General features: G+C 41.6%; 1 protein-coding gene across 1 annotated transcript; it reads right to left on the bottom strand.

Annotated features, from left to right (window-relative positions):
* Nucleotides 1-41,287: 41,287 nt before the first annotated feature.
* On the bottom strand, nucleotides 41,288-133,767 carry ELAVL2 (ELAV like RNA binding protein 2). The gene is made up of 8 exons (XM_054178137.1): nucleotides 133,653-133,767; nucleotides 85,408-85,498; nucleotides 82,685-82,925; nucleotides 62,548-62,651; nucleotides 48,242-48,395; nucleotides 45,824-46,049; nucleotides 42,456-42,494; nucleotides 41,288-41,993 (listed from the first exon to the last, which is right to left on the bottom strand). The coding sequence occupies exons 2-8, from the start codon at nucleotides 85,477-85,479 to the stop codon at nucleotides 41,663-41,665; spliced, it is 1,167 nt and encodes a 388-aa protein (XP_054034112.1). The 5' UTR covers nucleotides 85,480-85,498; nucleotides 133,653-133,767; the 3' UTR covers nucleotides 41,288-41,662.
* Nucleotides 133,768-144,179: the final 10,412 nt, after the last annotated feature.

Below are 144,179 nucleotides of genomic sequence, written 5' to 3'. Positions count from 1 at the left end.
TACAATACCTTAGGCAAATTCAAGTATCAAACTAAGAAAGAATAATATACTGGCAGGTGTTTTGAGCACATCAAAATCATAGTGGACTAGTTAGTTAAGTGGGTATTCAGGCTCCTTTGTGTTTGCCATGAACACCTTAGCATTATGTCAGGGGCAATGGCTTTAAACTACAGCAGGGCAGATTTAGGTTAGACATAAGGAGGAAGTTCTTCACAATAAAAGTGGTGAAATCCTGGAACAGGTTGCCCAGAGTTGTGGTGGAGGACCCATCCCTGGAGACATTCAAGGTAAAACTTGATGGGGCCATGTGCAGTCTGATCTAGATGGAGATGCCCCTGCTCACTGTAGGGAGTTTGAACAAGGAGACCTTCAAGGGCACCTTCCAACTGGATGCATTCTATGGTACACGGAAGCTGGTATTTCAGGTTAGGTTTAAAAACTGGTTTATCTGATCAGGCTTAATAGCACTAGCAGATAAAGAGCAAAATATTTGCTACCATCTACCTTTTATAGCTTGTTTGGAGGCTACAAAGAGAGCAGAGGTCAATACTAAGAAGATATATTATTTTTAGAGAAGTAGTTCTCTCCTTTGTATTTGTTTGTGTCATGATATAGTCAAGGCAAGATCTTAAGTGGGTGCTTAAAGTTGGTCTCTCTTCACCAGTTGTCATTTCTGCATGTTAAAAATGCAGTGTTCTTTGTCTCCTTGTAGGTCCCCCTTTGTGCTTACAATGCAGGACTTAGTAATGTATCCTGGTTAGCTGCAGGTAGTCCAACATCCATTTACCACAGATTTACCTTTAACTTTCATCAGTCTGAAGAGCCATCATTAAGAACAGAGTGTCTTCAGTTTTCTTTCACATAAACTGTGAAAATTCCTTCCCTAAATATATCTTAAGCCAGGAACAAACTAGGAAATGACAGATTCTCTCTGCACATATATACACTGATTTAATTCTCTTTTCCCCCCTGGCTCTGCAGGGCCAAAACTAGTGAATTTGGTCATGTAAAGCCGAGATTTTTACCTTCCTTGACATACTACATAATAGGCCAAAGATAATAGACTTGAACACAATGACATTATTGAGAGCATGTCTATGCAGCACAATAAATTGTGTATAGTTACACAGGCTAGATTAAGGACAAGTACCATATTTTAACAGCACCTTCTGTACCTAGTTAATCACCTCTGTCAAGAAGCTGGCAGTTAGCATTGGTGGAACTTCAAGCTAATGCAGTCACATTGCTTCTATTAGCAGCTCAAGTCATCATTCAGGTATAAGGTGGGATATTTGCTACTTTAAATCAGCTTTTAGAAACCTGGTTTACCCAATAGCTTTTTTTCATACATTTAGATGCAAAGTCAGATTGGGTGAAGTTCAACCTTACATTGCTCTGTAAAGTTTTTGCTCCTACAGTATAGCTTGAATATTTGTTACTCACTTCAGAATCACAGAATGTTAGGGGCTGGAAGGGACCTTGAAAGGTCATCTAATCCAACCCCCTGCCAGAGCAGGATCACCTATACCAGATCACACAAGAACACGGTCAGGTGGGTCTTGAATATCTCCAGAGAAGGAGACTCCACAGTCCCTGTGGGCAGCCCACAAGACCAATCACATCCTGGACTACATCAAAAGAAGCATGGCCAACAGACACAGAGAGGTGATTCTGCCACTTCACTCAGCTCTGATGAGACCTCCCCTGGAGTACTGTGTCCAGCTCCAAAGCCCTCAACAGAAGGAGGACATGGACCTGATTGAGTGGGTCCAGAGAATGGCCATCAAAATGATCAAAGGGTTGGAACACCTCTGCTATGAAGACAGGTTGAGGGAGCTGGGGTTGTTCAGCCTGGGAAAGAGGAGGCTTCAGGGAAACCTAATAGCAGCTTTCCAGTACCTGAAGGGGGCCTACAAGAAGAATGGAAAGAGACTGCAGTAATAGGATGAGGGGCAATGGCTTCAAACTAGAGAAGAGCAGATTTAGACAGGATGTTAGGAACAAGATCTGCAACGTGTGGGTGGTGGAATATTGGAGCAGGTTGCCCAGGGAGGTGGTTGAGGCCTCATTGCTGGAGCTATTTAAAGTGAGGCTCGACGGGGCTCTGGGCAACCTGATCTAGTTGAGGATGTCGCTGCTTACTGCAAAGGGCGTTGGACTAGATGCCCTGCAGAGGTCCCCTCCAACCCAAACCATTCTATGAGTCTATGATTCTGTTTCCCTTTCAACTTAATTTAGACCACTAAGTATCAGAACAGATATAATATCAGAACTAGATATTAAATTTTTGGGTCCTTTTAAATTATTTTTTTCCAATGGGACTTAGAAGACTACTTTAGGAACTTGAGTAAATTACTCTTCTACTCCTGATCACTGCCTTGCATTTGCTAGGCTAAGTTAATAAAATCCTGCATAGTTTACAACCATTTAGCAAGAAGTAAATGATTTATTGCTGGCTTGATCAAGTGGGACCAGAGCACTCCATCACAGACATCAGAAGGATCAAAAGCAAAAGCTCAATGTGCCGCAGATCAAATATAAGCTATGCTTGTCATACTCTATCCAATTTGTGGATTCTCACTGCACTGTCCACTAAACTTCAAAAACACATAAATGAGAAGTCTTCAAACTTCCTAAGCATAGGTGGGGGACCACACAGCAGATTAACCTGGCCTGCCACCTCCTGGCTGTGCAGCTTTGGCGTAAAACTCCCTCCTAACATGCAGCCAGGTCACTCATGTAAGAGGTTAGTACCAACCACTCGATGTTAATGTGACTCCTAATGTTACTCAACAGAGCATCTATTGAAAGTGGCATTGATTTTGTCCCAGCAAATCTTCAGAAAAATTACAATAGACAGGCATCCAAACAGAGTCAGGTGCTCTCTCTCACTACTTGGGGAAAACAGAAATTGTTTTCAGTTCTTCTGGCATTTTAAATGGATGTTGAGTCCATGAGAAGCAGTACTTGAACTACTATTTCTGTTTCCTTTCAAAGCACTTCTGTCTTCATTTAAAGAATCCCCCATAAGAGTAAAACAAACAATCTCATTGAATTGGAGAGAAATACAGAATTATATTCAAAAATACACAGGAAAATACAGAACACATGAATCCTTAACACCTAATACATATACAGGATACATGAAAACTCAAAAAAACCCCTCCCCCAACCAGACTAAATCACAAACCCTAGTGCTCATTTTCTCCCCTCCCTCCCCCTGGCCAAAATTGCATAGGACAAATTAGTCATGCCTCTGCAGGGCATAAACAGGACTACTCTCCCATGTTACCAGATGAGGACTCCCTCAAGAGAGCCAAAAAGAGGGATAAAAGAGAGAAAACAAATCATACAGCCCCTTATAAAGAGATTGCAAAATTATGGGATTGAATAACAAAATCACAATTTCCTGGGTCCACCTCCTGGACTGTCTAGCCCCTGGAGGACTTTCTGTCTCTGTGGTTAAGACATCCAGTGCTTAACCCCATGACAGCTTTACATGGGAGGAAAGGTGGTCTTAGGAGAGCCAGGACAGAGAGTCCTTGCCACAGACGGCAGAGGTTCAGTCATGATGCGTATGCACTTCCATCTTCATAAAACAATGGGAAATGGCATTTGTCCGTCACTTTAAACCTTCATTTGTGCTTATTCATCTGGCTGTGCCACACGTGGTTTGTGAAAACTAAAGCAAGTGGCAACACTACTTGACAAATTCATAAAATCACAGAATGCACTGGGTTGGAAGGGGCCACTAGGGGTCATCTAGTCCAACTGCCTGCAGTAAGCAGGGACATCCTCCACTAGATCAGGTTGCTCAGAGCCCCATCAAGCTTGACCTTGAACGTCTCCAGGCATGGGGTCTCCACCACCTTCCTGGGCAACCTGTTCCAGTGTTCTGCCACCTTCAGAATAAAGAACTTGTTCTTAATTGCCAATCTAAATCTACCCTGCTCTAGTTTAAAACCACTGATCCTTGTTCCATTGCTACAAGTCCTTCTAAACAGTCCCTTCCCAGCTTTTCTGTAGGCCCCCTTCAGGTACTGGAAGACCACTATAAGGTCTATCCAGAGCCCTCTGTTCTCCTGTCTGAAATAACCCAATTCTTTCAGCCTGTCGTTGCAGGGGACATGTGTCTGTCTTGGACCAGTACAGATTAGGGGTTGTCCTGCTGGGAAGCAGATCCATGGAGAAGGACCTAGGAGTGCTGGTGGACAGTAAGTTATCCATGGGACAGCAATAAGCTCTTGTGGCCAACAAGGTCAAGGATATCCTGGGGTGCATTAAGAAGAGTGTGACCAGCAGGCAAAGGGAGATTCTCTACACTCTTCAGCCTGCCCTAGTGAGACCACATTGTGTGCAGTTCACAAGGAATAGGGATATACTAAAGAGAGTCCAACAGAGGGCTATGAGGATGATGAAGGGACTGGAACACCTGTCTTCTGAGGAAAGGCTGAGAAATCTGGGACTGTTTAATCTGGAGAAGGCTAACAGGGGATCTTATTAATGTTTACAAATATCTGAAGGGTGGGTGTCAAGAAAGGGGCAGTCTCTTTTCAATGGTGTCCTGTGATAGGATGAGGGGCAACAGACATGAACTGGAACACAGGAACTTCCACCTCAACATGAGGAGAAACTTTACTGTGAGTGTGATGGAGCACTGGAACAGGCTGCCCAGAGAGGTTGAGTATTCTCCTTCCCTGGAGACTTTTGAGACCCATCTATGTGTTCCTGTAAGAAATGTGCTAGGTGATCCTGCTTTGGCAGGGGGTTGGAACTTCATGATCTCCAGAGGTCCCACCCCACTCCTAGCATTCTGTGATTCTGTGAGTCTATAAATGAAACTTTAGAAAAGAAAACAATTACCCATGCAAACAATGGAGTAATATGAATATGGTTTTAGTATGTGGTCTTCAGAATCCAGGAGATTTCGTAATACCATAATTGAAAGGACATCAAATGAGGCACAATTTGGAAAAACTAGTTTGCATGCAGTGTGCAGCAGCAGTTCACAAAGATATGCCTTCTGAAGAGGTCATGCTTCCCTTTGCAAATTATCAAAAATAGATAAAAGCACTGCTTTAGATATTTCGCATTACAATATATTTAGCTAGTTACATTTCTGTCACGGAGCAACCATGGAAAACTTCCAATAAATTCTGATCACTTCATATCAATTAAAATGCATCATTGACCCTGTGAGGATGAAGTATTATCGGGTCATGGAGCTAACATATTGTTAGATTTTATGGTTAATCAGATTATTGCAGACCATAAATATTCATGATAAAAGAGAATCAGTTTTCATGCCTAGTCACAGTTACAAAGAGACTAAATTTGTGCATCTGTATGGACACTGACACTGTTGGCAGGTCCTTGGAAAGCTAGATTTGACAAAATATTCTTTACAAACTTGGCCACAACAGTTATTTAAATCCCCTTCTTCAAACCATTCCTGCTTTGCCCATAAGTTCAGTCCATATATAAAACAATAACAAAACTATCCTAGAAATAGGCACACTTGTTGAACTGCAAATAAATAAATGTTTAACTATACTATTCCCCTTCCCTTTAGGTCCCCCAGAATCGTCAAAATAAAACCTTTTGTTCTGAATGTGAAAGTGTAAGTATCGGGCTATTCTGGAATTAACTTTACAGAGTATTCTGCTGTTACTTCCCCTTGGATAAGGAAGAGGTGTGGCTGTAACCCATCCAAATTCTGTAAGGTCTTTGACACAATTCTCCAAAACCTCCTTCTTTATAAATTGCAGAGATAAGTATTTGATGGGTATACTGCTTGGGGATGAGGAATTGGTTGGATGATCACATCCAGAAGACAGTGGTCAGCAGCTCTACATCCACATGAGACTGGTGATGAATGCTGTCTCTAAGGGGCCCATATTGGAATCAGTGCTGTTTAATCTCTTAATGAATGACAGTGGAATCAAGAGCACACTCAAGTTTGCAGACAACACCACACACTTGAAGGACAAGGTGCCATACAGAGGGACCTGAGAATGCTCAAGAAGGGGGCCCATTTGAACCTCAAGGCCATGTGCAAAGCCCTGCATCTAGGTCAGGGCAACCCCCAGTATCACTACAGGCTGGGGCTGAAGGGATTGAAAGCAGCTATGAAGAGAAGGTGCTGGTGGTTGAAAGACTGGACATGAGCTCCAGAAGGACCTCATTGCAGCCTTCTGAGAAAGGCCATTCTCTGCACATGCAAATCACCTGGGAGGTGATGATTATATCAACAACTGAGGAGTATCTCAACAAAAATAAGAGGTATCATTTCTGCCCACAAATGTGCAACATAGATAAGCACGTTCTGGCCTCACAAGCCCAAGGGTGTGTGGTGAACAGGTGGGAAGCAGAGGGGCAGAGGCCACTCAGTGCTGATTCCTGCAAGACCCCCTGGAAGTAACACCTGAAAGTCAAATATGCATTATATTGTGACTTCAGTGTGGGTCCAGGTGGAGCTGTGATGAATGAACTGTACTGAAGCCCCAGGCTTTGCCTGCTCTGGAAGAGAAGAACTTCACTGAAAACACTACACACTGGAGTGTGCTCAGAAGAGATAAAACATCACTGAACTTGCCAGGACACTCAGACCTCTCTGCTCCTCTGGCTCACAAGCTGAAGGGACTTGGCATTTCCCTGCCTTTTCCCAGCCAAAGACTGAAAAGTGCCTTGGGGTGGTAATATCTCTCCTGCTCTCTCTCTCTCCCTTTCTCTATTTTCCCTCCCCCTTTCTCTCCCTGTTCTCCCTTCCTCTGTTTTGTTTACATCATTATTTAATAAACAACCTCTCTTTGCTATTTGGCCTCATTTGTGCCTTAATTTCACTCATGGGAGTGTTCAAAAAAGAACCAAGTGTCCTTCCTAACTTCTGGACTGAGACACTTTTCTGTACTTAAAAAGGGCTTATAGGAAAGATGGGAACAGTCTTTTTACCAGGGCCTTTACAAGGGGTGGAGGTTTTAAACTGAAAGATGGGAAATTCAGACTACATAAAAGGATGACTTTTTTTATACTGAGGATGGTGTAACACTGGAACAGGTTGTCCAGAGAACATTTCAGATACTCCATGAATGGGGCTTTGAGCAACCTGATCTAGTTGAAGATCTCCTTATTCACAGAAGACTGGTTGTAATAGAAGGCCTGTAAAGGTCCCTTCCAACCCAAATCATTCTATGACTCTATGACAGTTATGGCTTTGAGAATGAATGTGAGTTGGACATCTTTGTTAAACAAGGCAGCTTCAGAAGAGCAATGAGTCAGAAACAGGAGCTGGAAAACCTTGGTCTAGATGTTGCTCAAGATGACTTAATCTAATGTAAAACCTTCAGTATTGACCACCATTCACATATGCTTTACATATAAACCAAGAAACCCTTCCCTTTACAAACTAGTTGTTAATTTGCATAGGAAAGAAAATCTTTCTGCATTAATATGCAGCTACAACACATCAGTTAAAAAAAAAAATCATAGTATAAATACTGTAAACCATAAACACTTATGAATAATTCTGAAGGTTGAAAAGTTTATATGGAAATAAGATAAAATGCTAATTGCTGCCTTTTTAAAAGAAGCTCTTTCCTACAGATACTGATCTCCAGTATTTTAATGCTTCCTGAATTCTACTCTATAGATGTGATGTAGGAAGATCACCTGATTTAATCTGAGGTGCACACAACTCAGGTTGGGGACAGACTATACTTGATGTGGGAGCACAGAAACTTTAAAAGGTAGAAATGGTGAACCATGGATAAATACCCATGGTAAAATGCACTGCTCAATGCTTTACTTTGCATTCCAGACATGTTATTCTTGGATTTTTAAAATGTTGTGGCTGAAAGTGTACATTCTTGAAAGATGACTCAAACACCAAGCACAGAATTTGTCCACAAGCCATTAGATAAGCCCAGAGACCTACCATGAAGAACCACAGCTTTTGAGCATCATATCTCTCTGCCTATTTGGAAAGCTCTTCTACAAGACTGGTGTCATGTCTATACTTAGCATGCATCATAAATAAGTTAAGTTACATAATTTTGCTTTCAGGTAGCTGTGGGAAGCTCACTGCTTTTCTATTTTTAGGATATAAATCTATAGCAGGTCACAGAACCCTTATCTGTCTTACAGACAGAAGCCTTATAAGTTCTTCCAGCCCTTGGAATCAAGACTTGTCAAAAGCAGGCGATCTTGCAGATTGCTCCTTTTAGGTAGGGAGACCAGTGGGGGCAGTGTCTTTTGACAGAGCTTATTTTGCCACAAAGAAGGCACTATGTCCTGTTTTCTGCAACACAGCAGGAGGTACCATTTAGGCTACATCCTTTAGACTACAAATAAAGCCTTTGAAAAATAAAGAACAGTCAAAGTTCTCTTCCAGCTGTACCTTGTGTATTTCTGGGCAATGGCAGTGAAAAGTTGGTGCAGATGTTTCTGTAACCACTACTGCCCTATTTTTCTGGAGCTATTTTAAGATGAGAAGCATCTATCACCATCTTTTAACAATTCCCTACCAATATGACAACTGTGCAAGTGCCTTTTATTCTAAGCCAAAAGCAGCCCCATGGAGATCAGACAGTTGCATAGTTATGCTGGACTCAGTCAGTATAGCTCATATACAAATGTACCTGAGCTACCCATTCAGTGGCATCTTTTCTCTTTTTTATTTCAGCTTCTTCATTAAGAATTTAAATGTCATATTTTGCATTGCTATTAAAACAGGAATTTCCATCTCATCCAGCTCTTTTCACTTGCTTGAAATACTCTGAAACAAGAGCACTTTGGCACTAAGGAGATCTCACAGTTAGAGCTGGGGGAAATAAATAAGGAAATAAATAAATAAATAGGAAACAAATGCTATTTTTCACTTTGTGGATACAGAGCAACATAAAGCACTTAGCATTTTCAAAAGAGACCACAGGCACTTGGTTTCATAGCAAAACACAGCTACAACACTCAAAGCAGCTGTGTACATTTGTTATGAATTTTAAGATATAATAACCTGCATGTTCCTTTAACACAGACACAAACAGAGATATCAAGTAAGCAGCTGAAACAGGAAAAAGTATAACCCTCTGAGGGAATAAAATTCAAACTGACTGTCACATGTTTAAGCCAACAAGGAGAGAGCATTTACTGTGTTACCTGGCAGTCTGTCATCTACCAGGTTCACTTAGTCCTCCTCCCTTCTATTGCACATACACAAAATGTCCTCTTACCACTCCAAATGTATGTATGGTACAAGTAGTTTTCTCAGATCTAGGCATTAAAGAAATTACCTGAAAACAGATAAGCTCAGCATTTCTTTCAAGTGTCACACATATAACCAGTACAAAAACATCCTACTAAAAGCAGTGAGATGTCCAGCTGCCTTTTGACCTGTCAGGGTGAGAGACAATGAGCCATTTCATCAGCACCAGTTGTTGTTGATTCAAATTTGAGACAACTGAAGACACCCCCAGTGGAAAACACAAGCCACTGAAAAATAATTGCTCTATTTGTAAATTAAGTTAATTCCCTTTAAGAGTGCCATTGTTGACTGGTTCTACAAAACTCAGCAAAAAAAAGGTTATTTCTTTTACAAGCTTCCTTTGAATCCACAATCTTCAACATTTTGTACAATGACTTACGCCATAGGTGGAATCCAAAATCCAGCAAGTGCCTATACCCTTTCCTGATAAAGTACTTGTTTCTCCCTTCTCCAATTCCACCAAACTCCAGCCCTGGAGATGCAAGAAATATGATGACTACTTTCTGCTACAGTTAAGTCACCTCCTGCAAACATACCAAAACCTGATTTTTCCATTATAAACCATGCACCAGCCCCTCTCATAAATTTTAATGGAAGTATGGTAGCCTGTTGGCATCACAGAAAGGATTAATTATGCAGAGGAGATCTGGAGGCATGTCATGAGGGCTGCAAAAGGGAGTGCTGGAACTCAAGGGCAGTTTTCTGTGGCACAACCTCCTTTTGGGAATCATTCTCTACACAAAGAAGAACTGCTGTGCAAAGTATGTCAAAGCCTAGATTAGCATTAGGAAAATAACTAGGGTAAAATTGATTTAAATAATTACATGAAATTGTCAAAAGAAGATTTTTTGTTGCTTGTGGATGAAGAACTAACTTAAGATATTTAAATTATAATTCTGTAATTGACACATGCACATTTTTAAAAGGATATAATCATCTTGATGTCAGATACAGACTTCTGCAAAGAAAAAATAATGGCACTTTCTACACAATATTTTAATGGCAAGATTAGACATCCATGTCAAATTACTAGCATTTTTCTTTGAGACAAAAGTCATTTCCACACAATTACCACAGTGATCCTTCTCCTCACATTATTTCTAGGACTTTAGTGGCTGGAGAGCTGCCAAACAGAGAGGGACCTGGGGGTGCTGATTGACAGCTGCCTAAACATGAGCCAGCGGTGTGCCCAGGTGGCCAAGAGGGCCAATGGCATCCTGGCCTGCATCAAGAATAGTGTGGCCAGCAGGAGCAGGGAAGTCATTGTGCCCTTGTACTCTGCATTGGTTAGGCCGCACCTCGAGTACTGTGTCCAGTTCTGGGCCCCTCAGTTTAGGAAGGACATTGAGACACTTGAATGTGTCCAGAGAAGGGCAATGAGGCTGGTGAGAGGCCTTGAGCACAAGCCCTATGAGGAGAGGCTGAGGGAGCTGGGATTGTTTAGCCTGGAGAAGAGGAGGCTCAGGGGTGACCTCATTGCTGTCTACAACTACCTGAAAGGTGGTTGTAGCCAGGAAGGGGTTGGTCTCTTCTCCCAGGCAACCAGCAAAAGAACAAGAGGACACAGTCTCAAGCTGTGCCAGGGGAGATTTAGACTCGAGGTGAGGAGAAAGTTCTTCCCCGAACAAGTCATTCACCATTGGAATGGGCTGCCCAGGGAGGTGGTGGAGTCAGCATCCCTGGAGGTGTTCAAGAGGAGATTGGACGTGGCACTTGGTGCCATGTTCTAGTCATGAAGTCTGTGGAGACTGGTTGGACTCGATGATCCTCGAGGTTTCTTCCAACCTTGGGGATACTGTGATACTTGCTCCTGTGGCACATGGTATAGAGCAGCAGGATTCCCTTTTTGGACTGTGAGGACCACTTTCCTATACCAGTTAGCAGTACAGGACAGTGAAGACCCTTTCTAAGCACCTAACAGATGTGATGGCTCCCAGCCAACTGATTCATTGCAGATGTGCTGCCTTAATGCAGACGCTTGTGGGCAAGTATCTTTGTCACAACCATGCAAAGACAGTGTGCATCCTGTAACACACAAGTGTGTACCCAAAAAAGGCACAGGATGGTCAATGCAAGGGGCTGCTGGGAGCAGACTACAAGGGTGGTTGCATTGTCCAAATATAGTACCTGTTACAAAACATACAAAAACTATTAACAGCGGTCTGCAAAAGCCTTTCAAGCAGTACTGCTGCTCTGATTTTTCCAGCTAAAATTCACTACTGTGGAAGCTGCCATAAACTTAGGTGGCATCAGAAACTGCAGCAGCATACTATCCACAATCATGCCTGTCTGGTGGCAATGAGGTGTTCAGCTTATCTGGGCAGATAGAAGTTAGCCCTGGATAGTTACAAACACCTTCAACTTTGAGTGCAAGCTGAAAAAGAGACAATTTTACTGTCACTTCATGGAAGCTAGAAGTAATCTCTGGGAGTTAGCTGGTTCAACATCTTTCTCAAGCCAAGTTCATCTAGATCTGGTTTCTCAAGAACTTGTCCAGTTTAGGTCTGACTATCTCCAAGTAGACACATCTCAGAAAAATCTCACTCATCACCTCTCTCATCCCATCAGTCCCACCCAACTTTCCACTTTCACATTTACTCATGTCACCAATTTGGTGAGAAGAAAACTATAGAAGATTGTGGCAAAGACTTTCCTAGGGTTGAAGGATATAACACCCACTGCATCCACAGTGTGGTTCATCACAGGAGAAGTTGGTTATACAAGCTGTACAGGATTTGCCTATTCTGGCAGCTCCCCAACATTTTCTCCACCTTCCAGCAGCTGGAGGTAGTTTCCAAGAGAATTTGCTCCATGGCCTTCCCAGAGAGACAAAAGTCCTAACCAGGTTGCTATCACTTGGGATCCTTTCCTTGGCCTTCTTGAAGATAGCTGCAGCATTACCCCTTCATCAGGAACATCCTCAGGTGCCATGGTCTTTCAAAGATGGTACAGAACTGCCTCCAGTGACATGAATCAGTTTCCACAGCACCCATGGGTGAACCCAAAGTGCAACAATCCTGTCTGTGTTCTAGTGTGTGAAAGGCTTCCTAACTCCATCCCCCTTTCACATGGTTAGTCTCATTCTCCCAGACTGTGCTAGAAGGCTCAGGGACCCCAGGGCAGGCCCTATCATTGAAAGCAGTCAGGACTAACTACAAAACAACTGAGTGCTTTGACCTTCTTCACTTTCTTTGCTAAGAGGTCTCTGGCACCCATGGAGTCGAAACACTGTAATTTCTTTTGCCATTATCTTTACTGCTGATGTACAACAGGAAAGCCTCTCTGCGCCCTTCATTGCCTCACCAGTGTCAGCTGCAGCTGTATTGAATTTCCTCACCTTAACCTCCACATTCAGGCAATGTGTACCCTCATGGTGGCTCTTCCTTGTTTGCATCTTGTCTTCAATTTCCTTTATGCATTTGTGACTCCACTCAGTCTTGCAGTCCCCTGGACACTTCTTCCCATGAAATCACAGAATCACCAAGGTTGGAAGACAGCTCAAAGATGATCAAATACAACCTGTCACCACAGACCTCATGACTAAACCATGGCACCAAGTGCCACATCCAATCCCCTCTTGAACACCTCCAGGAATGGTGACTTCACCACCTCCCTGGGCAGCCCATTCCAATGACGAATGACTGTCTTTGTGAAGAACTTTCTCCTCACCTCCAGCCTAAACTTCCCTTGGTGCAGTTTGAGACTGTGTCCTCTTGTTCTGGTGTTGGTTGCCTGGGAGAGGAGACCAACCCACTCCTGGCTACAACCACCTTTCAGGTAGTTGTAGACAGCCTGAGCCTCCTCTTCTCCAGGCTAAACAATCCCAACTCCCTCAGCCTCTCCTCACAGGGCTTGTGCTCAAGGCCTCTCACCAGCCACATTGCCCTTCTCTGGACACGTTCAAGTGTCTCGATGTCCTTCCTAAACTGAGGGGCCCAGAACTGGACACAGGACTCAAGGTGTGGCCTAACCAATGCAGAGTACAGGGGCACAATGACCTTCCTGCTCCTGCTGGCCACACTATTCCTAATGCAGGCCAGGATGCCGTTGGCCTTCTTGGCCACCTGGGCACACTGATGGCTCATGTTTAGGTGGCTGTCAGTCAGCACCCCCAGGTCCTTTTCTGTTTGGCAGCTCTCCAGCCACTCTGACCCCAGCCTGTAGCTCTGTATGGGGTTATTGTGGCCAAAGTGCCACACCTGCCACTTGACTTGTTAAATGTCACCTTGTTGGACTCTGCCCATCTGTCCAGTTGGTCGAGGTCCCTCTGCAGAGTCTTTGTGCCCTCTGACAGATCAACATCTGTGCCCAACTTGGTGTCATCTGCAAATTTGCTGATGACTGTATCAATCCCCTCATCCAGATCATCAATGAAGATATTAAAGAGGATGGGGCCCAGCACTGATCCCTGGGGGACACCACTGGTGACTGGTCGCCAGTTGGATGTGGCACCATTCACCACCACTCTCTGGGCTTGGCCCTCCAGCCAGTTCCTAACCCAGCACAGAGTGTTGCTGTCCAAGCCACAAGCTAACAGCTTGGCCAGAGAACTCACTTGTCCAACCTCCCCCAGTCTGAAGACCTCTTCACAAAATCAGCAAGCCTGTTACCAAAGAGGTTCCCACTTCACATTTTTGGATGTATCCCATCTCTGTCAGGTAGTCTTCATCTTTTGAGAAAGGTCCCCAAGAAACTGTGTTCATTCATGTCATCATTCATGACCATATATTAATGGCCACAAGAACTTCAAGGTCAAGGGACAGGATTTCTATTTCAAACTGATATTTAAACATATAGATTAAGATCCTTTCATCAGGCTTACTATGCAGGATGGAACTCGAGTTCCACCCAAGCTGAAAATTAAGAGTGCAAGGTATAGAAAGATAGCACCTACGAACACATACAACCAGTCAACTTGCATGGTATCTTCCTGATTGACTACATATGGACTGACATTAATTTTAGTTGCAGAAGCAAAAGCCTTGCAAGGTGATTCATCGCATTTCTACAGTGGAGGAAAATTGTATAAATGTGTAAGAAGCAAAAGGCAAATTCTGCCTGATGAATCTTTTGGCCTTCTATGACAGAATTACAGGTCTGGCAGATATGGGAAAAGCAGCTGACATCATGTAGCTGGACTTGTGCAGGTCATCTGCCACTGTCCTGCATGACATCCTTGTCTCTAAGATGGAGAGAAATGGACTTGATGGATGGACATCTTGATGGATAAGGAAATGGCTAGATGGATGGACTGAAAGGGTTGTGATCAGTGGCACAATGTCCTGGTGGAGACCAGTGACAAGTGGAGCTCCTCAGGGATCTATACTGGGTCCAGTACTGTTTAACATCTATGTCAGCAGTACGGACAGTAGCATTGAGTATACCCTCAGCAAGTTTGCTGACACCACCAAGCTGTGTGGTGTAGTGGACTCACGTGAGTGGAGGGATGCCATTCAGAAGGATCTTGACAGGCTTGAGAAGTGGGCCAGTGCCAACTGCATGAGGTTCAACAAGTCAAAGTGCAAGGACCTGACTGCATATGGGTTGGGACCAGTCCCAGGCACAAATACAGCCTGGGTGCAGAGTGGGTTGATAGTAGCTCTGAAGAAAAGGGACTTGAGTGTACTGATCGATGAGAAGCTCAATGTGAACCAGCAGTGCCCTCATGCAGCACAGAAGGCAAATCATATCCTGGGATGCATCAAGGAGTGTGGCCAGCAGGTCAAGAGGTGATTATTCCCCTTTACTCTGTTCTTGTGAGACCCTTCCTCAAATACTGCATCCAGTTCTGGTGTCCTGTGCTGGGTTACACACGTCCTTGATGAGGACTGAAAAGAACCCAGTCCCCAGGTGGACAAAAGAAACTTGATCCAAGTGGGCAGAAAAAGATACTTGTTTTTTTCCCTTCCCAGGAGGAGGGTTCCTCTTGGGTCAAAGGTGGTCTATTCCACTCCCCCTTCCTGTTCAGCAAGCCTATTTAAGGAGAGACACCTCTGAGCTCTTTCTCGTTCCTCTGCACATCAACTGCTCGACAGAAGGGCCCCCACTGCTCCTTCTTCCTGCATCCACCACGTGCTCCTCCATGCTGCATACACACTTTATGAAGAACTGTATCCATTTGCACCAGTGCCAGCTGGCCCTGGTTTTTTATATTTTCCTATTTATCCTTAACCTTTGTAACCCTCCCTGTTATTGCTATATCTATATTGTTTAAAAATTACTTTCTTTACTTCCAAATGAATTCTAGACCATTCTTCTTTCATTATTTTTTTTACCTCTCCTTTCTCCTGCCTAATTTGCTTTACCTTACCAGGAACAGGGAGAGAAGGAGGGTTTTTCCATTTTTCCATTTAGGCTTTTGGACTCTGGTGAAAGCTCAAACCAGCACACATGCCCATCATAAGGACACAGAGCCATTTGAGCAAGTCCAGAGGAGGACCACAATGGTGAACCTAGGGCTGGATCACCTCTGCTGTGAGGATAGGCTTAGGGAACTGGGGTTTTTCAGCCTGGAGAAAGGAATGCTCAGGGAGGACCTTATAGCTGCCATCCAATACCTGAAGGGATCCTACAGGAAGGCTGGAGAGGGACTTTTTATAAGAGTGTTTAGAGAGAGGACAAGGGGGTGTGGGTTTAAGCTGAGGGAGAGGAGGTTTGCACTGGATTTTAAGAGGAAGTTTTTCAGTGTGAGGGTGGTGAGATTTTGGAGTAGGCTGCCCAGGGAGGTTGTGGATGCCTTCTCCCTCTGGGCAGTCAAGGCCAGGTGGATGAGGCTGTGAGCAACCAAGTGTAGTTGAGAGACTCCCTCCCATGGCAGGGAGATTGGAGCAGATGATATTCAAGGTCCCCTCCAACCTAAGCAATTCTACAACAATTCTATGAAGCTATTGCATTTTGAACAGTTAAAAGGCATATTAATGAAATTCTATTGTAGGCCTCAAGCTTGAAACTGATCTGCCACTGCTTATCTCTTGCATGAGACTATAGTGCTTCACACAGTTGCTTGCAATCCATCTAAGCACAGCTTCAAGGATATTTTATAAAGTCTTTGCAATGACAGCAATTTTAGGACACTGGCAATAACCTCAATAGTTCCTATTTTGTTCTTCTGCTAGGTTTGTATTTCACAATCAGGATGCAATAGGACATGCTTTTTGTCTCTGTTCTACAAACAGAAATTTTATAAGTCCTTTTGGTTTACAGATGCTTTCTGATTACAGAGGATAAGACACAATGACCTGAATGCTATTTCTTTTTCAAATTGCTGCCAGACAGCTTTCACAATTTACAGCTTTATAGCACAACTGCTGCCTTTTCCGTATCTTACTGTTGGGAGGGGGGGAAGAGGGGGAAAAAAGATCATTTGAACACCTTACACAATGTGGAATGCCATCCCATATTTTCAGGATTGTGGTACAAACTCTTGAGAGTGTGGAGAGGACAAGACTGGTTGCATGAATGCTGACAATGGGAAATAATACAGTGCCTAAATGGTAAACTACTACAAGATTTGCAATGATCTCCCTCATATTTAGCAGAAAATCCACATCACCTACACTTGAATCCTCATGGTCTCCAGGTCGGTACTGAGCTGGAGTCTCCCCTCAGTACATTAAAGTCAAAAACAGAATAATAAATATATTTTAGGTTCAAAGACTAAGTTAGTCTTCAACATCCAGTTATTCCTTCCAAGCTGGATAAAAACAACTCCAAGACAATTTTGAAGAGTTAAATCAGAATATTATTTACTTATTATGCAGTAAAGTGCATCCATAGACACCCCCTTTTAAAGAGACTATTTTTATTTATCCCATAGGTATTGGAAAAATAGAACTAAATATCTTAGTGTAGAAATAATTATAGTTATAGCTAACAGCAGAACTCCCTCTGCTATTACAAAGCAATGCAAGACAAGTAATGGAACCCGTGGGCTTCATGATTTATGAACAAAACCCATAAGAGTTTCAAGTCCATTTGGTAACAGAACAGGAATGGAGCTTTAAAGATTTCTTACATCTAATCCTACACCATCGTTAATGAAAAGCATTACTCACTCCCTGATCCGTATTTCTGGTATGTCCTCTTCATCAGTCTATGAATGCAGATATAAAGCTGTCCATCATCTGTATGGAAATGTTATACAACAGTGTCTTCCACAAAACAAAACAACAACAACAAAAAAGGCAGGCTTGACAAGCATTTAAGGAAAGACACTGAAGCAAAAGTACAAACACAAACACTTTTCTACAGATTAAAATCAAAGATACCATGCACTACTAATTTACCAGTTTACCTCACCTATTTGCAAGGAACATTTGATTAAATTACAAAGATCAACAGCTTTAGACCACCAAGGCAACTGAAATGTCACTGCAAAGAAATTTTCATCTGCAAAGTTCTTCCTAATTCACAGTCTTACAGCGAAAAAGTTACAAATTGGTCTGTAAAGCAGAGAAATGGAGTAGAGAGAAATTATTTTAAATTCCCACTTCTAAGCACACTTTGTCTTCTTGGGTGGTTCTCAGTGATTCCAATGGCAAAAGCACTGCAAGAGGATGCTTTTCAGATGTTATCCTGCATCACCTTCAACAGCTGTTTTCACATGACCTGTGCCTCAGTTTCCCACCACACAAGGACAGAATGAACAGCAAGTTATATAAGCTGAGCTGAGATACTGAGTGGAAAGGACTCCTTGAACACAAGTTACAGCAGTCATATATTCTAATCTATCATTTTGCTTAGTGTTGTTCCTGACACCATTATTACTTAACAAAATAAATTGTCTACTTCGCTGAGTTTATTGATGCTAGGCAAAGATATTTTGCACTTGCATCCTAAGCCTGTTCCATCAGTAGGGCTGACTTCTTCCTCACAACCCCCCAAGCTTAAAGTCAGATATAGGTATAGAAGGGAATATAGGAGGTAGTTCCTTCGTACACTTCCTAAACCACCTAACTGCTGGTGGTTTACTGCATCTAACTGCATATGCAATAATTTCTGAAACAGCTTCTTCAGTCTCCTGAATACATACTATATTGTCCATTTGTTATTAAAGAAAGGCTCTAAGTTTGTAAAAAAAACCCAACAAACAACAAAAAAGGTACTAACATGACTACCTCCAGCATATATGACTGATCGAACTGTATTTTGTATATGCACCACCTGTATATCATTTCAGTGAATTTTAAAGCAAGTTTTAGTTTCAAGACCTTTAAATTCTATAGACAATTGCAGCTCATCTTTAGATATCTAGATATCTAAGGATATCTTCTACCAACACATAAGATACAAAACATGTTTAATGATACAGCTTGCATATGTATTCCTTAATGAACCTTTTGATTTCCTTCCATACACATCGTTCCTACTGACAACAGGAAAAAAGCACACAAAACTTAGGAGAATCTCATTGTTTCATTATCTGTAAAGGCTGCCTTGATTGCAACACAGAGGAGCAAAGGAAAACAAACCAGTATGCTTCACTTCAGATAAAATTAAAGCATTTCTGTAGCCCTGTGCCCTAAATTCTGCTTTAGCATAAGCTGATCAAGAGGGCCAAAAATAATGTCCCAAAATCTTGAAAAAAGAGCTGATGCCATCTTCAGTTCCTTTTCCTATCTAAAAGTAATCATGATTTGTCTTTGTGACACATGTGCTTATTGATGTACACAAGAAATTAGCCTCTACTGGAACTCATATTTGAGAAGCATCAGAAATGTTGGAGTTCAGAGACATCAGTAAATTGCATATAAAGCCATACAGAGACCAACATGAGATGCAGGAAGACAAAATGGCTCAAGTTTCTTAAGTTGCAAAATATATGATTTCAGAAGGGTTACTTCACTAATGTGTGAAATAAATTGCTGTAATGCTTTAATTTAGAAAAGTCAGCAACAGTTCCCAGTCAAAAGCACACCTCTTCTATTTCTTCCTTCCCATGGGAATATTTTGGCAAGTGGAGCAAATGCTATGGAATAAGTGTGTGAAGCCTCCATGCTGCCAGCAGCTCTCCATGGATGGAGCTGCTCCCCACAATGCCATCATTAGTCTTACCACACCTATCCCAGATCCTCAAAACCTATCTTCAGCTGCCACTTCTGGAGCACCACAAAAGTTCAACTTTTCTAGTCGACAGTTGAGAAAAGGACATTGCCATTTACACTGGCTTGTTTTCTTGGTTCCCAAAAACCCTGTAGCAGAAACCATTTATGAAGTGGCACAGTTCCTCAAATAGAAGCCAACATTTCCCACCTTAACATTGCAATTTCTATTTCCACAGGACAGCTAGAGAAACAGCAGAAAGCCATTGCAGATCGATATTTTAAAACTGCAGAACATTAGCAGGGCTACAAACCGCTAAACAGGCTTTATCTCTGGGGTTCCAGCAACCCAAGGTTGAAAGTACAATGCCTGAAAAAGCAGCCACATTCAGAGTTTGGGTTTCTTTTCTCATAATCTCTTTAAGCCATTCTTTTTCAGAGATATTCCTACATTAAAATGGACTTTCCATAGGGAAAGACAGTAAGAGTATGAGCCTAGCTAAGCCATTAATTTATGCATTTTCTTCACTCTGTCACTCACTTTTTGTAGGTGAGCCTTTAACAACTGCTAGCAAGGTTTCTTGTTTTGATTGCACTAGGGAAAACAAAGCCCCTGGCAACAGAACTGCAATCACTTTGTAAACACTGTGCTAAGAAAACTGGAATGTAGCCTGTATCTCATCACTTTCCAAAAACCTTGTACCTGGAGGGCACTGATCTTCAAGAAGTAGTTCACTTAAACAGATTCATACATTTCCTACATGAAAATATTAATGTGTATTCCATTTCAAGCCACTTAATGGCTGAAATAAACCAAAGCCTCAAAAAAAAAAAAAAAATGGGATAACCTGCACTACAATATATTCACCAAAATGTCTTTTTACTACAAGCACCAAGTTCAACAACTGATTTGTTTCTAGACAAATGTTATCTTTTTAGCTAAAATTATTTTACAGGTATCTAAGCTGCTCTTTTATGGAAAGATGGTTTGCGGTTGGTTTTTTTTAAAGACAAAAGTGCCAGATCTTCTCTCTTCCTAAAATACTCACAATTGTTTCTTCAACTAAACCAAGCCTTTACTTCAGCATGACTTTAAATATATCTTCTTCAAATACTGAAATGAAGCAACACTTGATGTTTGAAAACATATTTCAATAAATCTAAATTTTTTGGAAGTTGGCCTAGACACTCTAATATGCACAGACAACCATGGAAAATTCAGGAAATGCTCAAATAATGACTGGTTTCTGATTAAATGTATGTAAACCAAAGGACGCACAATATTGCAGTGCACTCATGTAGGAAAAGATGGCTAATGTTTCTCAAACTGGCCAGGGTATGAAATGCCAGGGTTGGGCAGTTTCTACTAGTCCACTAAGTCATTTTTCCTGAAAGCCAAGTTTGAATAAAGGCCATTGTCTGCAGAAATTCAGCCTGGTTCCTGGTATTTTTATTGACAAGATGAAACAACAGAAAAGGCAAATCAGGAGTTTTCTATACTAAATTCTGAAACCCGTAACAACCTGCATTTGGAGCTGGATTCCCTTAACAAAAGGATTGACAGGCAAAAAGTAATACTATGCTTTTATTAGTGCAATGGCAAGCACAGGATAACACTTACTAAAGTCAAGCCTTGTGTTTCCAGAAATACCAACACTGACTACACCTAATATTAGCTAATAAAATTTTTATTATCCAGAGAAGCAATAATTTCTTTGGGTCATTCTTATTCCTGGAGTAACTCCACTAAGATTATCTGAAGAGTTTCAATACATTCATGTGACACTTTCCCCACCATATACATTAAAGCTCCAGATTGTTCCTATAGAAAGTAACAAAAATATCTGAGGAACATGATACATAAGTACATACACAGGATCCCCTTCATTCTTATTTCTGTATAGCAGAACCTCTTTGTGAGTTGATGGATTTCAATTTAAGGGAGTGCTTAAGATACAATTCATTGGTCTCATTTACATATAACTACAGGACTAAATATTCCTTCTCCCACTTCTCCACCCTCAAACAAACATAAACACTAGCTTACTGTGTGAGAAGTAGACACCTTGGATTTAAGTATTTTCTTAGATACCAGCATGCAAAAGGAAGTACTGGCATTTCAGGACAGCAAAAGAACGCTATATTGGTAGACAGTACCATACACCACCATTAGAGTGGTCAGGTAAGATCCCATAGCAACCAAATTTCTCATAAGTGACTAACTTTTGCACAACGTATTCAGTTTGTAAAGAAAACCTTTGCTGATGTGGATTTAAAGTCATAGTCAGTACAAAAACTGTCTTCAAACGATCAGGCAAACTTTCACAGGGTACACAATCAGCGTAGACACACTGAAAGAGAATGGACAGGACTGAATTTGATTGCACTTTAGAATTAGTGTATGCTTCTGACTGGAGAAACGCCAGAGGTACTCCCTGTCTTCAGATACCAGTTGCGTTTTTAGCTGTAATACAAGGCTGCAACATTTGGTGACATAAAACTTCACGTGCACACACCTGCTGTAAAAAATACTTCAGTTAGCCTGATTTCTGCAACAGCATTTGTATCTGCTGTATGAAGAAACAGGCTTTTTCTCCCACTCCAGGAGCTAGTCTGAATAATTTACTCACTTGGCAGAGCTGGGCAAGCACGTGAAAACCAGCACTTTGTACAGCTTATGTGCATGCCGATCGGCACACAGCCTGCCAGGAAGCAAGCAGCTACAGCACTCTGGAATTCTGGTTAAACAGAGAACAACCCTTTACCATGCTACCCCCTTCACTCTGGACTACTATACAGTGCCAGCTGGAAAGATCTTAAAAATCCACACCAGAGTAACTGAATTGTGTAAAATATGAGAGAAATTACTTTTAGGATACAACTCAAACTCTTCCTTCCTCTAGTTGAGCCACCGATGAAGCAAGTCTCCTGCAGCTCACAGTCTGACCAGGGGCACCTACATTTTATATGGGAGCTGCCTCTCTAACCAGGTCAGTCATTGTGGTAGCTTTTAGATCATCTACACCTGAGACAGTTGGAACAGAAGATAATCTGAAAATACGGGCTACGAACTTTGTTTACTTATTATTGTAAATATTGTTTTAGATCAGATGGATAGAATTAGCAACCAATGGAACTGTTTAGAAGAAATGGATTGTGGGAGTTTAAGCTATGCCTTTAAAAAATTTTCACAGATATTGAACAACAAGTAGTAACATGTAAATAAATCACCCTTGGGCGTAAAAAAGAAAATAAAGGTAGTTCTAAACAATCCCATTGGAGACATATCTACCATAAGATTTAGTTCCCAAAACAATTTATCTCTCTTATTTTCACAACTTCAATCTGGGAGAGATACTAACTTGCTTCTGCTTGACCTTGGCTGGATCTTTTTGCCTGTGTCTAACATCCCTCTGCTCCTTTCTCTTCTCCCTTTTGTACATGAGGGTGAGGGCGGGGGGAGGCAGGGAGGGACAAGCTAATGGCTTCCCTTGGTCTTTGGCCAGGGGGCTTCTTTTGCTGTTTATTAATTGTAAATACCTGTAAATATTGTAAATACTGTATATTTTGTACATATGCATTGCATTTCATTGTAGATTATAGTTTTGCTTGTAAATACAGCTTTCATTTGCTTCCAGTTGAGCTGGTCTGGCAAATTTAATGTTTGGGGGGGGGGGGGGGCAGAATTTCAGCCCACCACAGTCATCCTGGTGGCATCCACAAAAATCTAGGGGATTGCCCCAGTTTGAGTACAGCTGGCAAGCCACAGACAATGTCTACATAGGTGTGCATGTTTGTGCAGTATTTAAGTGCTGCAGCACCCAAACTGTTCGACACTCCCGCAGTGCCTACCATTAAAGAGAGCTGGCAGTCAGAATATCCTTCTCTGTTTGCTCCACTGTAGCAGAACACAGCAAAGAGAGACCACATTTCTGTCCCTCACTTGAGCCACAGCCTGTTCTGCTTGTTTAAACCAGGATTGCCCTTATATGAGTGAATTGACAGTTAGGATGATGAACAGTGACGATGCCATTAACAGGCTCCTGCTTCTATCTCTCTGTTAAGCATAGGCCCTCATAGAGGCAGAGGCTATCATGTCAGTTTAGCAAAAGCTGACTGATGCATTAGCAAGAGAGATTCATTAGCAAAATTAGTTTGCTGCTCAGCAAGGGCTGATGGTATCACCCTATTTGTGTTAGAAGCGCACAGGCTGGCACACAGGATTTGCGGCAGAAGACTGTGGAGGATAAATGCTAACCCTGCCTTCCATAGCACAGCAGCTCTGATTTGAAAAGTGTTACAACAGGAGAAGCAAGATAAACAACTCTGTATTTGTCTGACCAAATACTTTCTGCTGGTAGGGGGCCTCATGCAATGCATATGCTTAAGAAGAAGGACTTGAGTGTGACTGATAGACTCTGTGTCACCGCTAGATCTATTAACAGCCCATTTGGCTGGTTGTCTCCTTGTCACTTTTCTGAAATACCAACAAAAACACCACAGATCCTTTGGGCAAATGATGCAGAGGTGCAAATTGCAGTCACACCTCCCTGTCTTGTTGCAGCTATCACTTCTTGTCCTTATAAACAACACAGACTCGCTTGTCTACTCACGGCAAGTAGCCACAGCTCATGCTTGCAATAGGCAGTCACAACATATTACCATTAAGTTTCATGCATCACAGGTAAGTAGGAAGGGACCTCAGCTATGTTATGCATCTGTTTTTGGTGCTGTTCTGAAAAGGTCCCTTTCCTCACCCTTACCATGACTAACAGTGGCCTGTGTGGGTAGGGAGGAGAAATTGCATTACTACAAGCCGTGGTATTCAAGAACCTCTGACAGCTTATTGTAGGTTTGGTTCATGATCCAAAGGGAAAAAAAGCTATTGTTTAGACAAGGAGCAGTCACAGCTCCTGATAAATGAAACCTTCTGAGGGGAGAGAAAAAAAAAAACAACACAACAAAACCCAGAAAACCACAGGGCACTTGGACATAAGAGGTCAAGATGACTTTGACGTGATCACTGAAGAGGTCACAAATCACCCACAATCTCCCTCCCTACTTTTCCTCCACCTCCTAAGGTCCCAGCTGTAACAATTTTGGCTGGCATAAGACATGTTCTTACAAATCAGGGAAGTTAACAATGAAGCACTATGTAGATGCAAGGAACCTTGGAGGCCTGAACACATTGATTGTATTGCAGTTATAAAAGCTTGAAAATATAAAATTTATATGAGTGGGTCACATTTGAGTCTGGCTTTGTCATAAGCATATTCACCCCACTGTAAAGGAAATGTTTAGCTTTAAAGAGGACAACTCTCTACTACTGGTTATATTTAAGTTACATCTAGATTATAATGATTGCTTAGCAATTAAAAACCCTCAATCATGCTTTGTTGGATAGAATTTCAAACATACCACGTAAAATCCTGATATTGACAGGATTCATATGCAAAGAGAAAAAGTGTCATAGCCACTAACTGTCTCTGTTCTGTGTAGTACAGAACATCTGATGCCATATTAGCTTGAGACCTGTGTGAGTATGGCTTATTCCTTCCAAAAATATCAGACATGGGGACTTCAATTAATCGCTGTACTGGAGGGCATCAATTTGCTTCAGTTTCCAGAAGTCTCAAAAAGGAAATCTGAGAGAAATCAAACTCAGGTATCTCTGCAATCTTAAAACACTCAGATGCTTAATTGCCAGTGAATGTGGCCATAGAGGAAATGTCCCAGGTAAACAGCAGTACATGAAATGGGAAGTAGAAGCCATACCTGTTGCCCATCAGGAGACTGCTTCTGGGATTTCATTCTCTTCATTAGATCCTACACTTGCTCTGGTTAAGTGATTTGCAATGCAAACTGCTGCAATGAGAATAGAATGCAAGCTCAAGAATAATTGTCCTTTTTGGCTTGTCTGCTCAGTATGTATCTTGAAAGAAAAGTCCACAGCAGCCAAAAGTACAATGCAATAAATTTTGAAGTAATTAACTGCAGAATCTTTTCCTTGTGTGTTGTGAAATGACTGTAGGCAGGCTATGTTGGCAGACAGTACCATACACCACCATTAGAGTGGTCAGATAAGATTCCATAGCAATCAAATTTATCATAACTTACTAACTTTTGCACAACGTTCTCAGTTTGTAAAGAAAACCTCAGTCTCAAATAACTGAGACTGTTAATTAGTATCAGATAATTGAGGCTGTTTTCCTCATCTTGATGAGAGAAAGCTACTCCTTCCAGAAACTGGAACCTGTATAAAACGCTCTGCTTTAAGTTACATTTCAGTTTGCTTTGTGTTTTACAGAATGCCACAATATCCTCACATGGTAACACCACTTTCTACGGTAATCCAGGCTTTCACTTACATGGTGCTCTCTGCAGATACTTTTTGTTATGTACAGCAAGCAGATATGTATAAACAATTATAGACTGAGTGAGCAGATAGCTTCTGCTCTTTATGCATCATCTTCCAAATGTTTCTTTAATGAAGACAAACCACTTCTTGCTGAGATTGCAGACCTTTTTAAAGTATACATTAATATTTCCAGAGCTTATTAAAACTACACCTTCTAAATTTTTAAACATTTAGCTATTACAACTGTCACAATTTCAAGGCAGAAAGGAGAAATGAATTACAACACACTACTGTGCATGCAGTGATTGAGCATAGCCATGGTTTTGTAATCAACAGACTTGAAAAGCCAGAAGAAAACCACCAGCTACCTTCCAACTTCTATACAGGTATATGCATTTTTACCTAGGACATTGGAAGCTAATAATTTTCTGAACTTTTCTGTACCTTCTCCTTACTATTCTTCAGTCTGAGTCCACCCAAAATTAGTATTTTCTCCAAGATGATTCCACATAAATTGTTTTTCTTTCCTTTTAAAAGTAAGTATTAGGTCAACAGAAATGCAAATGGCAGTTTTCCTTAGGAAACTCATCTCTCACAACATTTAAAACATTATGCTTGAAAGAACTTTTATACTGATACAATTTAACACATCATAGCCATCAGAACAGATATTTTAGAATATAAAGATCTTTGACCAGATATCAGGGGAGGAATGCTACTGTAATTGTCCTATTTAAAAATGAACAAACAAGCAAATGGAACCAGCTGTTTTTCAACCAAATGTATAAATAAATTTTGCTGGTTTGCTAGTGAGGTAATGAGGTTCCTTTCACAGACAGGGGTAAAAATTAGGGTACTAAAAGAATCAAAAGTCTAATGCCATCTATTCTTTTCAGCTACTTCAAGAGCTTGAAATTTCTCAACTTTAGTGTTCTGCTTTTCAAAAGTAGCTGGCAGTTACCTTAGATCTGAGTAGCTAAGAAGCTATTATGGATTCACACAATATGGTATTTTCTGAAAGATAATGCAACAAGAAGCAAACTACAGAACTTCAAGGTAGACCTTTTGTGTTACCTGTGTGAATAACCTGCAAAGGAAACTCAGTTTCCTGCATGATATCTTGTTGCAGTTGGCTGCTGTGACACAGAGTCAAGAACAGCAAATCAGTTTGCCTGTTCTCTGATTCAAGTATTGCACACTGATACCAAAGGTCAGGAGACTAAAACTAAACTATGGCTTGCCGTGACCTCTGTTTTCCAGCCCTGCAAAAAGGAAAAACAAACCTCATCGATTGATGCTCATATTTGTCTCATTCAAGGTGAGAAATTCATAGAATCAACAAGGTTGGAAAAGACCTCAGTGATCTTCAAGTCCAACCTATTACCTAATACCCAACACCTCATGACTACTAAACCACAGCTTCAAATGCCACATCCAATCCTTTTTTGAACACCTTCAGGGATGGTGACTCCACCACCTCCCTGGGCAGCACATTCCAATGGCCAACAACTCTTTCTGTGAAGAACTTTCTCCTCACTTTGAGCCTAAGCTTCCCCTGGTGCATCTTGAGACTGTCCTCTTGTTCTGGTGCTGGTTGCCTGGGAGAAGAGACCAACCCCCACCAGTCTACAACCTCCATTCAGGTAGTTGTAGAGAGCAATAAGGTCTCCTCTGAGACTCCTCCAGGCTAAACAACCCCAGTTCCCTCAACCTCTCCTCATAGAGCTTGGGCTTGAGGCCTCTCACCAGCTTTATTGCCCTTCTCTGGACACATTCAAGTATCAAAATGTCCTTTTTCAATTGAGGGGCCCAGAACTGGACACAGTACTCAAGGTGTGGCCTAAGCAGTTCTGAGTACAGGGGCAGAATGACTTCCCTGCTCCTGCTGGCCACACTATTCCTGATACAGGCAAGAATGCCATTGGCCTTCTTGACCATGTGGGCACACTGCTGGCTCATGTTCAGATGGCTGTCCATCAGAACCCCCAGGTCCCTTTCTGCCTGGCTGCTCTACAGCCACTCTGTCCCCAGCCTGTAGCTGCATCTATCACTGCAGAAAACAGTTCAATGTACGAGTCTCTCCATATGCACAAGGGTAAAAGAAGATGCTGTTCACCTGGCCCGGTGGGCATTTAGGTGTTCTGTCAAAATCATACACCTTCCAGATGTACAGACAATAAAACCTAAGAAAACCACCCAGGTCAAGCTGTACATTTTACATTTTAAAAGTTTTTGTTTGCTGTTTGGGGTTTTTGTTTGTTTGTTTTACACACACCAAATTGATTATGCAAAAGACCCTACCTGCTAAACTGAAAATGAAAAACATAAGTTCATCTCACTTCATTTGGTGAACCCACCAGCTGCCAAAAGTACTCCCTCATGTAAATCACACTGGAGACTCACTGGCTTCCAAACAGAACCTAAATGCACACAAAGCCTCCATGACCTCTGCTAGAGCTCAGAGTATCTAACAGCTGCAAGTGACTGCTCTAGCCAATTACTCTCAGCAACAAAAATAATAAACAATCACTACAGGAAGAGGGCTCTCTGCCAGTTAAATACTAATGCAGTGTTAGGCTGCTGCTGGTTGCCCTGAATCTTGGTTCTAGTCTTCTCAAAGGTAAAACTCTTTCTGTAAGTTGTTGTTCCTCTTACCTGTTTTTACAGATTAGCAAAAGGGGTATCATGATCTAGAAAAGATTTCAGGAACTCTTTAGCATTTACATTTTCAGCAGAAGCTCATTATAGGAAACAGCCTTATGTTTTTTCCTGTTTCAGGGAGCATTGCTCATCTGAGTATTTACTGTTGTAGAATAACACCTGTTCACAGAAATATTTTACAGCATGCCCTAAGTACAGTTAAACTTTGCATTCACTGGTTTCCTACAGTTATGAGTGTGCTCATAACTGTAACTTCTCAAGAATTGCTTTTCACCGAGCTTCTTGCGCACATTTTCCATGACATCATGGTGTGTCTCATACCAGATGAATGCAGCTGCTTTAGTGATTCTTCAGTACAGATCTGCTTTTTAGCAGCCACCAATGAGGCATTTCAAAACAGAGGCATCTCACATCATGCAAACTGGTACAGTAATCTGAAGGCACTAGCAAAGATGGTCCCTGCAGTTTTAGCAGCATTAAGCCACAAAGAATAGCACAAGATTAGGCACAAAACCGTACGTTAGTGTATGTCTTCAGCTAGATGAATACAAGCTGTAACCCATCAGTGCAGCAAATAGGAAATAACTGCAGGCAGACCCTTGCCCATAGACTGGACAAAGTACCTGAAGCAAGTTTCAGGTAGTACTTGGAGATTTCTCATGCCACTTCAGAGAAACAGTCCTAACATCAAGGGCTTCTCAAGTAGGCATTATTCCCATCAATGGAAGCAAATTCTTCAAAAGGATTTTCCTTTTGACCAGTATTTACTACAGTACTGCTTGCATTGACACTGAACCAAATACCCCTCACTTGAGAAATGCTTCAAAGCAGCTTTTCTAAGCAGCAGCACTCAGACCTGAATCAGTGACAAAAATGCAGGGGACCTAGCCACAGTCATGGTATGGCAAGTGTACTAAAAATAACTACTGCAGTAAGATACTCCAGTGATTAATGCATATGAAAGTCAGGGGAAATGAGCTCTTCTGCCCCCATAAAATAAATAAATACAAGCAATAAAGCCACAGGAATCCACTTTCACATGCATGAAGCCTTTATTTGTGTTTGTGACCACATCCAGGGGATGCCACTCGGATCAGTACTCTGCTGTGGCATTATCTGAACTATCATGGGTGATCAGTGCTACACTGCGAAGCCTGAAGGTCATACTGGTCTTTATCAGGATTGGAGACAGATGGCTGAGAACAAAATTTTCCAAAAACTTGGAAATTAATTTGTTTTCAGGTATCATTTTCATGAAGAGGGAGGCCTCTAGCTGCTTTCACCAATCTGACTCCATTTAATTTTCCAGTGAATCGTGCAAAGAACAAGTCTGTTTGGAATGGCACATATCTGGATAGAGATTTCATTTTCTGAAACTCTTTGTTTCTTTTCTTCTCCCTCCTGTTGGTTTTACACAGACTATTTGCTGTGGTGTCCCTAGACCAACAGAATTGAGCATCAAACTCAACTGACTGTTTGAGCTGATTACCCGGCTCATCATATACACATCTCTTGCTATGCACAAAAGTACTGTTTTGACAGCATAGAACTGGAAAGCTCGTTTTGCCTTTGATCCTGCAACTCCAACAAAACTGCAGGGAGATTCACCAGCCAGTGGTGCAGCAGAAATCAGTGTGAAGTCTGGTTTCCCTCTCCACAGTGACAATGTGCAATAAAGAAATCATTAGCAGTGGAATTTACCTAGCAGAACTCAAACTAAATGGTGGTTTGGTTTTGTACAGTTTATTTTCCTGCAGTACACAGCTCAAAATATTTTTTTTTCCCCTTGACTGTGCTGAGAAAAAAAAAAAAAAAGGAATTCTCTTTCCTCTACCAAACAAACCAATTGATAACCATTCTTACTGAAGGGTGAAGAATTATTAGCATTTCCAAATACCTAATATTAAACAAATGCAGCTCCACTTCCTCCAGGATCTTGGGGAAGGAGAAAGCATTTCCATAGATTCAGGCCTTTAAATACTAGTTTAACCTTAAGTATTTGTCTAGATAATTTTTTTTTTCCATGAAAATGCCGTTCTTGATTTCAAAGTGGACTCCATGCTTCATTAACCTCTTAGAAAAATCTTGAGCATCAAGAGAACACACCACCACATAGGCTAGCAGTCTCATTAATCAAAGATTTGACCTTAACTTTTCAGATACAATTTCCAACATCTTTGCTGAAACACTCCAAGTGACTTACTTTCAGGAAATATAATCATAGAATCACAGAATTGTTTTAGTTGGAAAAGACCTCTAAGTTCATCAAGTCCAACCACTGACCTAACATGATCACAGCCATTAAACAATGTCCCAAAGTGCCATACCTACTTGTTTTTTTGAACACCTACAGGAATTGTGACTCCACCACTTCCCTGGGCAGCCTATTCCAATGCCTGATGACTCTTTCTGTAAAGAATTTTTTCCTAACATTCAACCCAAACCTTCCCTGGTGCAAAGTGAGGCCATTTCCTCTTGTTCTATCACTTGATACAAGGGAGAGAAGACTGACTCCCCATCTCACTACAACCTCCTTTCAGGGAGTCATAGAGAAGAAGGTCTCTCTTCAGCCTCCTCTTTTCTGGACCAAACAACCCCCCTCTCCCTCAGCCACTCCTCAGCAGCCCTGTTCTCCAGGGCTTTCACCAGCTTTGTTACCCTTCTCTGGACACTCCAGCACTTAAATGTCTTTCCTGTAGTGAGGGGCAAAAAACTCAATGCAGGATTTGAGATGCAGGCTCAACAGTGCTGAGTACACATGTGCACTCACTTCTCTACTCCTGCTGGCTACACTATTCCTGATGCAGGCCAGGATGCTGCTGACCTTCTGGGTCACCTGAGCACATTGCTGGCTCATATTCAGCTGGCTGTCAAACAGCACTCCCAGCTCCCTTTCTGCTTGGCAGCTTTCCAGCCACTCTGCTCCAGCCTGTAGCACTGGAAGGAGTTGTTGTGACTCAAGTGCTGGATTCAGCACTTGGCTTTGTTAAACTTTGTTTGGTAGTGGCTTCCAAAACTACAAATGTATTTAGAAATTCAACCTGAAAAGTGGAGAGTATGAATAGCTACACTAAAAAGGGTTAACAAGGTCACAGTGAAAAGATTACCATTAATTCTGTTCTACAAGAAATGAAACAGTTCTCAGGGACGTTTTTCTCCTTCAAACTCATCATTACTGCACAATCTTCTACTTTTCATAGCAAATTTCAGAAGTTTACACAGACAAAGGCTCCTAAAAAAAACACCAAATCCAAACAACTGTCCCAGTAAGCTGTACCAATATTCATAATCTGTTTATAAATATCAGTTTCCAAAAAACACATCAGTTTCCTTTAACACATTTCTGAGAGAGTAGCTGTCCATAAACTTACATGTAGGCCTGCCTTACTATGACAGCATGGACTGGACTGTGAGCTACCACAAGTGCAATATCCCTGTAACCAGGGATATGACAGATCAGGACATGCTGTGTCCTCCAACACCAGCTTGACCCTGTACATGCATTTGCTGCACTGAAGAACTCCAGCAAACACTGGACCATCACACAGAGATGGCCCTGCTCCCACACTATATGTGAGGCCAATTTTTGTCTTGCCTGCACTTTGACAATGAGGGAAGGTGGGGAGAAGAGGTGACAGGTTCCTTAAACAAGCCTGCCAGGGCTGCCACTAGAGATACTCAACACAACGTCCTAAATCTCAGACACAAAGAAGAAGAGCCGTGTTTTACTCTTCCTCTGTAGTTAATCTTGTATATCTTCAATGCTGTATGACAGTTGATGAATTCCCCATGTCTGCTTTTAGGGAGCTGCTATAGCTGTGAACAATTTTTAGTGCATTTGGAACCTCCTCCTGTTAAAAACTCACTACGTTATTTACAAGAGCACATATGTCAGAAACACATTGTGGGAGAAGAGTGGCATGAAAAATGACATGCTTCCATGGGATAAAAATGCCATTCCCAAGTGCAAAAGTACATGGTGGATTTGCCTCCCTTACAGGGATGTCTGACTCTGTAAGCTAAACATGCAGAGGCACCAGAGATATTTAAACCCACTTGTCGTTGTTGTTGGTACCACACTCCTCCCAAATCCCCCTTTCAACTCCAGTGCAGTGAAGTAGATGGTGCTTAAAATGCACAGGAAGAAAAATATTACATGGCAGTTGTGAACAATGCAATCTGCTTTTTTTTTTTACCTGTAAAGACCTCTGCAGGCAGGGGAATCCAATGAGCTTCCAGTTGCTTAAGAAAAGTGTTATTCCACCATTCCCAGTCAACAAGGATCTTCTTTCTTTGGGTCTTCTCCCTACCAGCACCTTGAATAGATGCATCGTTTCAGCTGCACGCAATAATCATGCAGCAGCAGCAAAGGCACGTGCAGTCTAATGTAAAGAAAAGAAAAAAGTTAGTATTTACATATCAAGGTAACTCTCACTCCCTCCTAAGCTTAGCCCCATGTTTGGGGAGATTTATTGTTATTTTGTGTATCTACTTGAAGCTGCAATAGTTCCAGGGCACCCAGTTTATTTCATAACTTAATTTGTACTATTGGGAATTTACAATCTCCTGACTGCATCAGTAATACATGCAGCAGGCTGCTACTGCTATTTTAGAACAAAATGGTATTAAAAATACAGACCTGTTTGAGTTGAATGCTGCACTTCAGTCCACCCAGTAAGAAGCAGAGCCCCAGTGAAAAATGCTTTTCTTGCAAGCTCATGTTAGTAACCAAAAGGAGAGAAAAATATCAGTGTTCAAAATGCAATGACACTCTTGTATCCCTCTGCACCCCTCTTTTGTTTAGAGTCTGAAAATACCACACTGGGAAAACTGATCATAATACTAAGATTAACAAATCTGAAAATCAAGCAACTCTCCTTCCATAAAGCCTTACACAGAAAATGTCAGGCCAAAAATACAGTGACAACACACGGGCAGCTCAGGCTGAGAGATGAAACAAAACAAGCCTCCCCAAACTAGCTTTGCTTCATTTGATAGGAAAATCAGATTCTTTAAAAGGTTGATAAAGCTCAGCTGGTGAGCAGCTGTCTGGATTTAGAAAGAACAGTTCAGATACTGTAAAGCTTGCCAACATCCAATGACGTTTAAGGGGACCATAGCCTTCAAAGTGAAGTGGCATTCACTGTGAACATGACACCTATTCATCTATAGGCACCTGCTCATCTACAGCCTTAAGAGACAGCAAGTATTAAACCAGGTCAATCCCGGATGGTATTTCTGTGGCAGTTACTCCAGATGGAAAGATGACAGTACAAACATGAAGAAAAATGTAGCTATCTTCCCAAAGCTCTGGAGTGCAAGTAGGCACATTTAAGTACCAACCAGTATGTCAGCAAGTCTGATGAATGATACACATTAGATCCATCTCCTCCACAGACAGGCTTATCTGTTTAAGAAGCTGAAGTGCATCTCTTTGGGTTAAATGGGTTCCTACAATCAAGCAAGGAGCTGCTCACTTCACCCCATTTGTTAGTCACTTTGTTGACTTCCACTGCATAGTGTACATGTTCCAAGAGAAATGCTAAAGAACTTCAAAGCAACTGTCTGAAAGGCAGAACACTTAATCTTCCATCTGTCCCAGTGGATAAATCACATTATGACAGAAAACAGGGTCTCCCCAGAGTGTGATACTTTCTTCCATCATGCAGACACTTGGAGGAGACCACTTTGCCCCAGATCACACAAAATCCTGAGTTTCCACTCCAAAAACCTGCTGGTACCTGTTACTGTGACTCCTGCTGGGTTCTGTCAAATAGCTTTGAATTTTCAAGTTTCCCGACTCTTCAAACCAGTTCTGCTGAAGGGATACTTGACACAGAGTAGACTCACCAGATTACAGGGTTGATTTCTAAACATGGTATTTGGAGAAAGCTAAAGATCAAAATTTGAGAAGAAATATTTTGTGACATCTGTCACAACACTGCCATACTACTAAAGGCACTTTCATGTTTAGGAATCATCTAAGGAGAAAATGCTGTCAATAGCAGCAGGAAGGGTCACATAATGCCTTAACAAGACTCCCTGGAATCATATTATCTATTGCCTAGATTAGACCTCATGAGACTTGTTTATAGGTCAAAGTTTATAAGCAATTAAGAACTAGACATTCTTATGATCTCAGCCTTAGTACCCTGAAGAAAACCAAACACATTTCTACCTGTAGTATTGTATAAAACTGTTTTCCTCTGTTGAAATCTAGCTAGATCTGAGAAACAAGAGGCAAAAGAAGGGCATTGTGGTAGCATCTTCAGAACTTTACATAGTTGGAGAAGAACCAACTTTTTTCTCTGAAAACAGAGTTTGCCTTTAAGTGCTCCTGCTGCTAGTGAAAAAAGTCTGTGTGGAAGAGAACAAAGTTATTTTGATGTATCTAGCAATTACTTCAAATCCTATCATGAGGAAGGAAATTTGGCCATCATTTTCTTGCAACTTTTCCTTTTTTAGATAATAGCTGCAAACTGCTACTCTGAAGAGATGTTTAAAGCAGGGACTCTCACCAGTTTCTTCACATATGAACTATGACCTCAAAAACGATACACTTCACTGGTGGCAATTCAGCTGAAGTGGAAGTTACCATCCAATTTATTTTATTAAAGTTCACTTCTAATCTTTTTTTCTGCTCTCCTTGTGCATAGATTTCAAAGAAGTCCACCATCATGGAACTGTTGAAATTTGGTACTGGGGTGAATGCTCCTATTCAGACTTTGGGCATCTTTTAGTTTTTCGGGTTGTTTTTGCCTTTCTTTTTGTGGTGCTAGTGGATGTGGGTTGTTTTTTTGTTTGGTGCCTGTTTGTTGGTTTTGGTGGTGGGGTTTGTTTTTGTTTTGTTTTTGTGGGTTTGGGGTTTTTTTGTGTGTGTGGTGTGCTTTGGTTTGTGGTTTTCTCTCAGTTATGTTTTGCTTCCTCTTTTCACAGACTGTTAGGGGTTCAAAAGGACCTTGAAAGAGCATCTAAGCCCAACTCCTGCCAGAGCATGATTATACAGAGTTGGTCACACAGAAACACATCCAGGTGGGTTTTGAATGTTTCTGGAAAAGGAGACACCACAACCTCTCTGGGCAGACTATTTCAGGGCTCTGGCATCCTCACAGTCAAAGTTTTTCCTTCTGTTCAGATGGGTCCCTTATGCTCTGGCTTGCACCTATTGCCCCTTGTCCTATTACCATTGGACATCACAGAGAAGAGCCTGACTCTGACTTCCCAACACTCACCCTGTACACCTTTATAAACATTAATGAGGTCACAGCTGTCTTCTCTTCTCCAAGTGAAAAACACCGAGCTCCCTTAGCCTTTCCTCACAAAGGAATCCTGTTTGTGACCCTGCACTGGACTTGATATTTCAAGCAGCAACCTGGTGTTTTCTGGAGCAGCTCTCTTGATAGCATAAAATTAAGTATCCTTTTTCCCAGAGAAAGAAACAGCAAGCTTCAGGACTGAGGAGGGTAGTCACTGCAACACAGAAAGTCTTGACAAGCCTCAGATATAACCTGAATTTTGAACAACTTTTTTTATGGTCCAAATTTGACCCTTTTGGGATTCCCTCCTTGTGTCCCCAGGTGTTTGGAGGGATGGCTGCATAAATTCCTAAGCCATCAGATACAGGTTTGTGGCAAATTTTAACCACCTAGAATGTGGAAGACCCTGTTTCCAACCAGCAGTAACATAACCACCCGCACCCAGAATTAAGTTCTCACCTGAAAGTAAATTGCTAATCAGCTCTGGCTCAATGTAAGTAAGTTACGGATAGGCAATCTAACCGAGCTCAATTTAAGGTTAATTTTGTCCTTTCTGGTCTTTCCTGAAGTCTGTAAAACACACAGCCACCCACATTCTTAAGCTTTTTCTCTGTTACTTGTTACCTGCATGGCTGGGACACATAGTGAATGAGGTTAAGTGACAGGTACAACTGAACTTGTTTTGGATTCATCAGAATACTGCCAATATTAACCAAGGGCAGAAAAAAAGAAGTCTGCTACCATGTTTTTGTCTTTATTTTGTTCAGCAGAACAAAGTTCAGACAGGGAAAGAAATGTTTGTTTGACCTTCCTTCTGACAGAACAGGCTGTAACAGAACACCTTGTACTTCCAGAAGTTAATGTCAAACTTTTGAGACAGGGAGACACCAAGAAGGGGAAAACTAGCTTTCAGGGCTATTTAATTTTTTATTAGAGAATATTGTCTTTCATAAGCGTTGGCAAATGGTCCTGTGGTGTCAGCAACTGGGTGACTTGCTGAAGCTTTTATCAGCAGAACATTCATGCAAACACTTGAAACTAAGAAGATCCTTGCAGTCAACACAACAGAAACTAAAATGCAGCTCGAGTTTTTGTAAACTATACAGTATCAGTACCCTACCAGCACCTGCAGCAACCCTCCCTACTGTATTACGTCATGTTGACTTAAGCTAAGTATAAAAATCATGATAAAATACATAAAATCAGAAAGCAAATGTTTTATTAACATTCTACAACTATACTTGCTTTTTAGTGGCCTTACAAAGCATATTAAATAAATGGTTTTCCCATTTATACAACAGAAGATGGGTAATTAGAAGATAACAAAGTAATTGCTTGACAGCATAAAGTCAGGTAACCTCTCTCATCTCGATTTGAAGGTACCTAGAAGTTCACACTGCTTCCTCAATTTTTGTCATAGGTAAGGTGTGAGCAGCTAGTCAAGCACTGCAATTAAAATTGACCTTTATGATGAAGTGGGAAGACTTGCTGGTGTAAAGTACCTGTTCTACCTCCTCCCACCATAAGATCCACTCTATAACTCAGCTTTGTTTTAAGCTGCTTGGCCCGGGTGACCTCTGATATGCTAGCACATCTGCCATCCCGAAACATCAGTCATCACAATAGCAGTTTTGTGGATAGGTGTCTCAACAGTGAGGGGCAACCAGGAAAAACTATGTGTAAAAACAGGTGCACTCCTGGTTTTCAGGAGCACACACTGAAATGCTGAAGTCTGAATGTCACAACTGAGCAGATGAAACCCAATGGTAAAGGCAGCACAAGGACAGTTGGACCAAGGGCTGACAGATTGAAACAGCACAGTCACATGCAGTTACTTGACCTGTGATGGAGTATCTCTCAACTTGTGTTCATTTCTAAAACTGTTACAGTGAAAAAACCCTGAGGTATTCTCTGATAGTCAAAACACCTACAGATTTTCTGATGGTGAGTCTTAACTAGTTGCTGCTTTCCAAGATTTGACTTCAGTCACCATTCCTATGTATTTAGTCACTTTCATGTAGTGTCTGAAGTGACAACAGAGGGAAACAGACAGGTGGGAAGTTCACCTGTCACTGTTGATTTCATTGTATAAGTTTTAGCAGAAGAAATCATAGTATATTTCTGCAGTAACAAAGCCCTTCCACAAGTACCCCAACTAACACTCATACTCCAGTTACAACTTGCCCTCTGCCAGGGTCATGCTTCCAGATTATCTATCGCTGATAGTTCCACATAGATGTCTATGGACATTCCTGGAACCCTCCCCTAATACAGAAGGAGCTATCCTTTCTCCACCATGCTCCATGAAGCAATTTCACATTTTCTTACTATAATAATAAAGGAAGAAAAGTACTACCTCTGTATAAATCTGCATCATGCTCTACTCGTGAGCTACCCAGGGGTGCTCAGCTAATCAATATTTCAGCACTGAACTTTGCTCTGGGCAGCTGCAATTATAATCAATAATAGTTTTTTTTTGTGTTACCTCTTCACTGCCTCCTTTTCTGCAGCTATCCCTCAAAATAAATATAAGCAGTTTTTGATTCTAAACCAAAAGCAATTTACATAAACACATTTTGTCTTCATTTCCATATAGTAATTCAATCATGGGTAGTTACACTGTACTCAAACTGGTGTCACTTGAGAGCTAAGACCATCCTTCCACAAGAGAGTGCCAAGTTGAAGACATGCATGTCCCTACTGGGATGTGAACTCCAAATACAGCTCCTCATTTGCTGCTAAGCACTGTCTCTTGCATCCTTTCATTACTCCAGCCACAAAAGAGTACAACTCTGTAAAAAGTCATCAATGCACACCTTTTTTTTCCTCTAAATAAATATTGAGTCAGCTTGTTAACACTAGTTATGACTGACATCTTGAGGTACTCCTATTTACAGACTTAGGACCCCATCATCCAAGTAAATCCAACTCCAGACTCTACTGACGAGAAGTGCTTCACACCACAGCACATGCCACGAGGTTTTGAATGAAAAACGTCACAGTGAAGAGATAAAAAAGAGAAGATGAAAGGAAACAGTTAAAAATAAAAGCTATATGGCATAAACTACTTCTGGAACTGCATTCTAATGGGTAGAAATTCGCTCTCATTCAACTCAGGAAAGCAAATTAATTTAGGAGTATATGTACTTTTAAAAAGGCAAGAGACAGAAGATTGAATTTTAAATAATTTCTTCGAGAGCTGGGAAAGGGAAAAGAACAGCAAACTCATGTTAAATGAATACCCACTCAAGTAATGGAAACCAGAAAATAATGCAGCAATTAAACAGCAAATGGACACTGCAATGGAAGTAAATCCTTCCCACTCCTCTGCATTTATCTTCAAGACACTAGGGCCTTAATGTACCTACATTAAATAGCAGTCTGCTAGAGAGAACAAATTAATTTTTACTGAATATGCTTACCGACCTTCATTTATTGTATCAGCCAAAGTATTGAGTGGTTCATACAAACTGAAAAGATTCAACACTGATTCTAACATACCAGTAACAGAACTGGTATGCAGCTCCACCATCTTACCTCCTTTGTTGGTAACTAGGATCCTTAAGATAAATTAAAAGAAGCCCAAGAGCTTCGGAGAAGCCTTTCACTCAGATTGCTTACCCGTTAGAAGCAGAGGACAGTATCATAAAAGACCTGCTCAGGACACTGTTTTCCCTTCAACTTTGTTTATTGATGTACTGAACATGAAAAAGTACAAAGGATCCAAACACAAAAGAAAACATGTACAACCTCTTAAATACTCAACAGAATATATTTTCTATTCCAACAGATGTGAATTAAGTCATACTATACAACTTCAAATAAATACCAGCCTTATATTTAACTAAGTGCTCTGATAAACACTGTAAAGTGAAGCCAAATTTACATGCCTTCTCATCAATGCCGTTAGTTGCTACAGTAGTATAGGAAAGAAGCATGTAGCTACTGTTTTCCCCACATTGGAAAGTTTGTGATTTCTATAGTATATACAATTTTTAATGCAGAGGATCAGCTTTAACAATCTAAATGCACCTAAGAATGAGGAAGTGCTCAGGAAGCCAATTGATTTTTGAATAGCATTGAGTGGGTCAGCATGAAAACTCGCTTATTCACTTTAGCACGCGCTTCACAGTATATGTACTGTACTATACTGAAAGATTTATAACTACAATTTAAAAGAATAAGAAAACAAAAGCAACTGCAAAGATAGTGTACAACTATGTTATGCATAGAACATTGCCTTTTCTAAGGGGAAGCATATGAGCATCTCAGTTAATACAAAAAGCAGGACGTAACTACATAGTTGTCAGTGCATCCTGGTGAAGGCATCAAACCCTCAGCTCTTTTTTTTTTAAAAATTTAATTATAAGCTAGATGCTAATCAGAAAATATTCTGTATTTTTTCTTAAATTTATTCGATACACGGTAAAGACTTTTTTTTCTATTTCCCCAAATAGTGATTTAAGCATCATACAAAGTTAAATTTCAATAGCATACAGGTATTTATGGTTTTCTTATGAAAAATGTAAGGAAATTTGTTCAAAATCTATGATTATACTTGCTTTTTTACCACAAACATATTTATAAACAAAAATGTAGCATCACCATAAACAGCTGAAGCTAGACTATCTACAGACAAAAATAGCAACAGATCTGATGCACTGTAAATTCAAGTCCTCAGGACAACGAAAATGAGTAAGCAGACCTCAAGTAACAATGTTAATGCCATTTACAAAGAAAAAAACCATACAAAAACATTCAAAGTTGAACATCACTTGGCATGTAACTTAAAAAATAAACTAAAATAGAAGTCAGCTGAAAAATTCATAACTCAAGGTCTTATTTACATTACACAAAGCTCAGGTGTTAGCCTTGAACATAACCTTCAAAATACCTCCTCCAAGTATACCCAACTCAGGCCACTTCTGCTGATTTGCTACACTGCAAACCATGCTCAATGTCTTCCAAGACAAAACAATTCTTCAAACAATAGCAAGTACATCACAAAGCCACCATGAGCTCTATTCTGAAGGGAATTCTTTAGGAAGAACAGATTTTTTTTTTTCCCCCATCTCTCAGTATTTTGTTTCCTGCTTGCTCTTAAAGTCTTTTTTTTTTTTTTTTTTAGATATTCATTTGTTCCAAAATCACAAATTAATGTGAGCCACCTATTACTTAATAACCAGGATGATCAAAGACTCCACTGATGATTACAAAAATGAAACCAACAGTGCATCCCATTGACTCTACTTCTTAATACAAAGGTCTCAAAAGTATTTCTACATCATAAATCTTTCTAAATTTCCCCCAACAACTGCAAATTTCCTGGTAAGTTTTAAAAGCTCACTAGGTGTCATATGAAGAGATTTCTCAAAGTATTCAAGTCAAAATATTTGTTCCAGGACCAGTAAAAAGTTTCTCCAAATTTTTTTATTTTATTTTTTTTATAAAAATAGAGGCTTTTTTTTTTTTTTTTTAAACCCACATCAAAGAGGCTCTTATCTCTTTGGCAAGGTACTGCTTTATGAAAAGTTCTCCAGTATTCTTACAATAAGCTTTTATAACGTGTTCCCATGCCCCAACTCAAATGATAATGATAAAATAAATACTGCTTATAACTTTATAAATAAAATGTAAACTTCAATACTTTTCTTGAACAACGAAACAGCAATGCATTAGAACGTAAAAGTTAACACACAAGGCAAATGAAGTAACTGAAAACCAACTTAAACCACAAAGCCTCAACATTTCCTCATAGCTTCAAGGCAGCCATGTACAAAGAAAAAACTTCTTCCTTTAGCTGAAACGTTTTAAAAGGTCCACCTTCTTCAAAGAAGGCAATAGAATATGCATCGTGACAGGTAAAAACCCTGTACCTCTTGTCAATATTCAAACACAAAAGATATTTAAGAAGTTTTAATTCAAATATTAGCAATACAAAATCTCACATATTCTTAGGATGCTAAGTAGTCATTTTATCCCCATTTCCACGCTGACACACAACAAAGGCATTTACTAATGCATAAAGCTTCTCATAAATTGCCTTTGTTGTATAGTTTTCACGTATTAATGCACTGAGAAGAACTTGTTAGGCTTTGTGCGTTTTGTTTGTTTTGAAAGAGACCTGCAATACTCTGTCCCCAAGGCGGTATCCATTCAGGCTGGCTATTGCCATAGCTGCCTCATCATAGTTTGTCATAGTCACAAATCCAAAACCTTTGCACTTGTTGGTGTTGAAATCACGGATGACCTTCACATTGGTTACTGCTCCAAACGGTCCAAACATTTGCCAGAGGATACTTTCATCAGCGTCAGGGGCCAAGTTGTACACAAAAATGCACCAGCCAGTTCCTGCATGTCCAGGGATATTAATTCCGGCCAAGCTGGTCATTCCATCAATGGTCATTGGAGGAAACCTACTAAGGAGTGGGGGGAAACAAAACAATCATAAGTTAGCTGACCACAGAAAATCCCAAAGAAATTTAAAAACTAAAAGGAAAATTATACAGAGCTTTTCACAGCATGAACATGTTAAATGGACTAACAGGGTAGAATTTCAAGTAATTTTCCCTAACTGCACAAATACTGTGTACAATACTGCACAAATGTAGGGCAACAGCACGAAGACCATCTGAAATGAAGCAACACCAAAAATAAAACCAAAAGGAAAAGCATGCCTGAAAACCATGCTAGTGGGGATTAGTAAGTCATCTGAAGGCATTTAATGGAACTGCTACATATGCTCTTTCATGCAAAAGGCACCCGAATGAACAATTCCAACAGGTGTCTCAACATGCAAAAGTCCAACTGAAGTCTTACTGAAAAGAGTATGCAAAATACATAATTTGGTTGTTATGAGAAGCCTGATAGTCCTTTTTTACCTCTTTACTCCATAAGCCATGTTGAGCAGATTGTCCAACCTGCAAAACATTTAGCAGACTGCTCAGTCTTCAGACTTTTTCACCCCTTAATCTTAAGGAAGCTTGGCATAGTAATGTCATGTTCCTTGTATTGTACAGATCTTCACAACAGAAGTATCACTACTGAATGAGCTGTGGCACTTTATTACACTGGACAGTTAGTGAATACAGAGTAGGTGTTATTGCACAGTGTCCACAACCCATGAACAGTTCAGAAAGTGCACCACTACCACAAGTTAAGCCTAAGTCAAATACTGTTAGCAGATAGTTATGGTTAGTGACCACCACAGTGAAGGTTTCCACATTACTAACTTGTTGTGGGTGGATTTTCTACCAGAGCTTCTGGCATGTAGCTGACATGAACATGCAGGCAGATGCAGAATTTTGTGGCAGAAACAAGTGTTAGGACACAAACTGCAAAGAGGAGTTTAACTTCTGTACTCTTTTCAGAACGATATTTTTAGAATATATGCACATACTAGCTCTCTCCACGTAGTCCTCTCCTCACCTTCCCCCAAGCTGCTGAACTGCAGAACATAACTGCAGCTCTAAATCCTTGGAACAACTTGGCCATCATCCACAATATGCAGTGGCTACCAAGCCTACTAATCTTATTCCTGAAGTCACTCAAAGTGCTCCTTTAAAATTTTTTTTTCCTAAAGAAGCTGTTGTTCTCTCCTGGCAAGGCTCAGACATGTAAAGAGGAAATCTTGTTAAAGGTTCTCTTCAGGACTCCGCAATATAAAAGCTTAGGTAGAGAAGAGACTTGATTTAGTTTTTAGTTCACAGTTACTCCACGGATCTCTATCGCACTATGATTTCTCTCCAGTAATGAGCTATAGGAATTAAGAACCACTGCTGGTATACAGAACCCAAATGCAAGTACTACAGTAGTCCAACTACACTTGTGCATGAAAAACCCAGAGCAAAAAGTACTTGGTCTTGTTTGCAGCAAAGTAAAGGTCTCTAAATGAAGACCACTATGATCCTGCAAGTGAGAAAGGTTTGCAGGATGCACAAAAGTCACTGAACCCTTAAAAGAGAAAATTTATAATAAAAAAAAGTCTGACAACTATCAGTAGACTTAGTGTGGATGTCAGATGTCATTAACACTTGAGGGCTGAGAAGGTGGTGAAAAGTTCCAGAAACACCACCACCCACATGCCACTAATATAGAACAGTCTGCTGAAGGTTTCATGCAGTAAGGATATCATAACAGTTTACATCTGTTACCTGGACAATATAATATATTCTGGACAATTTATGAGGTTTTAAGTTATATATCCTAGAGAAACTGAGAAAAAATGCATATACAGCTGCTTCAATAAGAAAACCACTCCAGAAGGGCAAGAATGACTCGGTTGCTCTTCACTACTATAATTTATGCTGGCTAGTTTTAGTCCACCACTTTCAGCCATTAATAGAGACAGGGCAACTGCATCACATAATCCTGTCTGAGATGTCAACAGCTAAGATTTCTTGCACATGAAAGATATGAAGCATATGGGGCAATGTGAACTATATAGTCAGCAACAGAGCTCAACTAAGGTCTGAAACAAACCTGAGAGTTCTCAAACAAACAAACAAAAACACAAAACAAAAACCAGAAAAAGATTATTTTCCTTTGCAGTTTTAAAAATAGAGAATTTGGCATGGCTGCCTTTTTTAGGTAAGAAACAGAAGCCTGAAGGCCTTCCCCAAAAAGAATTCTAAAGAAAACAGTCTGACCCTAGTTTACTTTGACCAGTCCAATCAGCCTTGTTCTTCCTTTCACATTTACGAAAGTGAGAAGGATTTTGTTCTCTCTCATTTTCACTACGGGCTTTGTACCTGCTAAGTTTTCTGCCACCACTATACTCTTACGTGGAATAAATCACAGCCTCTTACGGTTGTTTCAGCCATCACTTTACACTTAGGATCTTAGGGGAGAAAAAAAACAACCAACCAAAATTCCTTTCCAGTGAAATTTAGATAGGCACTACCTTTCTTTTTTAAACTGTCAAGCGATATAATATAATCAAAATTGTTAAGGTTCAAAGCCTAATGTTGCACAATAGGGGTAGCCTAATGAAATTACTTAACTCAATGGAATTTTAGGTCCCACTCAAAGAAAGTAACTCTAGAAGTTGAAGAATTTTTACAAGACTCTAACAGCTAGGTTGTGCAACACCTCACTCACACACTTGGGGTCCATCCTGCAATTCTGCCTCTGTACTCTACCCATGAAACATCAGCAAGCCTGCTTTTATTCGATATTCACCACACCTCAACTGGATCCTTCTACTCAGCTTAAGAAATGGCAATAAGGCCCACCAAATTAGTAAAACTAGTTATTCCTTCCCTCAGGGCAGAAAGCCTACTCTAGTGCTGACCTTCACACTTGTAAAACACCCACAACAAAGAAGGCTGAAAGGCTGACAAAAAGAACAATTCAGAAGTTGTGCCAGAAGTGCAGTGCATGAACTCTTCAATATTCAGCCTAAAATTGAGGCTAGCCATTTACAGAGCTTCTGAAGTTTGGCATATTTTTTCTGAAGCATACTGCCAGCTGATTTTATTTCTTGCAAAAACAAACCAGGAACTGTTTATTATTGGTTTTAACACATTCCAGTCACATAGCCCAGGGGCAGAGGGTGGGAAGAAAATCTCAATCACAGAAAAAAAAAAGATCTGAGGTACTGATGAATGTAGACAATGCAATATTTGTTTCACTTTGTTCTCACCATCTGTCCTTTTCAATACACTAAATATCATAGGGACCATTTATCTGCAAAACACACGTGCAGAAAATATTTGAATAATCTTCATCACTGAAGTTTGTAATAAGAGAAGACAAAGTGTAGCATTCAGGATTTAGACAACTGACTAGGAAAAAAAAAGAAAACCAGAACGAAGAATAAATATAGATGATGGGGAAGAGAAAGCCGGCTGTGGCAAGCCATATGGCTAAGAAGCAAATTGAACTGCCTAGGTCAATGTTAACCAAATCAACTTCTACATTTATCAACAATAATGTAGGAAATTGAAAATAACCTTTAGAAAGGGATTTTAATTATTTATTTTTTTTTACTGACAGCATAAAAGTAAAAGCTCTCATCTCAGTTTAACTTATTAAGTATGCTTATTAGATACTGAAATAGTATCAGTGGGATGAAATGCATTTTTGCTTTTATCTGTATTTTAGGAGCATAGCTGAAATTCAACTTTTTCATGTGTTTCCTTCACAGAGGTATCTGACAAGCAGGGAAGGGCAAGAAGGGAGGGAAACAGAGAGGCCCATGGGAACACGTCTTCCAGCATAGTTGCAGAAAAGTATGTAGGTGACTTACCTAAAACGTTGAGCCTGCTGGGCTAAAGGTGTTGGATACCTTCTGTTTGGAGAATGGTACAGCTGGGAAAGGATGGCCTGGTTCGTTTTTTGGCTTGGATTATTAGCAAACTTTACAGTGATGGGCTCTGTGGCACCTGGAGGTTTCTGGCCATTCAAGCCCTTGATAGCTTCTTCCGCTTCAATTCGTTTGTCAAACCGGATAAACCCCACGCCTCTTGATACTCCTGCGCAGGGTGAAGGAAGCATATTCTAATTAATTCAAATACTCTGAAACAGTAGATGTTAACATTTGATTTTCAAAGCCAATTGATATGTTAATGACCAGTGTTCCAAGTTTTCTATGGTGAATATTTCATTTTTATTAAATTAAAGAGACATCAAGACATTGTGTAGAAAACTTGGAAAGTTGAGGGAAAACAGTGAAGATCACAAACATTGTAAGCCAAAGAGCAATTCTGAAACAAAAGTATTTTTAAACTAAGAGACCAAGTTTCAGCATTCCATCACAACTTTGCAGGTGTCATTTTTGAAGGAATTTTTTCTTGGGCCATAAGAGTCTTTCTTGGTATAGAAAATTCAAAGATCACATGATTAGCAGCAAGGGTTTGTGGAGGGTCTTAGGAACACTGCACCTCAAAAATCAGTTCTGTGGCTTAAATATAAACAGAGGTGTCGACACCTGAACCAACTAATACTAAAGCAACTACAACCAGCTCTAGTTGGCTGCATGCTACGTAATATAAATCCACTTAGAGGTCCCTTATATTTTGGTTCATGAATAAACAGACAAGTTAGATTGTCTGTCCTCAAGAAAGACATTAAGGACAAGAAATGCATTCTGTTCACAAACAATGATGATTTAAACCATCAAAGTGACAACAAGCAGGCATAAGCAAGCTTTAGAGAGGCAAATGTCACAGCTTTGACTTTGCACTTTTCATCTGCCAGTTCATGTCACAACCTTATTATTCATATCAATTTGAGTCCCCCTCTTCCAGATTACTAGGGAGGAGGGAAGAAGCTTAAATATGAACAGTTTATGCCAGAGAAGTACTGTGCACATACATAGTGTTTGAGTACTTGGAATTACAGTACATATTTAGAAGTTTAGTTACATTTACTTATTTGGCCCATTTGTCAAATCTCACCATTTCTATACATGAATATACAGGAACACATTGTAAACAACTATTCATTGCACAAAGACTGGAAATAGGACTTGCAAATCTGATGTTTCTACAGGCCCCTATTTAGTCTTTAGTTTTCCTTTCCCTGCCTTCTCTATGCTCTCAACAACTTTCACTATTAAAACACTCCCTAAGTATTGTGTGTCAATAAGATTTGTGTTAACATTATGGAATTGCAAAGGAGTACATATGGGGTCCTCCGACAGTTCAAATCAATGTCAAGACACTGGCATGCACAATCCTCCAGAAGTAAGAGTATTTGAAAAACTGTGACCTCCTGCTTCTGAAAGCTGTCTGTCACCCAAGATGACATATGACTTTGAAAAGGTACAACAGAAAAAAAAAAACAACAACCCAAGCCTGCTTATTATTCAGGGAGTAATTATGAGTAAGTTAATTCCTCCACCTCACACCTCTACTTCTGTTGAAAATCAGTATTTGGAGAGCCCTGTTCCTTTGTGTTTTGCTTTGCACTCTTAATACTTTTGTAATGTAAATGGCATGCCATTTAATTGCTTCTTTTTGGAATAGGCCTAGTGGAAGCAGGTAAGGCATCAAATCACAAAGCTCCTCAAGATCAGCCATTGAGCCAGCAAAAAAACATGCATTACTGTCCAAATCTGAAGAGTAATCATAGAGTGTCATTGACAGCCAGTCACTGGTTAAGACACGCATTGTAACAACAACTAACCTGCAAAAGCTTAATTCTTTAAGGCACTGCTAAGCACAGAACTGATCTGCTCCCAAGGAACTCAAAAGTTCATGTTCTTCAGTGTGCCCAAAGTTAATGAGGCAACCTTGAAAACAGTCTTAAGAGCAATTACCAGTCTGGGCCTTTTGTAATCCTAGCCTCAGAGAACCAGCCGTGCATTTCTGCATAAAAATTTATTTTTATAAAAAGTGTTTAATAGCATTTCATAAGGCACATAGGGACTATTTCTATGCAGCAGCTTGGAAAGGAAGATTACAGCAGCTGTAAATTTATTACAAGCCATGAAACAGGCTTCAAACGTGCACCTTCAGGGTGGAAATGACTCAAGCTGGCTCAGTACACTGCACAATCTATTTTTGTCCATGCATATTTATGAACAATTCCAGCAGAAGATTGCATTTTCTGGCCTACATACACTTTTCATATATTCTAGAGACAAGACTATTATACTCAGAGGTGAAATATTTCTTTAACTGCCAGTCCGAGAGTGAGAGGAAGTGCAAGACTGCCCACTTACCAGTGACTTGGTCAACCAGAATACGAGAAGTGATAATGCGTCCATACTGGGAAAAGAGCTGTTCCAGGTCTTTCTGGGTCATGGATTTTGGAAGTCCACTAACATACAAATTTGCATCTCTGATAGAAGCCGAACTTGGTCGTGCATAGGAAACCTTAGGAAAAAGAAAGTGAAAAGATGCAGAAATCAAGCACTTGACAAGCAGCTGAAATGGGGCAGTGTCATATGAGACACTGCAAGTAGTCAGCAGTCTTTCTGTCTACCATTATAACCATTTCAAAGTTAGTTAAGTGGGGCTTTTTTTGGTGCTGGCTTCTGTGAAAACACTGAAGGAACACAACAGCAACCACACAGAAGCAGCTGACTACATGAATGCCTATAATTTAAGGAGTATTTTCAAATAAAGGAGAAAACCTAAGTACACACTCCAGCAAGCCTTGATGGAGGAAAACCTTTCTCAGCTAGCTTACTATAAGGTGACAAGTTTAAGAGGACACAAGGATGCCTTCCTTTTAATTACCAGTGGGAAAAACCCACAAACATTAAAAAACAAAGACTAAAGACTCCAGGTTTGATATCTAGGTCAAGACCACACAAAGAATCCAAACACAGACGTTTTCCTGTGTTTTTCAAGTGCTGTGCTCATTGTCCATACATTGAGCTTCCTAACAAATGACACACAATTGTTCATGATGTCAAGGAAAAATAGCTACATCATGTTCACAGGCCTAAGACGAGGCAGAACCAGGACTACAACTTGCCAATTTCTGCAACAGAGGTTTTACAATCAAATTCCACAGAACAATGAGCTCCTTGGGTCCTTTTGGACAGAAGCTTTTATTCCTTGTCTCAAAGTGTCTGCCAGAGATATTTTGTTAAGATTATAAAATTAGATTCCTCAACCTCTAGGCACACAGTACACAAAACCAGTCTATTAAAGAGTTCGCTGCTTCCCACTGAAGTCTGTACAACTGGTTTATCCTTACAAAAGGAAAGCTTAGAACAGAACACATCCATACACATGGAACAGGACAAGACAAAATACTTTGAAATTTCAATTGTACAAAAGGTGAAAGTAAAAAGGTGCTCTGTGAGCCATGATGGCTTGCTCTTTTAATGAGGGCCACATAAGAGCTAAAGACTTGTATTCAAAGTCATGTCTGCTGATCTCCCAACACAGGCATCTGGAAGTAACTTCAGCCTTTCCTCTTAACTTAATACTTTTTGTGAGGATGTGCCAATTTAATCATAATGGAAAAGCTGTGTCCAGTTCTACAGATAATGACAGAACTTCCCAGTTTCCATACAGTTTGTTTCAACTCCAGTAAAGTCACACTGAAGAACATTTATTCTTTACTGGAGACTACTTACTCCACTAAAGATTACTTTGTCCTTTTTCCTCTACATGCCCCTCTCATTGTTTTGTACTATTAAATGCTATATGAACAGCAGCTGTACACTATTTGTGACAGAACACTTAATTCTCAAGAGTCTTTCACACGGTAAATGAGAAATTTAAAAGGTCCTTCAATAAAGGCAAATATGTAATTCTCAGTTCTCAAAACTTGCCAGAGTAGATGCCACTCTCATCAGTAACATTAACTTTCAAAGGAAGAGAGACCTTACTATGGTATCATGTTGCTGCTCTTGTTTAACTGTGCCTTTGTTTAGGTATGTGCAATATCCAGAACAACGAGTACCAGTGGAATTACAGAGGAGATGAATAGAAAGCAGAGCCTTCCAAGCAGAAGAGGAATCAGACTTCAGCTACTAGCTGCATGGTAGAGTCTGACACAGCTGGATCAACTGAATGATTTTTGCCAGTTCTGTGCTGAAGTTTTGTAAGACAAGTTGGTAACTTTTCTTGAAATGGTAAATCTGAGCAGCCAAAGCTCAATGTTTTGGTGTTTGAAACTATATTTTTTTTTTTTTCATTCTGTATAGCCTACCCTCATGCTGTACACACCCATATTTGCAAGAGCAGTTTCTAGATCAAGTAATTTTCTTACTTTTCTACAAGCAAAACTATGCACATCCATTCTCAGGTAGATGGTCTGAGAGGTAAGCTGCACCAGAGACAGAAAACCAGGATGACCTTGATGAGACCCGAGACCCAGAGAAATGAGACAGACCGCCTGGGGGGCAAGTCAAGACACAATAAAACCCTAAATTATAAAACCCAAGCTGTTCTGAACTGTTACGTTAATATTTGTTTTCAAAAGAAATCCTTCCACCATCCCAAATTTTAGTCTACATGGTAGGAGGGCACAGCAACAAAGCCTATTTTGCAGCTGAACACAATGAACTTTTAGTAATGTAAAATCTGACATCATTGGAAGCTGAAGAGGACAGGCACTACTTATAGATAAATCAGATGAAGAAAGAAGCATAGCTGCATGTATCACGGGCAACTCAATTTCACATGCCCAGTTTCAATAATTTTTAATTCTTTCTGGAAATGACATACATTGAAAACTATTCTATCCATTCCTGCTTCATATGTCAGACTAATCTTTCTTTCTACACGCATCTGGTCAACTCTTGGAAAGAAGTGAGAATTCCTGGGAGTAACCATCATCTAAGGAAGAAGAAAGTTACATCTTTGTATTTAACAATGCAACTGCTGGTTAAACATTTCACTTCTGTGACACTCAAAAGAACCCAAACAACACAAAAACCCCACACCACCTCATGGTTTGCTGAAGATTAAGAAAAGCATTGAAAGCATTGTGGACTTTGTTAGCTCTGAACCTATAAATACCTGTTATTGTGTTCTAAGCACGCATGCTTGTAAGCTCTCAGAACAGAGACTGCAGAATGTAAGATTTACAAAAACTCCTTTCAAACAGGATAAAAGAGGTCTGTATGAAAAGAAGAAACTGAAATCCTATCAAAATCCCTGAGCTATATTTGATGGTGCTATTGCTTTCCTTGTCTCTAAACAATCTAGACTTTGGTCTAGTAATCCTATATACGTTGATAAATAGATCCATTTTCAAAGCAATCTAATGCAGCAATAGGACTTTACATCAAGCTGCTCACTGCTAACTGTCATGGTCATTCTGACTCAACAAATTAGACAGGATAAAATCGAATAAGTACAATGCAAGCAGAAATAAGAGAGCTGTGCTCTTCATGAAGAGATAAAGACAAAAAAAAAAAATCAAAGAAAAATCTGAGTCAATTAAGTGACCTAATAAAGCAATGATTAATATCTGTAACTTCTTTCCCTCCTGGCCAGTGATGCTACGATAGACTAGAGAAATACCTACATCACAAGGTCTGCCCCATCTGTGGCTTGAGTTCAGTGGCACTGAGAAGGAAATTGAAATTTTCCCTTCCAACCAAAACATTGCCTTGATGGACCTCCCTGGTGATTAGCACAGCCCAGCAGTGGTAACCACACACATGGGTAGCTGTTCTTACAAAGCAAGCTGCTAGAAGGGCTTTATAGGTCTGAAGACCACGTTGATATCCTTGCTCACTATCTCCAGTAACTGACAGATAGCCTGCAAGCCATAAGGGCATACTAGAAAGCAGGAAATGAAACAAAGGTGTCTGAGGGTCTGCTAGGCTGAAAAAGGAATTGCACTCCAACACAAAATTAGTGTGTACAGAATAAGAAAGTAGTAATATATAAACGGTACCCAATCATGCATGGATGAGATTAGGAAAGCTAAAGCCCACCTGAATTTGAGTCTGGAGAGAGATTCAAAGGGCAGCAAAAAAGATGAGCATAAATGTATTGTCTGCAAAATGAAGACTGGGGAAAAGGAGAACCAGCTTATGGCCACAGCAGGGAAACTGCTGACCAGGGACACAAAAAAGAATGGGATACTTAGTATTTCACAAGTCTCAGTCTTTATCAGTAAAACAGACTTTGGGGATCTCAGAAACAGTTTGGCCAAAAAGAGCAGGGAAGATATCCTGCCCCTACACTCAGCACTGGTTAGGCGACACCTCGAATACTGTGTCCAGTTCTGGGCTCCTCAATTTAAGAAGGACATTGAGACACTTGAACATGTCCAGAGAAGGGCAATGAGGCTGGGGAGAGGCCTTGAGCACAAGCCCTATGATGAGAGGCTGAGGGAGCTGGGGCTGTTTAGCCTAGAGATGAGGAGGCTCAAGGGAGACTTTACTGTTCTCTACAACTATCCAAAAGGAGGTTGTAGACAGGTGGGGGTTGGTCTCTTCTCCCAGGCAACCACCAATAGAACATGACGACACAGTCTCAAGCTGCACCTAGGGTAGTTTAGGCTGGAGGTGAGGAGAAAGAGTTCTTCACAGAAAGAGTAATTGGCCATCGGAATGGGCTGCCCAGGGAGGTGGTGGAGTCACCATCCCTGAAGGTGCTCAAAAAAATATTGGATGTGGCACTTGGAGCCATGGTTTAATCGTCAGGAGGTGACAGGTATTAGGCAATAGGTTGGACTTGATCTCTGAGGTCTTTTCCAGCCTGGTTGATACTGTGATTTAGAACAGAGTTTGACATAACAGTCAAGGCCTATTTTAAATGCAATTCACAGAAAATAAATGAAACCAGTAATAAGGAGAAGAGTAAAAGGAGTAACATGCATCAAGTTAAAATCTGTACTTTGTTACCAATATCCAAACACTATCTCTAGCCATCTTGCCAAGCACCATTAGTTCTGGCCAAGCAAGAAACTGGAAAGAATTAGAACTTCAGAAACGAAATATAATTGAAGCTTGACACTTCTTGGCAAAACCTTACTAGCAATCTACGATTATTACAAGTCATCATCACTAGAGAAAAATCAAGGACAACAAAGTGTTACAAATCCGGAAATTAATTGCCACAGAAAAGAAACTTGGGATACACAGCTTCTATTCATTACTGATGTTGAAGTCCAGATATTTGTGATTTAAATCAGAGACTTCCCAAATTCACCTCCCTACCTGTACCCTGTCAATTTGCTCATTCCGTAAGTACTTGCTGATACTTCTAGATTCAGTTTCTTCTCACAATATACATATGCATTGAATTAAAAGCTGTGCTAAAATATTTTTCCTGCAGGTACTTCAACAGGTGAATGTTTAATAGAGAAACATTAAGGTTATGCAATGTCAAAACCACTGAACACAATACAAGTCAAGAAGCAGCCAGAAAGCCTACAGTTTTGAATATTTAATGATGACACACACTGTACAACACTGAACACAGCTACTCTGGAGACACCAATTTAAAAAACAGTTTTACTGGAATTTTCCACTGCAGTTAGGAAGAAAGACACTTGTTTCTAGAAATGCAAACACTACACCACCAAATCCAAGTATTTCCACTGCTTTAATATTTAATTTCTTAACATCAAGATGAACTGATTTACAATTTAAGTAAAAACTGTGAAAGTTAGCAGGTTAAACAAAGAAGCTGAAAAAAAATGAGACAGTCCCTACAAATGAATGTTTCAGTTTCTTACTGTCTGCTAATAGCTTTAGATACCTCAGCAGCATTTCCATTCTCCTTTATTGTATAGTTTGTTAGTACTATAGATGAGAAAAGTGTTTATATTACATACAAGAACTTCAGGAAAATGTGATTTTAAATTCTAAACCTGCCTACTGAAGATATTCTTGCAAGTAGTTACATATGAAATCCTTAAATGGTAAAACCATTGTTTTCAAGGAATGCTTAGATTCAGTAACTTTCAGTGTAAACTTTCAGCTAAGAACACTACTTGCCTTATGGATAGAGTACTTGGTTCTGTTAAAATGCATGTTTCAGTGGAAAAAAAAAAAAAATCCAGCAAAAAGACTTCACATTACTTACTACCCAGATAAAAACGGGTTAAGCCATGCCACAAGAAAAGACATTAGGAATATGTAAGTCCCCTTGGCAAGCACAACAAAAACAAGGACATATTTCTTTGGTTTTGTTATAGCAATGCTCTCAGAGACCACTGTGCCTGGCAAGTATTTTTAACTGCAAGTTAAAATTAGTACACAAGACGCCACAATTGGAGAATTCTTCCTCTTAATTTCATTTCTAGTAATAAGATGCTGCAGCACACTGCAGAGACCAGGTCTCAGCTGTCACTAGCCAGCGATCAGTTGTCTGAAACTGGAGAGTACATTGCTGTATATTCATGTCTACTATGTCTCCCCTCAAATTAAAAATAGTTCCATTCAAAACAAAGCTTGCAGACCACTTTTCCCAGTACACACAACACTGCCTTGTTAAACATGTACATGCTGTGCTGAGTTTAAGTTCACTGTGCAAGCTTGTAGAAGCATTTGTTTCTGGGAGCAAAGCAAATGGCAAACACAGTAAGACTTCCCTCTGTAACAATAAATTTAGACTCAGCACTGTAGAACATCAAAAACATGCTATTCGACACAGCTTCGTCTGTGTGTAGATTAAGTTAACCACATCCCATGTAGTCTTTGCTTTTACAGCCTGCCCTACAATAGGTAACATATTCAAAATACGGACATGGAAATAACAGCCTTTTAGTACTGCCATGAGAAGAGGTTTTTGCCATTTTAGTCTGTATCTCCTGAAGAGTGCCAGCTTTGACAGCCATAACCAGTACCAGAGTTGCAGGCCAGAGATCAGCCACAGAAATCTATGTCTGTTCTGAACACACACAACTGATGGCATGAATGGAGCAACCTGACAGTTCATTCCTTGACAAAACAATTAGAACCAGATTTGGCCATGAAGTAGTAACCAGTGGGGGATCATGAGCTACTTTTCACAGACAAATAGCTCAGATACACTGCTCTGATATTGGAGCTTTCTCTTCAACAACTGCACATAGAAGACACCCATGAGGTCAGTAATTCTCATGTTATTGCAGCACAATTTTGACAGCTGCTACATGTATACTTGACAAATACCCTACAACCCAGGGACACATGAAGAACTACACTTAACCAATCATTAAAATAGCCAAATCACATAATGCTCAAAGCAATGGGCATAGTAATTCACAGGAGCGTGACTAGTCAGTATGAGTACTGGTGTTTTATAAAGCTCTTCCCTTGAACTACAATAATTTTATCTAGATAAAAAACTTGCCAAAGAGCCACAGACTAAATATGCCATACTACACTAAGACTCTAATCCAATCTCCAAATTGTTTTGGAGAAAATAACACAGGGATGTGGTTTTTTGAACTGAGGAATGACCTCTCTGCAGGTAACTTCCACTGAGATAAGCAGTCTCCTTTACAGATGTAGTTTCTTGCAGCTTTTGAGCAATAACTGCTCACAGGAAAGTCTTCCACTGTTACATATTTATCAGCTTCATACTTGAGTGTGTTAGTGCAGAGTTTGGACACTAAATAAGGACTCCAGCATCTGAAGCTTCCACCAGTTTCAAGATTAGAATAGATTAGTTGAGGCAGAGAAGCATCACTGATAGAACAATGACTACCAGAGAATTTTATTATTTTTAACTTCCATTCCTCCTTGACTGTACTTCTGTATCTGATCAGCAACTACAGCAGCCATTTGTGCTGCTCACCTGCAGCACAGCCCATGCCCACCCCAGTTTCCAGCAGACAGTGGGTCAATAGCCCTAGGTCCACCACAAAGCTTGGAAACTGAGCCAGCTGCTCATTATTCAGATCAACATTAAACTCCTTCCTCCAAACTTTGCATTCATGATTCTGATCTGATGAACACACCTCCTTCACTCATGACCAACCAGTAAGAAAATCAAATTCCAGACACCTCCAGGAAAAAAAAGAAGAAAAAACCCAAAACATACCATCTCAGAGTAATATCCAGCCTTCCAACAGGAATACAAACAGAAGCAATCTCAAAATAGCAGACCCAAATTCCCCTGGTTTTGGAGGTGAAATGAACCTTTTCACAAGTTTTCCCCTCTTCCAAGAGAAACAAGTATGCTTCAACTTCTCCATGTTGTGCCTAGGGAGCTGCTGCTGCTGACAGAGGGTGGCCAAGTACATCCCTTGAGTCTCCTCTTGCATTATTCATTCTACAGACATACCTTATAGAAATCCACAAAAACATCTATTGCTACTTACTGTTACTGTTTCAGTAGAGTATCTTGCAACCTTTCAGGAAAAATTGTTACTAAATGGATGAAAGTCACATTTTAATTGGCATTTAAAAAAAAAACCTTGAAAGTCAGTAGCTTAATAGACATTAATTTGTCTCAAGATTTCTGTAATTTTGAAAAATAAGTGCAGACATATTCTGAAATTGAAAAATTCTCATGGAGAAAACAAATATCTGGATTTAAAAATCTGACTCAGAAATCTCTTATGACTGGTATTAGCAGTATATGCAACCCATGCAGCAAGCCATACCACACTTAAAGGGCTTTATACAGCATGCGAAGTGAAAGATACAGCTCCATCTCAGCAGTAACAAGTAATTTTTTCTTGGTTTTGTCTTTTTTTGCTTGCTTACATCTTGGCTTTTGAGCAATGTTTGCAGTCTTCCTTCAGCCCCATGCAATACTATTGGCCTCTTCTAATGTCTTCATTTGTGTCATAAATCACCTGTGCAGGCCCAGAAAGGATCTTAATGACCTAACGAGGGCTTTGGCTGCAAAATCTGCTCATCAGTCTTGAGGTGATCTGCTTTAGTCTAAGGATGCTCTGTGCCAGGGAAAGCTGGGGCAGACTCCTACAAATAAATCTATCATCAGCTGCACCCCCTACTTGGGGTCCAAACAGAAAAACTGTATAGCTGCTGAAAGTAAGATTAGCACATTTTGTAGTTCTGTGACACACTGTGTTAGGTATTTTCCTCAGAGTGATTAGACATTCATGAACAACCACATGACTACAACAGGGTTTACAAAAAGTGACAGCAATATGCATTCAGAAGTGAATCCTCCTCTCAGTGCTATTCAGCAACATGAAAAACAAGCAGCCAACTTAGGCCAGTCAAGCAACATCTGAAATGCGAGAGGATTTGAATTTCAGTGAAGCACAAATTTGCCAGGGGGTGAAAAGGCATGTATGGGGTGGGGAGGGGGTTTAAAATGGAAATGCTGTCAAACCTTTAATTGTAACATAGCTGAAAGATCATATAATTACCATTTACATAACTCCTGAAGAAATTTAAGGTGGGGGGAAAGCCTCACACCTTGACCTTCATTCCAAGACAAAGTGTTCTTCTGCTTCAGATCTGCCAGTGCACTCCAATTTTACCTTGAGAATATAGTCCAGAGCTACTTAATTACTCTGTCAAGACCACTAAATGGCCTGGCACCATGCCCCCTCTCTCAATCTTTGCTGATTGATAGCATCAGTAAAACTCACTAACTTTAATTAAACCTCTGCAAATAGGATCCCCTTTTGCTACTCACTAGATCAATGTTCTTTAGTGATGGAAGGTAAGGAGGGTTTCTCTCACCTTCACAGCTCACTTGGTTCTGGTCTTTTAATAGACTTCCCCCCCCCCCCCCCCCCCTTCACACAACTCATTTTACTGCTCCCCAAGGACATTAGTCAATGAAAAAATTACTATGAAAAATGCCACCACCAAAATTTACCTCTGCAACGGTGAAGACAGGAACAATCTTTTGCCTGTTAGAAATCAAACTAGCATGTTTCTTTTTTCATAATTTTGTTACTTTCCATTAACCACAAAGTATTTTTAAGACCACTGTCGTGCGTACAAGTTTGTAAGTGTGAAGCTCTTGAGCACTTAATTCAGAGGGCACCTAGTTTAAAATTTAATTGTATTGTAAATCTAAGCAACGGTTCAAAGCACGAAGTGAAAACTGCATTCTGTAATGCCAAGTTTAGGAGGCTCTGCCTCAAAAGGACACCAGTAAAGTTGTGGAACAGCCCCCAGGTCTTCCCTTGGTGTACTGCACTCTGTAACACTGATAGTTCAGTAGTGACTCGTCTGAAGTCATAACTAGCTCTTATTACACAGCTTTCTACAGCAGGGCAGTTAACCAGGTGGTGATGGCAAAGTAGGACATCTGCGCTCGTAGCCAAAGAATTTATCACTTAATTCCAACACAAAATTAGTAAAACATTAAGCTTGATTTTTACTTTCTTTTTTTTTTTTTTTTTTTTTTTAATATATGCAAAACTGGAAGAGTGGGAAGAAAACCTACAGATTTAATACTGTAGATAAAATATTTTGAAATGTCTATTCCCTTGACAGGTGATAATTACTCATGTAAACACCCTAATAGTCCAAGGAACTGAAGGGGAAGAATTTTACTAAATGGGATTTTTAAGAAGCACTTGGTGAGGTGAAATAGAGATAAATAATCAATGTTGTATCAAAAAAAGTACAATTCCTAGGCCTCTAGCCTGGACATTCTTTTCTTTACCCTTTCCAATGCATATTTGCCTACATGTTTATAAAGGTATTATCAGCATTAATGGGTAAGATGACAAACTTCAGTCCCTTTAGCACTGGAGAGATGGTATGACATGTCAAATGGGAAGCTCCTCAGCCCTAGGTCACCTAGTGAGGGCACTGCTGCCATCTGCAGTGTCCCCTTGGCAGCTACAATGCACAGAATATCATGCCCATCATTCCAACAGTCTAGCATGCATAACAAAAAAAAAATAAAAATCAAATGGATTTGTGTATTTATCTGCTATCCCTAGTACTCTAGGTTAAAACCTGCCTCCTACTCAAGCATCTTGCACACTACATTGTTGTCAAATTATTCCTATTCAGATATGTTTCAAATTCATCTGTGTGTTTAAGTTTTCCCAGGAGCACATGAAGGAGAAGCCACTGAGAATTTCCTCCCTCCCAAGCAGAAGCCAAACCAACAAAAACTTGCACAGAGTTTTCTTATCGTTGTGCAAATCAGAGACTCTCTTAATGCAGTTTGCTCCTGAGTTTTCCACTTTTGGGGAGAACAGATCTTTCCAGGACAACTCAAATGAAAGTTGTCACGGACAAGCAAGTAGGTAAGCAGAAGGAAAGAATTCACATGTTCACTAGCATCATTTTAAAAGGAGAGACTCGAAGTGCTTCCCAGCAGCAGCATCCTCCAGAAGAGGAACCATAGAAAACAGTTTGCCTTCTCTAATATACAATGTTTTCACACTGAAGCTGCATAATTAAATGAAGCCCAAACCTCACAGTCTACCTGCAATTCAAATCAGCCTACTTAAATTGCAAATAAACTATAATTTATGCTGAGAGAACATCATGTACAGTATATTGCTTAGCAGAGTGCAGTTCAGGTATCTAACATCTAGATGTCCTTTAAATGTCAAGGAATACCTATCCCCCAGTTTCAATACTCAGGTCAAGTTCTTCAGAGACCAGCACAACTGGCAGCAAGTTACACAAGACTAAGACTGCTATGACCTTTGGAGGCATGCATCTGATGTTTGATTAAGAGGCTTTGTAAAATATTCCAGAAAGCATTCTACAGGATGTTGTTCTTTTAAGAGTTATGATGTACTAGGTTTTAATATTGCTACTCATGAAAAAAACCACTCAGGGCAGCATTTTGCAAATGCACCTTTTCAAAATATTTTGTTTCAAGAAAACAGTTATGTGGCATCCTCCTCTGCACCTCTCTTGTGAGACCCCCACCTGGAGTACTGTGTCCAGTTCTGAAGCCCCTAAGGAAAGAGATGGACGTGCCAGAACATGTCCAGAGAAGGGCCATGAGGCTGATCAGAGGGGAATGAAGCTTCTCTCCCATGAGGACAGGCTAAGAGAGTTGGGGTTGGCTCAGTCTGGAGAAGAGAAGGCTCTAGGAAGACCTTATCGGAGCCTTCCAGTATCTGAAGGGGGCCTACAAGAAAGCTGCTGAGGGATTTTTTAGGGTGTCAGGCAGTGATAGGACTAGGGGGAATGGATCCAAGCTACAGAAGGTGAGATTTAGATTAGATGTCAGGAAGTTCTTCACCATAAGGGTGGTGAGACACTGGAACAGGCTGCCCAGGGAGGTGGTAGAAGCCCCATCCCTGAATGTTTTTAAGGCCAGGCTGGATGTGGTCCCAAGCAACCTGATCTAGTGGAAAGTGTCCCTGCCTATGGCAATTCTGTGATTCTGTGTCCTTCTGTGATCCCCTCTTAAGGAGGGGAGAACTACATCCAACAACACAGGCTAGTACAGAAGCAGTGGATCAGAGATATGCATCATGGCCCCAGTCTAGAATGTTAAACATCAAGATGAAAACAGTTTCCTATGAAACACACTCAAATTTAGCCACAACGTGAGGGTCCATGACTTAACCACTGAAATTTCTTCCAGTTTTGTAGTCTACAGACTAACAGAAAAACACTTTCAACCTTGTGAACTACTTAAACATTTCTATGGTAGTCCCAAAAATGTAGAGAACAAGCATGTATTTTTCTCCTTTGGAAGTCAAAATATCCACTATCACTATCTTATTCCACCATTTTTCATAAGAAGGCCTATATAAAAATCCCAATGATATCCCCTTTTTAAAACTGAAAGTAAATCTAAGGGCTGTATTCTGAGTTGGCTAAACAGTTAATTGAATTATCAACCCTGGACAAACAGGAACACTGACATTTGTAAGATGCAAGTAGTTTGTTCAAAGGTCTTGGTACTGAGGTCTCATAGGTGACTCTCTCCATCCCAGACATCACCCCCAGAAATAAAGGCCTCAGACATCAACTTCATTTCTTGCCTCCAGGCTGATTTGAGGAATATGTAAGTTGAAGTGCTTCACAGAAGGCTGAACATTTCTACGGGTTTGCAGATAAAGGTCAAACACTTTTGAGAAGCTTCCTTCCCTTCAAGTCACTACTACATAGACATCTTAGTACTGTTAACAGGAGAAGCCACTGTCCAATGCACAAATGCCTTAGGGATCCCCCTAGCCTCTGACCCCTGTGCAGTGTTTAAACATCACCTTGTGAGAATGCAGTCATGAAGACTTGGCCTGAAACCCATTTTGTGTCCAAGAATGAAGAAAATGGAGTAAAGTCATGCACAACAAAAAGTGCTGCTGAAGTTAAAGAGGGCTAGTTAGCATTTTACCTGGAACATGAACAAGCAACATTTACAGGTATCTTTCCTAACTAAACAGATTTTATTTTTCACCTACAGCTGTATTTTGACATCCTGAGAAAGTAAGGAAGGAAAAGCACCAATGCTATCACCCACATTTGTCTACACTATTTTTGTTGTTTTCCCTAGACTTTTTTTTAGTCAATTTTTGTTTTCAGAAATATAGTGGCTGTTTGCATTAATCACTTAGCAAGGTGAAAGTGGATTAAGAATTCAAATACTGGCCATATGAAGTACTACACTAGAAACTCCCTCAAAGGTTTGATTCTCTATAACATCTTTTTGACCTGGCTATATAGTCACTAGGAATTCTAATACAATGGACACATGCATTTTTCTATTTGTCCAATCCCAGACATTAAATGCAATGATACAGTGTACCAGCAGTACTACTGTAATGCAAACCCATTCCTTTTCTCCCCACCATCCATGAAACATCATCAAAACTCCTGATGCACAAAATTACATTACTCTGTTGTCCCTTAAAGCAGAAAATGAAAGAGATTGCCTCTGGATAAGAAGTCTGCCAGAAGCACAGGGAACCTTCTACAACAAAGCACCCATCCATGTCATGTTATTGCGAGCCGTGTTTCACCATGTCTTAGACAGCAGTATTTAATTTTCAAATAATGTAAGCCACTTTATTAAATCTGAAGAGTCCAGAACTGGTAAGACATTCTAACAATAATTACTGCCCTCCTATTTATTGTCTCAAGCCATCATTAAGTGACTCTGCATTGCTTTTTAAGTTCAAACCCTTTTAGAGGTGAGCTCCAGAAGCTCATACATGATCCTAGAGGGCAGTCACTACCGAAATGATTAACTAGCAAATCCTGCTGTTTAATGAGAGAGAATGAGCTGGAACATGGATTGCCTTCAGGCAGCAATACATGTGAAACATGCTCAGAAGTCCATAAGTCACAAAAAAATACCCCATAGTTATTTTCAGCATTTCATTTTAAGGATTTGCAAGAGAAACAAGACCAAAAAAAGGAGTATTAATAAACAAGGTATGCATATTCTTTGAGAAAGAGGAAATACATAGTGTTCAGACTATGTGCAATATTGCATTTCTGCAACTAATGCATACAACACTTCCTCATTTGAAATAATTCAAGCTCTCATCTAAAATGTTAAAGTGGATAAAAATTTTGAAGTTTTCTATACTTAATCATAACTCAACTTAAACAAAGAACTAATCATTCTGCCACACCGTGAATCCTGTTGACTTTATCAGAATCCTTAAGTTACACTTGAAAAACAAACCATATATCTGATCAACAAGTCAAAACATTTCAAGTTTCTTTAAACCACAATTAACATTACATACTTTTATGGTTTTAGTCTGAAGTCTCAGTCCATTCAAAGTGTTGATAGCTTTTTCAGCATCCTTGGGGTCAACGTAGTTCACAAAGCCATAACCCAAGCTCTGTCCTGTTTAAAAAACAAGGGCAATCATTAGTGCTGCAGCGCTACTAATGGATAACTAACAGTGTTTGAAAGTGTCGCCTCGTGCTGAGGTGAAACCACCTATGTTCGAGTTTGTATCCATTGTTCCTTGTCTTATTCCTGGGCCCCCTCCACTTGACACCCACCCCTCAGATATTTACAGACATTGATCAGATTCCCTTTCAGTCTTCTCAACATTAAACAGCCCCGGGGCTCTCAGTCTCTCTTCACAGGGGAGGTGCTCAGGTTCCCTAATCATCCTCATCAGTAGGACTCTCTCTAGCAGATCCCTGTCTCTTGAATTGGGGAGCCCAAAACCAGACACAGTATTCCAGGTGTGGTGTCACCAAGGCAGAGTAGAGTGGGAGAAGAACCTCCTTAAGACCTGCTGACACACTTTTCGTGATGCACCCAAACATATCATTGGCCCTCTTGACCACAAGGGCACGTTGCGGTCCCCTGGAGAACTTGGTATCCACTAGGTTAGAAACTAGAAGTGTAGGAGATTCAAGGTTAAAATGACAGAAATTCACTACTTGCTTTTGAGCTTTTCAGTTAACATAGTAGAGAAACAAAATTCTGGACCAGTGCTTGAGAGTGAGTGTGTTTCAAATATACTTCAACACTGGACTTTGAGCCAGATTTGAAGCTGAACACTTCCACATACATTCTTCAGACTAAGAGCCTCTCAGTAACAATCAGTTAAAGGCTTCTATTGTTCCTACATTCAAAACATCTGAAAGAAGTAAATGGTCATGAGCTAAATAGCATCCAAAGCTGAAACATTTTCTGGTTCTTTTAGCATTAGTGATTCAGCTTATAGATGGACATAAACCATTTTTTAATTAGCTCTTAATCACTGAACTGCAGCCCATTTCCAGCAGTGTGTTCTGTTTAAGTACTCTGTATTAAACACTTGAGTTTAGCAGTAGTCATCTCTCAGCAACTTCAAAATCTGAAGTATACCACTCTTAACCAGCATACCCTTTTAGAAGATATTTTTAGTGCATAAGGACATAAATAAGTAGAAAAAAATAACATAGGCAACTCTGTTTCTGTAACAAGCAATGTAGAAAAACACAGATTTTTTTCTGTATTAATTTACAGTTCTACCTAGATATAACTAAGTTCCTTATCCTAAGAGTGCCTTTCTCGTTATTTGATTACAGTAGAGCAATTTCTACACCTGTCACCTCCATCACTCCCACTGTCTGCAGAATCTCTTCCCAGCAATGTCTCTTAAAAGAGTGACTTTTTGTGCAAAGCTTATTTTAGTCTTACCTAATACTGAAATGATGATTTTTGGTGTATTAATCTCCTAGGAAGGAACCTATTTAAGTCATACCCTCAACAGATGTTTAAATCTCAAAGAGAAAGCTATTTCATCTAAGATGTTCCAAATACTCTGCTAATTCCAGAATGAATGTGTACAGAAATGATTCCTACTATTTTCAGCTACCTCTCCATTCACGTGTTCTATTTTTCACATTAAAAACTCCCAGACCACTCCAGACAATGAGCAGACAGTGATGCTACAAAGGACATCATTCATGACCAGTTCTCCAGTTCTTCTGAAGACATTCTATTAGTTAAGCCTGATGAGCATTCGCAGATTAGCCTAGGAAGCTGCACCCCAAAAAATTGCAGTCATTTATTCAGGACAAGCTTGAACTCATTTCTCAATGTTTGTTCTGTAATTTTGCAATTAAAAAAACACAATGTGAAGGTGGTGAAACACTGAGTGAAACAGACCATCCAGGGGGGCTGTGGAATCTCCATTCCTACAGATACTCAAAGTCTGAGTGCATACAGTCCTGAGACAACTTGACAAGGGGAACTGAGTCTCTTCCGCCCTGAACAATCCTGTGAATCCTAGGAATGATTTGGGTTGGAAGAGACCTTGAAGACTTGCAAACGCCTTGCCAGAGGCAAGGGCATCTCCTGCTAGAGTAGCTTGCTCTAAGGATCCATCCAACCTAGTTTTGAACACTTTGATGGCTGGAGCTTCCACAGCTTCTCTGGGCAAACGTTTTCAGTGTGTCACCACTCTCATTGGGAAGAATTTCTTCCTAATATCTACTCTAAATCCATCTTCTTCCATTTTGAAGTCATTAATGCTTGTTGTACCACTACACGACTCTGCAGAAAGTCTCTCTTTGGCTATCTTGTAGGCTGCTACAAGGTGTTCCTCAAGCTTTCTCTTGTCCAGGCTGAATAATCCAAAGTCTCTTAGCCTGTTTTCATAAGAGAAGGGCCCCAACTCTCTATCATCTTCACAGCCCTCCTCTGGACCAGGTTCAAGAGTGCCACACCCTTCTTTTGTTGGGTGCTCCAGAGCTGGACACAGCACTCCAGGTGAGGGTCTCACAAGACTCTGCTTTTCACACAAACCAAACAGAAGCTAGATGCACTTAAACCAAACTAGCCACCACTTAAAATATCTAAAGAACAACTTTACTAATTATAATCACTAATTTGTATTGCCTGAAGCAAAGGATTAAGCTGAACACTGATATGAACAGCTCTGGGACTCTTCCATCTGTGCCTCTTCTACACCAAACTCCATTTGCCAACATGCATTTCTTGCAGAACACGCTTGTTTCCAAGTCTAGTATCACTTATAAAGTAAATGATGTGTCTGTGTCCACAACAGGGTGATAATTCTCAGATTTAAATATATATCAAAAAGCAGCTTAGTCTCCTGCTGTTTAAAGATAGCTCCACCTTGGTAGTTGCTTCAGCCTTGTTGTTGCAACTTGTGTTTAATGACACTACAGTTTGAAAACCTATTACCTCTCCAGGTTAGCTCTGCCTGCTATTATCTGCTTCAGCACTCTGAATATCCAATTTAGCACTTCAAAATTATGGCCTCCTCAACCTCAGCATAGATAAGAGACTACCTGTGCACAATCTATTTATTCCTTAACTCAGACCTATAAAGAGTATTACATTTAGCTTATCCTGAAGAAAGAAGTATCAGTTTATTGTTCTAAGTTGTTACTTGGGCCAGTAAGAAGAAAATATTCACCACCTTTAAGGGGAATACTCTTCCCATTTGCAGAAGTAAACAAAACTTCAGAAGTTACATGCTTATTCTCAAAAGCTCTTGTGACTATTTCGTAACAATGTTTAAAGCCAGTTCTGTACACATTTATGCCTGGGACATTATGAATATTAGACAACATGGTGTAGAATAAAGCTTAATTTGCTAAATGATTGGTGAAAGAAATCACATGAACCAGATCAAGTTAAAATGCTAAAGTGATCTGGAAAGAATAAGGAAAACAATGAGGAAAGGCAGTTGGACTTGAGTTTTGTTTCGAACAGCCTGATAAAAACCCCACATAGCAGAACTGCCTCAAGTTTACAAGAGCAAGGAATTAAAGCAAAGATTATGATTTGAATGTTCATATTCATTAATTACATTTTATGTTTTATGTAACTGACACTTGCAAAGTCAAATTCAACTGTGTCAAAAAAAGTCCTTGCAGTCAGGCATCTCTTTGAACCTAAGCATGCTATATCTGCCACTAAGTGGGTCACTGACAAATGTTCAAGCTCTTACACACGTGGGCTACGAGAAAACATGAATTGGAAAGCATTATGCTACTCACTTTCATTTATGTTTCAAGTTTGTGAGCTTCACAAATATCACCTGATCGTCATGTACGATGATCATGCAAATTAAAAAGTAATTTATTAGTTAGTGCCAAGCTACTTTTTAGCATTAGTTCATAGAGAATGGATTTTGAGGAGTGGGGCAAAAGTGATTTTGAATGATGTAATTTTCATCAGCCATTTTTAAATAACTGTTCGAGAGATTCAGTGTACATCCATGTGCACATGAGGAAAGCATAGACAATGTATAACTTAAGTAAGAAACAAGGGATGAACACCAATTCACTATTCAGGAGGGGAAAAAAAAAAGACAGATATACTTCACAGGCACTGGTCAGGAAAAGACCAAAAAATTTGTCAAGATAGAAGAGAGAAATGAAGCAACAAGAAGGTACAGCCATGGTCACGGTGCTCCTAAATGTACTATTGTGCCTTGGCTTTTTTTTTTTTTTTTTTTTTCCTTCTTTAAAAATGCAACTTATGAGGAAAAGTCACAAAAACTAGTTCTATCCTGCCCAGGCTGTTTCACAGGTGTATACTATAAATTAACCCTCTTTGTATACTGTGCAGAGCTGTAAAAGCCCAAAGAAAATCCTCTGTGGTTCAACATTCACAGAAGGTCTCAAATGGATGCTATCCACATAAGAAGTGGTCACACAAAATAGAGGTGACAAGCGATGCCTGTTGTCCATTCTTTACTTCTTGGTTTTAAAAAGTGGCAGCAACATTCCTTAAATCAGAATGAAGCCTTTTAAATACAGTTGTTAAAAACCTGACAACAAGAACATTCAACTTTCTGAATAGGAATAATCTTGTTCTAGAACTACACTTATGTGATATACATCTTGGTTGCTTCCAGCAACTGTTTCAACATTTTTAACTAGAAGGATTAGAGTCTCGTCTCTTTGAAAGACCCAAATTTTAGAAATACAAATCATGAGTGGAGAACTTCTGTTAGATTTTCAATCCACAAGCTACCATTCAACTTCTGGAAAAACATTCCCTAAAGCTTCCAGGCACCTCAGAACCAGGAAGACATACTATTTCAGACAAGCACCAAAGGCAGCATCTTCACCAGCTCTTTACTTACGTTACTGGGCTGAATGCTTAGGGAGAGAGAGTTCAGTCACCTGAATTATGCAGTTCTGCTAATGAGAACTGAAAGTGCTGAAGTGTCATTTACAGTATGTTACACGTTAAAAGAAAAGCTTGAAAGGTGGACAAGTATGAGCCTTATCTTAACAGATACTAAAGTATGCTCTTTCAAAAGCTAATTCTGAAAAACTGGGAGCTCTAGCATACAAGGGTAGGCCCTGTGAGGCTATAAATCACACCAAACAAGTGCTACATTTTCAGTGGTCTCACACATTTTATCATTCCTGAAAAACAATATACATTTTCTGCATAATACTGTGATTATAGAGTGGCTAATTAGTACAGTAGCTTTATTTAGCAACTTATTAAAATGTCTGGGTAGTGTATTAAATTTTGGGGAGCAGAAAAATGAAGTCTGACCACAGAAATTTCTGGCCAGCATCATGCCTACTTATCTTCTGCTCTTACATTTACTGCTGACCAGTTTACTACTGCATCTGTGTCCCTCATCATCATCCCACATGCATGGGTACAAGAAACCTGTCTTCCCCAACAAAATCCAAAACCAATACTGTAAAACTTTGAGCACACAGCTGCCTTTTTTTTTTTAAGCTGTATTCTGTTAGTGTACTATTCACCAGATGATTAACAGGTGCTGAGAAAACAGTACCTTTGACACTGCAAGAGTTTTTCTATCACAGCATTTCTTCCCAGGGTCAACCACTTGCATTACTTCAACGTGTTCTCCCTACTCAAGTAAACCAAAACACTTGCCTTTGAACAAGGCAGCAAGAGGCCCTTGAAAGCTTGGCACACCCACCACACGAGGGAGTCCTTGGCTGCTGTTTCCTGTCAGAGCTATCCAACACTGATGCAGGGGCCTGAGTATTTGGTACTAACTGCTGACTGTACTGCCGGAGACCCAGCTAGTCCTGCACCTTGTCTGGAATTCTTAAATATTCCTGTAAGGTCTGCAGACCAAACATAATAGATGATCAACAGTTTCAGAGAACTGCTTTTTCCACCAAAAGCAGTAATTAGAGCAAAATGGGATACTAACAATCAGCTGAGCTCTCAAAACCCTTTCAGTATGCATTCAACTTGTAAGATAAGAATGAACAAGTTCTGTGAAAAACTGAATCATTTAAAGGGGTATACAGACTTCAGTTCCACCTTCCCTCTTCTTGCCACTCTCTTTTACAAGTTCATGTAAGAGAAGTAGAACACCAGCAATTGAGCGCTGCTAGTGCTAATTCTTACATGAAGGACTCCAAACCTATCATTCACTATCTCAAATTATCACCTTGATACACTTAATCAAAAATGGAAAGAAACCCAGAAATACTTACTTGACTAATAATACATCTTAAAATTAATACATGCTTGTGGGGGTTTTAGGCTATGCCCTTAAAATGCTGGGGGGAAACTTCAACCCAACTAAGCTTAAAACTAGTCCCATGGTCTAGTAACAAAAATCTACCATAAGCACATATTGATAAAGCTACTCACTCATCTGTAGAACTGTATCTACAAATGTCTACAGAGCTGCTGTCTTTCTAACAAGATGGGCTAAAGAAATAAGCACAGAATACCATCAAGTGTTGCTTTCTTCCCATGTAAATTATTGTTCACATTCCTTTGGAATTCTGCAATAAGGCTTGAACTTCATTTTAAATGCCAATTCAGCAAAATGAAGGAAATTGCCTGAGCCACTGAGCAACCCCCAGTTTAAGTGCAGTTTGCTCATAGTTCCAGCAGATGGATTCTATCTACTGAACACCGGTAACACCACCGAGCTAGCAAGTTAGGCAGCTTGTGAAAGAACACCTGGAAACTGTAATTGCTACTAGATTTCAATATTTTGACACTTTGATGCCTCTTTCCCCAAAGCCAGTTTCTCAGCTATTGCTCCAAAGCTGGAAAAACAGAAGTTGAAGACTAAAAGGCTCAAATGCTGACTGAAGCATCCAACAGTTTATCCTGACATACAGAGACGAACTGTTTAACTAGACATAATCAACAAGATTAAGTAATCCTGAAAATCTTAATTTTTCACCCTGGTTCAACTCTGCCCTTTTATTAACTTACTACCACCTTCTTGCCTTCAATCATGCATAGTTCCTTCACATGTGAGGAAAGTTATCTGCTACTTCATCAATACAAGTTTGCTGATACGTAAGCCACACAAACCACAACCACAAAACAGGGTGCAGCTCAGGTTCCTCTACACAACAGGCAGAAAGTCAAGGGTAGGGGGTATTGTGGGTAAGAGCCACATGAAAGACAAGCCACTGAAGGTTATTAACAGATACACCACAAGAAAATGTGAAGCTGAAAGTAGGGATTGTTTTTGCACAAGAAACAAGGCATCTGCTTCTGGACACTACAGAAAGTTGAACACTTTGATAGTCTTGAACAGTTAGTAGTCTTGCCTGACTGAAACAATAGGTCAACAAGTGTGGAAAGCTCAAATATAACATGGCTGTGCCTGAGGTAACTCTGGGAGTTGATAGATACACAAAACTTCTTGAAGCAATCATAGGATTAAATGCAGGATCTGAGCTGTATTTGTGGTAGCTCTTTCTCTTGATGTGGATTAAGGCATTGAATCATTAAAATCAGAGGCTGGCACATTTTACTTCTGTAGCTTTGTACAACTTTCTACCTACTTCTTGCACTTGGCATGTCCTAGGAAGACCCCCCGCCCCAAAAAAAAAAAACCAAACATCTGCAGCTTTAAGTCTTATTACTTACCACTCTGTGGTGGCTGCAAGGATACCCACGTGATATCCTTCAGAGTGAAAGGGCTTCAGGGTGTGCAGGTCAACAGCACCACTACTCAAACCAAGATACACTTCACTGAAGTGTCTTATTTATTATAAACACTTTTTGCACTAATTTCACAGCAATTACCCTGAAAACCAGGGATGCCTATAAAACCTTCAGGCCTCCTTACACGCACTAGTTTCCACTAGAATTCACCTTTATTCAAACAGCTGGCCTAGAATCACTGTAACAACAATATATACCTATCTATGAGCACATACGAAAGAGTAAGCAGTGGTAAAGATATGTCAAACAGGCAGCCTGAAGATTCCCAATGAGGAAACAGATCACTGTCTCTGCTAAAAGCACACAAGATACCCCATGTCAGAGGACTAGTGCCAATTTGCAAAACCCAAGATGTTCAAAGGCTTCTTTTTGCAGTCACTGATAAGAACAAATTTCAGCTGCACAGAAGTGGCAGAAAATAGATACTGGATTAATCTCCATTAAAAGCACACCACTGGCTGAAAAGCAATGATTTAATGAAGAGGGTGTTCTTCTTTGCTACATTCAGAGAGATCCCTAATCATATTTAGCCTTATAATAAGAGTTTCACTTATAAAGCATGAAGTCCTTCCTCACACTGTAGACTGAGATCACTTCATTAGTTCATGCTAACATATGGATGAATAAAATGTTTAACCATTGTAGAAAAAAGCCTGGTTTTACTATGTCAGTAGTATGGAACAAGGCAATGTAACTGAATCCCTGGAGCAGACTACACAGGTTTAGTCAAAAAAGGGTCTTTTTACCTTCTTATTTGTAAAAAGAAAGCCTATAAACTCCTGAAAGTTCAAAGCAATGTCATGCCTGCAAAAGAATGAGAATCAAGTGGAAGTGCAAAGACAATCAAGTTGTATCTTGAGTAACGTAAGATGAAACAAGTTCCTTTGTCTCCACCTGCTTGCATGACTAATTCCAGGAGACATGTAAAGAGACATTTAAATTACGCAGCTTACTATGAAAAAAGCACAGTAAATGCCATGAAGTCCTTTTCAGTGATACTAAATAGTAACATCCAGAATCAGGGAAGACAACATGACACCCAACACCAGAACATCAATCTGTCAGAGCAGGTCCAAATGAAAGCCACAAAGGTGACCAGCAGGCTGGAGCACCTCCCCTATTGGGGCAGATTTTAAGAGTTGGGGCTGCTCAGCCTGGAGAAGGTGGCTCTGAGGGTGTCTTATAGTAGCCTTCTAGTACTGGAATGGGGCCTTAAAGAAAGCCAAGAAAGGACTTTTTACAAGAGCAACAGGATGAGAGGGAATGGACTGAAGCTCAAAGAGGGTAGATTTAGACTGAATATGAAGCAGATATTCTTTACAGCAAAGATGGGGAGACACTGGAACAGGTTGTCCAGGGAGTTTGTGGATGCCCCCTCCACAGAGGTATTCAAGGCCAGGTCCAACAGGGCCTTGAGCAATCTGGTCTAGTGGAAGGTGTCCCTGCCCATTGCAGAGGGGTTGGAACTCAATCATTAATGTCCTTTCCAACCCAAAGCAATTTATAATTTGATGATACAATGTTAATAGGCTTAAGACAAATCTCCAATAGAAATCTGGATCCACATACATAAGGCTTGTTTGAAAACAGCACCTTCAGGATTGTCTTGCAGTCTAGTTAATAGGACAGTACTCCACCCACCAGCTAAGTAGGCCAATTTTACTTTCTTCCAACAAGCACAGGAAGTTTGAAATTACTTTATTGTTTTTGTATTACAGCACAGAGTCTCTAGGCCACATCAGAGGCTGTGCTTACAGAGTTAAAAACATGAACTACCTCATAAATGAAAAAGCTGATGTTTGCAACCCTCACCTTCACACCCACCCACAGAGAATCTATGCTTCCGAAGTCTTAAGCAAGTTGCTCCAGAGATTAGATAGTTTGTCAGGGAACACCTTTTATCTACATCCTTGCCTAAATCCAAAATTGTGAGGCATCCAGAAATGGTTCTTTAACCTTGGCACACCACTAAGCAGCAGCTATCAAGACACAGCAAGCTTCAGCTAACTGCTCCCTTTAGTTACAGAACTGCTCTACTCTCTCATGGTGAATTCTCTCAAAACCTTGCAGAAACGTGATGGGTAAGAGTGGTAGAGCACTGCATGTGTCAAGCACATTAGGAGTAAACACTGAAGAAAGAAGAGCTAGGGAGTTTCAAAATTAGCAAGCCTCTTTTGGGAAAAGTGGCAAAGTTGAATAGAATAGAATTAAGCCGGTTGGAAAAGACCTTTGAGATCATCGAGTCCAACCTATCATCCAACACTATCTAATCAAGTAAACCATGGTACCAAGCACCCCATCCAGTCTCTTCCTAAACACCTCCAGTTGATGGTGACTCCACCACCTCCCAGGGCAGCCCATTCCAATGGCCACTCTTTCTGTGAAGAACTTCTTCCTAACACCCAGCCTAAACCTCCCCCGGCACAGCTTAAGACTGTCTTCTTGTTCTAGTGCTGGTTGCCTGGAAGAAGAGACCAACCCCCAGCTGGCTACAACCTCCCTTCAGGTAGCTGTAGAGAGCAGTAAGGTCCCCCCGGAGCCTCCTCTTCTCCAGGCCAAGCAACCCCAGCTCCCTCAGCCTCTCCTAATAGGGCTTGTGCTCAAGACCCCTCACCAGCTTTGTCTGTTCATTCAGTACCAACAACTAAAAACTTTCTGTACAAACTTCACTTTCAAACTTCTGACTACAACTGCATCAATTTCCTGGAAGTGTTCCACTTCCAGGCAATTTTTAAAGAACTGTAGTTCTAGACACCTGCCACATTGAATGTCGCATTTGTGTGTACAATAGTAATGGAACAATTCCAGTTTTCAAGGAAATTATTACCTGCAGAGAAAAGGGCAAGAAAAAAAAAAAGAAGGGCAAGAAGAACCTCCACTCCTTATTGGACCTGGAGGGGAACACTGTGACTGAAGACGAGGAAAAGGCTGAGGTCCTGAACACCACCTTTGCCTGAATTTTTAGCAGGAAGGCAGGAGTTCAGGACAAGTGGCCTCCTGAGCTGGGTGATGGGGTCAGGGAGCAGTGTGATGCCCTGGAATGAGGAATTCGTTCGGGATCTGCTGAGCCATCTGGACACTCACAAGTCCATGGGACCGGGTGGGATCTACCCTAGGGTGCTGAGAGAGCTGGCAGATGAGCTGGCCAAGCCACTCTCCATCATTTTCCTCCAGTCCTGGCTTACAGGTGACATCCCAGATGACTGGAAACTGGCCAGTGTGGTCCCCATCCACAAGAAGGGACGGATGGAGGAACCTGGAAAATCCAGGCCTGTCAGCCTGACTTCAGTGCCAGAGAAAATTATGGAGCAGATTATCCTGGCGGCAATAACTGCGCACCTGAAGGATGGCCAAGGGATCAGGCCCAGCCAACATGGATTTAGGAAGGGCAGGTCCTGCCTCTCCAACCTGATCTCCTTCTATGATCAGGTGACCCACCTGGTGGATGTGGGGAGGCCTGTGGATGTCGTCTACCTGGACTTCAGCAAGGCCTTTGACACCATCCCCCACAGCAAACCACTGGCTAAGCTGTCAGCTCATGGCTTGGACACCAACACTCTGCTGGGTTAGGAACTGGCTGGAGGGCCGAGCCCAGAGAGTGGTGGTGAATGGTGCCACATCCAGCTGGTGACCAGTCACCAGTGGTGTCCCTCAGGGATCAGTGCTGGCCCCATCCCCTTTAATATCTTCATTGATGATCTGGATGAGGGGGTTGAGACAGTCATTAGCAAATTTGCAGATGACACCAAGTTAGGAGCAGATGTTAGTCAGTTAGATGGTAGAAAGGCTCTGCAGAGAGACCTCAACTGACTGGACAAATGGGCAAAGTCCAATATGATGGCATTCAACAAATCCAAGTGCTGGGCTGGGGTCAGAGTGGCTGGAGAGCTGCCAAACAGAGAGGGACCTGGGGGTGCTGATTGACAGCTGCCTAAACATGAGCCAGCAGTGTGCCCAGGTGGTCAAGAAGGCCAATGGCATCCTGGCCTCCATCAAGAATAGTGTGGCCAGCAGGAGCAGGGAAGTCATTGTGCCCCTGTACTCTGCATTGCTTAGGCCACACCTTGAGTACTGTGTCCAGTTCTGGGCCCCTCAGTTTAGGAAGGACATTGAGACACTTGAACGTGTCCAGAGAAGGGCAACAAGGCTGGGGAGAGGCCTTGAGCACAAGCCCTATGAGGAAAGGCTGAGGGAGCTGTGATTGTTTAGCCTGGAGAAGAGAAGGCTTAGGGGTGACCTCATTGCTCACTCCAACTACCTGAAAGGTAGTTGTAGCCAGGAAGGGGTTGGTCTCTCCTCTCTAGCAACCAGCACCAGAACAAGAGGACACAGTCTCAAGCTGCACCAGGGGAAGTTTAGGCTGGAGGTGAGGAGAAAGTTCTCCACAAAGACAGTCATTCGTCCTTGGAATGGGCTGCCCAGGGTGGTGGTGGAGTCACCATCCCTGGAGGTGTTCAAGAGGGGACTGGACGTGGCACTTGGTGCCATGGTCTAGCCATGAGGTGTGTGGTGACAGGTTGGTCTCGATGATCTTTGAAGTCTCTTCCGACCTTGGTGATACTGTGAACAACAATTCCAGTTATCAAGGAAATTATTACCTGCAGAGGATAAGATGAAATATGCACAAGATAGATACGCTCATTTCCATATGACTAAAGTTGAAAGGACATAAGGAGAAAGTAGTATGTCTCTCTTTACCTGCCTGTCTGTCACACTATTTCCAGGTTGCAGAAGTCTGGAATTTTCAATGGTCACAAAATCTGAAGGGTTTTATTTTGAGAGCCTAACATGTTGACTATGAAGAAACCACACCACAGTGTGACAGTTACCAGCCACAGGGAAAGTGGGAAGACATTTTTGGAAAATGGTGTTTAAGAGGATCAGGTTTTCAACCAACACATAAGCATCACAGTAAGGCTTGAAAAACAAACCCATATAGCAGCAACCAGCAAGAATGTTCTGAAATGGACTTCTCTGCGTTTAGAAGACAGGAAGTTTGACAGTAGGAAGTGATGCAAAGAGAAACCTTCAGATAGGGAGCACTCAGAACAGTCTATTACTAGGGGTTCACAGCAAGAGAAGTCTGAAGATGCAAAGTGTTATTCCAGGCTAGATCATAGAATTGTAGAATTGTCTTGGTTGCAAAAGACCTCAAAGATCATCAAGTTCAACTCCTGTTTTTAGATCTCTAAACAGATCCTGCCTCATTTTCTAGATAGCACAAGCAGGCATGCCTAACTGCAAAAAGTAGTCTACACATGCATTATTACTAGTTTGAACAAAATGTCAAGAGACAAGAAAAAAAATGACCCATCAAGCAGGGCCTTTTTGAGAAGCTGTGAATTTTATGAGCATAGGACTATTATAATAGGAAAACAGTAAAGGAACGGTGAAGCCATAAAAAACTAAGAAATTCTCCCAAATTTACGACATCAGATTTCCACTGCTCCCTGAAGTTAGTCTGAATTCCGAAGTTTCGGTTTTGCTAACAACTTCACAAGCATTCCCAGTCAAATAAAGAAGCAAAGGCTTGAAAATAATTTTCATGATTTACAACATGAACATGATGCACTTATCTTCCACATCTACAACTGAATTTGCACTGAAAAAAACCCAGGCATTTTAAAAGGGTATTTTTTTCCTCTAAAGACACCACATTAAATTGCCATTTTTACCTATATTCAAGTTCCAGAAAAGTAGGTTTAGAAAATGCAGTCTGCCATACTATGGTAAGTCTTCATTTTCAAGTAGGAGCTACTACCATGCCTTGCATTTGTCAACAGCTGGTAAATCAATCTGTCTTACACAAGCAGACACTGTGCTTTTTAGTGCTTGAACAGGGGTTCTTTGATAAATAAACTTCATCCCATTTTACCTTCTTCCCCCACATTTGAAGTATTTTGAGCTTGATACTAAGTACTCAAGAACCTAAATTAAACCACTATCTAGAACAGCTGATAAGAATTGAGTTTTTATGCTATATTGAGATTAGAGTCTCCTACCTCCTGTACAACTATAATTACTTCATGTGGTAGTTTTGTACCTTGTATTTAGATACATCTGCATTAGTCAAAAGCATGAGTTAACAGACTCCAAAATATCTGGGCACAATGACTCATTCCAGACAGATTCTCTGGTTAGCAAGCAAGGATAAGTGTCATTCGTGCCCCACTTCTCATATGCTGCTCTTGATGATGGGATTCTCACATGAATAGACAGCACCTCCTAAAATCTTCATTACTATCACGGTTTAATTTCTGCACCTCCAGTAAAGCAACAGAACAGCAATCAGCTATTTTAATTCATGCTGAGAACACTGTGTTTTTCCATTAGCTGAGCAACTGAACTTCAATTCAGCTACCAGGGCTGCCCCAACAGCAAGTTGTGTCCATTAATGTCATGTCTGGAGATGACCAGAAGGAACCTTCTCAGTTCAGCTTTCTCCTCCACATCTCTCAACTAAACCCCAAGATACGAATCAGAAAGTGATGCAAATCTTGTTGACAGTATGCTGCAAGGAACCATTGATTGAAACAATTCCATTCCACAGAAACAGCAAACTGCTAGAACTGCCCTCTGGAAACAGGGCTTCAGATTGCTCACATGAAAGTAAAAAGTAAACCCCTTCCCTCCATCAGTTTTTTTGGAAACCAGGAGGCTCTCACGCTCAACTCATCTCAATCCTGAAGTGTGCAGACAGCTTCAAAGAACTGAGGCCTTGCTGTAATGCAGTCTTTAAGTGCGCTCTGGTGTTGCAGATGTGACCACAGACTGCACGTTAAATAAAAAAGGGGGAGATAATTTGGTTCTAATCCACAGGATGCTCTGACAAATATTCAGGTCAAGACAGCAGTAGCCATTCTTGATCTCTTTGATTTTCAATACACATCATTGTTGTTGACTGAGTATGTAGCAGGCTACATGTCTTAAAATCTGCTAGTAGATTGCATTAGTAGAGTCTGACACTGCCTACTAGTACGAGCAGAAAAGTGAGTTTTTCCATCAAAAAGCTTCACTGATGAGAAATGGTTCACCATGTTTTAATTTTATTTGCCAGACTTCTTAGCTTCCTGTATTGCAGTTGTTGCATCTGCTTGGCAAACATCTCTGTTCCAGTATGTCATAAACAAAGTTACACCTCGTGAAGAAGCCTGAGGATGCATCCCATATTGATATGGAACAACCTGAACTAGACAGTCAAACAGGAACCAGAACTTTGGCCCTTATCAATTCTCATTTGCGACTTAGCCTGTATGAAAGTCTTTAATTTTCTGTGCTCTCTTAAACTTCTCAAAGCATTCACCTGGTACTCAGTATTCCTGACAGTTCAATTAAAGTGAAAAAAAACCAAGTAACTGTTTTAACACAGGAATTAAATCAACCTAATTCTTAAAACTCATACCAAAACTCCCTTCACATAAACTTGGTAACAATCCTTGAACTGTAAAAAGGAAAATTTGCTTTTCAGGAACTGTGGAAAACCTGAAAATTAGTATGAAGAGGACTAGAACAAGAGCATTCCCTCTCCAGCACTCACAAACACAAGGTAATTTCGCTCCAGGCTACTCATATCAGAAGTATAGCTCCCAATGCAGTTTTAAGGTCAGACATCACATTAACACCAAAGCATTTTGGAATGTGACTGATGCAGTGTTTTTGCTGGCAACTGAAGGCATACCTCAAAGCTGGTATGATTTTCTCTAATAAAGCAGAAACACCAACAGTGTTTCCAACTTTAAGTTCAGGATCCTTCTTAAGCTATCACTATGTGCTATGCAGAAGACAACATGCTTCCAAACAAAAGGTCTGCAGTTAAATCTCCTCTGGAGACTTCCAAAACATGCCTGGACATGTTCCTGTGCAACTAGATCTGGGTGAGCCTGCTTTAGCAGGATGGTTGGACTAGATCTCCAGACCCTACCTGAACATACACAAGTCTATTAAGACCTGACAATAAGCATCCGAGGAAACAACCTGAGGGACTCAGCACATGAGTTGCAAATTCCTTCTCCATGATATTTGAAGGGTCATGGAAGTCAGATGAAGTCCCTGGTGACTGGAAAAAGGAAAAGAATGTGCGTAAAAAGGATAGGAAAGAGCACCTTGAAATTACCACCCTGTCAGCTTCACCTGTGTGCCTGGGAAGATCATGGAACAAGATCCTCGCAGAACCAATACTAAAGCACACAGAGGACAAGGAGGTGATTTGAGGCAGCCAGCATGGCTTCACCAAGGACAAATCCTGGCTCACCAACCTAGTGGCTTTCTACAATGGAGTGACTACATTACTGGACAAAGGAAGACCAACAGGTATCATCTGTTTGGACATTCGCCAAGCCTGTGTCACAGTCCCCCACAACATCTTTCACTCTAGAGAGATATGAATTTGATGGGTAGACTGTTCAGTGAAGGGAGGAATTGGTTGGATGGTTGCATCCCAAGGGTAGTGGTCAACAGCCCAATGTCCAACGAAGACAGGTGACAAGTGCTGTCCTGTAGGGGTCCGTACTGGAACCAGTGCTGTTCAGTGTCTTTATCAATGATACAGACAGCAAGACTGAGTGCACCTTCAGCAAGTTTGCTGATAATGCCAAGCTCAGTGGTGCTGTTGATAAGACTCTGTGACAGGATGTCATCCAGAGGGACCTTGATAGGCTGGACAACTGGGCTAAGAACAATCTCATGAGATTCAATAAAGGCAAGTGCAAGGTCCTACACCAGAGTCAGGGCAATCGGAAATCTTTGTTATCAGTACAGGCTGAGGAGGATATTGAGAGCAGCCATGCAGAGAAAAATTTGGGAGTATTGGTGGATAGATGCTGGCCATGAGCCAACAACATGCTCTTGCAGACTAGAAGGCAAACTGCATATTGGGCTGCATCAAAAGCAGCATGGCCAGTAGTTGAGGCAATTCTGCCCCTCTGTGATGGCAAGACCTCACCTACAGTACTGTGTTCAGTTCTGGGGCCCTCAGCATAGGAAGGACATGGACCTGCCGAACCATGCTGTGGTGGATTGAAACTATTCCCCCAACATAAAACTGAAACTACCAGAGAATTGAAGGAGGCCTGATCCATAGAGACATCCAAGGTCAGGTTTGATAGGGCTCAGAGTAATCTACTTTCAGATTTCCCTACTTATTGCAGAAGGGTTGGACGAGATTAACTTTAAAGGTCTCTCCCAACCCAATGCATACCATGATTCTGCTCCACAATTCTATGAGATTCTAATCCCAGGCAAGCAATCTTTTGACATCAAGTAGCTGCAATGTGAGCTTTCACCATATAAAACATCAGAACCATTATGTAAGGATGTGGGCAATTTACACATCTATCATTAAGACCTTGAGGCTCACTATGTGCCTGCAGCAGCCTGTTAATTGGGAGAAGAAACTTCACTAAGGAACATGTGAACTCAGATCTGCAAGACAAACAGAATACCCATGCCAATAAGTGATCAAGCACCAGTTTTATCTTTCCAGCCTCAGCACAAAGAGTCAGGAAACTAAGTAAAGGACCTTTTGAGCACTGAAGCAATTACTTACAGAGAAGAGGGGCTTGTTTTCTGCACCAGCCTTTAGCTGACGATAACAAGGTGTGGCATAAGTCCAACCTAGTTTCTTTGGCAGTTCAGTATTCACAGTAAAAAGTAGGGGTTTGGTCAGCCCAGGACTAGAAGGAGTTGTTTCAGTAGCCAAGGCTACCATGCTGAAAAATAATTCTCAGATTTAACCATTCCCCACCTAGCATCTTCGGAGCAAGCCACCTGCTACCGGAAGAAGTGGTGCTCGTTCAGATCCAAAGAGAAGGCAAAGCATCCTCTATTCAACAGCACTGAAGTCAGAGACTATTCACTAAGGAAGGCAAAGGACCAGAGCTGGGCTCTTAAGCAGCCTCTTAGCTTCACTAATTGTGTGCCACTAAATGGTCCTTACCTCAGAGAGGGTAAGTTGTCAGCGATTACCAGTCAGCAATTTGGTGAGGAAGAGCTGTGAAGCTTATTGAATTCACCACATGGTATATACTGTCAGTCATGTTTTAAAAGCCAAACTTTTCAGGCAGTGCATCCTTGTTTTGGGGGAGCTTGTTTTCAAATTAACAGTGAGTAGAATAGCCAGTAGAAAAGAAAATAAATCCCATTCTCTTCATCACATGAATACAGCATCATCTGTCCAGGCCTGCATGGGGGAATTTCTCCTCCTCATCCAATCTACTTTGTAAGCCACCTGAAGGCAAGCACAAAGTTGACTGATGCTGTATAGTTACTTCAGAGGTGCAAGAAGTAGGGTCTGAGAATCAATCTTGTGACTGGGACAACAAAATTTTTCAGGGGGCAGTAGTCAAGACCTATAACCAAGAGTGATCAATGCCCAAACCCTCCCTTTATTTTTAAGTTTTCACCACATCATGTACATGTAAAAATATTCACAAATGCCACCTCCACCATGAAGAGAACAATGACAGAAAGTAAGCATCCTCAAAAAAGAGGGCGATTATTCAGTGTCGTACCATATCTTCACTAATTGTGTGTTAGCAGGATGCAGGTAATGAGCACTAGCAGAAAGTACTTTGTATTATGTTAAAAAGGTACAGGCTCTGGCTACAGTCTTACTGTGCAGAAGACTAGGTGGTCGAATTTAGAAGAGATCTTAACTTGGCTCAGTCTGTTCACCCTTAGCAGGTACAGATACAGACATACCAGAGCAAGCTTTGAGAATGATGAAGGGACAGGCACATCTGTCTTAGGAAGAAAGACAGAGAGACCTGGGACTATTTAGTCTGGAAAAGAGAAGACTGAGAAGACATCTTAATAATGTTTAGAAATATCTGAAGGGTGAGTGTCAAGAAAAAGGGGCCAGTCTCTTTTGAGTGCTGCCCTGTGATAGGACAAGAGGCAACAGATACAAACCTGGAACACAGGAAGTTCGACCTCAACTTGAGGTAAAACTTCTTTCTTGTAATGGTGACAAAGCACTGGGACAGGCTGCCCAGAGAGGTTGTGAATCCTCCTCTAGAGACTTTCAAGACCTCCCCCGGATGCATTCCTGTGTGACCTGCAGTAGGTGATCTAGCTTTAGCAGGGGTGTTGGATTTACTCTCTGGAGGCCCCTTCCAACCTCCACAATTTTAGGATTTGATGATTCTATGAACAACTTGGAAACATTCCCCTTCTTCCTGCCAGATTCTTGTTTAATCATCATTCCTGTAATGATGACAATAGTGGGAATCACCCATCAATGTGGGAAAAGGTGGTACAGCTTCTTTATGTCATGCTAAAGAATCTGTCATCAGGACAAGTGATGAAATCAGGCACTGCATATGCCAGAGGCAAGTCCTGCAGTGCCAGAGCTGCCTGAAGGTTTTTAGGCCTTGTCCTCCACTGTTCATGTACACAGCCAGGAAACACATCTCCAGCATATACAAGCCTTCAATACAAACATGTGGTAGGGGCTTACATCACACAATCTGCATCAATTAAAGCTTTTCCCCACTTCTCACTGTTGCTGCTCAGGGAACACTCGAAGTTTTTATTTAATATGACAAAAACGTCCACGTTCTGCAACTACCTTTTGGTAGTAGGAAAGTACAGGCTTCTACTTGTTAAATCAAAGTACGGAGGACATGCAGCCTCAAAAAGGTTTAATTTTTCATGCAGAAGCTAACCAGCACATTTGGGAGCTGCAATCAAGAGTAAGATAAAGACAGGTTGTTGAAAGCTGTGTATTTGAGGACTCTGCCAAAAAACCCAGGAGACATAGTATCAAAAGTCAATGTTTCTGAACACTAATGAAACACCAACTTAAGTGGTATATCAATGTTTTTTAATTTGAGAGAGTTTAGAGTTGAAAAAAGGAGATGTGACACTGAACTCTGCCAACCATTCTTTCATTCTTGTTTTAAGGTGGAAGCATTCATCTGATAATCTTTTGAAGTTAAACAACTGGTCTAAAAATGTGACCTGTGCATCAGTTGTTAAAATGAATTACTAAATAGAACACAACACACTCGAGTAAGAAATAACTTGAGTGCTGCAATGCAAAACCAGCTTTACCTATGAAGGAAGGTAGCCTTCCCCTTTCCCAAGATAGAAGTTTAATTACTTGCATGCCTGAAAAAGGAATTTTTGCATCAAGTGGGGCTAATGAGGTCATGACTCCAACCGAGTTGAATAAAAACTCAATTAAACCTTGCAAACATATCTGCTTCTCTGCATCTAAACCTTCTTTCCAAAGACTCTAAATGCCCTGTTCACATTTACAACGCTCATACAAATCAGGATGAAATGCAAATACAGACACTTGATTTCTTGATGTAGAACCTAGATAATGATCAACCAAAGTTCTTTCTCACTAACAACAACAGCATTGGTCTCTACTCCTTTTCTTCCATGATTTAAGAGAACTGCAGAACACCACGGGACTGCTTGGAAAATGAAAAAAAAATAAATAAAACCAGTGAAGACCTTCAACATACCTGTTATTTTGTCCCTGACAAGCTTGCAGGATTCTATCTCACCAATGCTGCCAAACAAGCTCTTCAGTTCTTCTTGTGTCATGTTCTGTGGAAGGTAGTTGACTATTAAATTGGTCTTGCTGTCTTCTGTGTTTCCAGAATCAACTGGTGATGAGCAATTGTTTATAGTGTTTGAACTGTGGGCTGTGCTATTGCAGGTTGGTCCATTAGACAGTTGTGTTTCCATGGCACCAATTACCTGCTGAAAAATACAGAAAACAAAGACCATCAAAACTCACATTTCACTATCTATTAGGAAAGCTCAAACAAGAATACAGAACACTTGTCCCTATGCAAAAATGGTATTGCCAGGGCCATACACTGCCTCTGTAAGGGAATTAAAAAAAGCTAAACAAAAACACACAAAGAAGAAACAAAAAAAACCCACCCTCCAATACAGAAGGATTTTAACTGTTAGTTAGGGCAACACTCTAAAAGCTTGCAAATAAGAGTTGCTGCTACAATCTTTAAGGAGCTCTCTCAATTAAGTCAACACTGTATTTCCATCCCCTCCCATTCCCCTCATTTAGGGGTATCCCAGCCTTTTTAGTACAGAGGTTACTAAGCAGAATTGGCCTGTTGCAAGGGTAGTTAGTTCAATTAACTTACAAATTATAATAGCGACAGCATTTCATTTTCAAAAAGAGGTGGGAGCTAATTGAACCTTAAGCCTTTATCTTAGGAACAGTAACAGACAGAAAGATCAGTAATTAAAAGAGACTTTGAGAGGTTCATGTATTTGCTGGGATGGGAAATAAACTCTTCCTTGATAACCACTAGGCAACCTTCCGTTACCATAGGTTCAAATAGGCCTTTAAATGCTTTCATTTTAATAAATTGACAACTCTTGATTCTCACTTCTTCCCCCTTCCCTGAAAATACTGGAATTTCTTAAATAGTTCGATACTTTGAGTTACTTGATTTAATTTTAGACAAAAATAAAGGAGTAAGCACCACTCCAAGAACTACTGTTTCATCCCAAAGTAACTGACTGCATGACTGGCAGATACAGCAGGAACCAGTTGGAGAAGTGACAGCACTTGCAAACATGTACAAAAGGTTCTCTGCCATCTCAGTCAGTCACTGAATGGTAACAGCTGGTAAATACAGTGGATTTTTAACAGCAGCCTAACAACCAACACTTGGGCAGCCTACTCTGAGACCAACATCACAAGAAAACATCCAGTAGAAAAAAGTCTATAAATTAATTCTCCAGTAATAAACATTTCAACACAGAAGCAAAACTCATCAAGAAGTTTCACTGGGGAAAAAAAAAATAATAAAATCCATCAAACACTGAAATCTAACCTTGGATTTCCAGGAGACAAAAATGCCTACTGTAAAGTGGGAGCATAACCTCAGAAGGTTATCTGTACTGACTGTCCTGTTCAAAGCAGCATATGCCATCAATGCATACTTAAACAGCTGATTAGGTCAACTGTGTTGTTCAGGGATTGTAAATTTGAATTTCCTAAAAACATGAGGGGCTAAACTGCGTGACTTAAACCACAAAGCAAACATTCCTGGGAAAACATTTCTCTGATCTGCATACAGATTTTTCAAGAGGTTACTTCAGCACAATGTGAAAAAAAAAAAATTTAAAAAAATAAAAACCCAACATAAAAAAAAAGGTGGGGGAAGATGTATCTGTTAAGAAGATTTAACATGAAACTGTGATCAGTTTCCCTGAGGAACAACAACTGGAACAACATTTGGCTCCCTTGTGACAAACACCAAGGGGTAACCTGCTCCTGGCACTGCAATGAAACAAGACTGCTGAGAAGATGATAAAGCAGATGATCCTAATGAAGATAAATTACTTTTCAAAACACTAGTTTATCTGCAAGGGCTAGCAGCCACAAAAGCTCTGAGCTCTCTCAGATTGCATTTTCCCCTTTACTTTCCTTTCCCACCCCCCCCCCAAACTTAAGTGTTCATTAATGGAAATTAGCAGGACTGAGCAAGAACAACAAATAATTCTCACTTAATTACATATTTATTCTTATGTTCAGGTGGCAAGAATGAAATCCTAAGCCAACATTCAAGTGAACAGCTGCAGTAGCCTCTGTGTGCTGAAATTATAGCACTTCTCAGCTATAGAACCATCTGCTCTGAATGAAGTGATACTAATATGTTTTACAAATAAAGCATATTCCATTGATAGGCTGAATACAACTGTTCATAAAACACAAAGCACATCTTCAGCAGTTACCAAATATTTTCCACCCAGAAAAATAGTTTTGAGATCAATTTACAGTTTTCAAACAATTCTTAGAATAAGACTTGTAAATATACTTTTAAAATAGTAATAATAAACACAGAGCATACAGGTTTTAAAGTTACTGCAATTTAGTATTCAGACCATACCAAAACCATTTTAGTACAATACTACTCTCCAATTATCCACCAGGTATTTTGAATTAATACTAAAGTCTAATTAACATTTGAGGAAAGGCAAGCCACTGCAGTATAATTTCTACAGGAGATCACCAGATTATAGAAAAAGTTGTCATGGTACACCAGTGTGCTCTAGGCTCTCACAGAATAGGGACACAACCTACAGCCTGTAATGAAATGTAGAAGAGAGTTAACATTCCAAATGAGAGATTAGAGTTTGGTATGGCCTCAGCACTATTAACATGTAAGAAAAGCAGCCTACAGAATTTAAGAAAAATCCCACAGACCCCAGTCCAAGGCTCTGCTGCCCACGAACCACTTCTAAGCAGAGAAGCCACATCACAGAGTCTGACTGCCATGTTAGTTTGGAGTTGCCGTCTGCAATATGGACACAAAAAGTACCGTATGTTAGATTAGCAAGATAATGCAACAAATCAGTTTGTACAAATTTACAGTAATTGCATTTATATTCCCAGCACGTCCATGCAGTGTGGCTTAATTGGATTTGAGGCAATTCCAATCTAATCTTTCCAAATTCATTTCTAAAGTTGGTTTTTTCTGTGAAATAAGATGCTTCATCTACCATGGAAACTACCTCTAGAACCACACCATGCCTACAAGGAACTCTACGACAAATGAAATTCTTACATCTTCAAGACTGAAGAGGAAGGAAAGAAAACACAGTGAGTCGATTTGCCATTTGTACGCAAGATGACCATGCACCACTGAAAAACAGCTCTCCTTACATGCCTTTTGCAGCCAAAAAAAACCCAAGCAACAAAACACAAGACTACAAACTACATTTCTAGAACCGAGTCTGTTGTTAAAATCCTAGGTTTTAAAAGTTAAGTAGATTGAGTCTTACACATGTTGTATTCAGTACATTTCCTTGCAATAGGTGTTTAAGAGTACCACCGGACATGCAAGTGGCAGCTGAGTCAAGAATTTCTCGAACTGAGTAACTGGAGCAAAACATGCAAGAGATAGTCCTTCAGAACGGTATTTTTGTGCCCAAGCACACTGTTTTTAAACAAAACATCACTGCAAACCCAGTTGAATTTGAATTGAACAGTGCTAGGAGAATACCACAAAAGCTAATGGGCCATTTGCAGATAATTACAAGTAGTCGAGATGTAAAATATCACCACAATACTGGCATAAATAGGAAGACTCCTGGCTGTTGCCACAGCTTGAGATTGGTGTAAATAAGAGATTCTTCTTGCCCCTGGTTAGCAGATGACATAAATCTGAACTGATAAAAGACTCCAGGTTTTAGAAGGCTGCTTCATATCCAGGCTTTACATACATATTTCAAAACAACTCTGTTTTAAACCAGTGTAAATTAGTCTTCATTTCAGTCTGCTACTGAAGTCTGTATTAGCTCACTTTATGGCTGGTCTTAGACTGACGAGGAAACTTTTTTTTTTTTAAAATATTTTTTGTTTTTTAATGCAAAATACCAAAGCTTTAGTATCACCTGACAGCTTGCAAACCGTTATTGTGTCAATCCCAAAAGAATGCTAACAGCTACGCTTCTGAAGCTCTCCACTGTGTACAATGTATATTTAATTAACTGCTTATTACATGGAAAAAACAAACAAAAAAAACCCCAACAACAAAAGTCTCAACTGTTTAAGTTCAGACAAGCTTATTACAGAGGCTGCACTGAAGTGTCAGCCTACAAAATTCTGTCCTACAGGGACTGTGGTGACGTGTGTAAGATGATATATTCGGGTCTCTATGGCTCTCAATAAAGTAGCATGACCTGACAGATTTGCTTCTTGCGAGCTGTGTGCTGCAGATAGACAACTCCAATAAGACTCAAGTGCACAAGACTTCCATGAATTCACTACAGGGACTCCACTGTGCCCTCAAGCACTGGAGCACATTCTCAAAGAGCACTTCTCATTTGAAGTACTTCCAGTTTACACATGTATCTTCACTGAAGTGTTCCACAAGGTACTCACATCAATTCTGTAACTAACACACCACTGTCTCAAGACCAAATTTTGGTCCTTAATACAGAAAGAGCCCTGAATAGTCTTTTTAAAAAAAAGCTGCAAAATACTGCACTACTGAAGAATCACTAGAACCATTGTAAGAGTCAATACAGTTTTTACTATTAGCCTCAGAAACAATATCACACCAGTTTATTAAAATAGCTCAGCAGCTACTGCATTCAAAACCTAAGAACTCACTAAGTTCAGGAAGCTGAGATCTTTACACCTACTAAAGAAATCTGTCTTAAAATACATTTGGACCAGGAGAACAATCGAATGAAGGTGGGAAAAGAAATGTACTTTCTTTACAGTCCTGAAAGGAAGTGGAACTGAAGACTGTTGTCTAGTTCAAACTGAGTGGTTCCCTTTTTCTAACATGCAGTGCATCAGGAGCCATCCACTGTCCAAAACTTAATGGCACTTAGTGAATTAAGATTTTAAATCTGAATACCCTTAAACGTTGTTTGCAACATTAACTGAATGCTAGTTTCTAATTAGCTGCAGTTCAAGTCAGTCATGAGTACCGTTTGCCTAGCAGAGAAACAAGTAGGTTTCTTTTTAAGACCAAAGACATCAGGAGTTAAAAAGCCATATGGTTTATGTGATTAGTTCTGGTTGCCATAGAACAGTTCCAATTATATCAACAGTAGATTTTTATATGACAGCTTTAGAAAACGAAGTGGAGCTAGCAAGATGAAAGCCAGGAAAAGAATTATCACAGTGGTCTACTAACTTTCCCTGCAAAACACATTTTTGGTATGCAACATACTCAACTGATCATGCTCAGCTGAAAATGAAAACTGAGAATGGACCTTGACAGTCTTCAGACAGAACCAAGGTAAGATAAAACAGAATTGCTTTCACCTCAGATGTACATGCTAGGCAGAAACCAAAGCCTTTCTGCCTCATTCTGATTCATACCTGCACATCCATGTCTCACACATACAAAAATTCACATAGAGTTTATATACCGAATTCTATTTCTAGACATCACTCCAAAATCAGTGCACAACTATATACTTTTTACATTATCTTAGTACACAAAAGGGATGACAGAATAATCAACATCCTAAACCTAGATGGGCAGGCACCAGACATTAAATACATCTGCCTCTCTTAACAGGATACTGCTCCTCAGAGGCAGCTGAAGCTGTAACATGAGACACCTCCAGCCTCAAAGGTCACATCATCTTGAGTATTTCCAGGTATGGGGCCCCAACCACCTCCCTGGGCAACCTCTTCCAGGGTTCCACTAACCTTGTGGTAAAGAGCTTGTTCCTAACATCCAACCTAAATCTACTGTTCCCTAGTTTGAAACTGTTGTCCCTCATCCTATCACTACAAGCCTTTGTAAACATTCTCTCTCTGGCCTTCTTTTAAGCCCCCTTCAAGTACTGAAAGGTCATTATTAGGTTTCCCTGGATTCTTCTCTTCTCCAGGCTAAACAACCTCAGCTTCCTCAGCCTCTCTTCATAGCAGAGGTGCTCCAACACCCTGTTCATTTTTGTGGCCCTCCTCTGGACCTGCTAAATCAGGTCCATATCCTACCTGTATTGAGGGCTCCAGACCAGGATGCAGTGTTCCAGGAGAGGACTCACCAGAGCAAGTGGCAGAACTATCCCTCTTGGTCTGCTGGCCATGATTCTTTTGATGCAGCTCAGCATGCCACTGGCCTTCTGGGGGGCAAGTACACACTGCCTGCTCATGTCCAGCTTCTCATCCATCAGCACTTCCAAGTCCTTTTCAACAGGCTTGCTTTCTATCACCTCATCCTCTACTCTCTATTGATAGTGAGGATTGTTCCTGCACAGGTGCAGAACCCTGCACCTACTCTTGTTGAACCTCATAGGGTTTACCTGGGCCCATCTCTCCATCTCTCCAGCTTGTCCTGGTCCCTCTGGCGTATCAACAGCACCACTCAGCTTGGTGCCATCTGCAAACCTGAGGATGGTGCACTTAATCCCACTGTCTATATTGTTGATACAAATACTAAACAGTACAGGTCCCAGTGTAGACCCCCAAGGGACAACACTTGTCAACATTCACCATCTTAACTTCAAACCATTGATCACTACCCTTTACATGCAACTACCCAGCCCATTCCTTATCTACCAGTCAGCCCATCAAATCTGTACCTCTCCTATTTGGCAAGCAGGATGTTGAGGAGGACCATGTCAAAGACCTTGCAGAAGTCCAGACAGATCGCATCCATTGGTTGTCCCTTGTCCACTGACAGTCACTTTATCATCATAAACCACTGGGACTGGTCAGGCAGGATTTGCCCCAAGCAAAGCCATGCTGGCTGTATTCAATCACCTCCCTGCATTCCATGTGCCATGTATGTCATCTAGGAGGACCTGTTCCATGATCTTCCCAGGCACAGAGGTGAAGCATGGCCCCAGCTGGTTCCTAATAGCAGATACTATACTCAAAATTCTGAGAGACCCTGAACATGCTCCTGAATATCCTCCTGACAAGTTAAGACACCAGGAGACTGAGTATGCTTTAGAAACTCAGTGTTTGCTCCTTTCCCTCTTGGGTACAGATAGCACAATGACAACAATGTGTTGCTATTTCCATAAGTTGATGCTACAGATTGTTTTCATACTACCAAATAGCAGAAGCAGCAAAACCCCATGGCTGAATACAATGTCCTTTGTACCTTTCAGATATGAAGGTCTAAATGAGAACCTTAATCTCAGCTTGTAATAAAGTTACTCTTTAAATACTCAATGTGTTTTGCAGAGGACTTACACCACATACTTTGACTAGACAGTAATGAAGGTAATTCAGCAAGGATTAAGATACTGTTTTCTGTGAGGAATGTTTCTAAACACCAAGGGCTCAGTGAAAGGCAATCACTGACAATCTAGACCCTTAAACTTCGCTTTCAAAAACAGATCTCAGATTTCAGTACCAAAAAAACCCCACAGGTAGTTATTTGCACTTTAAATAGCTGCAGTTCTTAATCTTTCCCCTTTGCTGACTTATCTTTAATGAGTGTTAATTTGAAGGGCTTGTGGCCTTTTCTTCAAGTAGACAAATGTCTTATGAGCCTGCACACAAAAGAACAGCATTGATTTGTGCACGATCAAATAAGCTGTACAATGAGAGAGAATGTAAGCTGTTGAATACAGCATATGCAAAAAAATATTACAAAGGCTGCCAGAAAATCCCAAAACTTCTTTATGGGAAGGCATATACAGGTCACAGGGTAAATCTTCACTCAACAAGGTTGCTTGTCAGAACAACACACTACCCATTCAGTTTCCTGTAGGAAACAGATGTCAAGGAGAGCTTGACTGTTGCTCTGATGTTCACAGGTTAACAGCATATACTGTGCTTGGTGAGTCTGCACAAACTGGTTAAGTAACACTAATTTCTTAGTCAGTTTTCACAGGTATTTTAGAACAGTATAAACTAGCTTTTTTCCCCTCCCCATTTGCAGCCCTCCCTACTTACACATCCATCCATTTGTCACTCCCTTCATTAGATTTGAAAAAAAATATCTGTAGCATGAACTAGATTACTGTTCCAGAAGAAAGTTCACTCAGCCCAAGAGAACTAAACAGTTAAGTATCTCTTAGTTTATGAAAAGTTATGAGGAATAACTTTATGATACAGAGAGCAAAGACCACAAAAATCCCACAGGAAACTTAAAATTAGGTTCTGATAAGGTGGCCTCTAAAATTTCCAAAGTAGCTTAAAAGTTACTAATGTAAACACAGGCAACTGTGACATAAGATACTAGGAGCCAGAAGCAACAAACCCCCAATTAAGTAGCCTCTCTATGGTGGCAGGTTAGAAGGGAAACTTTTTCACACTGTCTCCAAGTCACTAAACAAGCAATATTACTTACCACTTCCATACACATGCGTGGTGATAAAGTGTGTGAAGAAACAGAAGAGGGATAGAAAAAGTCGGGAAAGGAAAATTTTATTTACCCTTGTGAATGGGGCTTGCAAAAGTTCAACTGCAGAGGTTTTCACCAAGGATGACAGACTTGCCCATTCCAGGTACGCAATGAGAAAACAAGTGGATGACAGCAGACAGCTTAACCAGAAAGCATACCAGGACTGGCATGAGTTCTGGCAAAAGCATTAAAAGGTCAGAAGAAAGGGTAAGTTATGTACCTAATGAACACTTTCATAGGGAATACTAAAAATGAAGACAGAATAATGATTTGCAAGGAGTTCTGAAAAAATAGTGCATATACAACAAATTGGACATTGCTTGACAACAGTCATCTACAGACTATGCAGAAGATTCTTCTGTTTGACTGCAATCACTATGTTGCCAACAGGGTAAAGTGAGGGAAACTTACTATCTTAACTTAGAAAGCATACTAGACACATCAACTGCAGTAGTCTTCCATGAAGAAAAATACCTGCAGCATTTTGTCAAGTGATCAGTACAAATGAGACTCCGATAAAGTAAAATAATTTCTCTCTTCCTAGTTATTGAGGTCAATTTAGACACATGGTACCACTTCTACCAGTGTAGCTTATTCCCTGAGCAGGACAACCAACATGCAGCATTAATTAGCTTATGCACAGGATGAAAGAACTCGGCATGAAATTATACTCTTCCTTTTCATTGCCCTCTTTCATTTAGAAGTTGAAACCTAGCTGAGGGGAAACAATTACTTTTGTCATAGCCAAAATCTTAACTAAATGTCAAGTTGTGCCTATTTGAACAGAGTCAATATTGCTGATGTTCAGCAACAGTTCCTCCAGAAGTATTGCTGAATCACACAGTCCTCAAAAAAATATCAAACCATTAATAACTTTGGAACAATTGCAGATTTGATTGATAATTTCAATCAGCCTGGTTAACAGAAAGGATGTGCTTAGACTTTTCAACTACACCCTACCTTTCACCATAGCTTGCAAACTACAGTTTTTGCTCTTATTCAACACTTGTGCATGTTGTCCCAGTCTCTTGTGCTAGCTCCCAGCCTTCTAGCAAAGTGCTCTCCAAGGCAATACAATTCTGTCAAAACACCTATGTATCCCACAAGAATTAACAGTACCTTACTGCAGGCATTTCCCTTCACCCCCATACATTTGCAGTCCTCTTGATCCTACTCAGAATAACAGAAAATTGATTCAATGGGGTGAAAGGAGAGAACTTGAGAACTCTTGAAATACAGTGTCTTGATAGCTTGAAGGGTTTCAAAGTCAACATCCACTTTTAGACGCACAGTGCCTCCTCCACTTGAACTGGCTAGGATGCCTACTTCAATTTTTCAGCATTTACCTTACTGTATAAAACTTCCCTCTTTCATACTACCACTTACATTGTTCTGCCCTACTGGCAATTTTTAAAGCTGAAGTTTTACCAACAGCCAGGAAAAGGAAGCAAACCAGGTTAGTCTGATTCCAAAAAGATGCCCAATTTAAAAAAAAAAAAAAGAAAAAAGCAAAGAGATGCTTCCTAAATCAAGGTCTTTGCTTCCTAAATCAAGGCAGGTGGCAACTTCAAGGCTACTCAGCACTGCACTTACTCTCCCATTCCTCTCCCTTGAAGGAGCACATAGCTGAAAGGTTTTTTCCCCTCCAACAACAGCCTTCCTCAGTGCAATAGAGGGCCCATCAATGGATGACAGGACTCGCCTTCCAGACTTCAGATGACAATTGGAAAAAATTTTGCTTTGATGATTTTTTTATGGGAGCCCCTCTACTACTCACAGCTACCTGGTAAACTGGAGGGACAGCTGGGCCCAAAACCCAGCAGTAATGGAGATACTCCAGAGGTCTGCCACAGCAGACGCACAAAGCCATATTTTGAGAACTTGCTATCTCCATCACAGCCCTAGCCTTCAAACCACAGTCTGAATTCCCTCAATTTCCTCCCTTCAGGGGAGCTTTTTGCTCTCTCACAGTAAACTTTGAGCTCAAATGTAGAGTAAGCAAGGAAGGAGTTGAGTTGCATGACTGGGGAAGAAAGGATCTTTAGTAAGACAAGTGCTCAAATAGCACAACAGGGCAAGACATGCTAGAGTTTGTCATGAATTCAGCATTACAGCAGATACCACAGCAATCTAAACAGCTCAGGATATGGCATTGTCCAAGACTGCTTCAGAGATCTGCTTCATATCATACAGATGTTAAACACTATTCAAATAGTAAATACCCACCTTTCCTCATTGATGAAAGGCCTTAAAGCAACATGCAAGGGGGAAAAATGGGCATTTGTAGAACTAAATTGAGCTGCACAATCTGCTTCATGCAGGTATGAGAGACTGGAAGAGCATGAGAAACTGTTCACATCAAAACACTTGCAGTCATCATCTTCTACCTTCTTCAGTGAACTGATGATCAGATTGCACTCACTTAAAAAACATGCAAGATTATCCAGAAAGTGAAGACACCAACATGCCACTCCTGTTCAACAATTCATAACCGACTAACACCAAAAAAACCCACAGTCTAAGTAGTATTCTTAATAGTGTCATGTTAATCACATCTTTTAGGAAAAAAAACAAGCTTAAAGACAACTATGCCTGCCCCACCAGGAGCAGGAAGTCACTGTCGTTCCATGGATGCAGCACAAAGGCTTCCAGTAGCAGATGAAGAGAACTTTCTTAATCCTGCTATACCACGAGTAATGAATAATTCAACACAGATGTAACATGGTAGATCCATATGCTGTACTGAGATGACTTATGTGCAGAAATCTATTTGTATAATCCAATTAAAAATGCAGTGATGGATACTTAAGAAGTTTTCCTATTTTAAAATACTCTCTTCTTTTGATTCGAGCGAGCACAGAAATCTTACCCAAGTCTTAAAGGTTTCTCACATCTATGGATGGGAATCACAGAACAAAGAAATTCAAGAACAGAAATATAGCAGCCAATATGCCAGGAACCTTTGTTGAAGGTCTTATGGATTTGGTAGAGTATAATTAATGCTGCTGATCATATTCCCCTGTCCTCTGTCCAGAAAATAAATTTCTGGGGCCATTCGGCTTCCGTACTCTCCAGCTTTCTCCAAGCCTCCTGCTTGTGCAAAGCTATACTTGGCTTCCACCTCTAGGGTTGTCCACTACACCCATTTCCATGATACTATGCATCACTAAATTGACTAAATTGTTCTTGACACAGGCTATTATGTGCATTTTCATTCCATTTTTACACTGTATTACTTCATGCATTATTCCATGCTAAGTGTTAGGCCCAAACCTATTAAAACCAGAGCAGGTAATCCACAAAAGCTGGAAAGGTAGAACCTACACTACTTCAGTTTTTCTCCAGAGGAGCTGAACTTTTACAGACCTCATTTTCAGAACAGTGCCCCCCAGATTATATTCTAAGCAATTCAATAAATGGCAGAAACAGCTCTTGAGCTTGAAAATGTCTGTTTCATTAAGTGTCAGCACAGTGCAGAGCTCTAGGGAGAAAAAAAAAACACCAAACATCAGGAAGAAAACTATTTACTCCACACTATTCGTTTGGACAGGCTGCACATTCAAGCTCTTCAGCCCACATTTGAAATGGAAGCATTTAAAAGATCAGTGTCACTAAGAACCATAAGAATCTTCGACTTCTGGAAATTAACTCATTGTCAGGATAGCAAAAATTTGAAAGGAGTCATTTTACACAAAGTGCTATATTGTCTCATAGCCACAAAGCAAGGGGTTTGGGGCTTTTTTTTTCCTCTTCACACCTCACTTAAGTCAATATAATTTCCTGGAAGTTAGTGTTATCACTCCACCTTCTCTCCTGCTACTAAAATTATTACAATACAGTGGAACAATCTTCCACCTCTTTCCTAATACACAGATAAGCACTTATAAATATTGAAGCCCTGGTATCAGTGATCCACATGTCTCCACCTGAAAGATCAAAAATTTATTTCATTGTTGTATGTTGTAGGTACAAATTCAAAGACCAAGAACACAGGGTTGTTATTATAAAATATTTCAGAGTCAAAAAAAGACCTTCATCTACTTACTTCACTCTGAGGGCATATTATACCATTCTTTATTAAATGGACCTTCAATGCTCTAGTTTTAATCTTTCTACATGTATTCATTGCTTTGTAGAGTTCTGGAGGAAAGAAGAGGAAAAATAAGTACACCTCCTAGCAAGAGCAGTAAGGAAAAAGGAATGTAAACCTTTCTTACTGCTAATCTTGCATAAACACTGTACACAACTCATGGTCACAGAAAGTTACCTGCAAGTCAGTTCTGCAAGACGGTGTCTAAGATCTGTAAGTGCTCAGCTTGCACATAAAGCAAACTTTACAGCTCTTACTGTAGGCAGAGATATCATATTAGGGCCAGCTGCCTAAGGCTAACAGTAGCTGTATCTGCAGTAAAAGTGTTAAAGAAAAAAAAATTCTATTAAAAGCACACTGATTTGAGACTCGTGACTGCAGGTGTTCCTTCAACCATACCCAAGCTCTGGAACCTGATCTTCATAAAATAGTAGGCTTTGAAATGGACGTATTCAGATCATCTAGTCCAACGTCCTTGCTAACAGTGGTACATCTAAATCATGTTGCACAGGAATGCATCCAGGTAGGTTTTGGAAGTCCTCAAAGAAGGAGACTCCACAACCTCTCCAGATAGCCTGTTCCAGCACTCCACTCCCAAAGTAAAGTTTCTCCTTAAGTTCAAGTGAAGCCTCCTGTCTTATAGCCCTATGAGAAGAGACTGAAGGAGCTGGGGTTGCTTAGCCTGGAGAGGAGGAGACTCAGGGGTGACCTTATTGCTCTCTACAACTACCTGAAGGGAGGTTGTAGACAGGTGGATGTTGGTCTCTTCTCCCAGGTAGCCAGTAGCAGAACAAGAGGACACAGTCTCAGGCTGCGCCAGGAGAGGTTTAGGTTGGATGTGAAGAAGAAGTTCTATACAGAGAGAGTGATTGCCCATTGGAATGGGCTGCCTGGGGAGGTGGTGGAGTCACCATCATTGTAGGTGTTCAGGAGGAGACTTGATGGGGTGCTTGGTGCCATGGTTTAGTTGATTACGCGGGTTGGATTGTTTGATGGGTTGGACGCGATGATCTTGAAGGTTTCTTCCAACCTGGTTTATTCTATGTATTCTGTTCTATTCTACATATATTAAAGAGGATAAGGTCCAGCACTGATCCCTGGGGGACGCCACTGGTGTCTGGCAGCCAGCTGGATGTGGCACCATTCACCACCACTCTCTGGGCTCGGCGCTCCAGACAGTTCCTAACCCAGCACAGAGTGTTGCTGTCCAAGCCACAAGCTGACAGCTTAGCCAGCAGTTTGCTGTGGGGGACGGTGTCAAGGGCCTTGAAGTCCAGGTAGACCACATCCACAGGCCTCCCCACATCCACCAGATGGGTCACCTATCATAGAAGGAGATCAGGTTGGTCAGGCAGGACCTACCCTTCCTAAATCCATGTTGCCTGGACCTGAGCCCTTGGTCATCCTTCAGGTGTGCAGTTATTGCCACCAGGATAATCTGCTCCATCATTTTCCCTGGCACTGAGGTCAGGCTGACTGGCCTGGAGTTTCCAGGTTCCTCCATCTGACCCTTCTTGTGGATGGGAATCACACTGGCTAGTTTCCAGTCATCTGGGACCTCACTGGTGAGCCCGGACTGGAGGAAAATGATGGAGAGCGGCTTGGCCTGCATTAGTATGATCACCTCAGTCTTTTCCAGGCTGAAGAGCCCCAGCTCTCTCAGTCTGTCCTCAAGAGAGGACAGCCCTCTGTTGGACTCTCTCTAGCAGTTCCCTGTCCTTCCTGAACTGGGGAACCCAGAAATTGGTACTCCAGGTGCAACCTCAGCAGGGCAGAGTAGACAGAAAGAGGAACCTTACTTGACCTGCTGGCCACATTCTTATTAATGCACCCCAGACTATTGTTGGCCTTCTTGGCCATGAGGATGCATAGCTGCCTCATGGTTAAGTTATCGTCCACAAGCACTTCTGCTGGAAAGCAGCTTTCCAGAGATCAAACCCATACCTATACCAGTCCATGGGGTTATTCCTCCTCAGCTGCAAGAATCTACACCTGCCCTCACTGAACTTCATGAAGTTCCCTGCTTCCCAACTCTCCAGCCTGTCCAGGTCTCACTGAAAGGCCGCAAGGCCTTCTGGTGTCAGTCATCCCTCCAGTTTTGTATCATACTTGCTGAGTATACTCTGTCCCTTCATCCACATCACTGATGGAAGATGAACAAGACTGAACCCAGTCCTGAACTGGGAGGACCACCACTAGCCACAGGCCTCTAACTAGACCATGAAACACTAATTACAACCCTCTGTACTATGTTGTTCGTTCAGCTAGTTCTCAATCCACCTTACCGTCTACTCATTTAACCCACACTTCCTAAACTTTCCTATGAGAAAAATCACAGGAGACAGTACTAAAAGCTTTACTGAAGGTAAGCTAGACAACATCCACTGCTCCTCCCCTCATCTAATTTACCCAGCTGGTCACAACATCACAGAAGGCATCAAACTGATTTCCCTTGTGTGAATATATGCTCACTAGTCCTGGTAATTTTTCCCTGCCATGTGGCCTTGAGAAGGCTCTGGGGAGACTTATAGGGGCCTTCCATTACCTAAAGGGGGCCTAGAAGAAAGCTAGGGAGGAACTGTTTGCAAGGGCATGTAGCAATGGGACAAGGGGTAGCAGTTCTAAGCTGGAGAAGGGTAGATTTAGATTGGACATTAGGAAAAAGTTCTTTGCTCTGAGGATGGCACAATGCTGGCACAGGTTCCCCAGAGAGCTGGTAGAGGCCTCATCCCTGTAGACATTCAAGGTCAGGCTTGATGCAGCCCTGATCAACCTGATCTAAGGGGTAATGTCCCTGAATACTGCAGGGGGTGGACTAGACCTCTAGAGGTCCCTTCCAACCACTCCATTCTATGATTTTGTTTTCTATGAGATGACCTCCAAAATGAGCTGTTTCATCACCTTTCCAAGGATGGAGGTAAGGATAAGTGGCCTGTTGTTTCCTGAACACTCCTTCTTGCCTTTTTTGAAGACAAGGGTGGCAATGGCTTTTCCTCCTGTCCTCAGACACCTCCCTTGTTCTCCATGACCTTCCAAAAATGGAGAGTGGCTTAGCAAAAACCTTCAGCACTCATGGATGCATTCCATCAGGGCCTTCTGGGGGTAAAGAGCTTGCCTAGGTTACTTCTCTGAGCAAGGGAGTGTCTTCCTTTTGCCAGATTTTCTCTCTTTCCTCCAGTGACTGAAGGCCAGCTTTAGAAGAAATGATTAAAACAAAGAGGGTTTTCATTAACTCCACCCTTCTCTATTCTCTCACCATGTCACCCACCTCATGCAGCAGCAGGCCCACATTTTGCCTGGTGTGCCTTTCCTGCAGATGTACCTGAAAAAGCCCTTCTTGCTATTTTTCACATCCTTTGCCATATTTAATTCCAAGAGAGCCTTAGATTTCCTCGTTGCATACTGAGGCAACATTCCTATATTCCTCCCAAAGACTTCTAGGAAGCCAGTGCATGGGAATGCTGTGAAAATTGAAGTCAAAGTTATTTTACATAAAATCCATACTATCAGAAAAGAGAGACAAAACCAATGAGATAAGGGTACTGCATAAGTAAAACATGAATAACAGAATCCTACTACTGAAGACCTGCCATGACTAATGAAGGGAAGAGCTTGTATTTGGAATTTGCAAAAAAAAAACAAACACACCATAAAAAACTGCTAATGGAAGCTTCTCCCAAACCTACCACAAACTGCCAGCAGAAAAATACCAGATTACATACCTAATTATAAGATGTGCTACACAAGTGTGTAAGTTTAGATTTTGCTTTCTCCACTGCATGTCTTGAAACATATATGCAACTGCTCTGTAAGCATTATTCTGTTTGCATACAACAGTTCTGAGGGAAAATGGACTGAGCATAGGCTTATATCAAATGTTCTCTTACCTGTCTCAGTAGCTTATGAACTCCCTACAATAGCAAGAAAACTACTGAAGTAGCATCTGTCAGGCACATCTCTGAACAGCCTCCACTGAAGCTACTAATTCTCACTAGGTTGCTAGAAGGTTAAGCAACAGGAGATAAAAAGTCAGGTGTTAAAACTAAAATTTGTGATATTTTTCACCAGTGTAAGATCAAAGTTTTTTACATTTTGTTTTTAAATGAGATCTAAGCCAGACCCAGACCAAAAAAAAAAATCAAAGAGAATTCTGCAATATCCAACCTACTAAATTCATAGAAGTTAAGTTCCTTTCCTCTGAGATCTGTGTACAATGACAGCAGTTCTCATTCAAAGCCATATGACGACTTCATCTACTTGAAGAAATAGCTAAAAATGTTTAGGCACAGAAAGTGCTTAAACACAGAAAGGTTGGCAAGTAGCAGAGGCTGTCCTCACAATAAAGACATCCCATATGGTAACTATTTTTAGTCTGCTAAGTATCAGAGGTTAGAGAGAAATCACATGGGTGTCTCCAAACTACCAGCTCCTCAGCTCATTTTTATCCTTTGCATATAGAAAAGGCAAGTTGGAATAATTTTTAGAACACGGCTCAAACTCCAAAAACTGTCTTCTTCGAAGTGCATTTAGCTTTCATAACTAAACATTCATTCTAGTATGGACCTGAAAGGAAAGTAAACCTGTACTTCTGAAAAAAAAACCAAAAAAAACACCTAGAGCATTCAAAGCAGATCAGCAGAGTTATATTTAAGCTGGTTCTAATTCACTGCAGCTGCATCTAATGAACCACAAAGAAAAGCTTATTACAACAATGGCAGCAACAGCTCAGAGATCAGTAGCTGAACACTCTCCAAGTTTCCAGCATCCTTCAGTTGGCTGTACTCAGCATCAGCGCCTGAACGACCTCTCTACTGTAGCTAAGCATATAAAACCAACACAGACAACACCACCCCCGCCTTGTAATCTCCTGGATACATTATCTAGGGGGGTACTACACAGGGTATGCTACCTGATACGTTCAGATGGTTTCTGGCAGACAATGTCTGCATTCCTCAATCCCTGAAGTACTCACTGGCTTTCAACCCTGAAAAACAGAAGTCCTTCCTTTGTGTAGGTAACTCATGCACAAATTTTGACACTGGGGCTGCTGATCAGCCACACTGCAATCAGGTAACAACCCAAGCTGCCTGCAGGATTTTCAAGAGGTGGGTGATCTGAAAATACCATGTCTTGATGCAACTTGGACAAATGTTGGTTAAGAACAATTCACTCTTGACAGCTGCACTCATTTCACAGTAGCATTCAATACAGGGAAATGTTCACAAATCCACTGGGGAGACACAGAATAAGGGAGTGACAAAAGCATTTTGTTCCAGAAAGTTTAACAATAAACTACTGCTACAGAGACCTCAGAGCTTTCTAATTCAACAAAACCACTGAACGAATTAAGTAAGCCTCCTTTATCTTTCAGAAGCAAGTCAGATAAACCTCAAGATTTAGATCAACACCAAGCTGCAGCACACAGTAGTAGTGCCTTCAAACTGTCTTCCAGCTAAAGAGACATTAACAGGTATTTCAGAAGTAGGTTAGTACGCTCAAGCACCACGACCTAAAATTAGAATGGTTTCCCCCAGAAGGGCTTCTGTAATTCTCTTCCCACACAGCACCAAAAGCATTGTGTTCTACTCATCCAGAATTTCCAAAATAATCTGTAAGCACAACCAGTTCAGTGAAGTGCTTCTTCGGAGCTGATTTGTTACAGTTAACAAGCATTTCTCCCCTACCAGCCTCCATACTGTCCCAAACCCAACAAAAACAGTGGTGTCTAGGGAAATCTTTGAACAATATATAATGAACTAATATAAAATGGAAGAGAGAAATGAAGGAAAAAAAACCCACCAAATTATAAAATACTGGAACTAAGGATAGTTTTTAAAAGAGTAAATGGTGCAGTATCCCAACTGTCAGGCCAGTCTGTTACATTCTGATTTGCTCAAAGTACAGATTGTTATATTCCTCCACAGAATCCACTACAGTTAAGTGGATTAACTACACAGACCAACACTATTAGCAAAACTCTTCTCTGCAGCACTTAGAAGAGGTATGACTCTGGGGGTGGATTTTTGCATTTATTGAGACGAGAGGCAGAGAAGAAGCAGCAGGCATCTTTCAACAGACCTCAGAAAGTAGTTAAGTGGTAGAAGTGATTCAGCTGACAGACAGCCCACTTGACAAGCAAGTGAAGGAAAGTGGCATCAATTGTTTTGCAAGCCTATCACAATTGGATTACCTGACCCAGAAAAAAAATCTGAACCAGCACAATATGACCTAGAGGATTCTTTTTCCCCCAGGGAGAAATCTGCTCTTGGGACTGCCTGTTCCTTCTGGTTTCCAGCAAAGTGTTTGTAATTCAGTAAATCAACAGCACATAACCATTTGATCTTGGGAGTCCATTATGGAGGGAAATGTTCTTACTATCACCTCAATGAAACAACCTGTCACCCCATGAAGCTGTGTTCCCCACTCAGCAGTGCTGCACAATACTGCAAAACAGAAGAGGGAATGTTGGTCAAGTTTTTCTAGGTAAAATCAGGTACTAAAAGCTTAAAAATATGACATCTTAACACCTTGGCACGTTATTAATAACGTTTACCAAAAGTAGCTTCTAGAAAAGGCCTACACCCACCTCCAGAGGATGGAAACAGGGACAGATAACCCAGGAGGAATACAAAGAAGTTGTGCAAGCAGCCAGGGGTATGTTTAGGAAATCTAAAGCCCAGATAGAACTACATCTGGCCAGGGACAACAGGGCTAACGAAATTTATTAGGATGTCAGCAGCAAAATGAAGAACAATGAAGATGTGGGGCCTCTTCAGAAGGAAACTGGGAAGCTCGTCACACAGGATATGGAGAAGGCTGAGGTACTCAGCAACTTTTTTGCCTTAGTCTACAACGGTAATGGCTCTAACCATACCATCCTAGTTACAGAAAGCAAGGACAAGGACTGGGAGAATGAAGATCTGCCCCCTGTAAGAGAACACAAAGTTTGAGGAATGGGCTGCCCAGGGAGGTGGTGGAGTCACCATCCCTGCAGGTGTTCAAGAGGGGATTGCACATGGCACTTGGTGCCATGGTTTAATCATGAGGTCTGTGGTGACAGGTTGGACTTGATGATCTTTGAGGTCTCTTCCAACCTTGGTGATTCTGTGATCTAATGAACCTGAAGGTGCAAACATCCATTGGACCTGACAAGTTCCACACAGAGGTCATGAAGAAACTAGCAGAAGTCTTACAAAGCCACTTGCACTCACATTTTAAAATTCACATCAATCTGGTAAAGTTACCACTGCCTGGAAAAGTGGAAACCACCCCCATTTTCAAAAAGAGAGATAAGGAAGACTCAAGGACCTACAGGCCAGTCAGTCTCTCCTCAGTGCCTGGCAAGACCATGGAGCACATCCTTTGGAAGACTCTGCTAAGGTACAAGGAAAACAAGGTGCTGGCTGGTGGCAATCAACATGGCTTCACCAAGGGCAAATCCTGACAAGTTTTGTGGCTTTTTAATGATGGGGTCACAACATCAGTGGATAAGGAAGAGCTACTAACAATCTTCCTGGACTTGCAAAGCATTAAACACTGTCCCTCCTCATGACATTCTAGTGCCTAAATTGAAAGAACACAGATTTAATGGATGGTACACGGGGTAGATAAGGAATTAGGTAGATGGCCAATCTCAGAGTTGTGAGTAATGGCTCAATGTTCAGAGACGTGCGACAAGTGGAGTCCCTCAGGGATCAGTACTAGAATTGGTGATGTTTAATATGTAGGTTGGTGACATGGATGGTGGGACTGAGTGCACTGTCAGCAAGTTTGTGGATGACACCAAGTTCTGTGGTGGAGTCAACACATCAGAAGGAAAGGATGCCATCCAGAGGCACCTTTACAGTCTGGAGAGGAGGATCCATGCCAACCTCATGAAGTTCAACAAGGAAAAGTGCAAGGTCCTGCACCTTGGTCAGGCAAATCCCAATCAGATTACAGGCTGGGCAATAAATTGATTTAGACCAGCCCTGCAGATAAAGACTTGGGGATGCTGGCTGGTGAGGCACTTGACATGAACCAGTGAAGTACACCTGCAGCCCAAAGCCACCTGTGTCCTGGGCTGCATCAAAAGAAGCATGGCCAGCAGCTCAAAGAAGGTGACTCTGCCCCTCTGCTCTTGGGAGACCCTCCCTGAAATACTGTGGCCAGCTCTGGAGCCACCAACACAAGGACATGCTGGAGAGGGTCCAAAGCTGGGCCACAAATATGACTAGAGGGCTGGAGCACCTCTCCTAAGAGTGAATTTGGTCTGTTCATCCTGCAGAATAGAAGGCTCCAGGAAGACTTTAGAGCAGACTTTCAGTACCTGAAGTGGGTGTACAGGAAAGGTGGAGAGGTGCCTTTCATAAAGGCGCACGGTGGCAAGACACGAGGCAGTGATCTTAAACTAGAGCAGGGCAGATTTAGGTGAGACATTAAGAAGTTATTTACTGTGAAGGTGATGAGACCCTGGAATGGGCTGGGCTGCCCAGAAGCATAAATGCCTCATCCCTGGAAGTATTTAAGATTAGGCTAGACGTGTCTTTGAGGAGCCTGATCCAGTGGGAGGAACTCCTGTCATGGCAGCAACACTAAGCTAGATAACGTTAAAGTTCCCTTTCAGCTTAAGCCATTCTACCATATCCAAAGTCAAAACTGACATATTAGATCAGTACAAGGTAAGTGGTGACAATGAGAAATTAAGTCTTAAGGAGGTCTTCAGTATACTGGAGTATACTGGAAGCCCTCCATTTTGTGAACTCTTTAAGCCTTGAATATTTTAACATTTCACTTACCCTTAAGAAAAAAAGAGAAAAAAAAAGAGCTACCAGTAATCAATCCTTACTGCTATAGGAAGATGTCTCAACAGCTTTTAGACAAACTAGCTATCCCAAGACTGACACTGACGACTCAGTACCAATCAAATCACTGCACCTAAAAAAGACCATGCCTCCATCCTGTCTGAAAACTCAAAGCTTATCCACATCATACTTTTTCTAACTAGAGGGCTTCCAGGGGGGTTCCTATATTCAGCACATTAAGTTTGTCTTGCTATTAAGTTAACTACTAAGTGAACAAAGACAAATATCCTAGTAAGGGACAATAATGCTTAATGTCACTGTCAAATATAAAGCTATCTGCAAAAAGCAAAATTCAGTAACAAAACCCACAACATTCTTAACTGAATTTGAATTTCTAGAAGACCTCAGAATCTACACAGAGAATACTAAAGATGACCTTTCACCTGCAAACCTAATTTTGTAGACCCTGATGTGCCCCAACTTCCACAGCTGCTCCAGCAGCAGCATCTGTTTGTCAAACAGAAAATTCAGTTCAATAAAGCACCATATATATCATGATCAACAAAATCAGAATTATGGAATGTTCAAGGTTTGGCAGTAACTTCTAGAGATCACCTGGTCCAACTACCCTGCTTGAACAGAGCTACTTAGAGTCAGCTTCCCAGAAGCATATCCAGACAGCTTCTGGGCATCACCACAGCAGGGGACACTACCACCTCTGTGCACAACCCATGGCAATGCTTGGTCACTTTCACAATTAAGAGTGTTCCCTGATGTTCAGATAGAGCCTCCTGTGTTTTGATTTATGCCCACTACCTCTGGTCCTATCACTGCACACCTCCGGCAAGAGTCTGCACCACTCCCTTCAACCTCTTCCTTACCCTTCATTGGACTCTCCAGTATTTTTCATGCCTCTCCTAAACTTAGGAAACCAAAAGGAAAGTGACCACCTCTAGGCATAAGCAAGGCAGAGGCTTCATTAAATAGGCAGTTAAATTAGTTTCATTCCTACTAATTACATACAGAAACTCCTCTCAATTTGAACAAGAACACCAATAGCTGAAAGTGTATGAATGTACTTGAAAACCTATCCATGGAAGATACCACTGGCTGCTAACTTAGTTACTTTATTAAAATCTACACTACTATAAAAACAGAACACAACAGACTCAACCCACTGCTATCACTCCCCAGCAATTTCACTTTGGTTAAGTTCCAAAGAGATGTTAAATTAAAGAGCTTGTTCCTGTAAGTGAAAAGCAACTTTTTGCTGCGTTAAAAAGTCATTTGAAGCCTTCTCCTGCCGTGACAGCTAGAGTATTTGTTCAGTGGCTTGAAAAGGACCCAAAAATCCAGAATACCTGAAACAGAAAACAGCAATCCATCTTCTTGGAAGATGCGTAGAAAACAGATAGCTGATTCAAATCATTGGTGCAAACCCCAGATACAACTATCCAGGCTGTTTGAATTCAGTGAGAAATTAATCCAAAAAAGCTGTTTCTTCCACTTCTGGGATTCTGTGCAAATACTCCTTTCACTGATGCCAGAGTAGAACCATCTACTATGCTAAGCCTGAGAGCTTCGTAATTACTCCTCCCTATGAAGCAAGTCCAGAGGAGGGCCGTGAGAATGATCAGAAGGTTGGATCACCTCCCCTTGAAGACAGGCTGAGGGAACTAGGATTGCTCAGCCTTAGAGGTGGCTCCAGGGAGAATGAATAACAGCCTTCCAGTACATGAAGGGGACCTATAAGAAAAGTGGGGAGAGTCTGTTTGCAAGGGCCTGCAGTGACAAGACAAGGGACAGCAGCTTTAAGCCGGAGAAAAGCAGACGTAGACTGGATGTTAGGAACAAGTTCTTTACTATGAGGGGGGTGGGGAACACTGGAACAGGTTGCCCAGGGAGGTGATGACCTATGGATGTCTCTTCCAGCCTAGGCCATTCTGTGATCTTGCAAGTAGTACACAGAAACATACAAATCATGAAGTTAAAAAACCCTGACCCATAACCTTGTGCTTAATTACCCAGGTGAATTATCAGGTGAAACAATCTTGCAGCTCATTTCTGCTTCTTCAAACCAATAATCAATCCTTTAAGTTCTACCAGCAACTCCAAAACTCAAAAAAGGCAGCCTTCTTTACACATGAAGTTGCCCAAGTCCAAACTGTACAGTGTTTGCATAAAACCAGGAAATCCCAGATTTAAGTGTAAGTAGTAGCCATATATAAGCATCAAAAGAAACTGCTAATTACCAGCATCGTTGGTTTGTGCCTTAAATAAGGGAAGCCATTTGCTTCTTGGCACTGTTCCAAACCACCTGTGGCACAAGAAATGCTGCAATACACAAGATGTTTCTTCAAGCAGGTTTTCCCCAAACTCATCATAAACCATACCAACAATTTCACACAATTCTACCAGGTAAGTTGCCCTGTGAAAAATCTTTCATACTCTGAAAAAAAACCCAAGAAATTCTCACTTTAAAAACAGTTGCTTGCATCAGAAGACAGCTGGAGCTCAGAAACAGGCAAGTCAGGCTCCATCTTTATTCTACCTTTAAGATTATTTAAGAGTACCTGTTTCTTTCCAAAAATTGTGTGCATTCAATATTAAGTTTTGACAGGCCAGATAATTATCCAGAACACTGTGCACCATGCCACCTGGCATCTGAAGATAAATTTGACCTCAAAAAAGAAAACTATGCCAGACTGCGTTAAGATACTACATCAACTTCTCTTTTCTGAAATTACTACCCTAGCCAATCCCTTTTATTAAATTCAGTTTTCAGAGTAGTTTTCATGCATAAAGCATTGCACTGCCATTCAAATTTGTTTATACTAAGTTTATTTCAATCCATTAACTCAGTGAATTAAACTCTTACCTTCCTCCTCAGCACAATCTGTCATACATGGATAACACTGTCTCACAACCAGGAAATCTCACATAATGAACGATTCAAGCTTACTGGAAGTGTTAATGGGCATGAGGCACAAAATAGTAACTTTTCCTTAGCTCATAAAAGACTTCATTTTTGTACAGACTGCCAAAGTGCTTTTAACTCTATTTTCTATTCTTTGCACCAGCTAAGATGAACTGGCACACAGGACACGATGTTTTGGCACAGAATGAAGTTATTTAAACACTGACAGCTATACACAACCTAAAACAGATGGCCAGTTCTTCTTTAAGACTTAAGAGAGCCATGCAAGCCTGGATGTGCTCACTATAGGCCTGTTTTTCTGATAAGCCAGGGAACGTAATGAACCTGCCAACTGAAGTTACTCCTCAGAAGTGCTAGGTCTAGTAGACTTAAGACTACCCTGCACAGATTCAGCCTGTCTTCTACCTTTTCATCACCATCTTCCATTACATAATTAGACTTCAGACATCTGCTGTTTCTTCTGCTCAAAAGAAAAGATTTGAGTCAAAACCTGTTAAAACAAGGGAGTTCTTATTTGTGCCACAAAAGCTAAGCTGGCTGACATCCATCAAGTCAGCCAACACAAGAGTTTCTGTCCAAGGTACTTCAGTCTTGCTCAAACCATGCAAAGCAGTAGCTCCTGCTCACACTTTGGTCCGCTCAGAATAAAGATAATTGAAGGAATTTAACTCTTGGTATTTTTCCTCACACAAAACCAGTTCAGAACCTACGGTATTCCTATAAAGTCTGAGAGATACAAAGAGAGAATTTCTGGCCACCATGCCTTTTGGATGCTACAAAATCTTTCCACAAGGGTCTTGTGAATGAACTTGTCAAAGTAAAACCCCTTTTATAGAAACAACATTGAGAAGTACTACAAACTTTCTTGCTGAACTTATAACAGCTTATTTCCAGTTTTATCAGTAATATTTTTATCCTTTATTTAGAAATCAAATTAAGATGAGGAAATGCTTGAGTCTGTCCAAAATAGAATGATGCCAGAACTAGCTCAAAGACACTTAGCTATTTCTTCAGCAAGAAAATTATTTTTACCTTCAATACCACCTGTCATTTTTGTTGATACATCAGTTCATAGTATCACAGTATCACCAAGGTTGGAAGAGACCTCAAAGATCATCGAGACCAACCTGTCACCACAGACCTCATAACTAGACCACAGCACCAAGTGCCATGTCCAGTCCCCTCTTGAACACCACCTCCCTGGGCAGCCCATTCCAAGGACAAATGCTCTCTCAGTGAAGAGTGCTAGGACTCTTTTACCCTTTCTAGATAATTGCACCCCATCAGGACCCAGCAGGTTGGGTGCAGTAAAAGTTGCCCCATGAACAAAGAAACCAAAGTTCCGCCGCTGCCACCATCCCCTGAGCCAATTGTTGATGGTGTGGGTTCTCCTGTTCCTCTCAGTGTACACCCCTGCCACCGAGGGAACTGAGCAGAACACCACTTGAGCTCCTGCCCCATCAATCAACTGTCCAAGGGCCCTGAACTCCTTTTTAATCGCCCTGGTGCCCATCTTGTCAATTTCATCACGAGCAGTTTGTATTACCAGCAGAGGGTAATAGTCAGAGGGCTGGATTAACTTTGGGAGTCTCCTTGTGATGTACCTTACCCGCACCCCAGGTAGGGAGCAGACCTCCCTGTGGGATGGGTCGGGAAGACATATGAGTCCCTCAGTACCCCCCAGGAGAGAGTCTCCAACAACTATAACCCTCTCCTTGTATTTGTGGACCTCGTCGTTACAGTTGGTGGGGACCGCCTGGCCTTAGGCTCCTCTCCAGATGGCTGCTCCTCGGCCCTCTCATCCCCACTGCCCTCAGCCTGCAGGGTCTCATACTTATTATGCAAGGGCAGTGGAAGATGAGGAGGGGGCTGGGATGGATTTCCCTTGTCACCCCTGGCAGGGACCTGTATCCATCCCTCCCCATTTCCAGGGACCCTTCCCTCAGCAGGGGAGATCTGCAGAGCTTTCTCCCACATATCTAACTGCCTTTCGCTTTCCCTTATTGACCTGAGCCTAGATACCTCATCCTTCAGCTCGGCCACTCCATCCTTCAGCTCCACAACCAGACTGAGGAGAAAGTTCACCTGGTCACACCTGACACAGGTATTCTCTCCTTCCCCCTCCATTGCAAGTGCCAGGCTCAAGCACTCTCTGCAGCCAGCAGCCTGGACTCGCAGTATCACAGTATCGCCAAGGTTGGAAGAGACTTCAAAGATCATCAAGTCCAACCTGTCACCACAAACCTCATGACTAGACCATGGCACCAAGTGCCACATCCAATCCCCTCTTGAACACCTCCAGGGATGGTGACTCCACCACCTCCCCGGGCAGCCCATTCCAATGACTAATGACTCCCTCGGTGAAGAACTTTCTCCTTACCTCGAGCCTAAACTTCCCATGGTGCAGCTTGAGACTGTGTCCCCTTGTTCTAGAACTGGTTGCCTGGGAGAAGAGACCAACCCCTTCCTGGCTACAACTATTTAAACCTCCCACGGCTGATGCCATGCTCCCGAGCAGGCTCATGAGAGGACGATCCTGCCAGACCTCCCTGCCAACCAGGGGTCATTCTGACCCACAAAGCCCCCAAAAGAAAGCAAAAATCCAAGCAGAAAGCTCACAATTCAAGAGGAGCGGTCCCGAATGCCGGTTCCAGTCAGCTCTCAAGCCAAAATGGCCAGTTCATTGACAGAAAGTCATCACGTAGTATCCTGATGCAAAGCATGCAAAAAGAGCAAACACCACAAACAATAAAGGTGAATGCCAGCATGCATATCACATTTTCAAGGAATATTACAAATGAGCATTTCTTCCATTCCCTCTCAGCTAAAACACATTTACCAAAAGAAAGGGACATCTTTCTAAATAAGTAGTACCTACTAAAATTTCAGGTTCCATCAGAATCCAAGCAGTCCTGAATACAGACTAAAACTGAGGATTAACTTGCTAGCAGTAAAACTCAAAGAGAAAACAAGAATTCCTCTAACAGGTCTGTGAACTGGTACATACATTAAAGACCTCCTACTCCCACTTTCAGTCAAAGGTTTATGTAAAGACAGCTGTGACAAAGCTTTATCTTGAGATTTAGCAACAACTTTTACAGACTCAGACAACAAGCTCAGTACACATTTAATCTACCATGAATTGTCTTCAGTCTTCACTAGTTTATTACTGATGCTGCTGATGACAAATAACACTTCATTCCTCTTCAGCAACATCAGATTTTCTTCATTCATGAAACATCCACATAAACTATTCTTGAGGCAGTGAAAGACTTCACCCCCTAAGGATTAGGCAGGAAAAGCGAACTAGGCATACCTGTTAGTGTGGGAATGCCAGTTACGAGCAGTGTGAGCAATCTGGCAGTGCAGGTCTAGAGCCTGACATGGTGGTAGGCCATGCTCAAAGTAAGTGCAGAGCCAGCTACCAGTATGCCAAAACAGTGCTGTGCCTGCAGCACTGTAACTAAAACAAGATGCTGGTAGCTAGAAACATAGTAAGTTATCTCGGGACAACAGGACATGCACCTGCATCAAAAAACCTCGCGTGTCATCCATAGTTGGACCAATAATCTACAATAGTGTGATGTGTGGTCACTCATAGGGGACCAGTGAGTCCATGCCAACAAGGCATACCAAGGTTATATAAATTATAGCAGTTTCCTTGCTACGCACTTCTTTTTCTGCCTGTCCTGTCTCCTCTCCTTCCATACTTTGCTGTGCCATGCTTTCACCATAGGCCTGAGCCATAGGCCTGCAATACTGGAACAATAAAGGATCGATACCGATCATATAGGTCAGCCATATTTGATTCCAAGAACCTCTGTCATCACCATATCTGGCTAAATGTTAGTGGCATTTTAACAATGCCCAAAAGATCTTCACTTAGACCTCTTAATTGACACATTCTTTTAGCCAAGTTCTCAAAAGAAGAATTTAGCTGGCACTGGACATCCAGTGCTTTCCTACAACCAGATACCCAGTAACCACTGCATTCTTTCCAAGCAACTCACAGCAGGGAAAATTCATGACAAATCTAAGAGCAGTATCAAAAAACTGTCATGCACTTTATACCATGGCAAGTCTCCAACTATAGCCTAACAGCCTGATGCAAAAAGACCAAATACTCATAGTGTAATACAGAATTCTGAACTACTGCCCAAGTTTCAGCATTAAATGCAAGAGTATTAACTGCTCTTAGTTAAGACAAAAAGCATGGCAGCTTTTCAGCACGTTGTCTTCACCTTGATCTTTTCTGCTAACACCAATACAAATACCCAATGACAGTACAGACAATTGAGTCAAGACTCTTTCCTGAGGTATCCAATGTCTGCACAACATATTTATGTTGAAAAACAACTTCGTTCTCAGAATGAACATGAACAACTCATCCGTAAAGGATGTGGACTCTCTCTGGGCAGAGCAGGAGACACCCAAGCTCAGCTGGAAATTGCTCTGTGCAATAATCCTCTATACTGGGAGTTGAGCTACAAAATCTCCCAGAGTGCCTGTCAACCTCAAATTCTAAATCATTCCAGTCATTAATATACCTGAAGTACCTTTGATAGTGCTTTAATGGACCAACAAAACTTTAGTATGCAAGAGAGGGCTGTTAACCATTAGCACCAGCTTTAGTCATTAAAACATCATTGAACACAAGCAGAATACATTAGGTCTGTGGCCTTCTGTCTTCCTGCAACTGGGAAAAGAGTTACTGATACTTCCATCACTCGTTAAGTGGTTCAAACTTGTGGCTCTGTCATGTAGTCATCCCATTATTCCATCTGCAATGCCAAACAGTTCATTTATAGTATATTTCCACTAACATTCAAATGCACTTGCAGGTACAGGAATACCTTATGTTAAGCTCAAAATCTTACAGCCCAGTCACTGTTACCAGTATAAACAGGTATGCAAAACCTGCATCAAAAGAATGTTTCCTTCAAAAGTCCTGCCAATATTATCCTTTATCTTCTAAGGGAATCAATGCGCTCAATCAATAGAATTACCAAGGAAGTTCAACATTTCAGCCATTTATAAAGATGCACCAATTTAGTATCAGAAGTTGTACCTCCAGTTCTGTTCTGACATTGCTATTGCACAGTCTACCTCCTCTCAGGTGTTTGTGACAGCTTTCTTATCAACTGGAGACAGACAACATGTGTCATGCCTTTACAGGGACTTCAGAACTGAATTCTTCAATGTTAAGAAACAATTGTATGAAAAACTATAAAAAGAAGAGAAACACTTGGGAATTAACTGAAGCAGAAGGAAATTGCCTTGAACAACAACTGTTGCTTGATCCATTGTGCAAGTTCATCATCATTGTCCTGGTCTTCTGGCATCTCTTTTCCTTCAAACAAAATCTTGTCTATGGAATTCTTCACTAGTCTCCATGGACGTCTCCTGAAAGTACTCCATTTTACAGATGCGTTACACTGAAATAATTCCACACAAACACCCACCAAGCTTTCCTTGCCTGGAGCAATTGCTAGATCGAGCACACATATGTTCTGTTACAATACCCATTGCAGTGCTATAGCTACCAATCACCTCCAGCCTTAGTTAGCTATGGACAGTGGTTTTGCTTCCCACCCATCACTCTCCATCCTGATGAATGCCACAATGAGAAGTTTCAAGATACGGTTTCACAGTGTTTAAGGATAGCATCACTGGACAACACTAATTACTTCTTACTTAACATTTCCAGTCAACTTGACTTACATCAAATGCCTACCCCAAGAGTCTGTCTACTTAGAAGAACCACAACTAGAAACAATTAGCTGAAGTTGAGTGAAGGAAACAACTATTCTTGACTCTACTGGTTACCCAATACACAATTTTTTTGCATGCAGAACCTGGTTTTGAAATGCATATGTGTTACACACAGAAGCATTAAGAGCAGAGCAGGAACACTAAACTTATCAATAGTGTTGCACACCAGTGGCCCTGGCTGTAAGTCTTACCAGTTTCTTGGCTCATGTTGGAAGACAGTGTGCACCAGAATTAGTCACAGCTACCCAGAAGTGGCCACTTCTGCTTCCAAGAACAGGCAGGTGAGAACTCCATCCAGCACAGATGCATACTTCATATCCTGACTCATCTTACATAAATTTAGCATGAGATTTACATGGAAAAAAGGATGACAGCTGATTCCCTAATATGAACAACATTATCTTATTGCCAGTGGACTAAGAAGTATACAAGAAAGTATCAATTGTTTCATCAGTGGCAGAAGGCCCAACAAACATGACTACCTGAAGTCCCCACAGGTTGCACTACAATATTAACACATAACTTCACAGCATATTACATCCTTCCCTTAGAAGAGTGATAAACATGTAAATTCCAGGTCATTTACAATACATGTTAACAATCCTTTCCCTGCCCAAATACTTGTGGGGTAGAGAAAGGAAGGAACAAAACAAGCGCAGGTCTGTGTCCTTGTACCACTTCCAAGCATGTTTTACTGATACACAGCAGTAATGCTGCAGGTTTTAAGAATGGCTACGTTTAAGCTTGAGCAGATTAGTTTCATAATGCAAAAAAAAAAAGTGAAGAAAATGTTCATCAGACAGCAAGAAATGCACTCCGGCTACACCCACACAGTACACTAAGTCATAAGCACTTCCTAATAGAGGAACAGCAAAGCAGTTCAGGGAAAATGTAACTGTTGTGAAGTGTGCTTTTAGAGGAAGAGCCACAGAGATTGCCAGCTGCTCAATGTTAAAGAGTATTCCAAATGCCACTCTCCTTAATAAACTAATACCACTGTGGGTCAAAGTAGAATCTGACTTTGAATTGAGGCTATTTTTTGCTATACAGGTTTAAAGGTTGTTACAATTCGTTGGATTGAAAAGATGTACAAAATGTCATGCAGGCATCTTCAGGCGACAGCAAACAATCTCTTTTTATATCCGTCCATCTTGACATCACTTGGAAAGGAGGAGTTTGAAGGCCTCACCCAGACATTAGAAAGCAGCTATGCATGTAGTCATAGAACATGCATTAAGTAAGGACACTCAAGAGTTTTATCTGACTATTATAGCTCTAGAGGATCTTTCCCTCCCTGGCAGGCTATTTCCAGGCTTCTCAAGTTTCCTTTGCTCCTGTTCATGACTGGATTCAGCAGCTTGAGTAGACCCAGTTTTCACCCATCACCAGTCCCACATTTTGCTTATGTTGCTGGAACGTTGCTAGCCTCACCACAATCTACTTTTTCTACCTCAGTGAGCTCCAATGCCTCTGAACTCACGCTTCTGAGTAAGTGTGAATCAGGAGGTCACAATGCACAGGACTTTATCACTAATTCTGTTTCATTAGACTGAAACATTAAATGTTCTAGTTCTGTAAAGTCCAAGACAAGAAGAGCCACCTTTCAACACCACAATGCCTGGATCCAGTTATCTTCTATTTAAGAACAATTTCTTGTTCATCTTATAAGCTGTATTTTGGGTTTGAGAGGCAGTATGACTGCACAAAACAGTAAGTATTTTGATCAGCACAGGCAATCCCAACTGCTAATTGTAATGAATGGCCACAAAGTATAATACACTAGAAGTGCAGTTTAGGATCCTTAAGTGCCTTTAGAGACCACTCATGTGATGCATGCATTGCACTCAAAGGACTGCAGGCAGTGAAGGACACATCAGTATCAAATCAAAAAAGCATCATGATACACAGCCATTAGCCATTTATTCTAAAAACCTTTATTTTCCAGTTCTCCAGGTAGTTACCTGGTTTTCCCACAGAATACAGTGGGAAAGCCTGCTTAAACATGTATTTCATGACTTTCTACCTCCAAGTCCTAAGAAAATTGTCCTTATCACATACCAAGTGTCTTAGTTTAGTTCAGAGAAGACAGGAAAAAAATGCCATTTACCCCTCCCAAGAAGGAGTAAAATAAAAAAAACACTCCACACAGAACTGGAAATTCAAATGGATATACTATTTTAAATTATTTACACTATATACACAGAAGCAAAAACACCCAGGTTTGCATTTCAGCTTATGACCCATTCAGCAAGGCATAAACCCCCAACAACCCAGGCTTCCAACGACCCTACCCGCTGAAGCTTGCCCAAGTGGCTCCACTACCAGGCTAATTTCATCCCAACCAAACCAGGCAGAGGCCTTGCCCACACTGCAAGAGATACCATGTCAAGAGGGGTGAGAGAAAGACAGAAGAAAGGCCAGGAGAAGAGGCCAAATAATCTCTGCACTCCACTTACATAGCAGATACAAGGCTTACAAGATAAAGTAACATAGATAACCATTTCCGGTAGCTATCTAGTCCCTTGAGGGACTGTCATCTCTCTGATTTTTAAATGCATCTAGCCTCAACACACAACATCAACTATTTTCTGCGGCAAAGTGAAGTAGATGCAGGACAGCTAGCTATTGTTATAATATGTGAGCCAGAGACAATACCCAAATCACTTCCAATCCCTCCTTGCTTCTGCCACCACTGCCTTTCATGGTTAGGAGAGTTCTTCACTGTATAGCTGTATACTAATCCCTCCTAAGCTCACATATTATCATATGACACAGAAAAGTGGATAGCAAGTGAGGTATTGTTTATATTGACAAGTTGTGACCAGTTAGCCACAAACTGGTAACTGCAAAAGAGGCCTGCTTTTTAGGTATTATGCATCTCATAACTGAAAGAAGAGGTACACACCAGAAGCATTACTCTCAACAGTAAGTAACTGGTTATAGACAAAGCTTTTACATTTTTATTTGCTATACAGAAGTGCTTCTATTGCATAAAAGCATGGAGGAGCACCTATTCTTTTGCATCTCCAAGTTACCATTTAATTACACAATGCCACAGCCACTTCCACAGATCAGGAAGCTCACAAAACAGCAAGATTTACCTCTGGATGAAAAGGGATATCCAAGTCTTAACACACCATAAAATAAGACCTACATTATTTCGCTGCATGAATGGATTTAGCCTGATCACTACAGGCATTTTCAAGTCTTCTGACTCATTAGTCACATCTTTCCATTTTTCCTCTCCTCTCAGGCCACATTTCCTCTTACTGTACACCAAAGGCTGTTCTAACAGAGATAGTGGCTACACCCAGTTACCCCGATTCATAGGACACTATGCCTCATCCTATATGCCTATAGGATGCCCTGCCTCTGAAAAATGCCTAAACCTGGCCAAAGCTCAGGTATGTTCTCTTCAAAACTTGTTCAAAACTTCCTTTGCCATCTGAACTTGCACGCACCAAAAAATGCCAAGCATCACACAAGCAACTACTCTGAATAGCTTCTAACTGGCACAGATTGGATCAACATTGTCCAGCAGCGCTCTCATTACAGATCACCTTTTATCCAGAGAATGCGTAACTAACATACCCGTACTGAACATCCCAGCTGTCAGATCCTCTTTTGGCCCAGAACTGCCCTTAGGGCTTTCCAGAAAAGCCTTCTGACCACCGCTGCTCTCAAGAGCTGTTCATGCAGAGGCTCTAAGACTATTTAAAATTGAAATATGAAGCCTATTTGCCTCTAGACTGATTCTTACTAGGAAAGCATTCAGACAGATTACTATTTATTCTCTCAGTAGGTCAACTTACAGAGAAAAAGGCAACTAAATTATTTCAGAAAGAGTATCACACAGCCCCCTTCAAAAATATCTGGCTGCTTCTACCATTAATGAGAAAGCCTGTGGGGAAACTATTAACTCGTCATATACACTAAGTGTATAGAAGACTCAGAAGGCAGCTGCCCATGTAGCAGGTAACAATACTAGGCATCCAACAGCTATATCCCAAATACCTACAGCCTGAATGAGAAGACAGGGAAATAGTGCAAAGGATTGAATTTCACCCTTGAAAGGCACTCAAAAATAGCCAGCAGTTTCACACTCTGCTGACATTTCTGATTACAATGTTTCAGGCTTGTTTGCCACCACCTTCTTCTCCACATAAAGCTTAAGTCACATAAAACTGAAAGCCACTGCAATTCTTCCAAACCAGTAACCTCTTAAAGAGCACATATGACAAAGCAGAATCTGATCTTGAAGTCCTCCATCCCCTCTAGTGTGTCTCTCCAATACAATACTAGTTGATTTTGAGGTCAGACATAGCAAGTCAAAGCTACAGTCCCAAAACCAATTTGTCAACCATGCTATGAAAAAAGTGCCTTTTTTATCCCCCATTTGACTACAGTTGAGCTGGTTTTCTCCTAGTGTAAGAAAACAATCTTACCATGCTTCAGTTCTCTGTCCAACAAATGCATTTCACAGGCTAAAGAAGCTGATAGAGAACAGTTAAAGCCAGCAAGAACTTGAGGAGGTCTCCAGTCTGAACCCTACCCAGAGTAAGCTCAGCCATGTGGTCAGACCAGGTTGCTCAAGAGCTTTACACAGTGTAGGCAGGATACTCTCCAACAAAGGTTTCATCATTTCTCCCTAGACCCCACACCCACTGTCAGCTCTTCTTGTTGGGGGAAGAGCTTTCCCTTATCTCTAACATCTCTGTCCCTATTCAGCTTACTGCTTGCCTTCTCCCCCATAGTTCCACTAGCACTGCTGCCTCTGTCCACCCAGGACAATGCTGGATATTTTTCCGGCCTGAGCTGCACAGGGATCTCAGGTAACTCCTTCCTTTTTCTGGTCCATCTGTCTGAACAGCATGACTGCCCTTGAGAACATGAGCTACACCCCCCAGTTTCTACCTGAAAATCTGTGAGGGGCAACTTTCTCCAGGCCACTTAAGAAAACAGGAGGCACAGAGTCCCCAAGACATCCAGTTACAACAAGCCTTCAGGTAGGCAATGAAGTTTTAACCATTGAACTTCAAGTTCCAAAATCCTACCAGTTTTCCACATATCTAGCTGCCCAATCACCGAAGCCTTCATATTCAAAAGTTGTTACAAAGATTCTGTGGGAAACCACATAAAGAGCTACACTCAGCTCAATGCAGATGACATCTATTGCTCTTCTCATTCACAGCAGCATTTATTTCAAGGACTGACTGTTCAACTACAATTTACCCTTGGTCTACCTACCCTTGGTAGACACTTCTAATTACCTTTGTTTTAAATTTGCACAGAAACTGTTTCAAAGATAAGTCATACAACAGTTTACTCAGGGACTACCAGTAAGGTTCCCCATACACTTATTGTGCTCACTTTTAAATGCAACAGAACTTGTTTTTCTCCAGTCATGAAGAATCTTCTGATCCTCTTGATCTGCCAAAAAAAACCACTAAAATCACACAATGGTCTCACCATGACAGCAGACAATTGTCTCAATACCCTCAGAGCCATGGATCTGAAACAGTTGAGATTCAAAAGATGCCAGACCTGACCTCCTTCTACTCCTAGTTGTTCTCCTCCCTGCACCTTCTCCATGTATGTGGAGAGCTCAGGAGACCCTGTCAGTGAAGCAATAAAAGCATCAGGAACCTCACCACCTTGTCTACCTGCTGTCAGCAAATGAGCCATCCCATTCAGCAGCAATCCTACTCTTCTTTTTTTATTCTTCTGATGCTACAACATTGGTACATACTTATCTTGCTGCCCCTGATATCTTCCGTCAATTGCAATTGAGCTCCAGCTTCCCTGACACCATCCCCTTTATTCATTGCCAGTGCTTCTTTATGTTCTCACTTCCAGCTCCAGTACACCCCTTGGTTTTTCAGGTTTTTTTTTTTTTTGCACTTCAGCTCAGTCATGAGTTTCTTGTACAGCCAAGCCTGATACAGTTATTCATTTTTCCAAGTGCTAGAAAAGCACCACTTAGCTGTTCTTCCAGACAGAGTGTTCTTCCCTCTCTTTCCCAAGAGGATCAGTATACCCCCATCACTGGGCGACAATCACATGAGCAGTCCCACTACATCTCAGTTCCTCCTGCATTCCCAAAGACCTCTGCCTATCACTTCTTGTCACCAGGGCTACACACACCTGTGTACAGGCAGCACTTGAAGTGGGCTTTCTTCTGGCCTGCTTTATCCTTTGCTGAGGATGCTCACATTTCGCCCATATTTGGAGTCCCAACTTCCATTCTCCTAATACCACACAGACGTACCACCCACCATATCTTATGTAAAGCTCTTTTCCTCAGGTTGGCAAATGCTTTGGCAAAGATACTCTTGCCTAAGTCAGCTGTCTCACATCCTTCACCAAGTCCTCATTCCTTTAAAGTGGGCCACAGTACCATAAGAGGCAAAATACTGTACGTAACACTAGCCACATAGCCATTAACTATCAGTGTTCACTTCCACCAAAACTTTTACTGACCTCCTCTAGAGCTCACATATCCTTTGCTTGTACTCCCAGAACTCTATGGTTCACTTCATTCTCTTCAGTCTTCCCTCAGCCGGCATTTTTGCCCACAGGAATAAGCAACTGCCCAGTGGCTGGACAAGCCTCACCAAGGGCCTTAGAGCATCATGAATCACAGATCTGGCAGCAACCATCCTCCTACTCCTTAAAGCAGACGTCCCTGCACCTCACTAAAGTCAATCTCAGACCACTACCATCAACCTCTACTTTTACACAGGTGTGGCTATTAAGGTTCTGACACAGTAGATTAAGATCATCATTTGTTTACTATGCATGATGAAAAAACAGGACATGGGATGACAACAGGGACTATCAGTTTGTCACTGGCTAAAAAGCAAAGACAAATGAACAGGCAAGTATTAATGCTCACCCACTTGTTAAGGGGGACTGATCTACAAATTTAAGTTGCAATTATTATGCATCCTAGTACTCTACCTTACTCTTACTGCTCAAAAGAAAGAACAAAGACCTATCAGAGTCTGTCTCTTCTGGGGAAGGATGGTTGTGTATCTTTAAACATGGCAGTGAACATAAGACATTAAATAACAATTGCTTACAGACAGGTGGTAGGACTAACATCAACAGCTGACTTCTTTGTTAACAAGAGAATAATGGAGCAAGTAATTCGCCAAGGAACTACTCCTTACCTTAAAAACTAAGAAAACATTCAACTTCTGACTAGCTCTCCTGAAGGACAGGATTTGTGACTCTCAGGAACACCCATTCCACAAACTTAATCAAATGCAATATGAATTAAGACAAAAATCTGTTGTCATGTACTAATACAGAAATGCATCTAGCACTTACCCTGCCTGAGGAGCTGTAATATTTACACCCAGCAACCATCCCTTTCTGCAAGCTCAGTTTGGAAGTACAGAAGAAAATGCAAAGCCTTTTGCTAATAACACCCTAGATGCACATTCCTGGGCCACTTTACAGCCTGGTTATTCCCTCTTAACTAGGTTAAGAGTTTGGAGAAAACACAGCTCACAGGCACATGAACCTCTGTGCAGATACACCTAAATTCAGAAGCCTTTTAGCGCACAGCACAGCCACCTTCACCATCAGGTACATGTTCTGCCTAGCCAACTGTATGTCCAGCCACCAATATAGTTTTTCAGAGGTTCATTGACACAGACAAAGCTACTGACCAGGGACCTGTGTGGTGGGCTAGCCAGACATCCAGCCAGCCTCCATCAGGACAGGGGCAGGAAACAGGATGAGAAAGCTCATGGGTGAAGACAAGCTAAACATTTGTCAATTAGCATCACAGGTAAAATGGATTCAACTTGAGGAAAGCTTAGTGCACTGCAAATTAAAATGGGAGAAACAGAAACAAAATAAAAGCACCTTTCCCCTTCATCACTACTCCCCATCTTCCCTGGCTCAATTTTAGTCCTTTCATTCCCACCTTTTCTCCCTCCTCCCCATTCCCCCCCCACTTCAGTGGGGCAAACAGGATGAATATTTACAGACACACTTTTTCCCCAGATCCAGTGTGAGCATTCCATAGTCAGCAGTTCCTTCAAGAAGCATCCACCCACTGTGGCACACAGTCCACCACAAACTGCCATGCATGCATCTGTTCCAGCACAGTCCTCTCCATGGACTCCAGGGAAAGGCCTGCTCCACCATCGCCTCCTCCTCAGGCTGCAGGGCCATGTCCGTCCCAGGCAAGCAGCGCATCTTTTGCTTCCCTCCTCCAGCCTCAGTGCTCACAGGGCTGTTTCCTCACATTTTTTCCCCATCTGTGTGCTACTTTGTCTTTTCTGAGGTAGACTTTTCAGAGGCACCAGAGTCCCCTGATGGGCTTGCCTGAGTCCCACAGCAGTGAGGCAATTACCGATCCGGCTGGAACCAGCTGTGACTGATACAGGCAGGCCTGTACCTCCTCTGAGAGCTCGCCCTGCCTCAAAACCCCGCCCTGGCTACCCAAGGCAGCAAGCTGCCATTACAGAAGGAAACTTAGGCAGCCAGCTCACATCCGAGCACAGGATTAGATGAATATTACTGAACTAGGAAGTTCCTAGGTGGACAAAGAGGAGGGAGCCCTGCTCAAAGTCTGACTTCCAGTATCTTTGGTTGCTGATTTCCTGGAGAAATCCACAGAATTCAAGAGAATCATAGCCATTCTTCCTAAGTGAGAGATTTCAGACAGAGGTCCCATTTCTCATCCAGCTTACAGAACTACACAAATAGTAAAAGAAGTATTTTCCTGGGGTGAAGCACTCCATCTGGGTGTCTAACTACTATATGAAGTCCTTCACTGAGATACAGCAGTAGAACCTTCTGAACAAAGCTCATTCTTCCTGTGTTCCTTGGGCTCCAAGCTTCAAACTTCTGAGAGAGTGAAATCGGTCATTTTGCTTTCATTCCCCCAGGGAAGTGAGATCTGTCACCCTTGCAGGGCATCTTCTGCTGCGTGCCTCCTTAAGCCCAGACAATCTGAATGAGTTTCCTCTGAATGACTGCCACTTTTTACTGCTACAGCAGGTCCAGGGTCCTATGCGCACCACCACTCCTGCAAGCTACTGGCTTCATGAAACAATCCCTACAGGAGCCAACACCACGTGGTTAAAACCAAGACAAGCTACTTCACCCCTCAAGCTTCAGAAGAAAACATGTAAGGGACTTGTTTTGCTGGAATAGGGTGTAGAATGGGGGGGGGACACACACCCACACCACACTTTTAGAAATCCCTGGAGAATAAGCAAGGAAGCAGCCTGCTTCATGAACAACCTACACAGGGAGCTGAGCATCATGGTTCCCTCTACTATGGGAGTAGTAGAGAATAGTCTCAACTATTTCCACAGTAGAAACTCCTCTGCTATGGGAGTAGTCTCTTCTAGCTTTGTGCTACACACAAGGCACACATTTCTGAGAAACAGCTACCACCACCAAGAAAGGATGAGGCTCTCAAGGTCGCTTTGTACAGAGGAGCCATCTGTGCAAAACACATTCATAGATTAGTCTGGGTTAGATGAGACCTCAAAGATATCCTAGTTCAAACTCCCTTGCCATCAGCAGGGACACCTTCCACTGGACCAGACTGCTTAAGGTCTCATTCAATCTGGCCCTCAACACCTGCAGGGAAGAGCAACCTATTCCAGTGTCTCACCACCCTTACTGTAAATAATTTCTACTATCTATTGAAATCTATCCTACTCAAACTTCAATCCATTCCCTCTTGTCCTACAACACTTTTCTTGACTCAGTAGCTAAAAGCCTGATCCAACACTCTTTAGTTCTGGAAAGCATGGAAAATTACTCTCCATGCTAGGAGATACAGTCCCAAACTTTTGACCTACAAAAGCAGCTACCATCTAGGATTGCAAGAAAATCTTAAATGGTTGCCCATCCATCTTCGAATCAATGTGGGCAGAAACTGTATTGAGTAGAGCAACAAATAGCATAAGCCTTCAAGCAAACTTTTTATTTAATATGTTTAACATGAGAGCATGACAATGCCATTGAAGTTTTAATGCAGAAGCTGTCACTGACTGTAGAATAGAGTCAAACTCATCTTCCTCAGGTCAGGAAAGAACTGACATGTACCAGAAGGGCCCAGATCTAGAAGCTAAAGACTCATGAGCCATACCAACTGTCTGCTGAGTTTCCGAATCGTTACATGGAGTCAGGCACACCTTAAAAGATGTAAAGGTGATCAGTCTTGTGGAACAAGTTTCCAGATTTAGGTCACAGACACTGTTCAAACTATTAATCTTGTATTCTAAAATGAAAGGCATTTTCATTTGTTTGCTACATCCACAGTATTTCAAGTATTTTTACATCTCAAGAACTTGATGCTCCTATTCCTATTCAATCCTGTTATACAACTTTGTTATTTTCTACTAAGGATTAAACAATCCTCCAGTCCATACACATTACACATGACCAACACCTACCTAACCACATTCAAGTGTCCAAAACTGCCTATGTATTAGATTGTCTACATCATGCTGTTCCCAAGTGCACCATTTCATATCCATTTACACAGGCCAATGAAGTGTCTTGCATACATGTACTGCATTTGATGGGAATTTACTCAGTTACCTTAATTTGGACAAAACACAATTAAAATCATATGCCCAGAGCTCTTCCTAATAGTCTTAATAGCCAGGTTTTTCAGATGTACATGAAAACAGCACAGCCTTCTTAGGTAAATTGATTTATCTGTTTGTGATCTATTTTTAAATGGGCAACTCATCCCAGTTTAACAAAGAGGACAGTTTGCAACTTGATGGTCATTAAGTTTTCTGTACTAGAACATTTAAGCAAGTACTATCAACCAGCACTACAATGAAATCCCTGACCTTGGGCACTCTGACAGCAACTACCAAGATTATATGAGACTGATATGTAGAACATTTAAGTTAACTGTGCAGTGTAAGATTTAAGTCAGAAAAGGAAACTTATCACAGAAACTATCAATTTCTGCTCTTATGCATCACTATGAAACCTGATGTATTTGATCATTCTATGCAATTCACACCAAAGATGGGCAACTTGACACCATTTCTGCGCTAACAATGACATCCCTTCTTTCAAAACATCTGAACAGGTTCCAAAATAAATTACCCTTACTCCACCTGGTTACACATATGCTGTATTTGTAAAGATCAAAAAAGGGCACATCTGTAATAGACATTTAACACAGCAGAAGCACAGAGTATCTGCTCCTTCTTTAACGGCTACTTTGGAAAGATAAGATTAAGTCTAAAAGTGAATACTGCCATCTGTATTTCTCCTTTTACCCAAACTGGACAGTCAAGTTCCCCTCACAAACACTCTACCATGGAATGGTTTGGACACAGCTTTGAAATACCTAGTTCTAAAGCCCCTGTCATCAGCAGGGACATCTTCCACTAAAGTAGGTCACCATCTTATACACAGACTTGTGAAAGAAAACTCCTATAAAAAAAATAACACCAAAACATAACACCACCACACAACCCTACAGCCCAGCCCAGTTATTTCAGCAGAGAAGAGATCCCTGACCATCAGACATATATCCCATTTAAAAAAAAAAAAAACAACAAAGGGGCCCTAGTCTCCATCAGAATGGCTAGTTTTATATACTTATCTGCACTGGTTCAGAGGAATTTTACTACAAGAACCACTCTCCCTATAAAAACAGCCCCTAAAGACAAGCATAACTCCCTTCAATTTTCTTCCAGTTTGCTCAAGTGCAACAGAGAGGAAAAAAAATCAGCTACTCAGTTGGTTAATGAGGCTGTAATTCTCATCTTGCCTACCAACATCTCAACCATGGATGCAGTCCAAGACAAGTGCTATTGCTATGCCAAGTTTCACAGTTTAGCTATCTGAATGCAAAAGCAGCTTCTAAAGTCTTCCTCACTTTATGCAATGCACTTTGTCAGCAATTTTCCAGTTCCCTTCAGAATGGATGCTCTGGCCAGATTAGCAATAGCAGTTTTAGGTCAGGAACTCAATTTTGCCTTATAGCTCAAGATGTAAGCACATCAAAATGAAAAAGTGAAACTCATTAATAAACCAATTTCTTCACTACTACATGCATGCAGTACATGCATAGTTTTCTAAAAGAAGCATATGGTGTTTTAGAGTTACAACTTTAGTTGTCCTCCTTTTGGAAACAGAAAGCAGCTTCTAATTTATATTTGGGTAGAAAAGAACTACAGCAGGAAGTCTGGCGACATTTCTAAGCATGCTACTACAGATAAAAGTAATATCCTTAATTATAAGGATAGCAGATAGTAGGATTTTAAGATCTCAGTGATTTAAAAGACCTACAGCATATCTAGCTTTGTAGGTGGTTCAAGACCATAGGTTAACAGCAGACATAGAAAAAGTAAATAAATCACAAGATCTTGCTCTGCCTTTCAACTGGGTTGATGCATATGAACTTTAATGCTAATAGACAAATAAAACAAAGTCACAGCATTAAGTTCTGTGGCATTTCTGGAGGACAAAATATGGATGACACTACAAACACAAAACACAAACATCATGAAGGCTGCTAGCATTTCTGCTATGTATTGCCCATTTCAGTGCAGTGGCTATGCATACATATGCTCAAAACAAATTCAGAAGTCCAAATACCCCCTTAAGAGTCTTTCCTATGCTATGACAGCCACAATACCTACTTCCCTCCTGCACCCAGGATCAGAGATCAGAGCTCGAAGGAACCACCTCCTCACATGTACTTCTCACAGGGTCTTCCAGAAAATGTTGCTGGGACCTTGACTGTTTGTGCAGATAAACAAGTGCACTTGTACCCCACTGACCCTATGAGCAATCCAATGTTATCTGACCATTCAGCACACGCTTCTCCAAACATCCAAGCACAGCGCATAAAGAAGAGGACTGTAACTTCAAGAATGCATTCATAGATACTCTGAAAATATGGAAGCTAATTGCTGACAAGTGGAAAAATGCTCCACTTTGGTACTTAAACTAAAAATCATGTCAGAAGCATTTACAGAGCAAAGTGCCAAGCTCAGAAGGCCAAGTATAAACACTAGGCAAAAAACCACCCTTTTTTTGACTGGTGTTTAGAATATCAGAAATATATTTATTCTGATGTCCACTGAAGCAAGCCTCAAACAGGGAGCTTAACTTCATTTCTTGAAGGCACTTTATAGTTCTGTTATTAACGAAAGGCATAACAAATCTTTTGCTGATTTTTACCTACGTTAAGGTATACTAGCAGCACTCTTCCCGTGCCATTACACAGAAACAAAACCCTGCAGCTTCCTGCACACAAAGGTCAACTGTCCAAATATCAGTATACAGCAAGATACAGCTTTAGATTCAGGACACACTATGAAAAGCCGCAAGGATGATGGCTCCAAGTACCCCTTCTGACCATAGCTCTACCTTTCTAAGATACTCTAAGAATGGTATTGAAAAGCAGTAGAGTAAGAAGCAAGGACGATACTTGTAGAGAAGGTGAATTCGTATTTTTTGCTTTCCATAGCTGAATCTCATTCTCCCAAACTTTGTAAGTTAAAGTGGCTAAGGAATTTGTCCACAAATATTTCATTTCCTGGAAATTATGTTTCTCTATTCCGTAAAACAAACCCTAGTAATTTCATTTGTCAGTAAGTACAGAACATCAGTTCCCCAGCAATTATGCAATGGCAATTTCATTCCACAAAAATATATCAAGCGTATTCAGTTAAATCTGAGTAAATGAGTGGTTAAACTCACCTTGAGAATCCTGAAAGCAAATGCAGCCAGCACATGCCTACAGAAATGCTGTTCAATATATCAGTCAGTATTCCAGTACATCTTGAACAGCCTTTATTATCAGTGCTGACTTTTTAACAAAGCATTTAAATGTTTTACTTTTCCCCCTATTCCACCAGTACTCAAGTATTTTAAGTATTCACACACACTTTACATTGCTGTCTAGCCATCTAGTAACTGCCCAGGGTAATTTTTCCTAAGTCTGCTTCATATTCAGATGAAGACTAGAGAAAGCATCTGGAGTCCTTAAGACCATTTCAGTGTTTTCAGCAGTTCAGTACTTTCTAGCTTCCAAGTTATGTAGTCAAGCACTGCACATTTACTGACTTTTTGCTAAACAGCTAATGAAGACACCAATTCCTGCAATGCCTTACAGCCTCACCTAGTCTAAACATGTTTGTGTACTTTCTGATCACCATCTGCAGCATTTGAGTCACCAGCAATGTCAGGACTGTATGAGAGATCAGAGAATAAATATCACAAGTATTTCATGAAATGAAACTTAGGACTGCCTAGAATCGTTCCCATTATGGTCCTAGGCTGGTGGACTCAGTCATGAAGCACTGCTAAGACATTTAAACATATTACACTCATTCCAACATCCTATTACTAGGTAACAACAGCTTTTTCCAAACCCACACTGTAACTGGGTTTACTATCATTATCAAACAAATGAAAATTTGTGTTTCTTAAGTACTGGCATAACACAAAAACCAATGGCTTGAACAGAATATAAAAAAAGGGGGGAAAAAGTGTGACACTAGTTTGAGCTTTATCTGGAAAGCTTCACCTTGTTCCAAATTTGTATGCAAGACCTTCCCATTACAATTTTTACCATTCTATAATTTCTACTCCTAAAACTCCAGGTATTTTGCCAGCAAAGTCAGATTTAGACTGTGAGCTATTTTAAAAATTTCATGTAGGTTTAGAGTTGAATTTCTGAGAAAGCATACTTTACTTTTCTTAAGCTTTGTCCTAAGTGAAATAGTTACAATCAGCTTAAGTTACAGGGGAAAAAACACCACACTAACCCAACACACTCCCAACAAAAAACACTGAGCTGTACTTTCTGCAAAGATGCAGGCTAAGAAATCTATGCAAAACAGCAAGAACTTCCAAATACAGGGAATACCAACAATGAGCCGTTTTCAAACCACAGCTTCTGTCAAATTTAGCATGATATTCAGTTGCTCAGTGGCAAAATATCAGATGCTAAGAGTCCCTACAAATCAACAGCAATGCATACTGGGCAAAAGCAACTTGCTCAACGTTGGCAGCTTCTCCCATCTTCAGCTGGAGTCAATCAAGGAGGCCGCCTCTGTGTCAGCTTAGCCACACAAAACTCAGGATGACCTTTCAAATTTCATAAAGAAAGATTAGGCAGAAAAACATCCCACTCTAGCTCACTGGTTGTAGTAGCCGAAAACTATGAATTCTAACTGTTACACGAGCTTCTCCAGAACTAATCCTTTCGAGTAAGTCAAATTAGGTAGATTTACACAGGCAACAGATCAAAACAACATGAAGTAGCTTCCTTCAGAATTAGAACTACAGATGTCAAAACCCAAACACCATCAGCTAATCCTGTTGGACAGCATTGTGATTTTTCAGTTGATTTAGGGGCTGCCAGTAGAAGAAAGCTCTGCACAAAGGCAATGGCTCTCTCACTGTTTCAGCACAGCTGGTAACCTTCACTGCTGTCTGTAGATACTAGCATCTATGACAAGTATTACAGCAAAAGTCCCAATGCCTTTACAGCAAGACTGAAACATACATTCATCACACTTTATTCATTAGCTAACAGTTGGTTTTATTGTTATGAAGCATATAAATGGCCACAAATACAATCAAAAGCCATTGTAAGACACTACGAGTTTTACCTATGAAAACAGTATTTCAGCACTGCTGTTCCTAAGGAGCTTGCACTTGCATTCTTGTACTATTTTTACCTGCAAAATCCACCTCTGCAATGGCACTGTCTTATTTTAAGAAGTACAGGAAAGCTGAAGTATTCCTCAGACTTTTAGAACACTAGATCATGTGTCATCTGTTTCCTACTTAGTCCCCACAGAAAGCAAGCTTAGTTTTGTCACTCTAAAAAAAAAAAAAAAAAAAAAAAACAGAAAGAGAAATGTAGCTTGGCATTAAAGAGGCTTTAATAGAATTTAACTTGAGGCTTCACTGCAGTTTGAATATTGTCATCCAGAAACCTGGGAAGTAATCCGAAAAATCTTTTGGGGTCTGTTGTCCTTTTTTTTTTTTTTTCCGGTGGTGGCTTGATTTTGATTTTTGTGGGGCTTCAAGCAGACACTCCAGATCTAGCAGCTGTTTAGAACAATTCCAACTCATTACACCTGGATCACCCAGCTCACTCTCAGGCGTTCAGTTTTCAAAGAGGCACTACAACTGCAACAAAGAGCACACTAAACAAAAAAAAGGATCTACCCGTCTCGCTGAAGAGCAGCATTTAAAACAAGTGCAGGAAGAATGCGAATTGATGTTTCCATTAACATGAAAAAGTTGCAGTAAATTCACATGCTTATACAATTAAGCAAATAATAGGAAGAGATTTATGCAAATATTAACATACCGAAGAGGCATCTGCCTCAAAGGCTATAGCAACTAAAAATCCCTACAGCATAGAGAAAGGATCAACCACTCCACCAGAATAAAAAAACATACAAAATTAAGCCAACTACTGCTGAGCAGATATAACAGTTCAGGTAAAGGTGTAAGATATTTGAAAGGGGCATTAAAGATGTGCTCTGTCAGCTTTTAGTAAGCACAACAGAGTTCCTTATCGCTGTCAAGGTCATGTGTGTTTGTCTGTAGTTACACATGCTCCGTATCACAGAAAAAGCTTCCAATACCTACACCTCTAAAAAACACCCCATTTTATAAAAGCATTTAGAATTACTCATTTTGTATTTGAAAACAAAATAATTTAAGCATACTTCAAAACGGAATCAAAGCCCACTCTTAAAACTGAAAACTACCACCCTCAATGTAACATTTCCAAAAGGCCAGGGAAAACAGGAAAATGTAATTTCAGGATTTAGAATCCATAGGATTAAAAGGAAAAATGCAAATCTGAAACTCATAACTAATACCCTGGTGTCCGTTTCCTCAAGACAGCAGGTTCACACTGTAATTTTCTGAACTCCCTCACTTTAAAATTAAAACTAAATCAAGGCAGGAAAAAATAAAACGGGGGGGGGGGGGGGGCAAATGGCATGGAATTTTTTAGAACACGCACAAAAAGAAAACCACACACACAAAAAATGTAACAGGAACCTCTTACCTTCCAAGAAAATATACACACGTTATGCAATACTAAACTCACAGGGTATTTCTACTTGATAAAGTACCACTTTTAAGACCACCAGACACTGAGCTTCTACATAGCTACTAAATCATACTACCAAAATCATGTCTAAACTCCAAGAACACACCGCCAAATTCAGTCTTACAGAGGACAGCAATCAGCTACAGTAAGACTAGTTCATTTCTTTGTTAGGTATTATTTTGCAGTTTGTTGGTGGCGGTTTTCTTTGTTTATTTTAAATAAAGCCCTAATTTATTATTCTAGCACATTGCACCTGTATTTAAATAGGTACATCGGCGATTATGGAGGTGGCAAGGACACTGAGCTGTGTCGCTCGCTGCCCGCAGTAGCCATCTCCTCGTCAGGGCTATGCAGATGAAACAAAAGCCACCTGGCTTCCTGCGCACACATGCCAGTACCACTGCACGGCAGACTCCAAAGACAGAACACGCACGTGGCCTAGGTCAAGCCCCCTGCACACACAAGTGTTCTGGCTGAGGCACACCTCAGCCTGCCCCTGGGCGGCCAAGCCAAGTCGGCGCCGCGACCCCCTCACCTTCTGCACAAGGCAACCCCCTAAATAAAACATTCGCTATGACAAAGGTGCAGAACACGCAACTGCACCCCTAGCCGCTGCCCCTCACTCCTCTGGACTCCCTTCCCCAACGCGGCGAGGCACAGCCCCAGCAGGGCCAGTTTGTGCCGCGAGACCCTTCTCCACTGTTCTCAGCCGCCGGGACCGGGTGTTAGACCCAGGATTACCACAGCTTCCTCCCTCAGAGCGAGTGTCACCACCGGCCACGGAGCCCCGACAGCCTCCACCTGCGCGCACCGCTCTCTCCGCCAACAGCTTCCCGCACACCGTGCGGCGCTGCCCCACCCGCCGCTCCACTCCTGCACAGCTGTGGGGGGAGCGGCGAGAAGCCGCAACCCCCCTTGCAACTGCAATACTCTTTTGCTGCGAGCCACATCTCTTGCGTCCAACTGCGTGCCCCGGGGCTCGGGGAAAAGAGGCACCTCCGGCGCCAGAAAAGGCGGCGCGGGCGGAAGACGACAGATGCACCATTGTAGACATTAAGAAATCCGGTTACGGCAAGGTCAGACCCGAACAAGAGAGGTGCAGCTTGCGGGGAGAATGGGAGCTGCGCTCAAGTGGTAGGGCACTGCTCAATAAATACGGGGGGAGGCAAAGTCATTCAAAGGGATGCTGCAGACGAAACTATAGTTTTGTTGAACAATGTTTTGTCTGAAGAGCAGGTGCCAAAATTGCCCAATTCGCACCACATGGGAAACGGGGCAACAGAGACCTAAACGGCAAGTCAAAAGGCGCGTAAGCTCGCCCACCTGGATAAAGTGGGAAGAGTTAAGAGCCGTTCCGAGAACAAACAAACAAAACCTACCAGTTAGCAACACGACGCCTTTGTTGATGAAATGCCGCTAACACCTTGAAAGTTTGCAACTGGGAGTGTAATAGGCCCACAGCGGTCACCTACCAGAGGGTGAAGGTCTCCGCACACGTCAGGCTCTCCCCCTTTTCCAGGGGCGGCCTAGTCAGATACCAGTGACCCCCAACTCAGCCGATCCTCCTCCCGCCGTACTCCCCACGTGCGCTGCTGACCCGCTCTGGATCCGCTTCTCCTCCACGCGTGCCTCGAGGTGTCCCACTGCACCTTCGCTGGGACAGCACCGACGGCTCTACTCAAGTACCTGCGTTCCTTCCCGCCCCTCCACCTGCCCTCTTTTGTGAAACCTCAGGATGGGCGCTGCCCCTGGAAATGGGGTGGCCGTCGAGAGTTCCCACGGCCCGTGGCTGCTGCCCAGCAAAAGAAGAGAGGAATTTATAGAAAAAAAATAAAAATTAAAAAAAAAAAAAGGAGCTGCTGCCTTGAGGGACCTGATCGGCTTCAGTGGTGACGATACCGCCAGTACCGCTCCAACTCAGCGACCGCTGCTCTCCTACATGCAGCGGGTAACGCGCGCTGCCGGGCTAATAAGGACCAATCCCTCCCCACCCCACCCCCGACCGTCCTCGAGGCCGCTGCCCGAGTGACGCCGCCGGTGGCCACTCAAAGAACCCCGCGCCCGCGGGCCGCGCCTCCGGTGCCGGCGGGCACCCCCGCGGCGGCCGCCCCGTTCCTTATTGCGGCTGTAAAGCCGGCCTGGCTTCCCCCCGCCGCTGAGCACCTGCGCGCGGCGGGTAAGCAGAGGCAGGACAGCACGGCAGCGGGCTGCACTGAGCAGGATGGAGCGGGAGCGGGCGCTCCCCTTTCGTCCCGGCGGGGTCACGGACAGAGCCAGGGCAACGTTCTCTCGTCTGCTTGGCGTTCGTCCTGCCACTTCTCCCTACAAAGCCGTAAGCCCCGAACTCGTGCGCTGCCTCCTACCCGAAAGCAGCCTGGCAGATCTCACAAACCTCTGATCCTCCCGTCCCACGGGGCGTGGCGGGACAGGTCCCCTGCGGACAGCCGGGCTGGCTAGAAGCACTGCGGATGACACGAGCTGCTGCGACAGCACCGTACCACCGTCTCCCCGCGGCGACCGACAGCGCAAAGACTCCCTGCGCCCCCCGGGAAAGCGTGGCTACGGAGAGCCGTGGCAGCGCTCCCAGGCTCCGCTACTGCAGGCCGGCTTTTGGTCGTCCCGCGGGCATTCCAGGGAGTGCCTGACTGGTGTCACCGAACGAGGGGGCGTCCCGTCTCCGGGGAATCGCCCAGCTTAGTCTGTCCTTCACTCTCTCGGCGCTGCAAAGCGTAAACCCTTCTCAACACTACCATCACCGATCGCACTCTAGAAACGAGTTGAGGGAAGATGTCGAACTACCAGTCCGCCCCGGTCGTAGAGCTTTTACAGTAATTATTTTGATATGTGAAATAGGTGAGTACGGAGCAACGTGCTGAGCATAAATTAAGCAACAATGGCAAGGCTCGGGGCCGGTCCATGCTGGGAGCACACGCTGCAGCGCCAGCGTTTACCATCGCCCCCTCCTCCTCCTGCCTGGACCCTCCCACCGCCGCGGGGACGAAGGGCGAGGGGACAGGAGATGCGCCCGAGGATGGGACGCCCCGTCTGTCCTTCTGCCCACAGTCCGGCTCGATTCACCGCACCGGCTGCAGACTTCCCCCCAAAGCACACAGTTGACCGCCCCCCACGCCCCCGCCGGACCGGTAGGACCACGGACAGAGATCTGGGCTGCTGCCAACGCCGCCGCGCAACCAACGCACCGCCTACAGCGCCCGCGCACCGCCGCGCAACACCCCGAACAAAGAGACACCCCCCCCCCCTCCCGCGGCGGGTTAATCATCTCCACGAAAAGACACGGTGTGCGTCCTATGTGTGCCCCCCACGACGGTAATCAACTTCTCCCAGGGAGAGCTCACCAGCCCTCCTCCGCACCCCAACACTGCCGGCCGGCAGCGTATTTTGCGCGGTGACACGCAGCTGTCTCCCAACCCTTTTGTGGCTTTTGGGAAGCCACAAAACGTCGCGCGGATAATGCAATTAGGCGCGGGGGGGGGGCTGTCTTATCCCGGCTCAGCTGCAAATACAGGTTTATCTCCTCAAAGCGATCCGCCTCCTGTTTCCGCCAGCCCGGTGCGGGTCCGTCCCTTCGGACGCTTCCCGCAACGGGGACTCAACTGGAGCCGGACGGGCGCGGCAGTGTTGGGAACTTTGCAAGAGCGAGAGGGACGCGCACATCTTCGCGGGCGGGCGCAGAGATGCCCCCGGTCCCCGTTGCCTACCTCGCCACGCTGCAAACACCCACCCACCCCACCCCTCCGCAAGCCAGCTCCGCGGGGGTGAGCGAGCCGCCCTATTCAGCACCGCCGGCACGAACGGAGTTAAAAGCGATGCGGGCAGACATAACTAAGGTTAATTCTTCACTGAACAACCCTAAGGCGTCCGCCTAGACCCCCTTGCACACGCACAACCACGGGAAGAACCGAGCCACAACTTACCTTCCGCTCCTCGGCTTAAAAAAAAAAGTAACGGTGCAGTTCTCCCAATAAAGAGGAGCAAGAGGCAGACGGACAGTTCTTTCAAGACAACACACAAGAGATAAAATTGGGGACAAGTGCTAAAAGGAAAGAAAAAAAAAACCCTCACAAAACAATCCTCTCCCCCCCCCTCCCCCAACAGTCCAACACCTAGGGGAAAAAAAAAAGGAAAATTAAAAAATAAAAAAAGGAGAACTCAAAGAGAGTGACAGGACGACCCTCCTTCCGCAACCCCGGCGAAAAAAAAAAAAAAAAAAAAAAAAGGAAAAAAAAAAAAGAAAAAAGGAAGGGAGGGAGAAATAAAGGAACAAAGAGCAGAGGCTGGAAGGGCCGATTTTAAAGACGGTCTCTCTCTCCCTCCCTGTCCGCCTGCCGGTCCCTTCCTAGCGCCGAGCCGCCGGAGTCAGCTGCTGCATCGCGGAGGACGCGCGGGGCCGCTGCTAGGGGTGTGGGGGGAGGGTTGGGGGGAAGGACGCCGTGCGGTACGGTGCGGTGCCGTTGCCCGTGCGGTGCTGTGCGGTGCCGCGCCGTGCCGTGCCTTGCAGGGAGGCGGACCGCTCGGCAGATTTATAGCAGCCCCGCCGCCCTGCTCCCTGCCTGCCGCCGCCGCCGCGCCGCGCCGGGGTGCGTGCGTCTGCGTGCCGTGCCCGGCGGCGCGCCCGTGGGGGTGCGCGCGGGGGGCGTGTGTCCACGGGCGGCAGCGCCACCCCCACCCCTACCCCTTCACCCCCTACCTCCCCCCCGCCTTCCTCCTCCCGCCAGCCCCGCGGCCACTCCGCGCCTACCCCGGCGCCACGCGCAGCAGCGTCTCCGCAACCACAGCGCAACGCAAACTGCTGGCGGAGCCACTGCACGTCCTTATTGGTCCCGCTGCCTACCCTCGCCCCGCCCCTGGCAAGGCCGTTGTCGCGCATTGGCCGAGCGCGCCGCCACTCCGGCGAGGCCCCATGGCGCCTGGGTGCCAGGCTGCGTTGCGGCGCGCTGGGCTGCCTGTGAGGGTGGACCTGGTCGGGGTCCGACGAGCGGGTACAGTCCGCAGCCAGTACGGCGTTCCTTCGGTGCGGCGGACTCCGCGCCTCCCTTTTCGGGAGTGGTGGTGACGCGAGCATTGAAGCACGGCTCCGGCAGCGCGGGCAGCTGCGTGGGGGAAGCCGCGGCTCTGCTCAGGCGGCCACGTGGGAATGGGGCGGTGCATCAAGGCGCGACCCGAGGCGGCTGCGTTCGGCGGACGGCTCCCATTCGGGGAGGACTGTCAGGAGAGCAGCCCTTATATTGCTTCTTTTGCCCTCGCCATCCGCTTCTGGTCTCAGGTGTGTGGGCACCGCCCATGTGGAGTTGGTATCGCTTCCCAGTAACCGCTCGTGTCATTTGCACGTCCGAGAAAGGACATGTCAGTGAGGGATGGGTCTTGCCGCGGACATTCCATAGGGAAGGGAAGGAAAAGAGGGAAGGTAGGAAGGAAAAGAGTGGAGGCAGGCAAGCATGGAATGAAGGAAAAAGAAGGAAGAAAGGAAGGGGAGGGAGGGACGCAGGAAAGAAGAGCAAGGGAGGGAAGATGGAGGAAAGTATGAGGGAGAAGGGTGAAAGGGAGGGAGAGAGGTCAGGAAGAAAGGTAAGAGTGAGGGGAAGAGAGGAAGGAAGGAGGAAAATAGGAGTTCTTACTCATTGTGTGATTGATTCCTAGGCCTTGCACAGGTTAAAAATATTTGCAGAGAAAAAGATGGTGTTTGAAAGAAAAAAAAATCTGCAAGTAGTCAGAAGCATGCTTTTTATTCCTTATACTGCTTGACCTTCATTGCACTGGATTCTAAGTTCTTTCTAGATTCCGAAGTACTTCCTAGACATGCTTTTCTGACGTGCAACACACAAGTGTATATAATGTGTTCAATAGCAAAGCACTTGCACCTTGAATAAAGGAAATGCTTATTCAGAATATTCTGGTATTTGCATGGAGCAAAGCACAAATATATAAGAGGCAGGAAATTTCAAATAGAGACATAGTGTTCCTTGAGAGTGTCCTTGAGTGTTTATAAATGATTAATACAATGAAAGAGAAAATATGCTTGTTTGTGTCATCTGTTTCTTACAATACCCCTGTCCTACCACTGTGACAATAACTAAGTGTTCTACAGGGCCTGATTTTACATTTTATGTAATTAGTTATATGCTGAATGCATCTGATATTTTTATAGAGCACACAGTCTTTAGATTATTATTTATAATCTATCACTAAGCTTTTGAATCAGCAGCACTCTGAAAAAAAAAAAAGAAAAAAAAAAAAGGAGTAACTCCCTGGTGGAACAAATGCCAAGGTAGCAGCTCTACATACTGAATAAAGAACAGGGTGGCTACTTCCTCAAAGCTGCCTGTACAAGAGTCCTACATGAAGTGATGTCTATTAGCACAGTTTGTAGAATTGCATGTGTGAATTGTGCTTTCAGCACTGTCTGTAAGTATTCAAGAAGGTCCTCTGAGTTTACACTTGTTCAGCTTATATCTGATACTCACTCTTGTCTAATTATGGCACCTTACCCTTTCATGCAGCGAAACTGCTTTTGAAACTCTCCTAATAACAAACTTACTCAGGTTCTTTATGCTGTGAATGTGTACATCAAACAGTTTTATATACATTTTAAAACAAAAAGTGATTATTCTAGGCTGAATTTTGAAGCATGGGTTAGAGCACAGATGGAGTAGAAAACATCTGCAAAACCTGTGCACTGTGATGTTGTCTTTAGAATTGCTAAGTTTAGTTGCTGGTTACTTTCTCACCTCATCCAGTTTCTGTTGAATGTGTTTAAGTGTTGCTTAACAGAATGTCAGACAGGTATGAAAAGAGAAAAAATAACTAAGCTTTCTGAAATTCCTAAGCATTGGCACCACCTCTAAAGAAAAATAAATAAATCATGTGAATACAAACCTGTTCTTGGAACTAAAGAGAACTGACTCAAAGGGGAAGACAAAATGTATAACACTAGAAACCAGAAATGTATGCATCCAAACTTTCAGGAAATTGAAGTATTCTGCCTCCAGCAACTTTCTTGTCAGGTCCCACTTTCATCTGCCCTTTTCAATCCCCTCTCTCACCCTCAACCTGCTCCCCTCAGAAAGGAACAATCCTCCAGTTGTAATTAAAGACCAATCTTTAGCAACAAAAGCCAAACTATGCATTTTCTTTTGAGGATTAATATATCTAGCAATGTACTCAATGTCTGTCATGTTTGTCAATATAAGAAGCAAAAATGAAATTAGGCAGAAAATAGCTGTTAAATTGTCTTGTCATTGGTTCTTCTCCGGTGCATTTTCATAGGCCCTTGACATTGGCAACAGTAACAGAAGGGAAGCTAAATGCTCCCCTCTCCCAGGAAAAACATTTTTCCATGAAGTTCCCCTTCATTTAGGTAGTATGTCTGGAAGGGAGTCTTTATGATTAGCAGTAGCTGGCTGTCTGGACATAGCCTTAAGGTAAAACGTGTTTGGCTTACCAAACAGTATTTGGACATGGGAAAGCTATGGCAGGAAGGAAAGGAATTGCTGCTGAACCACTCCAACAGGGACTTGGAGGGGGAAGAAAGAAAGAAAGAGGGGGGGGGGGGGGGGGGCGGTGGTTTAAAGAAGATTGCAAATAAGCACAGCTGGTCTTCTCTGCACTCTGCCGGCAGGGCGGTGCCGATCCACCGCCTCAGCACCACGGACAGCGGCGCGGCCCGACGGCGCGGCCCGGCCCGGCCCAGCCCCGCGGCTCCGGGCAGCGGCGGGGGCTCGGCCTCGGGGGCGGCCTCTCGCTGGCACTGCACAGACCAACAGAATCGCGAAAAAACGGAATTTGGTCCTTTCCCTCCTTCCCTTCCTCCCCACACTCCAGGAAAAAAAAAAACCTGCTAAGGTACGTGATGCGGGTTCAGCTCTCGAAGGCACGTCAGGCAAACCGTCGGTGCCTAAGAGTGTCCCATCTGTGAAACCGCAAGCTCTAAAGGGTACGTGTGTGTGTTACGGCACCCCAGGGGACTCCATGGGTCATTCTTGCAGTGCAGGCTTACGTCTGTTCCACTCACTTTGACAAATAAACGGTAATAAACATGCGGCTGTTACTTTCTCTGTTTTATTACAAAGAAAAAAAAAGTTAACATTTGAAAAGAGAAATGTTTCCCTTTTTTCCCAGTTGAGGCTCTAAAGGTATTGTAAAACTCAGTTCCACACAAGGTAACCAGAACTGCTCAGATTTTCTACAGGCAACTGCAGAACCTTTATCCAGATAAATAGAATGCCTGAGAGAAGCTGTCTGTTTATTGAAATTACTGTATTTTTGCTTGTTTCCTGCTGTGACCAGGCAAAGGCAGACTTCTGCTGCACCACTGCTTAGGTAGCTTCTTTTATTTGGGATTTGTATTTCCAGTGGTGTGTAATGCACATTTAATTGTAAAATAATAAGATTGTGTCACCTGCCACTCAATTGTTGCCATCGACCTCTTTTGTGCTTGGATCAAACGCTTGCACAACAGAGAAAGTGACAGCATCAGGGCACAGTGACAAAGCTGTAGTTTGCACCGAGAGATGACTGAGGCCCAGAGAGACACTGCAGCTACAGAAACAGCTGTCTTATCAGCACATTGCAGAGATGGAGATGGCTCAAGAGGTCCTCAACAGATAATGACTTGAATAGGTTTGCAATACGCCAAACTTCACGCTTGATAAGACCAGCCCAGTGTAGAGAGCAGCAGAGATCCAGCTCTATTCTATTTTATCTGTGCTGTAAATTAAGAAATTGAAATTCAGGTGGCACAGCCAGCATGTTGCTGATAATCCAGGAAAGTAAACTGTCATTAGGATATTTTCAGTAAAGGGAAATAGATTTATTTTATTTGTTGCTGCTTTAATGAAACCACCTTAGCATCCCCATCCCAAATCACTGTCCCAGCAATACCTGAAGCAGGGTGGAGGTTCCTTGTCTGTTTCACTGTTGTGATACTTGAGTCTCAGAGCAAACTGCCCATTTAGCTGTCAAATTCTTTACAGAGGGAAAAACACTTAGACTTTGAAACTACAGCAGCTTATTTTCAATTCCCCATTTCCTCTGCAGGAGAAGGAACTGCACTGTGATTTTTAATAAACAATAATCAAGCTTACATTAAAGCACACAAGCTCAATTCTGTAGCAGACAATAGAAGCATGTGTTTGTGAGCACAGATAAACAAAAATTAATTGCTGATGTGAAAAAGACCCATAATGCACTTTAGAATTATTCACTTGACAAAACATAAGCCAGGGTACATACTAAGACATTTTATAGGAGCAGAAACCCCCGTTTCAAACTGTGTTTTTCAACTCACTAATTGCATCAGATTAGAATACCTTAGCTCCTCCTTTTTTTCCAGACTAAGTGCTTAAGTTCACACTGAGTATGGTTTATCTTTGATCTGGGGGTTGTTGTCTAGGGTTGTTTGTGTGTTTTTTTGTTTGGTTGGTTGATTGGTTTTGTGTTTATTTAAGAAAGCTTTGTGGGAAACACAATTAAATAGAATGCAGATGGAACATATACATTATTTTGTAAAGAAAGGTTGGCTACATTCACTTAACTCCTCGTGATTGATTCCTGAAGAGCCAGAGTAATTGTATGTGCTCCTAAGCCATTATGTTACCTAATTTTGGCCATTAAAGCTAACTTTCCGTCTTCTTTAGATAATAATTTAAGACAAGGTTAACTTTACTGCTTAACAAAAGACAAGTTGCTAGGTACTTAGGCCAAGAGGAACTCGAAACCTGAACAGAAACAGAAAGGCTTACTACTCAAACTTTTTAAATGGAGGGCAGAGAGGTGAGACCAGTTCTATTGTCTTGATAATCTAACCACAAATATTTGTCATTAGTCTGGCAGTTAAACATATATGACAGCAAGGAAGAAGCAGAGTTATAAGGATCTAGAAGATACTCATCATCATTAATTTCTTTCATGTTTTAACACTGCACGCTTTCTTAGAGTCAAGAGGAAAGGGGTGGGGTAGAAAGGGAGGTGTCTTTGGCACATGCACGCTGTTGAAAACACTTCTTAACTTGTCCCTGAAACGTGGGGAATGCTGTGCCAGAGAATAACACAACATGGTGACTGGAAGAAAGCAGAAGGCAGATGTGGATAATGTGAAACTTGTTCAGAGACTTAGTGGATTGTGTGGTTTTATCACATACAAATTAATGCCAAGTGGCTATTCTAAAAGCTGAAAAACACTTACTTTATAAGATGCATTTCAGTAGTTCACAGGTAGGTAGGTAGTTTAATGAAGGTCACAAATCAGAGAGCTCCACTGTAACAATTTTCCCTTACCCTTCTGATTTGTGGGGAATATGTAACCAGAGCCTGAAGTGATTGATACACTTGCCAGTGAAGTATTGTGTGGATGTGAGGAGAAATAACCTTATGTAAACAAGAGAATCAAAAGCAAAAATGTAATCAATATTTTTAATGCTGTTTGTTATCCAAAAATAACAAGTCCTTTAAAATTCTCCAGTGAATCATTCCAAATACTGTCAATTCAGTTAGATTAGACTTCCACCATTAACAATAAGTTTCTCTAGGAAAGAGATGTATGGTTATAAACTTACTGTAATTAGTATATCCTCTCATGGTATTAAAGCTATAGGAATATTGACTTAAAAGATGGATTTTCCTCTTTCAAAAGCCTGTATTTGTTTTCATTTGTTAAGGGAAACACATGAATTAACTAAAGATAGCTTTTTTAGTATGCAAGCATATTTCCTGCAGACAGCATAGTGGAGTAAAATAGTGGCTGTTGCTACTATATTGAAAAAGTCCTTACAAATCCCAGAGTGTTTGTACAATACATAATTAGATCGTTTTCAAATAATCAGATCACATGTGTAGTAGATGGATTTATTTTTTTTTTTTACCTTATAAAGCAGTTCTTTAAATACTTCCCAAATCATTTAATGTACCAACTTGAATGTTTTGTTTTATTCAGTTAAGATAATACAAATCCAACTTGCAGTTCCAATTCAGTAGAGGTACACATGGTGCTCTCCTTCAATGTGTAAGGTGGGAGTTTAGAAAGTGTACGGAAGCACTGTATTTTTCTCCTTCTCCAAATAACATTCATCCTTTTTCATCATGCATGTACTATAATTGTCCAGTGTTGGGGACTGGATGACTACCTGTACACTCTTAAGAAGGGATATTAAAACCATTTTCTCCTTAGTATTATATTAAAGGCAGATACCTCCTTTTTCATACACATCCCTGCGTGCCTGTCTCATAACTCCTCCCAGTTCTTTGCACATTAACTTCTATATGTTACAATTCATTTATAAGGAAGTGGCTCAATGTTGGAAAGCAGTGGAATTAGACTTTGTTGATTACTCCTTGCAATTACTACCTGTGAAGATCAAATCTTAGATCTAAAAAGCACTCATTTTACATGGATCATCAAGATGCAGCTTTGAAGGATTAGGCTAAAAATTACCCAAATAACTACTTTTTCTTATTTTTAATGTCAAAATAACTCACTTGTGGATGACTTAATGGTCTTTCACTGACCCTGGCCTATTTTTCTTGTCTTTAAATGCTGGTGGTTTTGGGGTTTTTGCTTATACAACTAAGGCTTTTTTGCATTAGAAGTGTTATGTATAGCTCTGCACTGCTTTGATTCTGTTCAAGATGAGTCATCAGCAAAATCCAGGCCCTAAATGATCATGTAGCTGCAAAAATCTAAAAGGTTATTCAAGCTAATAGTAACATACTGCACTGTAATATAGTTTAGTGGAATAAAATATGTGATAAAATTACAGCAAATGATTCTGATGTCATAGACATTTACTCATTGCTGAAATTTCTCCTCCTTATCTGATCATTAAGCAATATATACACACACTGCAGAATGAGCTTAAAGGTGCTGTATTTCCTTTTCTTAAAGAGAGATTCAGTTAAAAGGATACTTCTCAGTCTTATTTCTGCTTCATAATAATAAAAAAATCCCACACACATAAAACAAAACAAAACAAAACAACAACAACAAAAAAACCCCACAAACCACCAAATTTCCAGCATTAAGAAATGCAGGTCTGCTTGGAAAAACATGTTGGCCAAATCCTATTTTCTTTCACAATCACAGCACGTTGCATAAGGCAGACAAATAGTATAAGCTGATTTTTGGAAGTTTGCTACCAACCTGCATTGCATTCTCATGGGCTAAAAGGAAGCATAATGTTAATTAAATTGCTGTTAAAAGGCTATACAAAATTATATTTGGAGAATATTCAGTGATAGCTTTTTGCCAAATGAATGGCTGTGACAAGCAGAGACTTACTGGAGTAAATCTTTCAAGGTCAAGATAGGGTTTCTGTCCATGCTTTGGAAGATGTTAACATAGTGAATGATTATGAAAACTGTGGACAGAAGTAAGCAGAATGGTTGTAAACATTTGGTTGAATACAAAATGATCTTTTCAGGATAGGGAGACTATCTGGCAAGATAAAGCTTAGTAAGGATAAGCAGCAAGTGATGGTGATTTTTAGAAAGGTGAGATCATAACCAAATGTGCAAAACAAAAATTGAGATGTGTAGATAAGAGCATGATTTGAAAAGACATACATGAATACATTTCTTATTTGAGACTGATGAGATGAAAACAGAATGATGTATCTAGCCTTTCTGTGTTTTAAGAAAATCAGAGAAATCCCCATATAGAGTGTTTAAAATTTAAGGCTTTAGGAAAAAAATAACCAAACAACACAACGGGTAAATACATTTTAAAGAGAGAAATTGTCTAGAAACGGGAACAGTGGCAAAGGATATATGGAGTACTTAAATACTGGACCACATTACTTAAGCAAGTTTCTGAGGTTCAAAGTTAGACATACACTTTATTTTTCCTCAGAGAATTATGGCAGATTATCCAATCTCTCTAAGCTCCCTAGGTATTTGTATTTCTCATTGATATCACCCCCCACCAACAAAAGTTCCAAATAGTGGTTTCCACCTTTTTGTCTTTTATAATTGACTGCCCAAGAAAAAAAGCAGAAAAAAAACCCCACCACTACCACCAACAAAAAAAACACAACCAACAAACCAAACAACAGCAAAAACTCGACAAAAACCCCACAACAAACCAACAACAGACCAAACAACAAAAAAGAATACACCAAAAATCTGCCCCACTCCTCCCCCCCAACACACACAGAGAAAAACAGAACTAAACAGACCTAACAGGATGGGGAAAAAAAGCTGTAAAGGACTAAACAAGTTCTCTACATGGTTTTCCTCTTCTGTCAATAAGCATTGAAACCAAGCATATACAAGTCTCATGAACAAAGCTATTTGCATTCTAGTATTTTTTCCAGATGAATTCAAAGACTGATTGTTTTTCTGATCTCCTAGACCTCTATCTTTGAAGTGCTTTTCAGCATTTGGCTGCTGATTATTAATTTGTTTGATTGGTTTGGTTTAGGATTTTTTTGTTTGTTTTGTCTGTGTGGTGGTGTTGTTTGGGGTGGGGTTTTTTTGGGGGGGGGGGAGGGGGGGTTGTTTGTTTGTTTTTGCCCACTTGAGACATGAGAATCCAGAATTAAGCTAGCTGCAAACAACCTGCAATCTGAAAAATCATGCATCCTTTCCTAATTCCAATTTGAGTGCCTTAAAATGGAGACATATTAATTTACTCATTAAAACTTTGTGTTAAAACAACACTGATGTGTAAATGCACATGTCTACCAAACTCCACCTCTATGAAAAGGAAAAAAATTCTACATTTTAGACACTATTATCAGACACAATCAAGGGATTCATTCACCTGTAATCTGTAGAAAGTGAAACTCCAATGAAAGTTCTGTATTTGTGAATATTCTAAACGAATTTCATTGGTAGATGGGCAGGATGCAACTTTAAGTTGTAGGGCAGTTGGAATTTTTTTTGGAGTTTCAGCCTGTTCTGCTTCTCTGTCTGCCTGCTTCTCAGCAAACTAAGCAGAGCAGACCTTGAGATAAGCAAAACTAATTCATGCATGTGCTTTTGAAGTCTATTAACACCTCTTTTCCTTAATAATTCCCTTTCTTTATCTCTCTAACCCCTTTTTGGGAAAAAAAGGGGGGGTGGGGAGAGAGGGGGTTACAGGGAGGGAAATCCTCCTCGAGGAGAGAATTTTGTTGTGTCATTTTTCTTTGCTGTATATTTCTGTATATATTTTGTAAATACAGTATAAATTGTGCTATATATAACCTGCATTATATATATGCTTGTAAATATAGCTTTTGCTTCTCAGACTGAGTTTAGCTGTGGTTTCTTTCTTATTGGGGGAGGGAGAACTAGGCCCTCTCTCAACCTACCACAGTATTCTATCATCAAATAACCACATCCTAAAATATATGTGATTAAGGGTCAAGTTTTAATTTTCATAGTCTAGAAACAGGTCCTAACGGTGGGAACTGGTTTTCCTCAGTACTTTCTCAATAGTGCAAAACCTGGCTAGACTTTTCTTCCAAACA

Source organism: Dryobates pubescens, chromosome Z (assembly GCF_014839835.1).
Source record: "Dryobates pubescens isolate bDryPub1 chromosome Z, bDryPub1.pri, whole genome shotgun sequence".
Taxonomy (NCBI): domain Eukaryota; kingdom Metazoa; phylum Chordata; class Aves; order Piciformes; family Picidae; genus Dryobates; species Dryobates pubescens.
The sequence above is the reverse complement of the archived record's forward strand: the minus strand, read 5'-3'. Positions and strand labels throughout refer to the sequence as shown.

What these genes read in the sequence shown, in the direction of transcription:
- ELAVL2 (XM_054178137.1), bottom strand. Translation starts at nt 85,479, where the DNA reads ATGGCAGTCAGACTCTGTGATGTGGCTTCTCTGCTTAGAAGTGGTTCG. An exon ending in CAGCAGAGCCTTGGACTGGG is followed by an intron (nt 82,926 to 85,407) that starts GTCTGTGGGATT and finishes TGTATTTTTCAG; the next exon opens with CAGGTAATTGGTGCCATGGA. An exon ending in ATGGCTTATGGAGTAAAGAG is followed by an intron (nt 41,994 to 42,455) that starts GTAAAAAAGGAC and finishes CCCACTCCTTAG; the next exon opens with TAGGTTTCCTCCAATGACCA.